The following is a 101,351-nucleotide window of genomic DNA, read 5'->3' as shown; positions in this document are numbered from 1 at the left end:
AACCTTTATTTTTCCAGATAAAACATTAAGAACAGTTTCTTATTTACAATATTGATCTGGTCCAAGAGGCCCCACCAGGAATAAAAGGTACAAATAACAAAAACACAAGCATGACTAATTTCGACAAATATAAAACGGATCTACAAATACATAACCTATGTACAGAAAGAAAATAGAAAACACCAATGCACTATAAATAATAATAATAATTAAGATGGGTCAATGTTATATTGTGTGTGAAGGGTGTAATGCAAATGAGAAACAGTGGAATCAACAGGAGCAGGGGGGGTCTACTAAGACATAGTTAAGTTTCTGCTTGAAGGCAGACTGTGATATGAAAGCTGTAAGTTTGAGGGTGTCTTGAATTTTGTTCCAGTCAAAAGCTGCTGCAAAATGAAAGGAGTTTCGGCCGAAGGTAGTCCTGGTGAGTGGGTTGATGAGTTTGATAAGCTCAGATGATCTTGTGCGGTAGGTGCTTCTAGAGAGATGGAGAAGGGAGGAAAGGTAATACGGGGTCTTGCCCAGGAGTGTCTTATAAATAAACTGAAGCCAATGTCGGAGTCGACGGGTTTGGAGCGAGGGCCAGTCCACCAGTTTGAAAAGTTCACAGTGGTGTGTATTAAAGGGAGCATTGGTGGCAAAGCGGATAGCTGAATGGTGAAGAACGTCTAGTTTGTGTAGCGCTGTTTTTGAAGCCATTTTATAGATTGTATCACCATAGTCAACGATGGGCAGTCATTTTTACAAGTGTAAGTTTAGCAGAGCGTGTGAAGGATGCTTTGTTACGGAAGAGAAAGGCCAATCTGGCTTTCACTTTAATCTGAATATTATTAATATGGGTGGAGAATGAAAGGGAAGAGTCCAGCCAAAGCCCTAGGTATTTATAGGACTTGACAAACCCCAGTTCGGAGTTGTCAGCGCAAACGATCTTGGGGGGGCTGGAGGTGTTGTTTTTTCGATTGAAAAGTATGCATTTTGTCTTTTTAGAATTGAGCCGTAGGTGAAGGTTGTGGAAAGAGTGCTCAATAGAAGTGAGACTGTCTTGAAGAGTGGAGGCCGCGGAGCAGAGAGAAGGGCCAGAGCCATACAGGATAGTGTCATCAGCATAAAGGTGGATCCGGGAGCTGCCTGCAGCCTTGGCCACATCATTAATATAAATGGAAAAGAGGATAGGCCCCAAGATTGAGCCCTGAGGCAACCCTTTAGTAATGGCTAGTGGCTCCGACAGGATGTTATCTGTCTTGACCTGTTGGATTCGGTTAGTCAGGTAGCTGGCAAACCAGTTGCAACAGGTGGGGGATAAACCAATGCTGGAGAGCCTACCCAAAAGAGTCATGTGATCAACTGAATCAAATGCCTTGGCTAGGTCTATAAAGCTGGCAATACAGACCTGCTTGTTTTCCAAGTCAATAATGATGTCGTCAAGGACCTTATGCGTGGCTGTGATGCATCCGTGGCCAGAACGAAACCCAGATTGAAAATCAGACAGAATGTGATTTGTGGTAAGAAAAAAGTCCAGTTGTTTGAGGACCAGCTTCTCTAGCACTTTAGCCAAGCATGGCAAGATGGAAATAGGCCGGTAGCAGTTGGGGTCGGAGCTAGAGCCACCCTTAAAGAGTGGAAATATCAAAGCTGATTTCCAATCAGACGGGAATGCAGAGAGATGAATGGACAGGTTGAATAACCTTGAGATTGGGTCAGCAATAAGATGAGCGGCTGCTTTGAGAAACTTTGGGTCCAACCCATCAAAGCCAGCAGACTTATTAGGGTCCAATCGGGAAAGTTCATCCCGAACCTCAGTAAATGAGAATGGTTTAAAGGAAAGGCTGGTGGTGATGGAGGGGGAGGGCAAAGTGAGTGGTGGGACGCTATTAAGGTCAGCAGAAGTCAAAGCTAGAGTGGGGTTTACAAAGTAATGATTAAAGAGAGTAACCATGCGACACTTGTCAGTAATGACAACCTTGTCAAAAACCATGGATGCAGGTAAGCTTGGAGAGTTTGTTTTCCATGGACTTAACTGCGGTCCAAAACTTCCTCGCATCAGTACCACACGATGTAAGCTTCTCCTTGAAGTAAGAGATTTTGGCTGACCTGATGGCCTGGGTGGATTTGTTCCTGCATTGCCTGAAGGCAAGCCAATCAGCTGGAGACTTAGAGGTTCGAGCTTTTCGCCAAAGATAATTTTTTTGACGAACAAGCTCTGCCAAGTCATGAGAAAACCAAGGACTAAGGCGATTCTTAATCCGGTATCTTTTCAGTGGGGCGTGTTTATTAATAATAAGGCTGAAAGTATCCTTAAAGTAAGACCAAGCATCCTCAATAGAGGTGAATAAGTTGAGTCTCTCCCAATCTGCGGCAGCAGTGTCATTGAGAAAGGCCTCCATGTCAAGTTTCTTCACACAGCGCTTGGAAACAATTACTGGGGGGCGTTTGACTGAAAGACCTGAACGAACGCAAGCAATGGCACAATGATCGGCCAGGCTATCGCTGAAGACCCCAGAACGGTAGCTAAAATGATTATTTGTAAGAATAATGTCGATCAGTGTCGAGGATGAGGGAGATCTAGGGTTGTGTCGAGTGATTTCAGTTATGAGTTGAACAGTGAAGTCTCCAGGAGCTCTGAAGGTAAGGCCGTTTGGATCTGTATTCCTTATTCACTCAGTGGGATTGGTTAATCAATGACTCTTTAGTTTAATTAGTCCAGCACATTATTCCAGTAATGATTGACAGGTGTAAATAGTCAAGGTTAGCACTTTGAACAAATATTTGCACCGTGGTTATATACAATTATATTGCAAAAATATATAAGGTATTTTGATATTCTAATGTCATTTGGAAAAATGAAATATTTGGTGGATTAAGAATTAAATGCAGCTACTGTACTATATCGCATTTACAAATGTTGGCCCAGGGTTTTTGTCTTTTCTACGATTACTCATTTGGCAGACACACTCAGAAGTCCTTAATGGATATCTGCTCTTGCCGTTGTGCTGTGTTTCAGATTTTTGGAATATTCTGTGGTTTATACGAGCTCTGAGTGCTGCAATGAGAGGGTGTCTGTTGCTGTTTGCGCTGATGCTAGTTGTGAGACATGGCCTGTGTAAAAACCAAGGACAGACCAGTATCAACTCCTTGGACATCAGGGGCCGTATTCACAAAGGATTTTAGGGCTAAAAGTAGGTCCTAACTGGCGAATTTAGGAGTAACTCCTAAAAATAATGGACATGTCACTCTTAAATTTAGGACTCCTAACTTTTTTCACTAAGAGCAATTCACAAAGTATTTTAGGCCTAAAAGTAGCACCTAAGTCTAGGAGAGCTTAAAAGTCCTCAAGAGGACTCCTAACTCAGTAAGACCTATTCACAAAGAATCGTAAATGCCTGCGAGACGAAATGTTAGGGTATTAAACTTGTTGTGGAGTTAATCGCAATGCAATAACATCCCCGACTAACAGGAATAATCAGATTAGTCCCGAAATAAAATGTTTGGCCATACTACATTATTTAGCAATGCAGGTGCAATGCAACTTTTCAATGCCGACGATTTAAAAATATCGCAACCATCAGCCGTGCCATAAACTTTCCTTTGGACATTCAACAATTACACAGGATCAAAGCCAACTTCATGGCAATCGCAGTTATGCCCGGTGTGGTCGGTGCTATTGACGGGACGCACATAAAAATAATTGCGCCATCAAAAGACGAGGACGTGTTCGTCAAAAGGAAGAAAGTGCATTCCATCAACACGCAGGTTGTTTTTGGATGTTGGATGTTGGATGTTGTTGCAAAGTGGCCTGGATCTTCAGCTACCCATGATTCGCGCATTTTAATGGAGAGCGGTCTGAGGCAGCTTTTTGAGATGTACCAGTTGGGTGTCACTTGCTGGGAGACAGTGACTATCCATGCAAGACGTGGCTCTAGACACCCTACCTCAATCCACAACCGGGAGCACAGTTAATGTATAACATGTAAGTGATTACGCATATTACGCTTAGTCCTACGTGTAAAACACATCGTATTGGCTCTTTGACGCCTTTTATTTGTTGAATCCATATTTATTATTGTTTATAGATTTCTTCCATATATGCTAGAGCACACAAACATACACAAAATGTTGTGGAGAGAGGAATTGGGCAGATGAAACGTCGGTTCATGTCCTCCACGGCGAAATACGCCTCACCCCAGAGAGGGCAAGCACAGTCATTACTGTATGTGCCATTCTACACAACCTCTGCAAGCGGAGGAACATTCCACAGCCAGACGATGATGATGATGATGATGATGATGATGATGATGATGGCGATCAACATGACAATGAATTTGGCCGTGTGGAACCGAGTGGACCGGCATTTAGGGATCACTTTGAAAACACATTTTAGGTAAACACCTTGTGTAGTCCATAACATTTATTTTCTTTTAAATTTTACGTATTTTTATTGTTTGCTTTCTCTCTCTCTTGAACGTGCAGGCTACAACGTCATTATCGTGGTCTGCACAAAATTGTCATCATGCGTGTATTCTGCTAACTGCACTATAACTACTTAATAGTAGGCCTAATTAATTTCTAGCCTAGGCTATTTCCTTGTTTTTCGGTGATTCAGTGGGCTCGTCTGAACAACCAATCACCGAACTGACTGCTTCTAAACTCGTGCACGAGAATTGACGTAATCCATAGCAACGGCGCGTCACTCTTAGTTCACTCTTTGTGATTTATCCTTACCCTGCGTTCACACCAAAAGATGCATTTGCTGCCCGAACGCGTTGCCGTCAAAAGTTTTGCAGCGCGGCAAAGGTTTTGCGGCGCGTCAAAGGTTGTGCTGCGCCGCAAAAGTTTTGCTGCGCCGCAGTTTTGATGCGCGGCAAGTTTTTCCTGCGGTGCTTCTGAATTCATTCACAACCATGGCCGACATTACGAGCATTGCATGTCTTTACCTGTTGTGGAAGAGGGAGAGACGTCGGAATGCCCGTCGTTTATGGGTTCATGAGACCATTCGGAGCCGTACAGAGCTTGGTGAATTTCACCGTCTTCTGCAGGAGCTCCGTCTGGACGACGAACGCTTCCAGCGCTATTTGAGGTTGACTCCGGCTCAGTTTGATGACCTGCTAGCTAGGATCGGTGCTAGGATCTCTCGGTTGGACATTTATACTTATATATATATATGTATTGGACACTTATAACTGGCCACGGTGGTGTTGAAGATCACCGGGTATGCGGAGACTGCAATTATTATCTTCTCCTCCATTTAAGTAACACTGATTGGCTGTTACGGCATGTCACTCAGTGGCAACGCCTCAGTGGCAACGCTGTTGAACGCTGATTGGCTGTCATCACGCGTTTGCTGCCGAAAAGTTGAAATATTTCAACTCGAGCAGCATTTGACGCGCCGCAAAATACGTGAACGCGCCCGCCGCCCGTGCCCGGCAGCGGGCACGGGCATGCCGCGCTGCAAATCAGATTTTGACGCGCCGCAAATCAAATTTTGCTGCCCGTTTTCTCGGCAGCAAAGCAGCAATGCGTCTCTACATTCACTTTGAATGGGATCGTGACGCGCGTCAACTTTTTGCATCTTTTGGTGTGAACTCAGGGTTAGTAAGAGTAGGTCTCAGCGGCTTTGTGAATAACTTTTAAGAAAAAACTCCTACGTAAAATGTTTTAGCGCGAGTTAGGATCACTCCTAGCGGTAAGATAAAATGCTTTGTGAATACGGCCCCAGGAGTAAGTATTCATTAGCTGGCAGAACTCATTGTTTCCATTCCTCTTTTAATTTCTCACTCACTCTTCAGTCGTCATTTTAGACCCATTGTTGGAAACAAATGCTTTTCCTTATAAATCACATGGAATCAATTATGGCATCATCAAAGTGCAATGTTTTTTGTTTTTTTTACAGTTAGAATCCTACATATTTTTAATATGAATAAAACATACATCTAATAGTTATGTTAATTCTATCTATTGTATGCAAATTAATATGAAGAAACAGTAGGCCTATTTCATACTTTTAATTTAGACCTTGAGCTGTAATAATGGATTTTAAATGTCTGAAAGATTGTCATCAATAACCTCCAATAATAAGTAGAAGATCATTTCACTGTAAGTGGTCACAGAGTTCCTAAATTTTGGTTATGTAAACCACCCTTTCAAGTCAAGTTGTGTTTGGTTATTGTTTCCTGGTGTAGAGCCGGAAATCGACCCGTACTGGTACACGGGCCGGGGCATTCGGCCCGTAGGACGCTTTGGACGCAGAGTGAAAGCCAGGAGGCCTCACGTTCACCTGGCGAGGAAGCCTCCCCTTCCCCCATGCAAACTCAGACGCAGCCCGTCTGCAGCCTGCACACACCACTGGCTTTTCCAGTAACGAGGAGCCCTTTTTGTAAATCTTTGTCTCTTCCGTTTTAGTTCATATTTACTTGAAGCTAGTAAGTTAAAGAGTTGCAAGAAAAAAAAAAGACCAAATAGTGCTAAACTATTGTGTTGTAACCATTGTGAAAAGGTTTGCAATGGTTTATGGGATGAATAGTCCCTCACTCGTTCACAAAAAATGATCAACAGTCTTGTACCTTTGTACGGAAGAGGATTAGGGCCACACATAAAAGAATAATTAAATTCTGACTTTAATCTCAGAATTCTGACTTTTTCTCAGAATTCTGAGATTAAAGTCAGAATTCTGACTTTAAAGTCAGAACTACGGGTACCTGTAAGGACCAACCTCTGAGTATTCTGACTTTAACGTCAGAATTCTGACATTAAAGTCAGAACAAATTTATTTTTTCTTATGTGTGGCCCTAATCCTCTTCCGTACCTTTGCCTTTTCTTCCATTTTCCAAATCATTTTCTCTCAGAATCAAATATTTTATGGTCACGAGTAGCCTGACGGATGATTTGCTTGGTTTCAGGCTTACAACTCTTCATAGATTGATTTTACGTAAAGTCAAGGGATAAAATTAATGGGAAATGTACTTCCCGAATATTCAGAAAAGGGGCGCCCCAGTTGCGTTTGACGATGGGGATGACGACTATTGCACTGTATTATAATTTTTTTTGCATTTCATGCACCTGTGATCGACAGGCGAGATGTAGTCCATTTACCAATCAAGGAAGATATGGCCACGAAGACGGTCAGAGATGAGCCGGGGGCAGTCTGATATTGCCCTTGAGGGGCAATGGGTGCATTTCACTCTTACAGTGGACAATGCCTATTCCATTTCCAGCTCTTAAATCTTTGTTTATTAGTAAACGAAATAACCAACATTTATTCATAGTTTTTTATAGATCTTTGTAAATAATCACATAAAGCCATGACACATTTTGCAATTTACAATAAAAATATATTTACCATTAAACACTTTTTACTTCAGTTTGCTACTCTGTGCTATACACTGATTAACCTGATTTAATTACAAAAGTTCTTGAAAGTCAAAGCCCTATTAAAATAGAATATTTGGTGTTTCCATTGTTGTCCATTGTCATTAAACATGTTGCCTCTACATTTTCTATTTCGTCATTGAAATTGTATTTTCCTCTATATTTACAAAAAATATACCATTATTACATTGATAATAATAATAATAATACATTTCATTTAGAGGCGCCTTTCAAGACACCCAAGGTCACCTTACAGAGCATATAGTCATCATACATTTTTTAAAAAACAAGACATTGTGGAAAAAATAAATAAATAAATAAATAAACATAAGCAATAAGAAATAAAAAAAACAAAAACAAGACAAAACAAAACAAAACAAAAAAAAAAACAATCAAAACAGTGATCAGTTAGACATTGTGTGCGAGTTTGAACAGGTGAGTTTTGAGTTGTGATCAAAACAGCAAAGGCCTATGTAGTGTTTCTTCGTGCAAAGCAGCCAAACCCACATGAAATAAAAGTTATTCGACTAATAACTATTTTCATTTATTAGGATAGTTTTTTCACTACATCTGTCATTGTATTTTTCCCTTTATCCCTTATGGTCATCTAAACAATACCTCACTTTTCCACTTTGATTGGGTGAAAAAACCGAAACCAAACCAAAAGCAGCCCGGCGGTCGGTGACGCCTGTCCTCAAGCTGTTCTGTGAAGTAAAGTCTTCTTCTCGCCATGATTTCTAAACCACTGCACAATAAAATGAGTGAACCATCTGAGAGCGAAAATATCCCATAATAAGGAGCATGCTGGTAACGGGCTGACCTGAGGGAGGAGAGCAGATGTCTGGTGACAGGAGAGGAGTCAGAACTTCTGGAACTAATCTTCTTCCCCTGAGTGATAAAAACGTCCACATCAAATTGTTAATTATCTATCCTTTAAGTAACGCTGCAAACAGTCGTGAAAAGTTTCCTAGACAGTTTGAGGAGGACAGATAATTGATCTTCAAAGACACACATTGCAACTCAGTGTAGCTCAAAGATATGTGTCCTTAAAAGGCAGCCATAGCCTTTACTTTTATTGAAACAAGGAGTTTCTAAAGCATATTAAACCATCTATACCACGACTCATAAACCCAGGGATTCATTATCGCTCAGTCTATCTGTGACAGAACTAAGTTTGAACAAATACCTGATGACCGCAGTAAAAACAGCAACAAGATGCAGGTTTAAGTAACATGAGATGTTTTTACCATGTTGCCTTCTGAAGGTCATATCTATGTCTGAATACGTGGACCTATGAAAACTGGGGGTCCTTTTGAACAGAATATTGGTGAAATAAGTTCTCATCCATTCAATCATTCTAGAAAGAAAAGATGTGTGGACAGATTCCCTCTCACACACAACACTACACACACACAGACACACACACACAGACACACACACACACACTACACACACACACACACACACACACACACACACACACACACACACACACACACACACACACACACACACACACACACACACACACACACACACACACACACACACACACACACAGTGCAGGGTGCACTGTGTGTTGGTAACAGTTGGAGAGAACTAGGAGTCCGCTTTAAGGTAATTGGTATCAGCTCAACATCTGGACAGGAACAGGAAAACGATTTTTTATCCCAAACGGCAGAGAGAAAGAGAGAGGGAGGGGGGAGAGAGAGAGAGAGAGAGAGAGAGAGAGAGAGAGAGAGAGAGAGAGAGAGAGAGAGAGAGAGAGAGAGAGAGAGAGAGGGGGGGAGAGGGGGAGAGAGAGAGAGAGAGAGAGAGAGAGAGAGAGAGAGAGAGAGAGAGAGAGAGAGAGAGAGAGAGAGAGGGGGAGAGGAGAGAGAGAGAGAGAGAGAGAGAGAGAGAGAGAGAGAGAGAGAGAGAGAGAAGCAGAGGAGGTCAGATGCAGGCCTTTGGGCAGCAGGAGGTACAACTCCTTGCGCTACAACTCCACCAGGGGGCTCTCCTCCCAGCCTGTGAGTGCCCCCCAGCATGCTGTTCACCCTGTTGGCTGGGGACACGGAGAATTACACATAGACCCACAACCACATTAACACACATGTACCCCCCCCCCCATTTACACACACACAAACACACGCACACATGCAAGGACACGCAGGCATGCCCACACAGACACACAAAAAACATGCACAAACACAGACGCACACACTGACACATGCCACACACACACACACACACACACACACACACACACACACACACACACACACACACACACACACACACACACACATACACACGTGTTCACAGAATCAATGACAGGTAGGCTAGGCATCATGGTGGATTGATATCACTAAAGGGAGGTTGATTGGGTAGTCACTCACGGTGACGGGAAAAGCAAACCGAATCAGAACGGGGCAATTGCTCTGTCGCTAGCTTAGCCACTTTTTAGAGTTTAACACGGTTTTAAACTCAAGAAGTCACGTGACGTCTTAATCTCCATTGCTGTCATATGTACTTTGTGGTTTAACCTGCAGCTGCGTTTTACCTTGATCTCAATTGCTGTGTCTTCAGAGAAATTCACATCAGACACTAGAGGGCATATTTTGTGCGCGTTAGTCTAATCTCGAAACTGACGTGGTTTTAGAGGAGACTAAACCAGTTTGCATGATGAAACAAGGCTCCATCATAACCGACACACACACACACAGAATTAGTTTTATGAATTATTATTAATAGGTATGATACACTTACACTTATTACAACAGATAGGCCTTCAATACAATACAGGCTACAATATAGGAGTTCCTTAAAGTGCCCAACTAAAACTACAAAGAAAAGATTATTTTAAAAAAAATCGTACCATCGTACCATTCAACGAAACATAAAAATGTCCATGCTTAACTAAAATGGTTAGCAACAATGGCTTGGCGAAATGCACTTCCAATTTTTGCTCCTTGTTGTAGTTCTCTGTCCGCGACATGTTCATCGACATGATCCTAACTCTCTTTCTCCGAGAATTTATAGGCGTGACATTACCCTAATTACTCGTAAAGGCCTATTAGTTCGTCTTCAATTAATTAAGTAATCACGTTTGCATGCACACACCAAGAGAAAACAATGACAAGTAATTGATTGACGTAGGTGAGGGCAGATTCCAGACTCAGATTTCCACAAAAAGTAGCCTAGACTATTTCATAATATATGTCAACATTATTAGCGTTTTTATTTATATGGCCTATAGTTTTATTTTAAGTTCACTTTACATTCCCATTACGTTTTTGGTGGTAATTATAGCACAAAATGCATCCACCATTAAGTTAAGACTGCATCTGCTGGGGTGTACTAGAAATCAGAGTACTTCCGGTTTCCAAGCAGTTTAAACCAAGTCAGCTAGGAATCAGCTGATCCTGTACGAGTTGTTACACACTGCAATCACGTCCTGTTAAACTCCAAAACCGCCGTTTTAAGGAGTACGGTTTTAAAGCGCAGCAATGCTAACTGACAGAGCAATTGGCCCTATATATTTGACTGTTTGTTGGGTTTAACAGTCTAAAGTGCATTTTTAATAACGATAACGAACAACGTGGTCATGTTATTCTAATGAATGAGTTAACTACTTTGTACAATGTGTGCTTAGTAATAGGTTGTTAGGAGTAATTAGTCACTTGAAATAAGTTTTATTGTGGATATAACTATCCCAATGTTTGTTATAATTCATCATTCTGGCTACAATGGTTATCGGAGCTGTACCGTTTGTAACTGCTGCCCTCTAGTAGTAGAAAAGTACATTTCACGTCTCACTGACCTTTTTTATTTATTTTTTATTAGGTGAGTGACATGACAATTTAAGTGTTCGCATAAGACAGAACGGACGAGAAAAAAACATAGAGGAGGTCGTTGCATATTTTTACATTGTTGTTGATAGGCTGTGTGTGTGTGTGTGTGTGTGTGTGTGTGTGTGTGTGTGTGTGTGTGCGTCTAGAAAAAAATAAAATATGATATTTGATAATATGATAATATATGAACAATTTGAAGAGAAAATATCCAAATATACATATATATATATATAAAATATTAAAAAATATAAATTTGTTTTTGTAGGGGTGTAAATGGGTTGTAAATATATTCAAGGTTTCATTAAAGGCTGATATATTGTTTTTCATGTCGGCTGTATTCTTTCTATTGAGATGTATACTACGATTAAGTTGATCCAGTGGATGATATGGCCGTTTTTTGGGGATTTCCAGTTTAGAAAGATTATTTTCTTGGCGATAGTTAGAGAGATGAGTAATGGGTTGTTATATTTGGTTGGAATGGTTACTTGAGATTGATCTCCGACCAAGCATAGCTTTGGGGGAAGTGGTATGCTGCAGCTCAAGATACAGTAGATGAAAGTTTTTCTGTGACTGCCTACCAAAGTGAATATACTGATTTGCAGTCCCAAGTGGCATGCAAATAGTAATCTGTGCTACCAAGAGTACATTGTGAACAAATATCTTTATTGATTAATCCCATTTTGTGCATTCTCCCTTGGGTGAAGTGCGTTCTGTGAATGGTTTTATATTGTATAAGCTGCAAGTTTGTGTTAGCGGTCATTGAGAAAATGTTTTTATTGATCTGTGTCCAGAAGTCGGGGTTGTGAGGAAGGTCCAAGTCTCTTTCCCATTTCATGTTTGGAAGTGTTATAGAAGTATTTCTGATATGGATATGAGTTTATAAGGTTTTGAGATAATATTTTTTGAGTTGGTAATTTTAATAATTTCATCACTTGATTCTGATGACAGAAGTGTATTGTTGGTTATATTGATTTTGGATTTGATTATGGATTTTAGTTGTTGATAGTGAAGGAATTGGTCCTTCTCCACCCGTACTTCTGGATTAGTGAGTTAAATTATATTAATTGGTTATTTTGAAATAAATGATTGAGGTGGGTGATTCCCTTTTTGCCATGATGGAAAGTATATAGGGGTGTTGTGGTGCAAGAAGTCCGGATTGTGCCAGATTTGGGTGTATATGCATGGTACTAGTTGTAATTTCATGATTTTATGTGTTTTCCACCAGGCTGTCAGAGGTGAGGAGATTGTGATATTCTTGTATAAATCCAGTTTTTGGATTGATTAAGGCATGAACGGTAGGTCTGCAAGAGATGTTGTTTTACAAAATTGTTTTTCTAATTCTATCCATGAGTTATTATAATTGTCCTTTTGAGTCCATTTATATAGGTATTGCAGTTCATTTGACAGGAAATAGTGGAGAAAGTTTGGTGCTTCGAGGCCGCCTTGTGATTTTCCTTTTTGTAATGTTGAATGCGAGATCCTGGGTTTTTTGTTTTTCCAATAAAATTGAGTTGTTAGTGTGTCCAGTGTTTGAAACCATTTGTGAGCGGAAGTGATGAGGAGTAGTGAAAATAAATAATTAATCTGGGGTAAAGATTTCATTTTAACTGTTGCAATACGTCCAATGAGAGTGAGGGGTAATTTGGTCCAACGTTTGAAATCATCTTTTATGTTTTTTAGTAGAGGGGAGCAATTGAGGGAAAATAACTGACAGCCTGGAGGAAATAGTGATACCTAGATATTTCATATTGCCGGTGTTAAATGGGGGAGAGATATTTTGAGCTGCAGCATCCCATCGGTCTTCAGATAAGGATAAGATGGTTGATTTTTTCCAGTTTATTTTATAGTGAGAGGTTGAGGAGAATTCGTTTATAGTTTTGAAAGTTTCTTTAAGTGACGTGGAGTTTTTTTTAAGTATAATAATAAATCATCTCTATAAAGACTAAGTTTGTGTTCTGAGTTATCATTCATAATGCCTTCAATTTTATTGTTTTGTCGTATTGCTGCAGCCAATGGTTCAATAAAGATAGCAAATAATGATGGGGAGAGTGGGCATCCTTGCCTGGTTCCTTGGTGAAGTGTGAAACTTGGTGAGGTTATCCCATTTGTGACTATTGTGGCTCTAGGTGAGGTGTACAATGTTTTTATCCAGTGGATGAACGACACTCCAAATCCAAATTTGTGCAGGGTGTTAAATAGAAAGGTCCAGTTTATTTTGTCAAATGCTTTATCTGCGTCTAGTGATACAATTATGGTTTAGTCTTGTTTTTTTTGTGATATATTAATTACGTTGAAGGGTTTTGGGATGTTGTCTGAAGCATGTCTATTTTTTTTAACCCTAAAGTCTGGATCTTCTAATGGGGATGTATTAAAGCGCCATCTTGTCGGAGATCTAACATGCAGTTGGATGTTTAATGAGAGGGCGACGGGCGACTTATTGTGATTGGGTGAATTTTGTTGTCTTGGATGTATTGGGAGAGTGAGTTGCTTATAAGAAAAAAGTCAATTCTGGAGGAGGATCGATGGATGGAGGAGCAGTATGAATATTCTCTTGATGATGGGTTTTGCATTCTCCAATTATCACCAAGTCCACAATCAATCATGTATTGTTTTATTACTTCGGTGGAGTGCCATTTCTTAGGTTACCAGATGTGCTTGACCGGTTGATTGTAGGGTGGATGACATTATTGAAATCTCCAGCTATTATGTTTGCCTCTCCTGGAACCGTCACCTTATCGTGGTGGAGAGGTTTGCGTGTCCCTGTGAACCTGAGGGCTGTGTTGTCTGGAACCTTGTGCTCCTGGTAGGGTCTCTCATGGCTGAGTGGTCTCAGGTGAAGGGCCAGACTAAGAATGGTTCAAAAACCTCAATGAATAACAGAAGAAGAGGAGATGTGACCCGGCCCAGAGGAAGCCCGGGGCCCCCGTCTGGAGCCAGGCCCAGAAGGAGAGCTCGATGGCGAGCGCCTGGTGGCCGGGTTTGCCACAGAGCCCGGTCGGGCACAGCCCGAACAAACTACGTGGCACCCCCCATCTCTTCATCCCATGGGCCCACCACCTGTGGGAAGACCCGTTGGGGTCGGGTGCGCAGCAACTTGGGTAGCAGCGAAGGTCAGGGGTCTCGACGGACCAGACCCGGTCGGCAGAAGCTGGCTCTGGGGACGTGGAACGTCACCTCGCTGTGGAGAAAGGAACCGGAGCTTGTGAGGGAGGTGGAGCGCTATCAGTAAGATCTGGTGGGGCCTACCTCCACGCACAGTCTCAGCTCTGGCCGTACTCCTGGATAGGGGTTGGACTCTATTCTTCTCCGGAGTTGCCGAGGGCGTGAGGCGCCGGGCGGGTGTGGGGACACTCATAAATCCCCGGCTGAGCGCCGCGGTGTTGGAGTTTACCCCGGTAGACGAGAGGGTCGCCTCCCTACGCCTAAGGGTTGTAGGGGGGAAAACTCTGACTGTTGTTTGTGCGTATGCACCAAACAGCAGTTCAGAGTACTCAGCCTTCTTGGAGACCCTGAATGGAGTCCTGTATGGGGCTCCAGTAGGGGACTCCGTAGTTCTGCTGGGAGACTTCAACGCCCACGTGGGCAACAATGGAGACACCTGGAGAGGCGTGGTGGGGAGGAACGGCCATTATCCATAACGAACACCATGTTCAAATATAAGGGTGCTCATAAGTGTAGCTGGTACCAGAGTACCCTAGGCCGAAGGTCGATGATCGATTTCGTGATCGTGTCATCTGATCTGAGGCCGCATGTTTTGGACACTCGGGTTAAGAGAGGGGCGGAACTGTCAACCGACCACCATCTGGTGGTGAGTTGGATCAGGGAATGGGGGAAATTTCCGGACAGACCTGGTAAGCCCAAACGAGTAGTGCGGGTGAATTAGGAACGTCTGGAGGAGGCCCCCGTCCTAGGTATCTTCAACTCACACCTCCGGCGGAGTTTTTCTGGCATTCCTGTGGAGGTTGGGGGCATTGAGCCGGAGTGGGTGGTGTTCAAAGCCTCCATTGCTGAAGCTGCGGCGGCTAGCTGTGGCCTCAGGGTCTTAGGCTCCTCAAGGGGCGGTAACCCTCGCACACCGTGGTGGATACCGGTGGTCAGGGAAGCCGTCTGATTGAAGAAGGAGGCCTTCCGGGATATGATATCCTGGAGGACTCCTGACTCGGTTGCAGGGTACCGACAGGCTCGAAGGGCTGCAGCTGCTGCCGTGTTGGAGGCTACGCAGCGGGTATGGGAGAAGTTTGGAGAGGCCATGGAGAAGGACTTTCGGTCGGCACCAAAGTGTTTCTCGAAGACTATCCGGCACCTCAGGAGGGGGAAACAGGGAACCATCCAAGCTGTGTACAGTAAGGATGGGACTCTGTTGACCTCAACTGAGGAGGTCGTCATACGTTGGAAGGAACACTTTGAGGAACTCCTGAATCCGAAAAACAGGCCCTCTATGTTGGAGGCAGAGCTCGAGGTTGATGGTGTTTCGTCGTCAATTTCCCTGGTGGAGGTAACTGAGGTAGTCAAACATCTCCGCAGTGGCAAAGCCCCAGGGATTGATGAGATCCAGCCGGAAATGCTAAAGGCTCTCGGTGTTGAGGGGCTGTCATGGTTGACACGCCTATTCAACATTGCGTGGGAGTCGGGTACAGTGCCAAAGGAGTGGCAAACCGGGGTGATGGTTCCCCTGTTCAAAAAGGGGGACCAGAGAGTGTGTGCCAATTACCGGGGTATCACACTTCTCTTCTCCCTGGTAAAGTCTACTCCAAGGTGCTGGAAAGGAGGGTTCGGCTGATCGTCGAACCTCAGATTGAAGAGGAACAATGCGGTTTTCGCCCCGGACGTGGAACTACGGACCAGCTCTTCACTCTCGCAAGGATCCTGGAGGGGGCCTGAGAGTATGCCCATCCGGTCTACATGTGTTTTGTGGATCTGGAGAAGGCGTTTGACCGGGTCCCCCGGTAGAAACTGTGGGAGGTGCTGCGGGAGTATGGGGTAAGGGGATCTCTCCTCAGGGCCATCCAATCTCTGTTCTCCCAAAACGAGAGCTGTGTTTGCGTCCTCAGAAGCCTGTCAGTTTCGTTCTCAGTGGGTGCTTTTCTCCGCCAGGAGACCTGCTGGACAGATGGACAGGATATCGAGGCGTAGTCGTGGTGGGAGGGGTTGCAGTTCGGTGGTCTGAGGATCTCGTCACTGCTTTTTGCAGATGATGTGGTCCTCATTGGATCATCGGCCTGTGACCTTCAGCAGTCACTGGATCGGCTGGCGGCCGAGTGTGAAGCGGCTGGGATGAGGATCAGCACCGCTAAATCTGAGGCCATGACTCTTAGCAGGAAACCGGTGGATTGCTTACTCCGGGTAGGAAATGAGTCCTTAGCCCAAGTGAAGGAGTTCAAGTACCTCTGGGTTTTGTTTGCGAGTGAGGTTATGATGGAGCGTGAGATTGGCCGGAGAATCGGAGCAGCGGGGGCAGTATTGCGTTCGCTTTACCGCACCGTTGTTATGAAAAGAGAGCTGAGCCGCAAGGCAAAGCTCTCGATCTACCAGTCGATCTTCGTTCCTATCCTCACCTATGGTCATGAGGGTTGGGAGATGACCGAAAGGACGAGATTGCGGGTACAAGCGGCCGAGATGAGTTTTCTCAGAAGGGTGGCTGGCGTCTCCCTTAGGGATAGGGTGAGAAGCTCAGCCATCCGTGAGGAACTCGGATTAGAGCCGCTGCTCCTTTACTTAGAAAGGAGTCAGCTGAGGTGGTTCGGGCATCTGGTAAGGATGCCCACTGGGCGCCTCCCTTGGGAGGTGTTTCAGGCACGTCCAGTGGGGAGGAGACCTCGGGGAAGACCCAGGACTAGGTGGAGAGATTATGTCTCAACACTGGCCTGGGAACGCCTCGGGATCCCCCCGTCAGAGCTGGTCAATGTGGCCCGGGAAAGGGATGTCTGGGGCCCCCTGCTTGAGCTGCTCCCCCCGCGACCCGACCCCGGATAAGCGGATGAAGATGAGATGACAGTATTGAAATCTCCAGCTATTTTGTTTGTTGAGTTATAGAGTAAAGAAAATAAATTGTGGAATAAATCTGGTTTGTCATTGTTAGGACCGTAAATGTTTGCAAAGCTGTATTTTGTTTGGTTAATAGTTGCATTGATGATTATATATCTTCCTTTTGGGTCTATGATAGATGAATTATGAATAAATGGGATGTTTTTATTTACTAAAATTGCGACGCCTCTTTGTTTGCTGTTAAATGTAAAAAAAAATAATAATGTTGAATTGTTTAAAACTATCCTCAATTCAGAAGAGCCATGGTGTAATTTTTGTGTTGCGAAATAGCTGCCCATCTATGTACAGCTTATCAACCACAAGAGCTGTACATTTATTGTTGTTCCTGTTTTCTTTTAGGATTGGGTATTTTGCGGTATTTATTTCACGTGGGGACTGGTCATTGAGGCCAAATGGTTTGCCTTTAAGTTCCCTTCCCTTGCTTTTAACAAGTTATTTTTGTTCAAAGTGTTCAAATTTTGCGATAATGAGTCTGGGTCCTCTGTGTCTGGTCGTTTGCCTGGACGGTGAACTCTGTGGAAGCTAATGTTTTGAATGGAGTCGGCGGGTACTTTCAAATGAGTTTCCATAAATTGTTTGATGAGGCATTTCGGATTGTCAGGTGTTTGCTAGGGGATGCCGGAGAATATCAGGTTGTCGCGCATGGAACGGGCTTGTAAGTCCAGGATATTGTCTTTCATCAGTTTATTTTCCTTGGAAATGGCTTGCATTTGTTCGCTTAGTGATTCAAAGGTTGTTTGTAATACCTGATTCGATTGTTACAGTGTTACAATGTGATGGTGCGCAAAGTCCAGGCTATCGCTTATGTCTTTTATTTCTTGGTGTAGTGTGACCAAAAGGTCCAGTTTTTTGTTGATAATGGCCAGAACGCTTACCTCGATGTCGATCGTTGGTAGATCTTCAGTATCAGTTGAGGAATCGTTCTTTTTTCGTTTGTTGGGATTATCCGAGTCCGGGTCCATGTTGGCTTGCAGATGGTAGTCGTGGTCAATGAATGCTTCTAGGTGTCACGCGTCACGCCACATCCTGTCACACGGTCCAACACCTCCATCTAGTGGCCGCCTGGTGCTACTGGGCCTCACCTCCTCTACACACCTGTTTGCGATCTACGATCAACGTCCCCTACTTAAGCCGGGGATCTCCAGTCTGCCGGCGCCAGTTCGTCGTTTACCTCAACGCAGTTAGTATCGTACCTACCAGCATTACCTCTTGTCTAGCCCGTTTCCTCTGTCCTCCAGTAACCCTTTGCCCTCCGTTAGTAGTTCTCCGTCCGTTACCCTGACCTCCTGTTGCCGAGCTCCTGCCTGCCTGACTACACGCCTACCGCCGAGCCCCTGTCTACCTGACCGCTCGCCTGATCGCCTCTCTCACCTGGGAGGTGGAGTCCGCGGTACGCCTCGCGCAGGGACAGCAGCCAGACCCCTTAACCGGTCCCCCTGACCGCTTGTTCGTCCCTGACACGGTTCGGTCCAGGGTATTGGCCTGGGCATACTCCTCCCGGCTAGCCTGCCACCCAGGTATCACCCACACCCTGGACTTCCTCCTTCGGCAGTTCTGGTGGCCAACCATGGACGCGGACGTCCGTTTGTTTATTTCGGCGTGTACCGTCTGCGCCCGGAATAAAACCTTGACTCGTCCTCGTTCTGGACTACTGCGGCCCCTACCCATCCCTAGCCGTCCCTGGTCACACATCGCCCTGGACTTCGTCACCGGCCTGCCCACGTCCGAAGTAAACACCACCATCCTAACCGTGATCGACCGCTTCTCTAAGGCTGCGCACTTCATCGCACTCCCCAAGCTTCCATCTTCTAGGGAGACCGCCGATCTCCTGGTCAGACACGTTTTCCGTCTGTTACCTGACCCCCTCGCCTGTCCGACTACCCGCCAGCCTATCAATAAACCCCGTTTCCCTTTACCTCGTCTCTGCCTGTGTCTGCACTTGGGTCCCACGTTCCGTACTCCCCTAACACTGGGTCTGCTAAATCCCCCACTGTTAGAATATTGTGTTCCAGGTTGTACATGGCAGATGTGGTATATGTTTCGATTCAATTGAAAAGTGTTAGTTATTTGTTAAAGTTAACTTTAAGTTTAGGCTCTTGTTGTGTTTTCATTTGTCAATAGGCGGCCGCCACGTCTCACTTACCTATCGCGGGCAGCAGTTCATTGACCTGATGTCCCGACAAGGACGACGTCTCCAATAGAGGAGGCCTCTGTCCTCGCCCAGACTGAGGCCTTCCTGTTGGGGACACAGAATCACAGAGAAACCGGGAGTCAATGTCTCCCTGCTTTCATTTAGGGATACATTATTTAAGGTCAAAAGACCTTAAATTAAAAAAGCCCCCCGCCCAGAGGGAACCCAGCGTCCAGCGGTCTGAACGCCACAGCATTCCTACACAGCCCCTAGTCGTCCCCCAGCCTTCAGACAGCCTCTCCTTCACGGCCCCTAGTCGTCCCCCAGCCTTAAGACAGCCTCTCCTTCACGGCCCCTAGTCGTCCCCCAGCCTTCAGACAGCCTCTCCTTCACGGCCCCTATTCAACACCCAGCCTTCAGACAGCCTCTCCTTCACGGTCCCTAGTCGACCCTCAGCCTTCAGACAGCGTTCATAAGCAGACAGCCTCTCCACCATGGTCTTACCCTGCCCAGCCACTGAATAGAGAGGTTGCACACCAGTAGCGCCAGCATAGCCCAGGTGCGGTCGGTGGCAAGGGGACAGGATGAATGATTAGTCTGATTGGTAGAAGGATGGAAGAGAAACTTCATGAGGAACAGGGCCTGCTTCTGCTCTACCCCCTGACCCAGCTCTCAACCCTCTTCTCCTGAGGGGCCCAAGGTCCAGGGAGACTAACCCGCTGTGGGAGATCGCCCTGATATGGGACACTTTAGTTTGATTTGTCCAAACCCCACCATTAGTTTAATAAAACAAATTGATTAACCCATTCATAGGTGTGAAGTTCAAGTGTGTATCTTCAAGGTTAAGTTTGACCTCGTCCAGACTTCCACCATATGGAGATACATTCATTCATACAGGCTCACATGCATACATAGATTAGATTAGATTCACTTTATTGTCATTGAACAGTAACAGGTTACAATGCAACGAAATGTAGGTGGGTCTAACCAGAGTGCAAACATCAGTTTGAGCAACATGTATACATATACTTACAGTATAATATCTGTGCAGCAAAAGTTAATTATAACAGTTATACAGTAAAGTGCAGGTAGTGCAGAAAAGTTTGATTTAGTAGTAGAGACAGACATCAGTATGTAAATGCATGCCTACAAGATATGTATATGCATAAGTACAGAGAGCATGCATACGAACATGCAAATAAACATACATAAGTACATACAAAAACATACAAACATAGTGTACATACATGCTCAAAACATACATTCAGACATACATACATACATACATACATATGCCTAGAAACACACACACACACACACACACACACACACACACACACACACACACACACACACACACACACACAGGTGTCCCAATTGTTGTTCTGTGGGTTGGTTTATGCACAGGAGTCTCGCTGTCTTTCACACACAGCTCTGATCCTTTTGTCACACATTGTCCTTTCATCGTGGCTGTCAACGCAACCGTAATGCTACTAGATAGCATTTACATGTCAGCAGGTCACTAGCTCCACCAACAAGCTGACAAACACACAAAAAAACAAACAGACAGACAGATTGACATAGAGACTTACAGACATATGCAGACCGACAGACAAACCAGACAGCTACTGTATGTCATCTCCATTTCATTGAATGTTACTGCATTCACTGATTTTGTTTTTTCAAATCTGTCATGTTGCTTCTGTCTGTGTGTGGACCGCTGTAAGACTAGCTGGGTACAGATTGTCAGCCAATGGGGTAAAAAATCAATACATGACAGACAGACAGCCAGACTGGCCTACTAACAAGCTCATCAGGTCTCCATCAGCTGTCAGTGACAGAGAGCAGTATGACTATGGGTACTGTAGGAGGATGAGGTACTTACAGCCCACGGTGGGGGAGAAGAAGGACCTGAACTCATCCTTCCTGAAGTGGAGAGCCAGGCTGGACTTCCCCAGCCCAGAGCTCCCCACCAGCACCATCTTCACCCTCAACGTCCTCAGTGACACAGCCTCATAGCCCACCTGGCCTGCTCCAGCCAGCCCCGACGACCCCCGCTCCATCCACCACGCTAGAGACAGAGGATTCCTAGGAAGGAGGGAAGGGAGACGGTGGAAATGTTCGTCCTGTTTTAACACTTATTACTTATTGGCTTGTCCCCACTTTAAGGCATGACAGACTGCTTTCACAGATCCAAATGCTTCTGCTGCTGTTGAAAGACGATGGCAGGGATGGCATGACTTTGTAAATGTGACATAAGACACACTTCCTTGCTTTAACACACACACACACACACACACACACACACACACACACACACACACACACACACACACACACACACACACACACACACACACACACACACACACACACACACACACACACACACACACACACACACTGTGGCATTCCCCCGGTGCCACGCCCCCTGTTCGGGAGAGTCGAGGCCGGGATATACCGCCGGTGGCCAACAGCCGGCGACAAATCCCAACCTCCCGAGAGCCGCAATCGGGGAAACGAGGAGCACCTGGGCAGGAGGCACCCAGGTGTTAAAAGGAGGCCACCAAACGACAGATCGAGAGGAGTCGAGTGGAAGAGAGGACAACGCAGACGACCGAGAGCGTAGAGTGAGCCGCACGGCAGACACGTGGACGACGACTCTAGCAACCCCCCCCAACTTCGATGAACAGCGTGCGCTTGTGTGGATATAAGAAACCGAGTGCAATAAACCGCCGTTTGAGGCTTTGGACCCTCACACCCTGCCTGGTCCTTACTTTGAGCCCTTCTACCTAACCGAATTACCACAACACACACACACACACACACACACACACACACACACACACACACTTGGGAAAACCACCATTAAAGTTACAAACCAGTTATGAGTGAGGTCACATGCGTGGTTAATTTAGGCGTGTAAAACAGATTTTTCGCCTCATTAACAGCCACCAAGAGAATCGCTGTACTCGTTGTTCCACAAAGCAAAAGCAAAAGGAGGAAGAACATTGCAGCACTGTGTATGCTCTCACTACCTCTTTATCAGCAGACAGGTGGTTTTTCTGCTGACCGGGGATATCAATGTTCATGAATGTTTCAGTGGTTCCCACACATGCATAGATGCAGTATGCATAAGGTGTAGCAGGACTCCTGCTACACCTTAAGGAGACTGCTGATATTTGCAATCTCCATTTTAGCCAACCATTTGTTTAAGGTCTCATAGACATACTGTATATAACGAGTCTCGACTGACTGCCTAAGGATGCATCTGTATATGTTTACCCACATGTCCAAGAGACATAGACTCATTTGAGTGATCGATGACTGGTTGGTTGGCTGTTTTTTATTAATTGCTTGACTGTTTGATTTTTTGGTCAAACGATTGATTTTATAATGAGGACACGTTAAAAGAATTGTATGATCACATGTAAATTATGTGCCCGGGTGTTATAAGTCATCACGTGATACAATCATCATGTGTGCATGACAACCTGAAGTTGACTGAGTAAAGACGTTGAGTTCATAAGTTCATAAGTTTGTTTACGTCCTTGCGGACCCTCCTTGCGTCCACCGCAAGGGCCTGACTTTCGCCTCCCAAAAATTGTAACCTTCCGTCGAGGCGACGGAGCAGCAAGGGCTGACGCCTTGTTCACAAATATGCGTCCGTCGAAGGATGGGGGCTTTTTGACGTATCCATGTGTTTTTCCGGGTTGTATTACAAACATTACCCCCCCCCCTTCCTTTTCAGGTCAACGAGCAATGAGTCTTCCAACAGAAATCAATGGGATTTACAAAATGCGCTAAATGTGCAATAAAACACGATAGAAACGATATTTCGCTACGATACTTGATTCAACCACGCTTCATCCGACCTAGACAAACCCCAAAGGGGGCTCAATGTTCAAAATACCAGGAAAAAAATAATAGCTCACAGCAACATATTGCAAAAAAGAACCAAGGAAGAGTTCATTTTTTGGAACTGTGAATTTAGTTCAAATTTTTGAATTATGAACGTTGAACTGAACTAGTTCATTTTAAAATTTGTGAACTGAACTTTGAACTAGTTCACATAGAAAGTGAACTTTCCCAACACTGGATATCTATGTATAATATGATATTATTTAGATATAGAGCTCCAGGACTCTCGCCGGAGCACCCAGAGTGCACATGGTACCGTGGCCGCAAGCTGCTCAGGGCCTACCCCAACCCTCCACCTTGACCCGCCTCTAAAAAACGGCATGTTTGTGGAAACTTCATCTGGGACTGGCTCGTAGTGGCTGTAATTCTGCACCAAGGCGGAATTTCTTGAACGTCTTCAAATGCTGTCCATATAGCATGCCATGGGACCTTTAACATGGAGCCCATGTGTGGACATCTTTTATTACAAGTTATTAAATACTTTACAGACACCTTATAGCCACATGGGGGCGACATTGCACTGTTACCAGGCAAACACTATTAGTGGTAGTAGCCGAGTATGTCTAGACGAGCGGTAATTAAAGTGACCCAGCTACCTGTGTTGCCTATTCATCAGTCTGGCTTTTATTATCCCCAACACAAATGTATGTGTATTAATCTATGAGCCTTCTTCCCGAATATGATGATATGTGATATGATGTAGTGTTTTGAGTTGTACCAATTACTTCTGAACGTAAACCAAGTTTCAATGAAGTATCACAAAGTAGCCTAATACAATATAACATCTTAGATATACTCCAAAGTAATAACCCCCTACGTGATTTTGACAGTTTATTTCACCACAGACTACCGTGTGCCTTTAAGAAGGAAGACCCCCGTTTTAGAGCACTGGTCACTGGTCATGAGGGGTAAAAATAGACCGGAGAGTGTGAAAGAGTGGAGAGGCTGAGAGACTGAGATAGACCCAGAGAGTGGTGGCAGCTTGGAAACTGAACCCCTGAACGTGTAGAGCGACCTCCACGAGTCAGGGCTCCAGGCTGCCTCAGACCTCCATTAGTCGGGCTCCAGGCTGCCTCAGACCTCCCCGAGTCTTGGCTCACGGCTGCCTCAGACCTCCACTATAGTCTGACTACAGGCTGCATCAGACCTCACACCGACCGACCGGTTGTAGAGCGACCTCCACGAGGCTCAAGGCTTCCTCGGATCTCACACCGACTGACCGGGTGTAGAGCGACTTCCAGACTAACCAGAGACAACTTCAGTGATCACCTTAACACCCGGGCGATATATCACAGAGACGGACTGACATTAACATCGGCGGAACGTGTTTCCTGTACCCATGCTGCTCTTGTTGGCCGCTGGGGTCTGACACAAACTTGCGTGAGTGTCGAGTTGAGAAACACAGGAAGGAGCCATGAAACGGATGTGCCCCCGTGAAGCATGCGTTCAGCACGTCTCCTCCGGCTCCCGGTGCTACTGTCGGTAGTCTGACAGGGTAGCCGAGGCGTAACTGGGGAGCTGCCGTTTTCTTCCATCCGTCTGGATCCAAACCTTCACCTGGATCCAAACCTTCATCTGCCTTAGTTTTGTGACCGTCACGGCTTCGGGAGAATCTGTGTACTCTGTGAGAAACTATGGGGACCCAGGGCGCAGGAAGGAAGAGAAACCCGAACAAGGAGAGGTCGACGGCGGAGGATGACGCCCTCAACCTCATAGCCAGAGAGGTGAGCTACTGTTTGTGTTTGTTACTTTTCTATGTATGTTGTTTGACCCTAGGCTGTGTTGTGTGTGTGTGTGTGTGTGTGTGTGTGTGTGTGTGTGTGTGTGTGTGTGTGTGTGTGTGTGTGTGTGTGTGTGTGTGTGTGTGAGAATAGCGACATGCAGCCACAGGCGCTTGTGTTCAACAGGTGCCAGCAGAGTCGAGTCATGACTGGTGAGCCTCGATGTGTCCCCACCTAAACCTGAGCATGTTTAAATCAACTACCAAGACGTTCCAGACATTGTAATGAGCATTCAGTGGTAAATTGATGTTATGCGGATAGAAGGATAGAATAAAAGTCTCCTGAGCGGTAGAATACAGCTGCATTTTGATGCCACTACTACTTTTTTGAAGTTATTGTTTAATTCGATTAGTTCACAACATTATCTGGCTTTATTGTGTGATACTGTCAAAAACACACACACACACACACACACACACACACACACACACACACACACACACACACACACACACACACACACACACACACACACACACACACACAGTGCATGATGCACTGTATCAAGACGGCAGGGAGGAAGTGACAATAGGGGAAGGTTCTCATCTCCCTTACTTCCTTTTTGTGCCTGTGGTGATGACAGTGTGCAACATGCGAGCCCCATCATCATCCTCTTTGAACAGTCCTATGTCTGTTTATGGTTTTCCGGAATGACATGGTCGACTGCTTCTCCCACCATGGTCTCTATCACACCCATTAGGCATACTGTAACTAGTAGTGGCTGCCGTTCACAATGCTCTCTCTGGGGAAGTGCAGCCAAAGATGCAGACATTAGATGGAATGCTAGCTATCTATACGTTGGTGTCACCGAGCAGCCCAACTTTCCCTATGTTATGTATTCTTCTGAATGAAACTGGCAATGCCCCTCTGACTGGCCGGCTGTAGGCTAGCGGCGGCAGCATCAGTGCTGTGCGAGGGAGTGGGAGAGGCGTGTGCCTTTAAGAGGCGGCGGTGGGCTCGGACCCACCCTCAGTCATACTGGCCTGACGGGATGGTATTCCTTCCCTGATGAGCTGGCCCTTTCTGCAACAAGAGTGTTAAAAATAGTCTGTCCTGAAAGATCAGCTGTTCCTGCCCCCTGATCTGAGCGCAGCGGTGTATACGACCGGGAGAGGTGTGTGTGTGTGTGTGTGTGTGTGTGTGGGTGGGGGTATGTGTGTGTGTGTGGGGGTGTCGGGGTAGGGAAGACAGATGGTTAGATGTTGCCTATAAAGATGTTGTTCCTACTATTCAGACAGCAGGGATATCTTTTCTTTTTCTTTTCTTTTCTTGGTGATCTCACAGAGGGATCATAGTGTGGTGCGCAGTCTAGTCCTATATGTACCGCATGGGGACTTCAATCCTTTGTGGGAGTCCACTTTGGGGGTCTACTTTGGTGGTCCACTTTGGGGGTCCACTTTGTGGCACGAGGTACAAATTGTTTCTCTAGCTTTTGACGACATGTATATGGCCTGGGCAGCTGTAGATGAAAGGTAGAGATAAACATGGCCTCAGTCATGGCTTATTAACTTTACTCAACCTTTTTGTGACATCACAAACAAGGTTTTATTTTTTTGCGGATAAAACGTGTGCATGCACAAATGAAAAGGTTGTACAATGTGTGCCCGGCCGGAACCCTGAGCTCTGGAGGTGTGTTGGGTTTCTGAGGCCGTCAGTGTTGCGGCAATGTATGCGTTTCTACAACTGTAATAGGACAGACTCACTAGTGCGTCCCTCACCCAACGCGGCGACCACACACACCGGGGAGGATTGATGACACGGAGGTGGAAAGATGTCTGTCGGCGTCTGTCCTGAACACTGCCTCACTGTCATGAAGCACCACAAAAACATGGCACCCAACTATGCTGGAGAATGAGATCACTTTATCCTATTCAATGCAAACAGAAAGGACAACTCGCTAGCTGCTTAGTTTGTATCTTAAAAATATTTGTCATAGATTTAGGAATATACATCAGAAGTGAGCTATATAATAAGACGTCTTTACAAAGGTTTTAAGTTAGTCCACCGATCGTGTCTGTAGGTTGTGTAACACATTTTACATTTCATTTAGTTTCATAACTTTTGAACTTTTATTTATTCTTGTTTGTTCCAAGAATCAAGGGCATTCATGGTCACAATCGTTGCTCGCTCGTTACGGTTCCCATTGGTCAGAGATAAAGAGTTTTCCTTCCCGTAGATGAAGTAAGCACATAATTGTTCTCAGATCAGCAACGGTTTAATATATAACCACCAAAGAGGCTTCAGAGTGTAGGGTCATTATCTTCTTTTACTTCCATGTTGATTTTGGGAACAAAATTTAGAAGCCTACTATTTAACAGCTCCCTTATTTGTTTACATTTTATTTTCAACTGTAGTGATTGTAAATTACACTTTTAACCACCAACTCTTAACTTGAGGTTCTCCATGTAGCCCGGAAGCAGCATAAGAGAAAGAGGTTGGTACAGATGTGATTGCCATATGGAGGGTCCTGGAGGGGTTTGATGTAGCTATCAAAGTTCTGTTGCCAAAAATGTTGTGTTCTGAATGAGGTCGAGATGACGATACAAATGGCGGATTAGGTTTCCAGGTAGGCAATCAGGAGCACAGAGATGATGTTGACAATCAGTTAATGTAGGATTACTCTGGGGACAATTGCGGGCCAACAGCTGGCCCTCATCCTGATGGAGTGATAGGACACATGCTCAGTGGGATGGCTCTCCTAATCCGATGCAATGATATCCCACATCACGCAGTGCAGTCTCATCAAGAGCGCTAAGGTCACACTTCAACATTCCAGGGATGTGACGGGGGCAGGATAGTCTGGTGTCTTCCAGCCCAAAGGATGGGTTGAATTCCCCTTGTAGTCTTGACCTCTACCTGCTGCTTCGTGACATGTGACAAAACGGAACGTATAATAATGTGTGATATTTACATTTACGGGTTTTTGCTGACACTTTTATCCAAAGCGACTAACAACCAATCATTCACAAAGGGGTGGCAGAGTCAACCATGCAGGGTGACCGTCAGCTTGTCAGGAGCAGTTAGGGTATGGTGTCAGGGACACTTCGACACTCAGCTAGGAGGAGCCCGGGATCGAACTAGCAACCGTCGGGTCAACCCACTCTACCTCCTGAGCTACTGTTGCCCTATGATAATAATGTCAGTGAATACAACGCTGTGACATACTTGACGGGAAGCTGCTGATGTTTAAGTTGTTGTGAAAAACACTCCTTGATTTGACACTAAAATCGATTTTTCTCTGTTTGTAAATCAAGTAACTCAATTGGCGATCTTAATAAGAGGAGGTCGACGCAGAGTTGATTCTGTCCAGCACACACTGATTACTCCCCTGCTGGTCTCTACTAAACATTAACATGCCAAACATTTCCTCATTCATTTATTTATCCCCCCCTCACTAGAACCGACCCGCCTCCTTAAAAGGAAGTGGACTCTCTGTGCTGGCTTCCTCCTAGTGACATCATCCCAGGGGCTGGCAGATTGCTATCGGAGCCGCTTCCTGTTTGTCGGCCCCTGTTAAGGAGGGCTTTGGGTCGCAGGGAGGGAGGACTAAAAGACTAGGAATACCGAAAGTAAATGTCCATTGATGTACAAGGAAAGAATGGTGCTCCTGTGTGATTGATACATGTATCTTCATATGCCCTGGATACAAGGGAACATTTATGCACATTGTTACCACTTCATACGACCTATGACCCGTTACTAATACAACTGGTGACCGCAAGTACCCTATGCTGCTTAAAAATCCCCCTGTATACCTTCTAACATACTACTGGTACCACATGTCCCTGTATACCTTCTACCGTACTACTGATACCACATGTCCCTGTACACCTTCTACATGACTACTGGTACCACATGTCCCTGTACACCTTCTACTGTACTACTGGTACCACATGTCCCTGTACACTTTCTACATGACTACTGGTACCACATGTCCCTGTACACCTTCTAACGTACTACTGGTACCACATGTCCCTGTATACCTTCTACATGACTACTGGTACCACATGTCCCTGTACACCTTCTAACGTACTACGGGTACCACATGTCCCTGTATACCTTCTACCGTACTACTGGTACCACATGTCCCTGTACACCTTCTACATGACTACTGGTACCACATGTCCCTGTACACCTTCTAACGTACTACGGGTACCACATGTCCCTGTATACCTTCTAACATACTACTGGTACCACATGTCCCTGTACACCTTCTACCGTACTACTGGTACCACATGTCCCTGTATACCTTCTAACATACTACTGGTACCACATGTGCCTGTATACGACTACCATACTACTGGGACCGCATATCCCTGTATACGACGTCGACTACCATACCACCATACTACTGTGATGTCCCTGTATACGACCACCATACTACTGTGATGTCCCTGTATACGACTACCATACCACCATACTACTGTGATGTCCCTGTATACGACCACCATACTACTGTGATGTCCCTGTATACGACTACCATACCACCATACTACTGTGATGTCCCTGTATACGACTACCATACTACTGTGATGTCCCTGTATACGACTACCATACTACTGTGATGTCCCTCTATACGACTACCATACCACCAGACTACTGTGATGTCCCTGTATACGACTACCATACTACTGTGATGTCCCTGTATACGACTACCATACTACTGGTACTGCATGTCCCTGTATACGACTACCATACCACCATACTACTGTGATGTCCCTGTATACGACTACCATACTACTGTGATGTCCCTTCCCTGTATACGACTTACCATACTACTGTGATGTCCCTGTATACGACTACCATACCACCATACTACTGTGATGTCCCTGTATACGACTACCATACTACTGGTACTGCATGTCCCTGTATACCTATCTAACACATGTAAACGGTCACATCATAGGCCGATATAAACCTTGCACCTGCTACTAAAGAGGGTACTTACAGGAGGTGCAGCGGACGCTCAGACTGTTTATCAATTGTACAGCTGTCCTCCACAAGCCAAGGCTTGTCCCAAAGTCAGGATAGCTAGGGAGAAAAAAAAAAACCTCTGTGGTTTGCCAGTGCTTAACAGGATATAGAGGAAGTAAACAAAGCTAAACGGTGGTTTGTTATGATTTTGGCTTGGTAGGCGCTAACTCGATTTTTATTTTGCAGTTTACTGCAACATATTCTCGATGCCATTGGAATGAAGAGGGAACTGGTTAAAGTGAAAAATATACTTTTGCGTCATGCAATCTCAATGTTCAGGCGAGGGTCACATTGCTTTTTGCACTAGTGATTAGCCTATTTGACAAAAAACATAATATATACCTCCACGTAGGGTTTGTGTGGTTTGACCGGTCTAGGAGCATAACCATAACCCATTAACTGAACAGTGACATCAGTGAAAGAGGTAAGGGACCTCTTCATTTAGATGGTTTACAACCCCCCAATGCAGCCCTCTCACCGTGCTCTTCACCCTCTACACGGAGCACTGCCGGAGCAAGACCAAGAGAGGACCTGCATCCAACACCCAGACAACACGTCACCCTGGACACCCCTACACGAGGGCCGGCTCCAAGCAGAGACTGACCGATTCTCAGAGGACCTCAACGCCCACAACACCAAGGAGCTGGTCATTGACCTCGACGTGAACCACCCACCCTCCAACCCCTGGAGGTCAATAGCCATAACACAGAGAAAGTGGAGGCATAGAACTATCTGGGGACCACTATTAACCACCATCAACCTTCAAGCGGGAAACAATCTTCTCAAATGTATGCGTCTTCCTGTGGAAACTCTGTACAGTCCAGGTCCACCAGTGGCGGTGCTAGAGCCGTTCTGTGAGTATCAATGAGTCAACCATTGCATCCATCATAACCACCTGGTTTGGTTCCATGAGCAACAACCATCTCAAACCCCCCAAGAAGTTCACCTGAATGAGCAGTAACACCAATGGACCAAGAATCACTTGGAAGCCTTCACAGCAGACGGACAATGGTTGAAGGATCACACAAAGCTTCAGACACAACACACAACACTCTCTGTCTCTCTCCACCCGCCATTACCACCGCCTTCCCTCCAGACATGGGAACAGGTCACTGCCGTTCATAACACAGCATTACACATCAAGATTTAGCCCTATCATTTAGTCATTTTGTTATCCTCTAAGTGGAACTCGGAGTACAAGTACTGTTTTGTATGCTGTCTGTCGCTTGTCCTTTTCACTGAATTCAAACCAAATGAAAGGGTTATTGTTTGTGTTATAGTTGCGTTAGTTGATTTACCCTCATTCACCACATTTTCTACTCTTTGAATCCACAATCTTCACTACATTACCTTTTGTCATTTAAATTGGCAATCTTGAAGGTCTCCATATTTTGATTTGACCCTAACCCTAACCCTACATTTAAGATTCGTGATATAAAGAGAGTTAGTAATAAACAACGTAGAATTGATCACTTCCTGCCTTCATCCACCTACAGGACAGTCTCCCTGGCATGTGTAGTAAGAGGGTTTGAGTCTTCGGCTCTATGTACCAAACTATTCAACTCCATTCACGATTGGTTGCATTGAGGTTTAATGTATATTAACTAGGATACTGCTTTCTGCCCTGGACCTGACTGTACAAAACAGTTATGTTACTGCTTGAGAAGCCGGGTGATAAACAAAATACCAAGGAGGACAAACCATCTACTATAAAAAAAAAAAAAAAAAGAACAAAATCAACACCAAGATTAAGATGAGATCTGTTTTATGTTTTCACTGAATCATGGTTGTGTAACTTCCTCTGGCTTGTTGCCCCATCATGCTTCAGTTGAATGTAGTTTCAACTTGCAACATCTGTTGCTGCTACAACCTGCAACAAATCTACTCTCTACAAATCTAAAATAAAAAAAAGACTACGGATGGGGAATGTCATGGTTCTGGTCCATTGAATGTGTTTCTCACCGAACTGCATTTACCTACTGCCACCAGCAGGTGGTTTTATGAGTGCTGTGGTTTGTAGATTGCTCTAAAGACCTGGTAGAAGCCATTGAGGCTGTGTAACGTTCTGGAATAACGTGTCACTCCAAGTTGCCATGTAGCATTCCAGGTTTCATGGTGAGGCCTTGCATCCAAAACCCAGTTCCCTCTTGATGTCTATTTCTAGAAAAAGCCTGAAGGACAACATTTATTTTCCTCCTCCTTGCCTCAAATGGCCTTCCCATCTGCTTGTCCCCGAGGCTCTGAAATGTTCTGAGCTGCTGCTAGCGTTTGTGGTTGTGTTGGAGGGAAGTGGAGGTTATTGCTGGTGAGGTGACAGTTGGCCTCTTAGCATTCAACAGGGAGCCACAAAAATGACTACTTCACACAGCAGCAGTTGTGGAAGACCAACAATTTCACATAGTCTGCATATGTTATAAAATGACGTTCACAGATTAAGGTCTGATCGTCTCTACAGTGAATACCGGAGTAGTGAACTGATAATTGACATTCCTGAAAATGTGCGTTTCCTCTACAGACCCCAAAGAAAAGGTAATTCAAATGACAACAACATAATCTGTCCTCTTCTTCATAGTTTCCCCATCAGGTATGCAGGCCCGGATCCCATTACACTTTAACCCAGTCCAGTTTGTTTAATGAGTGGGAACACTGGGTATACTGAAAGGTGGTCTGGACTATGGTATAGGATAGTCTGGAGTTTATATAACCCGGGTTAAGTTTGCGTCAGTTGTGAAAACGACTTTACCAAAAGTAGAAGTGGACTTCTGAGTCATACATGTGCCAATGACAATCTCCTCCTCTGAACGACCATAACTGATAAAGTAGGAAGGCCAGCGAAAGGGGCATTCTTGTCTCAAAGTATAAATAACAGGAGGCATGGTGCGACGGTTGACTTTATTGTATGGGCTTGGGATTTTGCTATTCATATCGCCACACACTGTTTAAGAGTGTATGGATACCAAAGTGTACTCTGGTACACTGGAGGGCTGGGCTGGAGAGCGGGGGGCCATCGTACCTCATGTGACGACACCCTTAGGGACCAATGTGCATTTCCTGTCAGCTTTATCTGCATCCTTTTCTACAAAGTAACAGCGCAACAATGTTGTCACGCCTTGAATGATTAATGTATACGTGACATGCATATTTCTGTTTCACTGTAAAGCTCAAAGCATCGTGCTCATAAAGGGTTATGAACTGAATATTTCAATATAAGAATTGACTTGAAAGGGACTGTGAATAATTACTCTTTCAGTGATCTTGCTCTCGCTTATTTGTTGACATTTCTTAAAAAATGGCTTATTTTCAAGTCACACTTTTCAATGTCCTTTTTTAATATCTGTTGTGTCGGTCATGTCCTCTTGGTGTGGGTCAATTAAAGATTTCTTGCAGCCACACCCTTGCATCGGAAATTACACAATTACTTGTGAAATTGTTTTTCGTGTGTGTTTCAAAATCGGGCGAGGCCTTATTTGGCCACAGTGTTGCATTTAGCCCTCAATCAACGTTTGATTGTTCAGGCACGTTTTTCTCTTTCTATTTATTCAGAATACGCCTTCCTTTCACTTCCTCCCAACAGAAGAATTGTTAATTCTGTCCCCATGTCATTCTTTTGAGATCTGTCGGCACTCGCTGGTCGTTCAAGTAGTCTGCTGTATCAGCACCACTAACTGCCACTCAGGGCGTGGGAAGGGGAGGCCGCAGCGCTCTGGATAGACTTCTGATGCTCTGGCTTCACTTCCGCTCGTGCATTTCCTGTGTCCAACAGGAAGCTGGTGGGGCAGCAGCCAGGCGTCCCAGAGTGCCTTGTATCATGATACATTGTTCACAGAGTACATTATATCATTACATAGTGCATGAAACACTGCGTGCATTGCATTGTACATAGTTCATGAAGTCATGAGTCAACAGTCTCTATTTAGGAAGGAAACGGCATACAATGTTCTACATTACAACAGTTTAGCATTGTAGCTTGATGACTTTCACTGATAACTACAATGGTAATTGTATCATAATCCATTGCTAACGATATGAAGAGGTGTACCAAATTGTTTTGTTATTATGATTCCTTATGAGTTATTAAGGCCATTATAATTGCATCCAAACACACACACATAAACGCAGATAGAAAAGACATAACATGACCTCAAGGCGCACTTGGTAGAAAAATGATGTGCAGCCATTTTCCTCTGGGTCCAACCTTCGATCAACAGCTAAGGTGACCCGAGGGTCTCTTCCAAACGTGGGACAACTGACCTGTTTCCTGTGAGGATCAACAAGCTATTGAATCTTTTCTGAATTAGCAGAGCTATGATTGACCCCCTCCCCCCCCCAAGCCCATATAGGGCATTATAAATAGCTGTAGAGAAGGGAGGGGAGAGAAAAAAAGAGTGGAGAATGTGTTCATTTGGCCCAGTTTAGGTGTGGTGCTTGTGTGGTGCAGTCAGGTAGCGTGGCATACAGGTGCACCATGGACGCCAGGGTAGAGGAGACTGGATTCCACATGCTGACGGTCAGCGACATTATGGTGTACTTTGACCACTGCAAGAAGGTACTGCTTTACTGTGCTCTCGCTTCATACTGCATGGATCTTATGGTTTTGACGTATTGCGCGTGACGCATGTATGATGTGTGGTATCTAGGAGAAATAAACAGGTTTAACTTGCATGAAGCAAACCATCACTTGTAGAACCATACCGGATATTGATTCAGGGCTCTATTCAGAGGCAGTGGCGCACTCATCTGGTGCCCGGTCTGCTGGCTCTATGCCTGCTCCCTGCTCGCAGAGTACCGGTGTACCTATTCACAAAAGAAGCTTGTAAGTTGTGTTACTTTACCTGGTTGACCTCTCTGCAGCTGGATGAACCGGTGAATGAATGAATGCATTTTTATTGGTCGTAACCAAAGATTGGGGGCTTCAGCTTATATCAAGCACCCCCATCTCACATTTAGTACAAACAAGTGTCATACAGTGTGTTTGCATATACACTTGCATACACTTGCCTACATATATACATACATACAAGCCTACATATACCCAAAAGGGGCAATACTTATATCCAGTACATTTCCACCATAAGATGGATAATATCCAAATAATGATGAGAACCATAATGAGAATAACGATGATCATCTTCATCATCATCACCATTATCAACATTATCATAGAGTGCTACAACTCAATGTCTGTACTTCATGTCTTTGAACCCTTTTTTAAATTTGAAGACATTCTTTCTCCTCTTTTCTACTCTTTCTCTAAACATGGTTTGTATCTTAGGCGTATGTAGGTTATTACAAGCTTTATACAGTACTAACGCTAACTACTCTGACTTTACTCAACACCCCGATGCTCCTGGCAATTTTGGATCTTACATTGTTTAGTTGTGGTTTCCAACTGAATTGAATGTGAGGTATTAATCAGTAAAGTGCTGTATGAATACCAATAACTCCAAAGTTCAGTACTTTCCTGTTATTGTTCGAGTATTTGGCACATGGTGTGCCGAATCACTCCCAAATGACAAACTCCACCCTACTCTGCTTTTGCCAGCCGAGTAAAGCAAGAATGATTGGCTGCTATACATAATATGTGTGTACTGTGTATCAAGTAGCCTATATTTCAGCACTCTCGTATATAATGTCAACAGTCCTCTGGCAGATCGTTTTCTGGGAAGGAGGGCGGTACAAGTGCCCTATGTTTTGGTTTGTGGGGATGAGTTTGTGGGGATGAGTCTGCAATCTGACTTGATGATATGGCTGTTGCTTTCAGATCAATGTCCAAAACACTCGATAACAAGGTGCGTTTCAAATCATTGATTTCAAGTTTAACTGTTCAAGTTTCAATACCCTCCGATGACGGTATACTGGTTCTGGATGAGTCATAAGGGAATGCCTTTGGGGGAAATACTTATTCAACGGTTAATAAGCAAATGATCTTCTGAGAAGCCATTAGGGGTTTTCCAGAAGGTAGCTGAGGCCTGGTACCTACAACATGACAGATGCTGAAGTTTTGACGCAGAGAAATATTAAATAAATAATTATGATAACCTTCTTAAATGGCACGGCAGACACCTCCGCTTCAAAACATTATGGGGAAGACACTTCCTTGAATACATTAAATACCAGTCCAACACATTGGCACATATTTAAATCTCTAGCTGAACTTCAATTGTACAATGTGGTTTTACATTGGACTATATCAAACCTCTTTTCGAAATGTAGTCCCCGTATCTTTTCCTGTCAACTTCTTTCCACTTTCTTTTCAAACTTGAATAATCTCTTTAAATGCATTAAATAAAGTGGTTCCATGACCAATAGATGCATGCTCATTTGACTTGGAAACTATATGGAGTCTACTGGCGTTTACTTTCAATGTAATCTCTTTAAAAATTACTTTTTTGCAGAAAGCCTTGTTTATGTCATATTCTTTTCAGTCCTTTGCCCTCCCACAAAAGGACAGATGATATTGCATGACTGCCATATTCATCTTTTTTTTTTTTAAATGAAGAGCCCACCGTTTACCACACATGGTTGGTGATATAAAGTGTTTGGAAAGGTATTGAGTATCTGGTGAAGGATTTATGTGTGTTGTACAATGACCCATGGGCTCAATATAAGATGTCCATGAACAGAGACTCTGGGTTTAAAGTTTAATCTGCGCAAACACAGCATAAAATCTACTACTCATATTGAGTATTTCAACATGATTTGTACTGTATTATTCCTTTTCTTCATTTTATTTCCGTAGTTCAGAGTATGATGTCATGCTTTATCCAATTGACAGCCATGCTGCTCTGTATAAATAGATTGAAACAGTACAGTTTGTCCTTAAGCACAAGTTCAGAAACGTGGGGATTGCCATGAGCCATCATTCAATACCTGTTCAGTCTTTCAGTTAATCAGTCGGCCTCCAGTAACTCGCTCTAAATACTGGGGAGGTTTACTTTATTTTCACATTTTGTTGATGAATGTTTTTTTTTATCGACTTACATTTAAATATTTGTTAATTAATATGCTTTTTATGAGAGGCATGGATCTTCATTTTCTTAGTCTTAGTGTATGTCGAGTTAATTACTGTTCTTCAAGGGCATGTTGCTTGTTCCTGATTGGCTTAGATTTGTGCCATGTGACCCATGGCACAAATCTAATATTTTTTATGGTGAGATGTAACAATAAATCTTATTTAGCAATAATGGGCGTTCAAGAGTTTGGCTTATTTTTCAGTTCTCAGACTCCTCACTGACAGTTGAACAATGTTTACGCTAATTTATAGCTAGCCGTGTTTACTCAGATCCACTCCAGACCTCTTCAGGTCGGCTCTCTTCGGCTTCATTACACCATCGCTCCATCCTCGGGTGTCAAGGCTTTTTGGGTCGTCACATCGTTTCCTGACTGCACAATAGCATTTAATTTGTCCTTTTTAAGAGATGAAACTCAATGAACTTCTGGAACAGCCAGCAGCCCAGGAGAACACAGGGAAGGGATGTAAAGTAGTTTAGGAAGCTTTGAAAACACTGAGAATCAAGATGTCCTCAAGAAGTCTGTCCTCCCGTGGGCACAATGTTTGAGGGAACGATGACAGAGTTTAAAGAGTTAGGAGACAACAGGCTTTACAGGCCATGGAAGCTCCTCTGAAGATCTTGGTCGTGGCATGAATGCATGGGTGGTTTAATTAGAGTGTGAAACTAAAGTCTGTTGTGCTCTTGAATCTTTAACCTTATCATTACGATCTTCCTGTTTTTATTTGAGAGCCAGATCAAAATAGATAATAATATATATTGTGTGGGTGTGTTTGTGTTCCCTATGTAACACATGGGCCGTGCCCATGGGGCGGTCATGTCCCATAACAGTGATGTATCGGCCTCAGAGCCCCGCAGACAGGAAGGAAGCGATTATGGACACGTATGAGGCCGTCTGAGGGGTCACTTTGCCCTCTGCTGCGGGGGGCCTGGGCAAATAACCTCGAGAAATATACATTTATCTACATCGGTCCATCCTAACAATCAACCATCAGCCGGTCATCACTGGTCTGGTCGTCTGTGTGTCCCACACGCTCAGACTGTCGGACGCATGCACACACCTTCAAGAGTGCATGAAGTGATGCATCTGAGTTCAGTCATGCTATTGGAGTAGGAGGAGGGCGGAAGTAGCTCAGGTGGAAGACTGGGTGACTGGTAACCTGAAGGATGCTAGTTCAATCCCTGGCTCCTCCTGGCAGTGTGTCGAGGTGTCCTTGAGCAAGACTGACCAGCTGGCTGTCGCCCTGCATGGTTGACTCTGCCTTCAATGTGTGAATTAATTAATGGTTGAAAGTCGCTTTGGATAAAAGCGTCAGCAAAATCCACTAAATGTAAATGTATGCATTAAGAAGACAAAATGACAAAACATTTGATCTAATTCCACTGAAGTACTGAAATGAGCTGATCGGTCTCTCTTTCCCCTTCTCCCCCTGCAGGCTGAGGCCCGGCTAGCAGCTAAGAGAGCAGCCAGGGCCGAGGCCAGAGAGATCCGCATGAAGGAGCTGGAGCGACAGCAGAAGGAGGTACACGGAACACACACACACACACACACGCACGCACACGCACACTCTGAAGGACCAGACAGAGCCCTGAGTTCACTTGATCATGAACAGTAAATCGTTGATCACAGAGGAATGTCTTTCCAAAGTATACCTGGAGAAACAAAATGACTTAAAACTCTAAATATTCAACAATATCAGAGTATCCAAATATTAATAGTTGAATCCTGTTGATATTAGCCGATGATGTGTTTAAATTTAGTTGATTTACAAGTTTACTAGAGTGTGGCGTCTCAGGTCAACTGGTTTGGACCCTTTCCAGAGAAAAAAAGTCAATGTAAACATGATGCTGTCCTCATGAATAAGTGAGAGGGGTGAGTTGATGCTATAGCGTTCGCCCTCGAGAGTTCAAGCATGCCAGTTGTTTTAACACAGGACGGGGCCGTCGGACGGACCGCAAAACAGCCAGTGAAGCCCCTTCTAGTGAAGCCCCTTCTAGTGAAGCCCCTAGAGTGAAGCCAATTAGCTTCACTAGAGTGAAGCCCCTTCCAGTGAAGCCCCTTCCAGGGGTCATTACAGCAGTGCTTCACAGCACAATAAGAGAGCAGAGTGCTCATCAAACACCACTCTCTGTTATTACGTCAAATCCTTTTTGGACAGGGGTCCTTTTAATGATGATGTCATTGTGCATTGTGACCATAATCCATTTGCAGCTCAGAATGTGCCTAAAAAGCTCCAGGGAGATCTCTTATCTTTAAAGGGACACACACACACACACACACACACCATACTTACCAGATTAGCGGTCAGCATTAAGCCCATTCTGGAAAAAGGGTGTGTGTGAGCGCACGCGCACACTACTTTAAAGCCTTTAGCCAAGTTCCAAAGTAGCTTAGGTTAGCCTGGCAGGAGCCTCCGGCGCACCGTCCTAGCAGTGTTGTTGTTGACATGTAGCGATGGGTTCCTGCGCTCCCAGACGTCGTAGCCCAGTTCCTCTCCTGGACGAGCACGCGGACCCCTGGATATAAACGGCAGGTCGGCCGCTAGCTCTGTAGCGACACATACCGGTAGCAGCAGCCCCCGGAGCGCGGAGACCGGGACCGATGAGACCCTCCGTGGGGAGACCCTCGTGGCTACATGAGAGGCTGTTGACCCGGCCCCTCCACAGCCCCTGGGAGCCCCCAGCCCGGAATGACCAGCGAGCAGACCCCCTGAGGGCGGTCGGCATGGCGGGCCGACGGCTGGCCGGGAGGGGGGTCCGCGCGGCCCTGGGGGGACGGACCCCCGCTCTGAGGGGTGGCAGGGTGAGTGGGCCCTGGGCTAACAGGTAGCAGGTTGTGTAACTGGTGTTATCGGCGAGGTCCCGGTGACCTGCGGGGCTTTAGCCGCGCTGGCTGTCAGTGCTAAAGGTTGCTCACTAATTGGCTGACTAGACACACAGCGAGGCTGAGGAGGGCAGACTGGGACTGCTAGGTCCAGTGTCGAGGTGTCTCTGAGCAAGACGCCTCCCTCGGACTGCTCCTGAAGTGCTGGCTGTCGCCTTGCACGGTTGACTCCGCCGTCTGTTTGTGGATGTTCCTCATGAATCGGTGAATGTTAGGCAGGATTGTAAAGTGCTTTGAGTGGCCACTGGTTAGAAAAGCACTCTCAAATGCAGTCCATTTACCATGTAAGGCAGTACTTTATTTGGACAATTGTAGCATTGAGTTGATTCATAATGAGCATGTTGAAGAGTAGGCAGATGGTGCCACCCGGTAGACAGAGAGCTTGAAGCCTGCATTGCATTGGGGAGGACTATGACTAGCTTCTGGTGAGGGTCTGAGATACACAGGTCCTTATTAACAGGTCATTAAATACATGGCCAATGAACACATGATGAGCAAGAGAGGGGGATAACGTAAAATAGTCTGCCATTAAAATATATTACATAGTATTGCATTTACTTTTTATGTTTATGCTGGTAGATTTACCACTGACTGCAGTAAACGTTTGCATCAGTTATTCAAACGTATTTTCTTACTGTGTTTATTGTCCTTCCTAATTTATAAATGAAAAGAATGCTAGAGTCGACTGTTTCAAAGCACCCCGACTTCTCGAGTAACTTCCATCAATGTTTTGTTGGCGGGGCAGAAGCCCTTCTGTGGAGGCTAGCACTAAAACAATCTACCGGGGGAGAGGGCTGTGGACTTCTAGAAATAGATCCGCCAGTCCACTGGGTCACCAGTGAAAATATGTCATCTTCTCTTGGAACAAAGAGGTCGACTGAAAACAGATTTATGGAGGCTGGACTTGCCAAAGCTGCAAAACTGTATGAGAATGGTTCATGGGTCAGGGGACTTTGGGGAGGGCGGTTAAATGTGGATGAGAACACGGAGGTCATTACTCCGACTATAAATGTTGGCTGATCACTATTAATACGGAGGCATTGGAACGGACACAGGGAGGACTTTCGGGCCTGTGGCCAGCGTCAAGGCAGAAGCGCTTTATCTATCAATAATGATCTGCTGATCAACCCCGCCCGCCCCCCTGAAAGATCTGGAGGCTAAGCTGACTCCACTGATTAACACAGACAGCTGCTGGACCATTAATTATACCATGCCTGCTGAAGGATTAATCTATCTTTATCCCTGTATTTGTTAATGTTCAGATCCGTTCTGATTTAGATGTTGCACTTTCCTTATGTGGTCGTTGGCTCTTGTCTGAATGCTTAACGATGGCATTCTTTCGAAGAAGTCATTGCTGTGACCAGTGTGGTTTGGATTTGTTTACGCACAGGAAAATTATCCCCGCAAACTGAGTTTGCTTCTCACGGGTCCTCAGGTGGTTAGTCATCATGGAAACGGGAATAAGTGACAAACCAGCTGCCGCTGGCAAGCAGCCACCATCGCCAACCTGACAGTGGGACATGGCATTGAACAACCTTTGTTACCTCGTCAACCCACGATGCTAAGGTCTCCGCTCCACTGAGCCGAAACTAACGCCGCTACTCTCCGAGTCCGGACCTCAGGTAGCACTCAGGTGTCCTGGCGTTTAACCCCTTAAAGGGTGGGGAAAGCCCCTAATCTCGTGTGCTGTCAAATGTTGGCTATTTTTATTTTATAAATGGGTGACGGTTATTTGTAAACGGTCTTCCAGAGTGGTCGTTTTTATTGACTGCCCACCGCGCCTATCCAGCGTGACGGGACTATACCCCAGGTACCTCCTATAGGGCCCAAGGTGCCTTCACTGGCTCCTATAGGGCCCACTGTGCTTTCACTGGCTCCAATGGGGCCCAAGTTGCTTTCACTGGCTCCAATGGGGCCCAAGGTGCTTTCACTGGCTCCTATGGGGCCCATGGTGCTTTCACTGGCTCCTAGGGGGCCCAAGGTGCTTTCACTGGCTCCTATAGGGCCCAAGGTGCTTCCACTGGCTCCTAGGGGGCCCAAGGTGCCTTCACTGGCTCCTATGGGGCCCATGGTGCTTCCACTGGCTCCTATAGGGTCCAAGGTGCCCTCACTGGCTCCTAGGGGGCCCAAGGTGCTTCCACTGGCTCCTAGGGGGCCCAAGGTGCTTCCACTGGCTCCTATAGTGCCCAAGGTGCTTCCACTGGCTCCTATAGGGCCCACGGTGCTTTCCGAAACCTTTACTGTTCCTGCTCCTCTCAGTTTGTCTGTTTGAGTATTCACATGATCTTCTACTGTCACCTTGTCTTGCTGCTTTTCACATTCCACTGTTTTCAGCTGTTTACATGAAGGGTCTGTCTTTGTTCTTTCCCTCTGTCTCTGTTTGGTTGATCCATCCCATCCTGGCCTCTCTCCTCTTCCTCTCCTGTGTTGGTGTGTAGATCTTTCAGGTCCAGAAGGTAGGTCATCTCCTCCTCCTCCTCCTACCTCTCCTCTTCCATCCTCCCCAATCCTCCTTTCATCTCCTGTCTATTCATGGTCAAACATGGGTTAAGAGCAGGCATAAAAACGTGTTAAATTGACACAAATGTTCAAACACGTCATTTAGTGCGTTGACATACACTGGACTAAAGGAGCAGATGAAGGCATCTCTCTCCAGTGTGGAGCAGTCTGGAAGGAGTTGAAACATCTCTGCCATACCACATCTCAGCCTTACCACTTCTTCATTCAGCGCCAGCAGATGCTTTATCCAATCAGTGACACTTAAAGAACAACTCACGGCGTTGAGGCCAGGGTGCAGATCCTTTATCTGTTTTATCCTTATGCTCTATAGTATTGATGTTGTTCTGTTTGCCTGATTCAGAAATATTATGGGCTGGATACCAAATCAGAAGACAGAGGGGACACCAAGTGGGGAAACATTGAACAATGGATGGTACAGTAGTTTCCCCGGCATGGAACCTCCGGTAGCACGATGACTACAGGCATGATGTTTGTTTTTTCTGAGGCCATTTTTTATGTTTGGAGCCTAGGTATTTGGAACCGTTAGAGGCTTGTGGCCTATAATAAAAGTTCAAAAGCGCTAGCGATAAGCCACTTATTAAAGTGTCTGTTTGAGGACGTCCTTTTCATTTCCACAACCTTTTGCCCTGTTTGGTTTGCCTGCATGGATTTGTGTCCCTGGTTTTATCTGTCGTGTGCTGAATTAACTCATAGTGAATGGGTATGGTCATCTTGTTACTAACGTCATAATAAGTAAGCTTGGGATTTCTGATTTAACCTTTTGTGACCTGACTAATCAAGTGTTGTTTGAAAGCTAAGACTGAAATACCTGAGTTGTAAGTGTTGATGGATGCCAGACATCACTCCAGTAGAACTGAAATAGCTGCTTAGATAAGAGTCTGGACTCCACTCTGGCTGTGGAGACAAAGAATTTCTACATCAATTTCATACCCACCGCCAGGTGTACATTTCGCCCCTGAGTTTACCATGCTTACTAGCCCTCTGACATCTGAAATTAAATTGAGTCTGCTGCGTGTCTGTTCGGGTTCGACTGGTGCACTCACCGGGGATGTGCTGCATGTTTGTTTGTTTGTTTGAGGAACTGCTGTATACCGTGTGTCTTTGAAGATATCACAATAGCATTGCTGAATAAAATAGAATCGCTGACCCACTTTTGGATGCTGTAGGCTGAGGAATGGCGCCAGCCCCCCTGAGCATCAATCAGCCATTTGCATCCTCCCAGACTCAGTGGTTCACCTTCCTGCTTGACCTTTGATCTTTCATCTCTCTTGCCTCCCTTCTTCATCCTGTTGCTCTTCTTCTACCCTCCAGGAGGACAGTGAGCGCTACTCACGCCCGTCACGGACCACCACGGTTTGTAGCTCTTGCTCTCTCTCTCTCTCTCGCTCATGCACTGTTGCTCTCGCTGTCTCTCTCCCACTCTCTGTGTCTCTCTCTCTCCCTCCCCTCTCCATCTCATGGTGAGCGCACAGTGGTGTGAGGCTACAGGGTGTGCCTGAGCACTGTAAGGTTGGCCTTCATGAGTTGATTTGAATTAATTATTGAATTAATTTTACTGAGATAACAGGACACATTAAGAGGGACGAAGTGTGGATTAATTGTGTTTGCTGTTGGTCCTTCACAAAGCTTAAATCCTTATTTTAAAATCTGCAAAAATAGTTCATAGCAATAGTTTGCATAATGGAATATATCCATTTTAAACAATTGTAAGGGCTGCGCTTGGACACCGAAAACGTGAGAAGAACTCGAGAAGAAATTGAAATATGGTTCTTATAATATATTCCTAATAATTATGTGTTATGATGTAACTTTTGTATAACAGGGCAACATGGGTGCTTGCTACTGCGAGGGAGTTATTTACTCCGTATGTTACCTTGCTTTCAGGTTTGAGTCCTAACCATCCTTCTCTCTCCCCGTCTCTCTCCCCTCTCCCTCTCCCTCTCCCTCCCCCTCTCCCAGCTTTCAGATGAAGATGAACGGATGTCCGTGGGGAGCCTGAGCAGCGTCAGGGTCAGTGGAGTAAAACAAACGCACCCTCACCCTCCACACCACACTTCCTTCAGTCTACCCAGTGGAGTAAAAAAAACACACCCTCACCCTACACACCACATTTCCTTCAGTCTACTCAGTGGAGTAAAACAGACGCACCCTCAACGTCCACACGTCCATTTACTCAACACAAAGGCGCTGAAGACGTTATGGTTATCCTGATGCTCTCATGGTTCTCTCGTCTGTGGTGGACGCCATTGGAGTGTGCGGGGGAGGAGTTAGGCGGTGTGGGATCAACAATTGTTGACCCGTCACCCCGAGATCCTCTCTCACCCCGCTGACCGAACACCCAGCGCTGCCCAGAGGTTGTGGGCATTGCTTGTGGAAGCATGTTCCTCTAGGACTGATGGAGCTCTTTTTTTATCTTTAAGTAAATATCAATGCAGGGCACTATCCTAGCCACCACAACAACCCCCCCCACTTTTGGAGAAGCTATATACCGCCCCAACCTCCGGTTTTATGCAGACGCCTCACGAAAGAAGTCTGAAAAATGACCTATCCGACTCCAGTCGGATAGGTCATTTTAAAGCTTTGTGGGCAAAGTGTTTGTGCGTCTTTGTCTTTGGCCTCTTCCACACCACGCTGGAGGTTTTGGGTCTGAAAACTCAGTCTTTTAAAACCATCTTCCAGGGAGGAGTTGTATTTTTTAAAGTGCAGCCCTTAGGGCGCCTTGTGGACATATAAACCGTAGCAAACGTTGAATGGTGAATGTAAGGCTGGCAATGTTTGATGGGATCTGCCGCGAGTTCCCAGTGTTGTGCCTGTCCGAATCCTCTATGCGCTCCAACGTTATTCAAGATCCTCCTGCATGGTCCCTGAGGAGGTCGTCTCGTCAGCCTGCCCCTCTTTGGTGGTTATGTTGTGGATTGCACATAACAAGTCGTATGCGGGTGCCTTCTAATCTAACTAATAGTCCAGTACATTGTCAAGTGGAGGAAAAAACGTTTTGGAAAAAACTGTGTAAATTCATGTATCATTTTGTATGCTTTTGGCGCTTGGAAAGACGGCTACATTTTAGAAGGATGTGGATCTGGTTGTTTTGGTGTTAATGTTGAGGTAATATTTTCCAGGTCCTATCTAAATAATTCTAAATGTTCCTGGTTGACCCTGTCTCGTTACCTTGGCCTTATCTCTGATTGGACCCTGAATCAAGGCTTTTAACGTTCATGCAGTCCAGACTACTTTACCTCCCAGCTCAAAACCAAACATGGTTAATGCATGTGATTTAGGATTAAACAAGGAAGAACTGCATTTAATCTAATACCTTTTTCAAGAGAGAGAGAGAGCAAAGGACAGCACCCTAAAAACACGAATGAAGAATAAAACAAATAGGGCATGTGATGTGCAGGAGGCCTGTGTGTTGTCTTTGAGTTTGCTTGGTGATCTGAGTGAAGGAAGCGACACATTAACGAATGTGGCCGGGCTAGCATGAAACCCATTACTTATTAACACACTGCTAGATTCAACAGCAGCCTATGCAGGCTGGAAGCTTTTTTCTCCCCTAGCAGAGCCTCTCCTCAATCCACCATGCCACTCCAACCAATCCCATCCCGTTCATTGGTTCCTCTCTTTCTCTGTCCTCGTCCTCTGTCGTCTGTCCTCTCTTCCTCTGTCCTCGTCCTTCCATCTTCCAGAGCTCCTCCTTGCACTCGCACAAGAAGTCAAAGAAAAAGAAGAAGCACAAGCACAAAGACAGAGATGTATGTTGGAAATGTCGCTCTAAAGCATGTCACAGATGTGCACCGATCTCAGACACCCTGTTTCTAGAGTCACAGTGTGTTTCTCATGATGTTCTCCTGCTCCTCATTCGCCATCTTCTGATTGTCCTTCACGTACCCTGTCCTCTACCTTTAGGACAACGGCTGTGATGACGGTTACAGTGTGATATCCAGCCGGGTGGGTGGACCTTTGAATACATCTGCACCCTGTATGCCCAACAATACAAAAGACTGGGATTTGGCTTTGGATTAGAGATTAGTAATGATAATGACATATATATGGAGTTCTTAGTTGCAAGTCAATGGAAGATGATGTTTTATTCAAGTTCAAAAAAAGGATTATCTTATTGTTCAATCCCCTAATTATCCTTTTTTAGTTGTTGCTAGATTACATGTCATATGGATGCATTTAGTGTTTAGCTGTTAAATGTAATGCAAGATTTCATAGCAATAATACTTACCTCATCACCTCTATCACAGTGAAAGCCTCCCACTGTTTCAAGGAGCTGTTGAAAGCGCGCTGCTGTTATCTAAGCTAAAGTTATCCGTGTGTCGGGGAGCGGACTATGGTCATATCTGGGGTTTCCATGTGACCCAATTATTCCTGGAGTGGCCTCCCAGGTCTGCTAGAGAGAGAGGGCATGTTGCTGCAGTCGGGGGCTAGCTTGTGAAGGAAGGCTATATGTCTGCTAGCCGACTCATGGTGTTTCTGTCTCATGGCTTCTTAGAGCTCCAAGCTCAGCGACGAGAGCAGAACCTCTCGCTCTTCCAGGCTTGACCTTACGGTGGGTGCCGCATGCCCCCTGGGTGCTGGTTCATGTGTCTTCATGCATTCTCTTACTGAGATCTCAGCCCCTTCTGATCCAGATGAATGAGTCTATGTTGTGTCGTCACCTTATATTCCATCAGAGCTCCCGATTGAGTGAGGACAGCCGGCTCTCACGGGGGTCCCGACTAGACCTGCAGACGGTGGGTGCTACCAAGCCGCTAACGTTGACTCCTGTTGTCCCCTCGTCTGTCTGTCTCACCGTCCGTCTGTCTGCCCGTCCGTCCGTCCGCATGTAGCAACCACTGACCTAATAACGGGCACAGACTGGGACGAAAAAACGGACAGACTTGGACAAAAAAAGACACATGGCCGGCAATTTGTTTTGGAAATAATACATACCTGCTTCAGAATTCCTAAACGTTCCTGTGTGGAGCGGTTCCGTGCTCCTGGCTGTGAAGCAGGCCCAGCGGGGGGGGCATTCCTCTCCAGAGCTCACAGACGGCCGTACGCCTCTGCTTTGTCACTGCCGTTGTCGACTTGTCACTTCTTGGCCATAATGACAGATAGCCGTTCCAGAACTGAACTTACTAGCACTAGAGACATCGGGACACGGCCATTGTGGATGCAGTGTTTGTTTATGTTTTTAATGGCATACATGTGTGTGAAGTAACTTTGTGTGATTAATCGGTGTGTTGCGTGTTCTTCCATGGTGCATATTGTTACACAGGAGGCCGCCTCAGTGAGGGATAGATCTCCAGCATGCTGTATGTAAATATGTTTGATGAATGGTTTGCAAGCTTGTTTCTGTGTTGGCTTGCAGTCGTTTCCGTTCGGACAACCTTGATACAGTAACTCTCTCAAAGGCTTAGCCAGCGTTTGGACGTTGATTGTTTTTGTAGATTGTTTTGCACCATTTCCTGTTTCCTCTCGCACTCTCTCACTCTTTATATGATCATTCTCTCACTCTCTGTCTCTCGCTCTCTCTCACTCCCTCTTACCCTTTATTTGATGATCCATCTCTCACTCTATCTCTGTCTGTCTCTCAATCTGCCTTTTTCTGTGATCTTATATTCATTCCTTCTCCCTGCGTCTGTCTACCCTCCTCATCCTCCATCCACCTCCTCCCTCCATACTCCACTGTCTCTCCCTCTGTCCCCATATTCTGTCAGCTATATGAATGAGTCTCCTTCTCCTCGGTTCCCATGTCTCCATCTTTGTAATCATGGTTTCCTCCTTCTCTTCCATAGGCCCCCTATGCCTCCTCTGAGCTGTACAGCTCCTCTCTCTCCAGACAGCCAGCCTCTCTGTACAATGGCTACCAGGTCTGTTAACCGGCGGAGACATTGGACATCAGTGCTGCTACAGTATCAGTGTTACTGTCGTTTAGCTCTCTACAATGAATTCCATCCAAATTAACTTAAATTTATTTACCGATGTAAGAGTGCGGAGGCAGTCTGTTAGACAGTCAAGAAGCAACACAATATACTTGGATTTACATGAAGCCGTATTGGACAAGTTCATGGTCGATGATTGATGCGCCTGAGATTTTGAGCAGTGCTGGAAATTACTGCTAGCCTTTGCAGCAGTAACTTAACGCCTAAATAAACAGGTATTTATTTAGGCGCCTGTGTGAGGAGTTTATTTGCTGCAAATGTAGAATGCGTCATTCTAAATATATTTAATTATTTTATCATTACATTTATTTTTATTCAATCAGAGAAAGCTTGTCACCCTGCTGAAGTATCGCCAATTGAACAATACTAGAGGAAATGTACACATACATACATATACACACGTACACACATACATACACACATACATACACACGTACACACATACATACATACATACATGCATACATACATACATACATACATACATACATACATACATACATACATACATACATACATACATACATACATACATACATACATACATACATACATACATACATAAACACACTCACACAGTCCAGTGGGATGCTGTACCTATAACCTTCTGTCCTCCCGGTTGGTTCCAGTCCTACTCTGGGCTCCTCAGCCAGATCTCCTACAAGCGGCATCGTAGGGTTGGTTCCCCTTCATGAACTTTGACCCCCCCTCTCACCTCAACTCTCACTTGTGGTGTTCACGCATGCTCCACCGTGTATCTGTTTTTGTCACCGGCACCTTTTAGAGGAAGATGCTAGACTCTTTGGAGACACTGTGGGGTCACCTATTATGTAGTGAGGGCAGAGCACATGTGTCTAGGGTTCAGCAGGTCAACACAACTGAAGACATTTCTAGAGTTGGAACACATGTGGTCGCTTAGAGGACGCCAGCCTTGGAAAATCATGCTGTCTCTGTGTGTGTGTGTGTGTGTATCAGAGCTCGCTGTATGAGGACGGCCTGGGCAGTGCTTCCCGGCGGGTCATTGGCTCCAGCTCTCGAGTAAGGCTTCCCTCAGGAAGAACCGGCCTCGCATGTGTTTAGAAACCCCCCCCCTCTCCCTGGTGGAGCATGAGTTTACCATCAGGTGGATCCAGTCCTGTCTTCTGTGTGTTAAAGCTAACCCTTGATGTCAAACACTGAACTCGTCCTGTGGGTCATAGTGTGCTTGTGTGTGGGTTTACATTTAAAGCCTGTGACGATAGTGCAAGGTATAAAGTGACTAGACTACACAATGCAGTGACTCACGTCGCCACACAACCTCTGCATGGGGGCTTTGAGGTCAGAGGCAGATCGGATCCTTGATCCTCAGAGTAAAGATTATTTCGGCCAGCATTTTTCGATGCAGGCAAAACAGTCGGTTTGCTTTTGAATGGAATCCTTTTGACATCCATGGATGGACGCTGATGCATCCGAATTGTTGTGTGTGCCCACACTGTACACACGGTATATGCAGTATGTATGTGCCCCCCCCCCCCTCCAGCCGTCAGACTACAGCAGCTACCGGGGGTCCAACTCCAGAGCCTCGTCCCGGGCCAGCTCGGCCCGCGCCAGCCCAGTGGTGAGCCCCCCTCCCCAGAGACCCACTGGCCCCCGCACTGAAGCTTTAGCTTCATGTTAGAATAGCCTGCTGCTCAGGGGAGAGGACACACAGGTCTGCCTGCTCCGTCGTTGGCCAGGAATCACAGGATGTTTCCAAGTGAAATAGTTTGGCAACCTTCCGGCTTTCAGATGTATGTTTCGAAAGTGGCTCACTTGTAACTGCCCATTAATGAAGTGATCGTGCAGCAGATAATTAACTGTGTATTATTTTTATCTGATAAATCAGATAAAATAATTGTTGCCCTATTCAATGAACATGGTTATACATTTTGGCAGTCCTATACCATCGATGCTCTCCACTGTTGACTACCACATGGTCATTCTTCCTTAAGTATGTTGGAGTGTTAATCCAACTGTAGGTATCCTGACCTAGACGGTAGCCTGCTTTTTGTTGTTATAATGGCGCCCCCTGGTGGTTGTTTCAGGACAACCACAGCTCTGTGGCCGGCTTCTTGCGGAGCGCGAGCAGCAGCGTTCTCTCAAAGGACCTGGATGACGTCACTATCCCTGATTTCTCAGATGTGAGCCAGCAGGATAGCATGGCCGTGTTCTAACTACTAACCAATTATCTTGCCTGTTAATTTAGTTTTTAACCCAGATTAGATTTGTTCTTTCTGGACCTCTCTATCGGTCTATCCGTCTATCTATCTCTCTGTCTATCTGTCTCTCGCTCCATTTGTGCACTAAGGTATAAAAAATCACAGCACACATAACATGGATATTGGCATGTTATCTTCATCTCTGATGGACTAATAAACCTAACAAACAAATAGGCCTATAGTTGAGTTCGATTTTGTGTTTTTAATGTAATTGTACAACGCTGGTCTTATCTTTATGAGACTGAAGATGTTTTGATGTTAATTCTACCGTCTACAGTCCTCCAGAGCGACTGTAGGAGTTAAAGGTGGTTGTCTGGTAACTGGATGGTTGTTGGTTTGATTCTGAGCTGCCCTGTGCGCTGGGGCAGGACACTTCATTAAAGAAGTGGTTGTGGCATGATAAGGTTGTGTGCTAGCGTGTGCATGGGTGAACGTATTTCATCACAAGTTGAGCATGTTGCTTGGTGATGGTGTCTATTTAGTACAGAGTTCATTACAGTCTGATATTTGCATATCCTACACTGGTTCAATTGAGTGGTGAGCCAGTTTTTTGACACACACACACACACACACACACACACACACACACACACACACACACACACACACACACACACACACACACACACACACACACACACACAGTTATTAATGGTTTCTGTGTTCTGTCTCAACAGGTGGAGGACAGAGATTATATCGAGAAGGTGAGTTGAATGTTAAAAACAAAAAAATATACAAATCAGTTTTTCTAACAGAGTGTATAGGAACCCAATTGCAGACAGACATTGGTCGTACTCAAGGGTAGGGTGTATCTGATGCTGTGTGTCGTTCCCAGGGATCCCGGGCAGCCTCTGCCTTAACCGCTGGGACCCTCACCGCGTTGGGGGGCACCTCCTCCCGGAGAGGAAGTGGCGAGACGGCCATCACCGTAGATAACGAGACGTCCATACGAGAGATCAAGGTATAGACCTGCAAGTTCTGCAAATGTTCCCGTACTTACTGGGAGTGGTAAATCGGTTGCTTGGGAACATGTGTCATGGCTGCCACATGTTTGAGTCCAACATTTGAAGTGTTGAATCTGTAATCATCACGATTACGGTCATTGAAAAAAATGTTCAGCCAAATGGTCCATACCACATTCTCCTGTTCTCCTTCTCTGACTCTTTCTCTGGCTCTATGCTACTTTCCTTTGTGGTTGTACTTCTGTCACCGGGTACTTTAGAATGCTGTTTGAGCTCCCCCTCACCTCTCCTCTCACCTCTCTGCTCATGCTCCTCTCTGCTCGCTGCTCCTCACATCAGGAGATCCATGAGCTGAAGGATCAGATTCAAGATGTGGAATCAAAGTACATGCAGAACCTCAAGGAAGTTAAGGTATAAGGTCCGGGAGCATGTTGGTGACCAATAGTGAGAATATTAACAACATTACTATGGAGACCGTTAAGAGTAATCATCACACTGAGTATTAACCATAGACGGTAGGCATAGGGTAGAAAGCATTGCCTCTGTTTTGTGTGAGTGTTGTGTTGGTTGTTACTCCTTATGGCCTTTTACCACCGACGGCCAACTCGCCTCGACTTGACCCGCCTTTTTTTGCGTTCCAAAATGAGGTACGTGGTACCTGCTAATTGGTACTTTTTTCGTTCGACCTTCTTTGAGGTTCCAAGAGAGCTGATCTGATACTTTTGTGTGACGTAAACAGCCTGCTGGCCACTGATTGGCCAGAGAGTGACGCCACTGGACGAGTCATGATGAGCGCAACGTCTGAGCTTGACACCCGTCATCTATAAATACTAGCATAAGCGTTCAGCCTTTGTGTCGCCTGGATAAGTACGTCACTGCAGTATCACACATGCGTACTATGACGACCCGCCCACGTTGAAGAGGTTCTTTATTCTAAATGGAAACACCACGTTCCTGGAACCAAACCAAGTTGTGCCACGCTACGTCGTGGTGAGTAGAGCTGGTACTGTCGGTGGAAAAAGGCAGTTAGTGGACAAAAGTGACCAATGAGCCAGTCCATCACGAATCAAAAGAAGAGACTGGTCTAAACAACACTCTCATGAGTCTACTCCAACTGCATAACTTTGCTGTATTTCCACTTCCCTAACACGCTTGACATTCCTTTAGTCTCAAGCATTGTGGCCCCTTTATTTAACCTGTGTAGGACATGTTTATATGCTTCTGATCCTTGTCTTGTCTTAGCCGTGTGTTGATACATCCATGGGCAGGACGTCCTGAATACACCCGCCGACCTGCGTGTATGGGGAGGAGTCTGATGTCACGTTATGCTAAAGGGCCTCTTCCCTTGTGCAGGACGCCTTGGTGGAGGTGGGTGAGAAGTACCGCAAGGCCATGGTGTCCAACGCCCAGCTGGACAACGAGAAGAGCAACCTGCTGTACCAGGTGGACACGCTGAAGGACTCGCTCACCGAGCTGGAGGAGCTGCTGGCCGAGGCGCGCCGCGAGTACGAGGAGAAGAACAAGGTACGGACCACCCACCTCACACGTTAGGAGATTAGAGTAGGAGGAGAAGAACAAGGTACGGACCACCCACCTCACACGTTAGGAGATTAGAGTAGGAGGAGAAGAACAAGGTACGGACCACCCACCTCACACGTTAGGAGATTAGAGTAGGAGGAGAAGAACAAGGTACGGACCACCCACCTCACACGTTAGGAGATTAGAGGAGGAGGAGAAGAACAAGGTACGGACCACCCACCTCACACGTTAGGAGATTAGAGTAGGAGGAGAAGAACAAGGTACGGACCCACCTCACACGTTAGGAGATTAGAGTAGGAGGAGAAGAACATGGTACGGACCACCCACCTCACACGTTAGGAGATTAGAGTAGGAGGAGAAGGACAAGGTACGGACCACCCACCTCACACGTTAGGAGATTAGAGTAGGAGGAGAAGAACAAGGTACGGACCACCGACCTCACACGTTAGGAGATTAGAGTAGGAGGAGAAGAACATGGTACGGACCACCCACCTCACACGTTAGGAGATTAGAGGAGGAGGAGAAGAACATGGTACGGACCACCCACCTCACACGTTAGGAGATTAGAGTAGGAGGAGAAGAACAAGGTACGGACCACCCACCTCACACGTTAGGAGATTAGAGTAGGAGGAGAAGAACAAGGTACGGACCACCCACCTCACACTTTAGGAGATTAGAGTAGGAGGAGAAGAACAAGGTACAGACCACCCACCTCACACGTTAGGAGATTAGAGTACGAAGGCCAACGTACCGTCCCAGCCACCTTACATGTTAGGAGGACTCTGAAGTGGCCCTCATAGTGCACTAAGTGTTTTGTGCTCTGTTTTCAGTTGGTGGAAGTGAGTATACAGAATCAAAAGTATTAATCATAGAGATGTTTCCCTCAAACTGCTTCTTGTTTGGTGAAAGGTATCAAGAGTAGTATAAAGTATCAATTCTAGAGGATAAATAGTACAGTATAGAAATAAAGTATCAACAATGTAAAGATATAAAATTAAGTATGGTATAAGGTCAGTCTGATATATCTCTCAAACTCTTTACTCTTGAGCATAGAAGCAGACTTTCTTGGTTGGTTGGTAATAAAGTAAAATACTAATAGTGGCGTATAAAGATAAACATAAAGTCAGCGCGCTGTGTTCCGCGGGCATGGAAAGGCCTGATTGGCTGGTTGGTGGTCGCCGTGTTGACCCTGTGCTGTGGCCCCTCCCCAGGACCACGAGCGGGAGAAGCACGCACACAGCATCCTGCAGTTCCAGTTCAACGAGGTGAAGGAGACCCTGAAGCAGAGCGAGGAGCTGCTCAACGTGAGTACCGTGGAGATCAACTTCTCCTGGCCCAAGAGGTGTTTCGATATATCTCAACGTCGGGGGAGGGGGGGGGACTACCAGGACAGCTAGCCTTCCTCTGCCTTCTTCTTCTTCAGTTCTGTTCTCTCTGGTCTGTACATTCAGTTCTACTCTCTGCTGATTGTTCCGTTTTGCTCCACGCTGTTCATCTTGTTCTCCTATGTCCTGCTCAGGTCATTCTGGTCTCTTTTGTTCAAATCCAGTTCACTGTGTTCTGCCTCATTCCATTTTGATCCACTCTGCTCCTCTTCTTCACTGTTGAACCTCTCTCCTCCCTGCTTCTCTTATTTCTCTCTCTCGCTCTCCTCCCTACTCCTCTCTCTCTCTCTACCTCCCTCCCTGCTCCTCCTGTTCTCCTCCTCTGCCGTCCAGGATATCCGCCAGCTGCGCTTGAAGCAGGATGGTTTCATCCGAGAAATATCGGACCTCCAGGAAACTGTTGAGTGGAAGGATAAAAAGATTGGGGTACGGCCGAGAGGAACAGCAAACTGTCTCTCTCAACATTCATCTTTTCTTTTTTTCGTTTTGCCTTGTCACAAAACACGCTCTGCTAGATAACTTTACTTCCATGTGCTTAATCTTCTCTTCCTTCCTGGTTCCTGGCCTTTCCCTTGCTCCTCTGCTCTGTCTGTACCGTGGTGGTGGGGAATTAATTCAGGCCTTAGAGCGACAGAAAACATATACGGACGCGATCCGAGTGGAACGTGATGAGTTGAGAGATGAGGTGGTTCAGCTGAAAGACATTCTCAAGGTACTTGAACCGTGTGTGTGTGTGTGTCTGTGTCTGTGTCTGTGTGTGTCTGTGTGTGAGACAAAAGCTGCTGTATGTTGTTTACAAGGACTTACTTTAAAAGTCCAAACTAACCTTAAACGGTTTTGATTAAAGGTGCTACCCTGGACATTGTTGCAGAGCCATGAACAAATAATAAAGATGTGTGCGTCTGTGTCCAGAAACATGGCATCGTTCTGGGACCGGATCTGAACATCAACGGGGGTATTGTTGAGCCAGGAACCGATGGATCATCGGAACCCGGGTCCCCACTGGGTCCAGACCACATGGCCTCCCCCACAGAGGGCAACAGCAGCATGCTAGGTGAGCACCGACCCACAGTGCTCCACGCAGCCGCCTGATGTGGAGCCTGCTCTGCAAACACAATGAAGGACCACTTCCAAATCTGCTTCAAAGTAGTCTTCACGCGACCAGCAGAGAGGAGAATTCTGAGAGTGGAGCTCACTCCAACCCTTGTTTTTATCAATAAGCCAACCCAAATAGATAGATAAATAACATAATTTTTGGCCCCTGAGCACATTTTAGCAATGGATATATTCATTTTGGAAGGAGCCCTTCATAGTGACTCAGAGTAAATGCATCTTTAAAGTTTGATATGGTGCTGATTTGTGCTTGACATCTTGGCTTGGAATCTTCATTTCTCAAATTGAGCATGAGGCTTATGCTACTTGTATAGGTAACCAATAAACACCATTTCACTGCTTTTGACCCACATTTAACTCACATTCAGGCTATTGTTCAACACACTTAGGTAACTGGGTATAGTGCATCGTTATGGTGTTCAAAATGCTTTCAAATATAAACACTTTTAAACAAACACTTTTTTCATCGCTTTTAATGTCAAAAGATTCTCTTGTGTTTGAAGAAAGCTCCTGGCTTATATATCAGCTCAATGTTGGTTTTGTTAACTAATACTCATGATGAATAGCTTTGTGAAGTAGCCTAGTCCTTACATCTTTCTACCCTTTCTGGGCTTTGACTTGGCCTTTGTTTCAGCTGTTCCTCTTTCTATTTCCTTCTTTGAAATCCTCAAACAGATGATCAGACATAAAACACAACAAACAGCTTATAGTCTTCATCATGTGAAACATGAGATTCTTCTCCACCTTGTGACAGCATCGGGAATCAAGGGCTTGATTTGGGTGATCTTATTTCCTATTGTCCTTTCTTCTGTCTTTTTTGGTGTGCTACTCTCCCTCTTCACTTTGCCTCCTTTTTTTTTCTCTGTTGCTGAAATCCGACTGCTCTGTTCTCCCTTGAATTCTGCACTTGATGCTGGCCGAGGCATAAACATTATTTATTCTGACTCAACATGATTTGGTGTTGCATCACCATATGCTCTTCACAATCTCCCAGGCAGCGCACTGGAGTCTGAGTTGAGGACTAAACAAGATGAAGAGGTGGATTCAGAAGAACCGCAAGATCGACAAAAACTTGAGGAAGCAGGAGACCGCTGTTTGACCTCTGCTGAAGCCCCTAGTCTTGCTAGTGTTTCCTCCACAGAGACTTCTAGAGACCCCGACTCCACGTGCTGGCCCAAAGTGGAGGACCGTCCAGGAGAAAGTGCCCCTTGCCCAGAGTTAGATTTAGAAAGTGCCAGTGTAATCAGAAATATACAAACTAGTGCTACAGAGATGAAGGGGGTCATAACAGAACAGGAGGAGATGGTTGAAGAAGGTGCATTGAGCCATCGTTTAGATTTAATCACAAACATCGTTAATAAAGAGGATTGCAGCGCAGAGTTGAATGGGGTCATATCAGCGCAGGGTGCTGAGCTGGCTGTGAGTGGGGCAGACACAGTGGAAGAGGCTTTGCTCCAGACAAGTACAGAAGGCATGGAAAACAACCAAATGATAACCAATCTTTCTGAAACCATTGTGGCTGAGGTCATGAGGGCCATTTTAGAAACTCCCAGTAAGGATTTGCATGAAGACCAAGCAACTACCAGGGATAATATCCAATCGCAAAGGAGCAAAGAGGGCCAATCACCACAGAAAGATGGAAATGAAGTGAACCACATCAAAGAGTCCGTCGGACCAATCGCCATGTCCCCTGATGAGTCATGCCCAGTCGGACCAATCACCGCGTCCCCTGTTGAGTCATCCACCATCGGACCAATCAGCATGTCCCCTGACGAGTCATCCACAATAGGACCAATCAGCATGCCCCCTGATGAGTCATCCACCATCGGACCAATCACCGCGTCCCCTGATGAGTCATCCACCATCGGACCAATCGCCATGTCTCCTGATGAGTCATGCCCGGTCAGACCAATCGCCATGTCTCCTGATGAGTCATGCCCGGTCGGAACAGTCGCCATGTCTCAATCTGAGCCTGGGAACATTGAGGACATTGAGAATGAGGAATTAGAGAATGAGGAACTGTCCAACAAACTGCAGACCAAGGGAGCCGGAGGCAAGAAGAAGAAAAAGAAGAGGAAAGGCAAAAAGAAGAAAGCAGGACTTCAGGAGGAGGAGAAGAAGCAAAGTGAGGAGGATGTAAATGAAGGAACCACACCAGAGAATGAGAAAGAAAACAACAAAAAAAAGTTGAGTAGAAAAGATGATGGATCTGAGATTCTCAGTTCCAGCCCTCTCCAAGTCCTTAAAGGATCTCAAATGGATCCACCACAGGAGAACCAAGATACAGATAGTGTTTTGGAACCTGGGATTGTGGTTGCTCAGGTGAGAAGCTCTGTTTCCAACGCAGAGTCCAATCTGGACGTGTCCGATCCTGACACTGTTCACCCACCCTGTTTAGCTAGTCCTAGTCAGGAGAGTGTGCTCCCAGAAAAGGCAGTTGCCTCACAATTCAAGCCAGAGGTTGCTGCTACTGCAGCAACAGATGAAACTGGTCCCGTAAATGAGTTTATCTCACATCATACAACTCCCAACCCTATAGAGAGCTTTGCAGCCCCAGATATGAACAACTATGGTAAGAAAACTGAATCAACCAGGTTTAATGTAGCCATTGATTCATTACATGCAGCAAATGAATCCCCACGTGAGGATGAGGTGGAACAGTCCAACACCAGCTCCCTTCCAGTGTGTCTGGAGAGCACATCCAGCCCTCAGGAGCCATTGGAGACAACTCTATCCACAGATCAGGTCACTTTAGGTAACGATGGGGGGGATGTGCATGTCAAGTGTGAGACACCTCTCGGAGATACTTTTCAGATAGAGGACTCAGGAGAGCAGAAGGCAGGGATGGAAGAGGAACAAACCTCCCCTTCTTGTCGTCTACTCGGGGCTGTGGCTCATTGTGATGAGCCAGAAATTGATGAGTTGGAAAACATGCTTAAAGTAGAGGGAACTTTAGTCCAAACTGACAACTCTGAAGGAATATCCGACAGTGTGTTAGCAGAGGAAACCTTCACTGAGATTACCAATGATATATCTAATCTTCCGAAAGAAGGAACCGTTTTGAATTCATCAGTGTTTGAGGATAATGTAGAAGGGACAAATCTTGCCGTCGTCATTTCTAGTGAAGCAGAAAGATTAATTGAGATCACAGATGGAGTTGCAAAGAGGATTTCCTCTCCTGATCAGAAACAACATGATTTAGGATTGGACATCTCAGAGGAGCTAGAACATGATTCTGGCCATGTTCCGAAATTAGATACGCCTTCATTTCCTATGGAAGGCCAGGAGAATGAAGTGAGTCAAATCGAGGAACTGAAGAACCAGTCAGAGGAATTAGCTGAGGTTCATTCAGTTCAGGATGAGAAACACAATGATAGAGCATCAGCAATCACAGAGGAGCCAGAACCTGAACCTGACCAGAGCCATGTTCAGGAGCTTGAGACGCCTTCAAATCCGGTTGAAGACCAGGAGAATAAAGAGCTGGAAACAGAATCACACCAAGTAATTCGACTGGACAGTGATTATCTTAATGATGAGGATGAAAATGATGAAGGACATTCATTTGACTTTGACGAAATGGATTTAGAGGCTTCGTTATCCGTTACTTTGACACCAACAAACAAGACACCTGAGAAAGTGACAAGGCTTATGCCACAAGATGCAAACAGTGATGTCTCTGAGCTTGGCCAATGCGAGGCCTTCCAGATGAGCGTCCAGAAGGGGTCGGAGCTGCGTCCTGAAGGGGAACCCCTGGAGACCCCCAAACAGACAGAGAAGGCTGAAGGCATTGCAGGGGGTCCATTAGGTCACAAAGATTCCACTTCATCTCAAGAACCTCAAACCACAACAGGAGAACAAAATGAGTCCCAAACAGCAGAGGTGGAGATTGACCAGCTGCTGCGAAGCGTAGCGGAGGATGTGGGAGGAGTGCAGGAGCAGAGCCACACTTTAGTGGAGGAGGGAGTGGAGCAGCTTGGTGGTTCAGGAGACGTAGAGTTTCAGATGGGAAGAGAGGCTTTGGGTTCATCCATAGCTGGAGGACATGAAGTCGTCAAAGATGTGCTGCTTGGCGTTGGGAGTGCAGAGGGTCAGGTTAGCAGGCAAACAGACCCATGTCCCCCAAAGATAGAGTCTAAAAACAGCCAGAAAGCAAAGGGAAAGGGCAAGGGGAAGGCCAAAGAGGACTGTAAGATGTCTTAGTTTTTGTAGTTGTTTACAAAACTTGTATACAAAGTATCTTGTCACTTTCCACCATTCAATAGTGAACACAAAAGGGACCAAAAAACAGAGGAATTTACAGGAATATTATTCAAAGATGTAGTTACATTTGAGACTTTGAATGTATTCAAGAACATGCTATTTATTCAGATATGCATCCACCGACTAGCAGTCTAAAATCGTTTATTTTCTTGCACTATGTTGTTTTTCTGTATTAGTTGTAGAACTTCACTGAAATGAGATACCTTTTGTTTAGTCACTTGCCTCATGCCTTACATGACGATTCAAGGCACATGCCTTGGTAAAAGTCATTCATAGATATTTCATAACTATTAAGATAATGCTTTCAGTGTTTTTTGGTCTGTTGCCTAACTGTTACTTTTGAGCAAATTAACTGTCAAACCAATTTCAGCCTTTCAATAAAAAAGTTTTTTGTATCCAATGGTCCTAAAAGTGAAAGCTCTTGTTAAGTATATATCAACACATCTTAGAATCGCTTCAAGTCAGTGTCTAATTAGTCTCTTTTAATATCGACACATGTAGACTTTAAAATAATCTGCCCAACAGTAGCTTTTTTCGTTAGCTTCGAGGCGTGTTAGTGCTGTTCATCCAACGGCCCCCACAGTGCCTGCATGTTCCCCCTCACGCCGCTCCCTATCACTCCCATTGGACGGCTGCATTGTGCTGCATGCCTCATGTGACCTTAAGCACCTCCCAGCCTGACCCACTCCCCCCTCCTCCATCCCTTTGGCTCCACCCTGGTACGTTCTTTATTTTATATCTAATTTACTTACAATTTTTTCTTAGGGCAGTGCTGCTAATATATTTAACTTTTTTTGTTATGCATGCCCGTCATGACTTCTGATTATCGACTAAATGAATATTAGTAAACCAAGGAATGTATTTTACAACGGGTCGATCGAGTTTAAGCCAGCGTTCTCATGGCCTTTCTGGTTTTCCTTTTAGAGATCCGTTTGAGGAAACTAGTGGACGAGCGGGAGAAGATGATTGACCAGGTACAGACAAAGATCACCCACAGCGTACCAGGGGGATAGGCCCTTTGTAGGGGATATGTATGTGGCATATCAACTGAATGTGGAGCAGGGCTCGGGCGTCATTCTGTGATCGTTGTCTCAGAGGGTGAAAGCAGCTGAGATGATGTTCCGTTCATCTGATGGATTGGGTTGGTGTGGGAAGTTGTGTTGGTCCTCACTCACCAACATTCCCCCACTCACGTTGGCGGTGCCTCCAACAGGTGAAGAAGCTGAAGGCTCAGTTGGAACAGAAGACCGCTCAGAAGAACGGGACAGAGAGCAGTTTAAGCACCGATGGAGACATCCTGGAGAACGGCACCGATCCAAACCTGCTAGAACAGCAACGTAAGTTATACGGTTAGCCCAGGTAAGGGACTAGAGTCTTACCCATAGAAGTCAGAGCAATGTTATCATTTGAGATGCTACTGGCAGGAAGCATCTCAAATGATAACATTGCTCTGACTGCTATGGGCAACAAAATCTGAAAGGAAAGTATAGTGGCCTGGGTGTCGACCCCCCCCTCTAGCCAATAGGTCCTGGGTTAATGCCCCAATGTCTGTGGTCTAAGATGTTCTAATCAGTATCATTTCTTTCATCTTTAATGACCTGTACAGAATACACTCTAAGCTGTGGATACAAGCATTACCGAGGTTATTTGGATAGTAACAGTAGCAGTATAATGCGACAGGATGCAGAAGAATGTATTCTATACAACATGCAGGATATGGTTCAATTGGTTTATTGTGAACGTTTGCAGGCGATGCCTCGCGGCAGGTCAACGACCTGAAGTTCAAACTGGTGAAGGCGGAGCAAGAGGTCACGGCGTTGGAGCAGAACGTATGTAGTAGGAGACGCCTCCCATCCCTCCCCCCGCTCAGTGGATTCCCCTAGGAGAGCCACTGCATCAGATCAGTGCACCCCCACCTTTTGGCATCTCACCCCTTTTAGATTGTACGCATAAATACATTTCTGTTTTGTTTGTTAACGCCATTAAATAGGGGTAGCTGATGAGGCTACACCCTAATACATTCAGCGTGCCTGAACCAAAAATACGTCTTCATCTCTTAAACTTTAAAGCTCCACATGGACAGTGACCAAAATGCGCATTCCACAGCAATACTTATAGTATAAAGTATAAATGCCATGGCCGTGCATGGGCTGGTCGCGCAGCGTCCCAGAGACCCCTCTGAGGGCAACCCCTGTGAAACAAGCAGGATCTGACCTCAGGTTAATATTAGATCAGGTTGGAGTATTCTCACAGGAACACCCGGCTGACGGTGCGATCTGTGTTCTGCAGGTCACCAGGATGGAAGGCCAGGTGACCCGCTACAAATCTGCCTCAGAGAACGCAGAGAAGGTGGAAGACGAGCTGAAGGCGGAGAAGCGCAGGCTGCAGAGAGAGGTATGTCCGCTGAATGATAACAACTCCATGCCAATGTTCTAATGCTCCTGGGACTTTCATTAAGACTTGAATCTGAAGACCAGAGGACAGGGATTAGGACGAAACTGTTCCATCATACCCTCCCACCTTTTGTTTTCCATATTTTCAAAGATGTTTTTTGGCTAACGGTACAGTAAATGAAAAGTATATGTCCTTTTGATCGGAAGTTGTGAAAGGGAACAGCCAGGGACTTCCAGAAAAGTCCCTGGTAACAGGTATTATGACTGTAGAGTTACTTCAGCAGAGTTCATAATATCAGCGGTCTGACACAATATTAACTAATGGTTATATATCCTTCTCTCTGCGGCCGGTTTCAGCTGCGGTCAGCTCTGGACAAGGTGGATGAACTTGAATCCAACAACAGCCATCTCTCCAAGAGATTGGAGAAGATGAAGTCCATCCGCGGCACGGCACAGACTCCGTAGCAACCTCGCATAGCGACCGCTGCCGGCTGCTCACCAGTGGCGGCTAGCTGTCCCCAACACCTGAATCACCCCTCCCTTCCTTCAGCTTCTTAGCCACCTTAGCAGGAACCCAGAAACTTGAAAAATATAAAAAAGGAGAGAAATAGTGACGCCTTTAGTCATACACACAACACACAACCCACACTGGTGACTATGTGCCATTTCTTCCTGTTTTTGTTGAACCCCAACAAAAAAGTTCAGAGTGGATCTTTGTGTGTTTGAGGTCAGAGTGGATGTGTGTGTTTGAGGTCAGAGTGGATGTGTGTGTTTGAGGTCAGAGTGGATGTATGTGTTTGATTAGGTCAAGGGGTGGATGCGTTTGTGTCCTATTCTGAGTCGTTAATGAATCATTAGTGATGACAGTGACGGGCTTCATTAATGGATTGACTGGATCATCAGGAGGATTGCTTCTTTATGTCTCTAGGTCTAAAACCCTTTGGGCTCCTCTAGTGTAGGAGGGCTTCAAACTATTGGCACTGGTTTCTGGAAGGATGAGCTGTTAAATATGGACACCAGAATCTGCCTTGTTCTTATCAAGTTAAATGGGCCGGAATGCTTGACCGTTTAAAATAAGACATTCATGCTTAATATAGTTGAGAATGAACATTTGAAAAATAAATAGTATCTACAAACCCAAGGACTGCTGTTGTTGCTGCGTCCAGGACTGTTGGTCTACACTGTGGAGGCGTCACCCAGGGATAAAGAGCACATTTGTGTGGGGGGGTATTTTTTTCAGTCTGTTTTTCCTTGTTAATGTGTAATGCCAAAGAGCAAAAACAATATATCTACAGTATTTAAAACGTATGGCTCTGTAAAGTCAGTCCCAGGATAAGTTGTACCATTTTTCTTCCCCCTTTTCTATGAAAAAGGGTTCAGTCACGATTATCATCAGCATATCACAATCAGTTTTACTCTCATGAGCCTGTATCAGCACTCTTTTTGTTTTATTTACATACTAGTTCCATACAGGGCAATCGATTATTTAAAAATTATGTGGGGTTCCACACCCGGAGAAGAAAGCGATGAGGGGGGGGGGGGGGGGTCTTAGTGGTGGAACAACCCCGCTGACACTGGGACGACGCTGCTTCACTGTTTACAAAGCTTTAAGATGTTTGTAAGAAAATTAAAAAAAAAAAAATGCAATCTTTGTGCAATAAAATGTCAATATTATATTGTGTGTGTGGGGGTGGTATTATTTATTTGGAAAAAGACAGATAAAGTCGGCTCCATTTATCTTCTCATTTTATCTGGTGATATCCTGGTTGGATAACCATCACACAGATATAAGAGAAGTATGAGGTGAGCCGAATGCCACTTATGATTTTTCTTTCCAAAAAGCATGTCTCCAGGTTCAAGCACACTCAAATGTGTTATCTTAGGTAATAACTCTCTTCCACCAAAAAATACATCATGAATTCAGTGCATATAGTGTGTATGGCGTTCGTGTTACACAATACACGAAATGAATGTAACAAACCCTTCGCTACTGGTTTATATCGAGCCGGTTCCGTGTTTGTGGGTCTGCAAAGCAATTCGGTGTTTCGCGAGACCCGAGACTCCCGCGAGAGTGGGCGGCGGGTCGCCTCCGGCAGAAACTTGCGTATTCATTTTTCCGCCAAGATACGCTAGGGGGAGTCTAAACAGCGACCAATCGACCCATACTGTGTTATAGAACCATCACAATGACTCTTAACCTGTTATATTAAGGTAAATTAAGCCAAAAAAGTTGCATAGTTCCCCTTTAATGGTATTTAGGGCTTTATTCATTCCGTTTATTTTGAAATGTGTGGAATAACAAAATCACCTCCGCTGTTCGGAGACGGGTTCACACGTCGTCAGTGAATCCTCGCATGTGTCCAAGCCTAACAATTTTTCTATTGTGTATTTGTACAATTATAAGTAATAAAGGTAATTTTGATTCTGATGGGTTTCCAGTCGGACGATAATACCGGACGGACCGAACGATGCAAACGGGGAACAAAGATGGCGCTGCCCTTATTAAGAAGAGGCTACTGTTGTAGATTACCTTCATTACTCAAGATCACCAGTCATCCAAAACCCGAGCGTCTGTTTCTGACCCGACCTGGTAACACGCAGCTGTCCCTCGTCGGAGCGGTGTCCTCGCCCCGCTGCTACAGCTCAGATGGTCCCAGACCCCACCAGAAGGTGATGGTCCTGGGGATCCCAAACCCCCTCATCTGGGTCCGGACCCGGTTCTATTACCTCCTGATCAGGGCATACTTTGACAAGGAGTTCAGGATCGAGGAGTTCACCGAGGGGGCCAAACAGGTGTGTTTAAATGGTAGAAAGTGTATATGGACTGCATTTCTGCAGCGCTTTTCTAACCAGTGGCTACTCAAAGCGCTTCACAATATTGCCTAACATTCACCCATTCATACAAACATTCGCACACCACCTGCCAGTCAGGGTGAGGTGTGTTGCTCAGGGACAGCTCGATAGCACTCAGCTAGAAGGAGACGGGATCGAACCAGCACTTGGTGACTTTTGGTGACCAGCCAACCTCCTGAGCCACATACCCACTACTGTAGTGATGAGTTAGAACAGCGACGTTTGTTGTCACCAGCAGGCGATAATGATAATATATCATCTACTTTTCTTTACTGTTTCATGCATATACTGTTATTGTATAATAAACATAAGTATAAATATGTTCTTCAGTTTTATTGTATGAATAAGACTAATGTTTTTATTATTCGACTGTACTGTTGTTGAAACCTGAATTTCCCGTGCGTGATCAATTAACTATTATAATAATAATAATACGTTATATTTATAACACACTTTACATCAACTTAATGACCTCAAAGTGCTACAATGCACTTTAAAAGAAAGAAATACAACATAAATGACTGACTAGATTTAAAAGAAAAAGAACAGAAAACTGAATCATTTAAAATAGCAGTTTAGCCAAAGGCTTTATTATGTTTCGGATCTTAATTGTATTCATGAAATTCCCTTTCGGATGATGCAGGCGTTTGCCCACGTGTCCAGACTGCTGTCCGAGTGTCAGTTTGATGCCTTGGAAGGCCTGGTAGCACAGGATGTAAGTAGAGAGCCACCCAGATCCTAATGACCACACTTCTTTAAACCTCAATGTATCTTTCCCTCTGTTTGCTGTAACAACTTTTATATCGTATGTTTATAACCACATACTACTGTAGTATAGTCAATGGCAATGCTATTGGTGGGAGATGACTGTAGAAAGGTGTTCTCATTATAAAGATAAAACAGCCAGATTGGACAGAGGGAGCCCTCTAACTACAAAATATGTTTATTTCCGTTTGTTTGTCACAGTTTTCCTTTCCTTTCAACCACAAATAGTACATTGTAGGTTTATTTGTTTTACTCTTTCCACCAACAAAAAAAGGCTGTTGGTTCTCCAAAACATACCCTTTCACTGCTGACTCTGTTGTTTCTTCTTTATTTGTTTCAGTTGGTCGCAAAGCTGGAGGAAAAATGCAACCTTCTCCAAGAGAGTCACAAGCAGGCTCTGTTGGCGAGCCCTGACAACATCATGTATACAACACCTAGCGATGTGGGCATTTACTATGACGATGATGGTAGGCATCAACAACAAATTTCTCAGCAATTAAAAAGTAATGAGCAGCAATTAGTGTCTTCTAATAACATGGGTCTTTTTTGGTATTTATAATCAACACCATGGTTTTCCAGGGAGAAAATTTGTCAGCATTCTCATGCGCTTTTGGTATCTGACGAGTGCCCGGCTTCCGGATGACCCCATGGAGGGGTCGCGCATCTTCAAAATGGCCCTTGGTACCGAGGGGCAGTCGGAGAGTAAACGACTGTTAACAGCTAACTACGAGTGAGTGTTTATCTTCACCATAAGAAATGGACAATCCTGTCATTCTTAGATATTGCACAAAGTAAGAGTAGTCCTAAACTAGAATTCACACATCCCCGTAGAAGTTGAAATGATTGAAGCAAAGTTATTAAAGTATATGCTTCCGTTGATTTAAAGTTGCATTGGCTGGGGTTATCAAACTGAAACTTTTGTGGAAATAAGGATTTGACGAAGACGGAATTCATAGTCTATAGCCTATCTACTGTCGCAGCAGAGTCTTTCTAATCATCGTTCCATTAAAAATGTCACCATAGGCTATCGCCAACAAACCAGAACCTAAACCTCTAAACCTCCACACTGGTCAAAACAGGAGACTAAACTAAAATGTTTGGCATTACCCATGTCCTTTCCCAGATCTAATTTGTGGATGAAATTGTTGATACAACTCTTAGCAAATTGGAATGATTTGAAAAGCCTAGGCTAAATAATTATACAATTGTTTAGAATTCTGTATTATATTATTCTAAAATGATTTTGATTATCTACTATAATATAGTAATATGATTAATATGTTCTGTGGGTTAGCACTGGCTTTAGAAACCTGGCTGTACCCGTTTTAGCAGAATTTGTCCATCTATCTATCTCCCTAAAACATCCTGATGGGTGCATCCCTACTAAGAATGACAGGATCAAATGAAGCAACGTATCCCATGGCCATTAAAACAATAGTCTTTTCCTTCCACTGCATCATGATGTAACATGTCTGGTTAGGTTTCAGAGGGAGTTCACCAAGGGTGTGGCCCCAGACTGGACTATCACCAGGATAGAACACTCCAAACTGTTGGACTGAGAACACGGCGCTTCGGGGTCTCAGGTCGTCACAGCGACAGAGAACCAGCTCCCTCCTGGTACCGGTTCATCAACCGGAATACAAGGAGTGTCTTTTGGGCGTCAGATCTCCATGTGGGCCATCCAGAGGGGATGGCTGTAGACATCAGGCCAACTTCTGGGTGTTTTGACAGACTTTGATTTATACAGTATGGACTGTAGCAGTATCCGATTGTTCTACAGTGGTGACCAGAGATGTAATCATCAATTTATTATATAGTCTTTCCTAATGGGGGGCTCATGGTGGTCCTCACCAGGGTATGTCCTGCAGATCCATCACTATGAGAAGGAGAAGTATGGGTCTCCACCTGAGAGTTTGTTGTTGTGTGATATATGCAGATTAAATAACATGTTTGTCAAAATAAATCACCCATTTAAGGACCCACCCTTCATGTTCTTAGTGTAAAACCACTCCCCTCATTAATACTTGCATATCTTGTCAGATCTCCCTTCATCCTGTGTATGTGAAGATGGTGAATACACTTATGTATTATCCCTAATTCTATTGAAAAATCAGTAGCGTCTTATTTTTTTCATATACAATATCTTGAAAGTTTTGTAACAACTGCAATCGTTTAATTAAGGTATATGATAATGCATTTTTAATTTCCTCCCGGGCAGCAGAAGAAAGATGCTTTATTAAATTAAACCGAACTTAAATGGCTAATAACCAGTTGTCTTCTTCGAACATTACTATTATCGTAAAGATTAAACAAGCGATCATTGTGTTTTGACTGTAGTTATTCAATTGGAATTAATTTAATAGATGCATTGTTTTTATGAAGAAAATGGGACAGGATCTCATTCATCACCAGCCTCACCCTCTTCAATACATGATGACGTCACTCGCCGTCTATCGATGCCCTCCCATAGCGCTCTTCTATTAGTCCGCCGTCCTGGAGAGTTCTGCGCCCATTGGCCAGCTTATCCGCCCGCCCCCTTACGTTTTCATAGTGGGAGGTTTCTCGTGGTGAGCGTGTCTACTGTAGGGCTACAGTTGGTGATTGTCGCTGCCGGTGTCCACGGAAACGGGAGTAGTGCGATGGAAACGAAGCGTCTCACATCGCCGATCCTGAGTTCCGGTTGAAGGATGAGGTTCTCGGTGTTCTACGGGGCGGCTCTCGTGCTGCTGGTCGCGGGGCTTCGCGAGCTGCTGACGGGGTCCGAGGAGAACCGGTGCAGCATGACCTACATGTACGAGTATCCAGAATACAGGGTGAGTAAATGGTATACGGGGTTATATATAGCGCTTTTCTAACCAGTGGCCACTCATAGCGCTTTCATGCACACTTTCACACACCGACGGCGGTGTCAACCATGCAAGACGACAGCCAGCTCATGTCGATCAGGGAAACCTCTACACTCAGCTAGGAGGAGCCGGGATGGAACCAGCAACCTTCAGGTTACCAGACGACCCTACCTCCTGAGCCCCATGCTGCCCCTAGTAATTGGCCTTTTAAGGGATGATCGTTTCCTCGTTTGTCCTAAAGGTTGGTCTCGGATCAGGTTCCCGGTTGGTCTCCTCAGATCAGGGTCCCGGTTGGTCTCCTCAGATCAGGTTCCCGGTTGGTCTCCTCAGATCAGGGTCCTCGTTGGTCTCCTCGGATCAGGGTCCTCCTTGGTCTCCTGATAGTATTCTGGCACTCCGTGGGGTGAAGACCATCTGATCCGCCCTCCATCTAGTGATGATGAAGATAACACCCCCTCCCAGTACTACAACAGGGCTATTTTGGGCTCCCACAGCAGTTTTTTTTATATTATGGTGTTTACGTAGGCAAAGTGGGTCTTTTTTTAGGCATATAGCCCACTACACATCGATTTAATTCCACAAATGACAACTGAATTCAAAATATGACAGCAGACCCACACTTATGGAGTCATATCTCGCTGTCATCTCGAAATGGTGCCGCCCCCTTATCCCCCTTTCAATTAAACCTCAGAGACGCAGACATATATACGCAAGCGTAATGCAATGCAAGAAAATAAATTCTGCTCTTGTTTTTTCTGTTGCCCTGAATTATTAATTATCTCAGAATTCGGAGAAAGTTTTTATGGGGTAGAACAGCTGCTTTGTCTTCTGAAATAACGAGATTCCTCAACATCCCAAGAGATTCTCTCATTCACCGAAGAGCTCTATTTCATAGAAGCTAACCAGTCCTGCTAAGTTGAATCCAGTTTTATTTAGGTTGTGTGAGACATTGGGATATCGACCCCGTACTCAGTGTCTTTTGGAGGATTAGGCTGATTAGCAGCACCCAATGTAGTCCATCCAATGGAGAGCTTCTCTTGGGCTTTTGAGGTATCTCATTAATTCAGAAAAAGAGAACAGAATGTTTTTTAATACTTCTCTCAATTCTGAGATAATTATGTTGTTAATTCAGAACAGAATTTATTCTCTCAGGCGAATGCATAACCGTGTGTGTGTGTGTGTGCGCGTGCGTGCGTATTGATGTGATCTGTGTAGAAGTAGGACAAATGTTGAGGGGCAGACAAACATATGGACCTTTTTAAAAAGTTCACCAATAACACAATGTTATTCTTCTTAAGTGTCTCTGTAAGGAGGAGGAGCAGGGATCCTTAGGAACTCTATAGTCCTCCATGTTTACAGCATGAGTTATTTAAGGTTCAGATCAGGGAGAGAGCTACAGCTCTTTAACAACATTAGGGATGTGACAATACACATTGGAAGATGTTGCTTGATAACTCAGTCATGTATGGAGACGTTGGCCTGCGGTTTGGTTAGGTGTGAGTGGGTGGGACTAGGATGGTTTTGGGATTGTTGGTTTTTGGGTTGCTATTTATCTGTGTGTGTGTGTGTGTGTGTGTGTGTGTGTGTGCGTGTGCGTGCGTGCGTCCGTCCGTCCGTCCAGCGGGTCACCTTGCCGCGGCGTGTCTCCAGGCTGTACCCGGCCTACAGCCTCTACCTGTACGGCGAGGGCCTCTACGCCCAGGAGACACGGGCCCTCAAGCTGTCCGGGGCCCCTGTGCTCTTCCTGCCCGGGCACGCAGGAAGCTACAAGCAAGGTGAGAGCCTTCTAGGTCAGGGCCTGTACCGACCACTCAGAAACACTGGTCTCTTTCACCTTTCTTTTTTAAAGCACTTTTATTCTATAATTCATTTGATATATTTCTTTATTTAGATCATGATTTTGAGGAACAATACTCTTTTAACTGATTTGTTTTTTTTCAATGTAGAGTATTTTGATCTGAAATACATTATTATTTAAAGTAGTATGAATTTTTGACTATATTTAATCTGAATTACTAGAACTATAAACTAAAGCGTCATAAACGACCCTACTAAGTAGGAAGGCGAGTACTACTCCTACCTTTCTCAGGTGAGGCATGAAGGAATGCTGCCATTCTAGTCCGCAGTCACCTTTTGTCACTTCAAATGTTTGGCTCCCTTTGACATCCAGAATATACCAATTTACCTGAATAAAAACAAGCCCACATATATAAAATAACTATTAAAGTAACAATTAACATTATAACGGTTGAAGTGATGCATATATATGCATATAGTGATACAGATTCATATCTATTACTTGGTGTGTGTGTATGTGTGTTTGTTTAGGAGGTGTGTGCACGCCTGTGAGCATTTGGCCGATACATAGGTTTTGGAAAGGCCTATCTTTCTATGTTCTTATCTTTCACATTGTTTGGGCTCATACTTAGAACGTTGGTTAAAGGTTAAAACTGGTATTTTGGATACCAGTCTATATCGAGCTCAGGTACTGCATAGGGACAAAAGCAAAACCATCACAAGAGTTATTACCATAGTAACGTTGAATTTACAGGGCTATACAAGGACTCCTCAAACTATATGAATATGAACTTTAAAGTATACTTTTAATTCATTGATGATAACTGCTAATGGACTTGCATGTTTAAAATAGGAGAGGGAGAGGGAGGGAGAGATAGAAAGAGGGAGAGAGCGAGAGAGAGATTTTTCTGGCCCATTCACAGCCTTTGACTATTTCAGTTACAGATAAGCTCCTTTCTTCTCTATCTTCAGTAAATCGTATTTAGTCCAGAGTCGACCTGGGTCTTAACTCTCCTCCTGTGAACCTGCTGGGGTCAGGCAGATTTAGAGCGTAAGCAGCCGGCGTGAGAATCAAATGATTAAGAAGTCATCTGTTCGCTTTCTGGCAGACTTCCCTGTGACAGGCTTTAAGGAGGAATCAAATTAATCTGTTGGTTTATTATTTTATTACAAGCCATGAAGAAAACCAAAGCTTAAGGAGCTCTCTAACCTTTGGCCTTTTAAAGTTCAATGTTTTGGAGAGTGGTTTGCGATCAGGTCCATTGGAGACTAAAGGAAGGACACTTTGAAAGCAGCTCAGTGTTTTCCAAGGCTTGCATAATAATATTAAAAGCAGTGCCTTTTGATTAAGGTAAAAAAATAAGTTTCAATGAAAATAAGTAAGGTAAATAATGAAATTAGATATCAGTGCTAAAATAGAATCAAATGAATGTCTGTTGCTGGTCAACTCTCCTATATAAGGTAAAGACCTCTTCAGTATTCAACACCCTTCAACTGTATGGAGAGAACAAACAGCAGTAACCCTAACCCCCACACCTCCCCTGGTCCCCTGCTGCAGCTCGCTCCCTGGGCTCGGTGGCGCTGAGGAAGGCGGAGAGCCTGGATGGGGGGGTTCACCTCAACGTGTTCACCGTGGACTTCAACGAGGAGCTGGTGGCGCTGTACGGGGGCAGCCTGCGCAAGCAGACCCTCTTCCTGCATGAGTGCATCAAGGCCGTGCTGCGCCTCTACAAGGTCAGCACACAATGACAGCCCTGTAGACCACCACGATGCACCCCCGAGCAGGTGGACCGGTCCGTAAACCACCACCATACACCCCTTAGCAGGTGGACCGGTCCGTAGACCACCACGATGCACCCCTGAGCAGGTGGACCGGTCCGTAAAGCACAGTGGAACACCCCTGAGCAGGTGGACCGGTCCGTAAAGCACAGTGGAACACCCCTGAGCAGGTGGACCGGTCCGTAAAGCACAGTGGAACACCCCTGAGCAGGTGGACCGGTCTGTAAACAACCGTGAAACCCCCCTGAGCAGATGGACCGGTCTATAAACCACCATGAAACGCCCCATAGCGGATTGACCGGTCCACTCTGGGGGCATGTGGAAGAGATCTCTGCCCTTTAACTTCAGTGTCGTAAGGCCTTTTGAGGACGTACAAAATTAAACCATGATTCTATTTCACAATTTTATTCAACACCAAGTTCCAGGCAAAATCCAATGGAGCCTTTTCACAGAGTTGTGCGGACATGACAGACGGGTGCCGCCCAGAACACATATGGGCCTGCTCATTGAGTCCATTTTAAAGAATTATCGGTTGGGCCTCATGACAAAATCAAATTCCATGATTTAAACTATCGAAATACATCAATTAGGCTGTAATACTATTTATTATTTAACACAAGTACTAGAAATATCCAGTCTCATATGTCAAGTTTAATACGATCCATGTCCTATTCTGCTACTGACATACAAGCAACACAACCAGATATCTTGGATTCTCTGTCCCACAGATCTGCTTTCGAAAAAAATATGTTGTTCAGTGTTGGAGTAATGAAATACATGTACCGGCGTTACGTATTCCGAATACAAATGATAAGTAACTGTATTCCGTTAGTTACAATTTAAATAGTTGGTATTTAGAATACAGTTACATTGTTGAAATCAATGGATCACATGACGATACTTCTGTTTCACGAGTTTATTCGTGCTTTCACACCAACAGCATTTAGTGCGCACTAAGGAATAATCACCGAGAGGCCGGGCAATAAACAGTTTGATATGCCCGGCTCGTGGACGGCTTACCGCACGAGACGAAGTCGAGGGCGGTAACCTTCCGCGTGCCGGGCATATCAAACTGTTTATTGCCCTGCCTTGAGGTGATTATTCAGTTTATTCTACTTCGCGCCGGCCAACATAATAAAACTATTCAAATAGGCCTAGTTTAATAATTAGCCTTTTTCTTATTCGTATTGCATGCTTATTAAATGTATACTCTGTTTAAGTTAATCTCCCTCGAAAAGTAGTTCCCTTTAGAACTACGGTGAATAACGTTAGCTCAGCTGTAGGTAACTCGTTTCTATAGCAACCACACTAGGCTGGATCTGATCACTAGTTTAATAACGTAGTTGCTACATTCGTATCAAGTCAGTTTCAATGACGATCGATCAAACATGCACTCCTTGGTTTATTTTTACTATGGACCTCATGTTGGAAATGTATGTGATAGAAAACGATCCAAGCGGCGTATTGATCTACTGTGCTCAGTCAGCAGCAAGTAGAACCGACAAATCAGCGGGCAATATGCCGGATTAATGCACCCCTCCCAGCCAATCAGAATCGAGCATTCTTAAATGAAGTAGAATAAACGGGTTTGGTCCCTTGGTTCGGTATGTTTGCGTTGGTGTGAATGCAACCGCCTCACTTTGATGTGAACCAAATCAGCCGACCGAGACCTCCCTGAACAGCTGGTCACAGTTCGCTTCCAAACAAACCCTGGTACGGTTGCTTGAGATGTGAAAGCGAACGCACCTCGGCCCAATCCAGTTCTACAAAGCGCCTCTTTGGGCGTAACAGGCACCCGCTCAGCCGTGCGCATTATGGGAATATTGTTTGATTAGTAGCATATTTATCGGACCGTCGGGTGAAAATGAGTCGTGGCTCAATATGGAGTCAAGAGGAGACGGAATGTCTGTTGGATATTTGGACAGACACCCAAATAAAGCATATTATTATCTTTAGATAATAAAGTGCACTTTCAGGGAGACTTGGGCCTAACACATTCAGCCAATTTGAACAGAAGAACACACCACAATAGGCCTGTTTAGTAAGCAGGATTTGATGCCGCATTCCTACACTTATAATATGCAATTCAATGCGGAAGTAATCCAAGTATTCAGAATACAATATTGAGTGATGTAACGGAATACGTTACACTACATTTTTCGGCATGTATTCTGTATTCTGTCACTGGATACATTTTAAAAATATCCTCCCCAACACTGTTGTACATACATACATACATACATACATACATACATACATACATACATACATACATACATACATACATACATACATACATACAAACAAAGGAAATGGCATACATTTTGCTAACACAACACAGAGACTGGCAGCACGAGACGTCAAACAGGACCATAGAAATGTATAAATGGATTGAATAAGTTTCATTTTAGTTAAATGCATGCATGTTTCTCAACTGTATTATCCACCAGGTACTTTGTCTGTACTTCCACCAATGAATCCCTGGCTGGAGGTAAGCCCTGCCTTATAACGGCCCGCTCCCGTCTCCCCAGGGCCAGGAGCGGCCGCCGCGCTCGGTGGTCCTGGTGGGCCACTCCATGGGCGGAGTGGTGGCCCGCGCGCTCTTCACCCTGCCCCGCTTCAGCCCCCCGCTGGTCAGCCTCATCCTCACCCAGGCCTCCCCCCACCTGGCCCCAGTGCTGGCCCTGGACACACACCTGCTGGGTAGGGGGTCCACCGCTGTAACCACTTGATACCACGCGCACTTTAGGACTGCACTTTAAAAGACTTTGCAAGGTTCTTTGCAATGTCATGTTTTTTTTGTTGTTTTTTACCTTTAACAATGACCTAGATCAGTTAATTGCGCTTAAATGTAAATTCTTAAATGCAATTCTTTTTTTCTGTTTTATTGTCTTTTTTTAACATGTTATTTTTAGGTGTCACTTATCCTATTGTCGCATAACGTCACCTATTATTCGAATAACCATTGTGTTTTTTGTTGCTTTATTTCTGTAGTATCCTTAATCCCCCTCAGGGAGGATTTCAGTGTCTATCGTTCTGTCTGTCTGTCCGACTGTCTGTCGGTCACATGCTCACACGGGCCACAGTAGCCTGCCTGATTGACAGGCCGCTAGGTTGGCATGCAGACAGACAGATGGGTGGGTGGACATATGGAGAGGCTGTGTTGGTGGTGGAGGGAGGGCTGCACCTCCTCCTTAGGGATGCTTACAGTGGAACAGGGATTGAACCTCCCAGCATTGTGTTTAGACCAACTCATTCTTTGAAGAACTCTTTTTTTTACTATTTACTAACCCCAGATCACTTATTTTGTGTGCGACCATCCTAACTATGGTCCTCATAAACTCAAATCCAACCCATATTAGATAATACATTTCACTCTAGTATTGTGTCTCTGTTTCTATTGGTGTCTATTTTGTTTAGACTTCTACTCTGCGGTGCGGGAGAGGTGGGTGAGGCACGCGGACAGCCTGGCCAACGTCACCGTGCTGTCGGTGGGGGGGGGTTACCGTGACTACCAGGTGCGCTCCGGCCTGACGACCCTGCCCTGCTCCCCGGGAGACCCCAACAAGCTGTCTCTGGTGGTACGACTCCGGTTATCAATCTGAACCGCCCTCTGTTTGTCCACAAGACTCGTTGGTTAAGTTAATTAACAGATGGTTAAGCTATGTGCCTCTTTGCAGAGGCAGCAATCCCAGAATTTAGAATTAAAAGTTCTTATTCTGTGTTTGATGTTAACGGTTACAATTAATCAATGAAACCAGCAGAGCTCCGTGTGGGAGAAAACGTGCTTTCTTCCCCGATCTGCAACCTTTTCCTCTGTGCCCCCCCCAGGCGACTGCGGTTCCCAGGACCTGGGTGTCCACCGACCACCTGTCCATCGTCTGGTGAGACGGCTCTTCTTCTTCCCACCACGCCGTCTCTCCTTCTGGTGTGTCTGACAGAGGCGCTCTCTGTTCTCTGTGTTCAGGTGCAAAGAGCTGGTCCTGGCCACAGTGCGAGCGTTCTTTGACCTCATCGACCCCGAGACCAACCAGGTGAGGATGAGGAGCGGGGTCAGGGGTCAGGAGTACCCTCCTCCTTACCTTCCTCCCTGTTGATACCTGCAGTCACGCTCAGCTATGTCTTACTGCCCCAAATCTCAGGGAACATTCCCCCATGATTTACCCAGGGGGTAACGGACCATAGTTCTGGGGTTCTGGTGAAGACCGATAACGCATTTATCGGGTCTAGGCTTTCTCTCATTCATTATTGTTTTCCGTATTTTCGACGACTACAAAATTTCGGCTAGTCTCTTTAAACTGATATCAAACTAATAAAACGCTAAATCATCATTGGACGGTAGCCAATAGGTTCGGTGATTGTTGCTCCGCACACGTTTGTTTAGCTGCCCTTACCATGTAACCACAGTCTGCTCAAGTCTTATTGGTTGATGGAACTCAAACCAGAACCGAATGCTTCCGATATTAAAATCCTGTCCCGTAGCTTACAGATTCTGCATTCAAGTCTTTGTGAGGTTTATATGCAGACATCTATTGATTGAGATTAGATTGCCCTAACTGAATTGTTGTAAATGCTTTCAGTATCCCAGTGCAATTGGCTTAATTTACTGTCAAAGGGCCTCTGAGTGAATTATTGTCGTTGAAATAACAAGACACAAAACCGTCCAACACCATATAGCTCGGGTTTGTACTATTCACCTAAAACGCTTTAATTAGTACTATGTACTATTTGACACCTTTCGTCTAAAATGCACTTGCCGTAAAAGAAAGAACTCATGTCATTAATGAGCAGGTCGGGGGGAGAGGTTCTGCCCTACAGGTAGACTGGGGTGGATGTAGGGCTCAACCCCTGAACCTTCAGCTGGGAGTGAGCCCCCTTGACGGCCACCCTACCCTCCTCCACCCCTACCCTCCTCCAGTATACCCTCCTCCACCCTACCCTCCTCCACCCCTACCCTCCTCCAGTATACCCTCCTCCACCCTACCCTCCTCCACCCTACCCTCCTCCAGTATACCCTCCTCCAGTATACCCTCCTCCACCCTACCCTCCTCCAGTATACCCTCCCCCACCATACCCTCCACCACCCTACCCTCCTCCACCCTACCCTCCTCCAGTATACCCTCTCCCACTATACCCTCCTCCACCCTACCCTCCTCCAGTATACCCTCCCCCACCATACCCTCCACCACCCTACCCTCCTCCACCCTACCCTCCTCCAGTATACCCTCTCCCACTATACCCTCCTCCACCCTACCCTCCTCCACCCTACCCTCCTCCACTATACCCTCCTCCACCCTACCCTCCTTGATCTCTAAGCTCCTCCCATGGAGCAGCTGACCAATGGGTGTGCGGTGCTCAGTTCACAGACAGTGTGGTGAGGAGGATGGAGGTGCTGCACCACCACTTCATCAGACACCCCGTCAGGATGCTGGATGAGACCCCGGAGGCCCCCCTCCCCCTGCCAGGTACACACGTCACACACGGTACCCCCCCCCCCCCCCCCCCCTCCAGGGGGAGGGGGGAGAAGAGGGGCAGGAAGGCAGTTCTTTTCATTTCAAGGCAAACGGAAAACCCGTCGCATTCTTAATGGGAATGGAAATCAAAGGCAAATCTACAGTCTGTCATTTAATTAGTTTACCTACTGCAGATTCTCCTGAGGCGTGGAATGAAGTGAATGCACTGCGTCTGGCGTACAGCGCCCCCAAGGTAGAGTCGACCCGGGAACGGGTTTATTATCTATTCAACTGTAGAAAAGGGTTGGTTTTAGCATGAAATGTATCCTCTTAAAAGTGCTACTAAACCCAAACCCCTTTGACTATTATTTGTTATTTTCATAAATCTACGTTTTGTGAATCAAATTTGTAAGTTTGTTCTATGCATTGTGGATGCAAGGTTTGTTTCAAACAGCACACTACCAGATGTTTGGATTCATAATGAAGACGTGTTTGTTTGATTTGTCTCCGGTGGGGATGTGACGCCAACAGGAAGGTCAGGCAAAGTACTTCCTGTTTGCCCTGTCCAGTCGCAGGAAGGCTTACAGCCACTTCTACTGTCGCAGCAACAACATGGTGAGGCTCTTTCATTGGGACTGGTTCGGTGTGGCCTGTGATGAGGTTAAATAAGATAAGATAAGATAAGATACAACTTTATTAATCCCCCGTAGAGAGAAATGGGAGAAATTTGTTTGTTGCAGAACAGCCCAGCAGCAGTGGAAGGACACAGGATAAAATAACAATGCAATAAATACAATAAATACAAAGTGCTAATGCATAAGTAGACGCTTATAGTTAAAAATAGGGACAAAAACAAGACAAACAGAACCAACATCAAGATGGGTGATGCATATACACATATATACGCATACCTAAACACAAACACATGCGTATGCAAACATACACAAACACAATATACAGGCATGAAATATACAGTTCATGCCTCAATATGTAGGATAAGGTAATCAAGGTCGTTTTACGTGCCCTTAACTGCAAGGGATTTGCCATGGTTGATGATGTGAAACGTGGTTAGTTGATATAGTGTGTGCCTTGTGTGTGTGTGTGTGTGCATGCGTGGCTGTGTAGGAGATGTCCAGCTGGGTGTATGGATGTGTCCAGAAGACTGGCTCCATGTGGTAAGAGGACTCTGTTTACTGACTCATGATGACTCTAGCATATAAAACCAGATGAGCCTGTCGGATCAGGACTGTTGTGGACATTGTCATCATGACATTATGTTCCTCATTTCACCGATCCAGTTTTAGCTGCAGCTTGAATGTCATGGACACACGGACCAATATTTTATTTACTTGGTTTTGTGGTGCATTGTGGGGTCAATCCAATCATTTAAATAAGTTGATTAATATATTATTTTTTAAATAATGTTATTTTCTCTGTCTCTCTGAACAGTGTTCGTGCGGTGGACCTGTCCCGTGGAACAGACCTCCTACCTCCATATAAGGTCATTTCCTCCTTATGCTGGTTGAAGCTACTTAATCACTCAACGGCATGGTGTGCTGATACAAGTTGACACAGATCTATCTGAGTCTATCATATCATATTACCTTCCTGTCTGACCGTGCTGTGTCCTGATTGGCCCACACAGGTGCTCGTCCTGAGCCTCAGCGACCTGTCTTCTGTCTCTCACCTGGTGGTCGCCGCCTCAAACCTCAACGGCAAGCAGGTGAGGACGCTAACGGCAGCCAAGTGCTGTGAGTTCTGACAATACGTGTGTGGTGCGTAGCCATGGGAACACAAGTACACATTCAGTATGGCTGGAGTTGAGACGGTTCATCTCAGCGATGGGACAGCAGTCCAACGTGAGTTTTGTTTCAGTAAGCGTTGACGTGGCCGTTGGGTTGTGTGTTTGTCTTCCAGTTCACGGTGGAGTGCGAGTGGCAGAGACAGGAGGCCCAGACCGTGTCCGTCTCCGTGCCACACGTCCTCTCCTTCGGTACGTCACTCAGGGTTATTGTTCTGGTTACGCTGCAGGAGGAACGGTTTGGAGAGTTGTAAAGAGAGAGAGCAGAAACGGTGGATGAATAATAATAGCTCTTAAATCGTACCTAGAGCTCCTTAAGTTGCCGTGTTTAACCCGTGAGCTAAAGTGTTTACGAACGTGTGCCCGTCCAGGGTTGACCTCCAGTGACGTGACGGTGAACTCCTCGGGACTCCTGCACACCGTGGAGCTGGAGCACTTCCACCAGGTGTGGGACGGTCGGGACACGCAGAGCATTCCCCACCTGGGACTTCACAGTTTGACTTCTCTCTTTGTGTCGTAGGTCTACCAGTCTTTCAGAATTACGGTCACAAGCCACTGCAAAGTACAAAAGGGTAAGATGGTTGGAGCTTTGGATCTTGTGAATGTTAACATGGGTATAAGTATAGATAAATCTCGGGTACGAATGTGGATTTCATTACGTTGCTCTGCAGATAGAATGGCCAACGTGTACCGGATGAAGGTGCCATGGTTCAGAGAGGACTTCTTAACCACTGCCAGGCAAGTGTGTGTGTGTGTGTGTGTGTGTGTGTGTGTGTGTGTGTGTGTGTGTGTGTGTGTGTGTGTGTGTGTGTGTGTGTGTGTGTGTGTGTGTGTGTGTGTGTGTGTGTGTGTGTGTGTGTGTGTTATCCGGCTTGGAGAATGGGCCGGGATTCAGGAAAACAGGTGGCAACGGTTGCTTTAAGCCGACTTCGGCGTTTATTGCAATTATAAAAGACAGGATAAGGGTGCGCTTGGGTCTCCGTGGGCCTCAAGCCTCTGCAGTCCATGTGTGTCTCTGCCTCTGCCGTGCTCTTGGTCTGGACCTCCACTTAAAATGGCTCCTCTGCTTACGGCCAGGTGTCCCCCAATCACCCTGATTGGGGGGAAGGACCCGGTGCTCTCCGTCGCCGGCTGGTGGGTGGGGGTGGTACACCCCGTCCTTCACGGTCCCACGGGACCGTTCAGGCCAAGGCTTCAGGGGCGGGATGCCACACCCCCCCCCCGTTTGCTCAAGCCCCTGGTCTCTGGGGAACCCACCCAGACAGGCATCCCGACGTGACAGGGCGTCGGCATTGGCATGCTCCCGGCCCGGTCGGTGGTCCACCCGGAACCGGAAATCCTGGAGAGCCAGGAACCACCGTGTCACCCGGGCGTTTGTATTCTTGGCCCCCGCCATCCACTTCAGGGGGGCGTGGTCGGTGACTAAGGTGAACTCCCTCCCCAGGAGGTAGTAGCGCAACTTCTCCAGGCACCATTTGATGGCCAGGGCCTCCTTCTCCACGGTGGAGTAGTTGCGCTCATTGGGGAGGAGCTTCCGGCTGACGTAGGTTATCGGGTGCTCCTCTCCGGCCCGGACCTGGGACAGGACCCCCCCAAGACCCACCTCCGAGGCGTCTGTGTGAACAATCACAGGGAGGTTAAAGTCAGGTGTGATTAGTACCGGTTCTGAGCACAGGGCCTCCCGGAGCGTCTTGAACGCCCGGTCCGCCGCCTCTGACCAGGTGACCCGGTCTGGCAAGGCCTTACGGGTTAGGTCGTTCATGGGGCTGGCCAGCGTGGCGTACCCGGGAATGAAGCGCCGATAGTAGCCCACCAGCCCCAAGAACGCCTTTACCTGTTTCTTAGTCCTGGGTTGCGGCCAGGTCCGTATGGCGGCTACCTTGCCCTCCTGCGGCCGCACTGTCCCTCTCCCGACCCGGTACCCCAGGTACGTCGTCTCCTCTCTCCCGAGGCGACATTTGGCCGGGTTAGCGGTGAGGCCCGCCTTGCGCAGCTCTCCCAGCACGGCCCTTAGCTGGCGGACGTGGATATCCCAGCTGGGGCTGTAAATGATGATGTCATCAATGTATGCCGCCGCGTAATCCTGGTGGGGTCTCAGGAGCTGGTCCATCATCCGCTGGAATGTGGCAGGGGCACCGTGTACCCCGAAAGGGAGGACGGTGTACTGGTACAGTCCCCCCGGGGTGGAGAACGCCGTCTTTTCCCGGGCCGCACGGGTCAACGGCACCTGCTAGTACCCCTTGGTCAGGTCCAGGGTCGACAGGTACCGCGCCGGGCCCAGGCGCTCGATAAGTTCGTCGACCCGGGGCATGGGGTAGGCGTCGAACTCCGATGCCTCGTTCAGCCGCCTGAAGTCGTTGCAGAACCTAAAGGTTCCATCCGGCTTGGGCACCAGGACCACCGGGCTGCACCAGGCGCTGCGTGACTCCTCTATCACTCCGAGCTGCAGCATTCGGCGCACCTCGGTCCGTATGGCCTCCCTCCGGGCCTCTGGGATCCTGTAGGGCGGAACCCTTACCCTTATGCCTGGCGCCGTCCGGATGTCGTGGTGGGTGACGGCAGTCCTCCCCGGCAGGTCGGAGAACACGTCCCGATGCTGTAGGACGATCTCGTCCAGGTCGTGTCTCGGGCCGCCAGGGCCAAGGGAGCGGGGTCGGCGGGTGTCTGCTCCCCCCCCCTCCACTGCTTCAGGATGTTGATGTGGTACAGCTGTGTCGGCTTCCGCCTCCCTGGCTGGCGGACCCGGTAGTTCACCTCGCCCACGCGTTCCACCACCTCGTAGGGTCCCTGCCACTTGGCCAGGAACCGGCACTCCGCCGTGGGGACCAGAACCAGGACCAGGTCCCCGGGCTGAAAGGTCCTCAGCTGGGCTCCTCGGTTATAGACCCTCGCCTGGGCCTGCTGCGCTTGCTGGAGGTGCCTCCGGACGATGGGCCACACCCGGGCCATGCGGTCACGTACCTGCTCCACGTGATCCACGGTGGTGCGGTGGGGGGACGGCTGGCTCTCCCAGGCCTCCTTTGCGATGTCCAGGATCCCGCGTGGTCTCCGCCCATACAATAGCTCGAAGGGGGAGAACCCGGTGGACGCCTGGGGGACCTCCCGTACCGCGAACAGCACGTGGGGTAGTAGTTGGTCCCAGTTCTTCCCGTCGGCTTGCATGGCCTTCTTGAGCATCTGCTTTAGGGTTTTGTTGAAGCGCTCGACCAGGCCGTCTGTCTGGGGGTGGTAAACCGAGGTCCGGAGCTGCTTCACCTGCAGGAGCCTGAGGACCTCCTTCATCACCCGTGACATGAAGCACGACCCCTGATCGGTGAGCACCTCCTTCGCTATTCCCACCCGGCTAAAAAGGAGCATTAGTTCACGGGCGACTGCCTTGGCGGTGGCGGCGCGCAGGGGGAGGGCCTCGGGGTAACGGGTGGCATAGTCAACTAGCACCAGGATATAGCGGTGGCCCCGGCTGGTCTTGGGAAGGGGCCCCACGATGTCTAATGCCAAGCGGTCAAAGGGGGTCTCAATGATGGGCATGGGAATGAGGGGGTGTCTAGCGATGGACCGGGGGGCTACCCGCTGGCACTCGGGGCACCCCTGGCAGTGGCGCTCCACATCCCGCTTAACCCCCGGCCAATAGAACCTGGCTAGGACCCGCTCCCGGGTCTTGTCCATGCCTAGGTGGGCCCCCAGGAGGTGAGTGTGGGCCATAAAAAGCACCTTACTAACATAGGGGCGAGGCACCACTAGCTGTTCCCTCACTCCCCCCTCCCCGGAGGCTACTCTATACAACAGACCCCCCCTGGTGCTGAAGTGCGGGTGTGGTGTGTGACTCACCGAGTCCCGGGCCTGCCCGTCGTGAACCAGGACGTGGCTCCAAGCGTGCTTGAGGGCCTCATCCTGGAGCTGAGCGGTGGCGAACTGGCCGGGTCGGGTCGAGCCTTCCCCCCCCCCGGGTAAGAAGTCCGAGAACTCAGTGAGGGGGGAGCTCTCCGGGTCTTCCGGTGGGTCTGGCTGCTCGGAGGCTGTGAGGGTCTCCGTGGTGTCGGGGGTAGGTTCCGGTGTCTCGCTCCGGATGGGACCTCTCGCTGTGTGCCCCGGGGTCCCCGGTGGGGAAGGTCCGTTCCCCTCCGATTCCTCGTCCTCCGCCGTCAGCTCTCCCGGGGATGATGGACGCCGGGTGGCCCCGTAGGCCTGCCGAACCCCCCGCGCCCCTCTGCGGGGAGGGCCTCTCCAGCTCCGTAGCTCCCGCGTCGGGTCCCACAGCCGGTGGAAGATCGGGCAGTCCCTCCGGATCAACACGGGGACCGGTAGGTGGGGGACAATCCCCGCCCTGATTGTGAACACCCCGTGTGGGGTGCGGACAACCACGTGGCACGTGGGGTAGGTCCGGGTGTCCCCGTGAACGCAGGCCACCTCCATAGGTTCCCCCGCCTTCCCTCCCGCCAGGTCGGGGCGAAGGAGGGTAACCGCACTGCCAGTGTCCAAGAGGGCCTGCGTGTCCCGGTTCATGACCCGCGCCGGGATCGTCGGACTACCCGAGGTTCCCTGCGACCAGCAGGTCGCCAACATGCACGTGTGATCCACCCCCGGATCCGCGTATGCTGACGGCATCGATACATCCTGTCCCCTCGGGCAATAGCGAGCGATGTGGCCGGGCTGGCCGCACCCAAAGCAGCGCCGCACCTCCCGGTTCTCTGGTACTCCGCTCAGTGGGGTAACGCCGGGAGCCGGGTTGCCGATGGGGGGCCCCCTCGGGGCTTGGCGGGTCTCGGCGCGCCGTGGGGCTGGGGCGGGTCTGGCGTTCAGGAGCTGGGCCACCTGCCAGTTCTCCAGCTGAAGGACCAGGTCGTCCACGGTGGCGGGATGATGGTAGGCCAGCACGCGGCGGGCGTCCGGCGGGAGTCGCCGCAGGGTGTGGTCAATAATCACCCGGTCGATCGGGCTGGGGCCCTCTCCCGCTGTCAGCCACCGCTTCACCAGCCGGCTGTGCTGGGCGATCTGGGTGCGCACAGCTCCCTGCGCGTCAAACCGCCAATCCTGCGCACGTTGCGCGCGCGCCGCGAGGTTGTGGCCATAGTAGGCCAGTATGGCCTGTTTGAGCGCCGGGTACTGGCGGGCGACGTCCGCCGGCAGGTCCTGGCTCGCCTGCTGGGCGGGTCCGGTGAGGAACGGCGCCACTATGTGCGCCCACTGCTCCTCTGGCCAGCCTTCCCTCTGTGCGGTCCGCTCGAAGACCTCGAGGTAAGCCTCCACGTCGTCTTCCGGTCCCAGCTTCGTGAGGCGGCTGGTCGGGGCGGCGGTCGGCGCAGCGCGGACGGCGTGCTGAGTCAGCCGCAGAACAGCTTCGCGGAGCAGGGCGAGGCTCTCGGTGGTCTCCCACTGGTGTTGCTGGGCAGCCAACGCCGCGGCTCCATCCGGGTTCTGCATGGTGGGGTAGTATTAGTGGGAACGCTCAAGCTGCCCGCATCCTCCACCATATGTGGTATCCGGCTTGGAGAATGGGCCGGGATTCAGGAAAACAGGTGGCAACGGTTGCTTTAAGCCGACTTCGGCGTTTATTGCAATTATAAAAGACAGGATAAGGGTGCGCTTGGGTCTCCGTGGGCCTCAAGCCTCTGCAGTCCATGTGTGTCTCTGCCTCTGCCGTGCTCTTGGTCTGGACCTCCACTTAAAATGGCTCCTCTGCTTACGGCCAGGTGTCCCCCAATCACCCTGATTGGGGGGAAGGACCCGGTGCTCTCCGTCGCCGGCTGGTGGGTGGGGGTGGTACACCCCGTCCTTCACGGTCCCACGGGACCGTTCAGGCCGAGGCTTCAGGGGCGGGATGCCACTGTGTGTGTGTGTGTGTGTGTGTGTGTGTGTGTGTGTGTGTGTGTGTGTGTGTGTGTGTGTGTGTGTGTGTGTGTGTGTGTGTGTGTGTGTGTGTGTGTGTGTGTGTTCTTACAAAAGAGTGTACCATTTATGTACAGGTTCTAGTGGACAAAACCGGGCCCTCGTGAGCCAGCCCACGATCATGGCCCTTATACGGCTGCATTATGATAGCCCTCATAAACCAACCCACTGTGATGGGCCTCATAAACCAGCCCACTATGATGGCCCTCATAAACCAACCCACTGTGATGGGCCTCATAAACCAGCCCACTATGATGGCCCTCATAAACCAGCCCACTGTGATGGGCCTCATAATCCAGCCCACTATGATGGGCCTCATAAACCAGCCCACTATGATGGGTCTCATACGTTGGCCCACTATGATGGGCCTCATAAACCAGCCCATTATGATGGGCCTGATAAACCAGCCCATTACGATGGGCCTCATAAACCAGCCCACTATGATGGGTCTCATACGTTGGCCCACTATGATGGCCCTCATAAACCAGCCCACCATGATGGGACTCATAAACCAGCCCACCATGATGGGTCTCATAAACCAGCCCACTATGATGGGCCTGATAAACCAGCCCACTATGATGGGCCTCATAAACCAGCCCATTATGATGGCCCTCATAAACCAGCCCACTATGATGGCCCTCTTAAGGTAGTGTCTGATTACATTCCCTCCAACAGTGTTCCTTCTGTGACTGAGATCTCGGGGATGCTCCACACCAGTCGCCCGGGCAACACCTCCTCAGCTCTGCTTCAGCTGCACACCGCCCCAAACTGCCAGTACAAGGTAAGGCTCAGCTCCCATCAATACCAGCCACTAGGACTAGGTTATGGGAATGGGATTCAGTATATTAAAGGGGGGACATCAGTGGCGAAGCAAGACCTTCAAGCCCACCCAAAACTTGCCTTAGCCCACCCTATCATTTCGTCCTCAAATCTAATATTCTACCTTTTTTACACAAGCAATGAGAGAATAGATGCTGTAATGAACAGGCACAAATGGGCTAGTGAAATTGAGCGCAACCTTCCTGCAGGAATCTCTAACCTCTGATTGGTGGGTGGGCGTCTCCTGTTTGACAAAACCAAAAAGGCAGCACGAGCACACTTAACATAGTTTCTGCTGTTTTGTCTGTCAAAAAGGCTTGCTAGTCTTTATCAGAAAATCCACGATTTCCAGCTGTGTTATAACATGACCAGCTAATAATAATAATAATCATTTTAAAACCTTGACATAATCAGATGACTTTTAAATTACAGTTGACCACAAGGCGATTCTATCTATGCCTCTTCTTGAATTGCTTCATGTTTTTGTCGGCTGGGGTTTGTAGGTTTGTAATGCTGCGTAGCATGATAAGCATGATAAGGTGCAAGGAGCAGAAAAAGTTGACATGGGAGCTAATTTTCAGTTGAAAAAAAACGCTGGCATTATTTTATCAGCTGAGGGCGTATTCATTGCCATAACAACGTGAGCTAATCAACAAGTACAACATGTTTTAATACTATGAGACTCACTATGAGGGGGGGGGGGGCGCGAGCAGCAGACGGGACTGAGTGTCTTATTTATTTATTTATTTTATATTTATTTTAATAAGTTACATATTTTATTTTAAATAAACATAATACCAAGGGTCAGAAGTTTTGCAAGAATTTTGATCTCACAGTTGACAGAGGGACTTGGTGTCTTTATTCATGCTTGAAAGAGGAACATATATTATTTTTTTTTAGATGGAATAAGCTGTTGAAGCTGACAAGTGACCAATGTTTAACATTAAAAATATTTTTAATTAAATGCAAACCCCAGTGAATCATATGCTCTTGTTTTTCTGTTTTGAGATTCACACAGACTTAGCAGTCTTGTTTATATCACAAGTGGGCGTGTCCACCTAGATGCTGGATGGATCAGTCCACCGGCCTACCCAGTGGACTGAAGCAAACGTTGCTGATCCATCCATCGTACATCTCGGTGGACACGCCCACTTGTGATGTCACAGAAACACAGGAAAAGGTTGATTTTCAAACGGCTTGTAACGGCTAATAACACTCACACCTGGTGGTATGATATCAGCCCTTTAAGTTGTTGGGATACAACAACATCAGTTGAACTGATCAGTGTTTTCTTATTATCTCTGTAGGTGCTGGTGAGGACCTCTTTCCCGAGGGTTATAGGACAGGTAAGATACAGTCATGTATCAAGACGTTTTCAGATAAAAGTCTGCATTTCCCATGAGCCATCACTGAGAGGTGTGGCAGGGGTTTAGAGAAATGGACGTTTCTTAGGACGTTATGTTGAAAAAATACTAATGAAGTGATTAATCAGTGTTTGTATTAGCTGTATTTTGTACTCCAAATATCAAGATGCTTTTTTCCCAATCAGGGAAACTATTTTAACAATAGGTGATTGTGTCATATGTGTATACCTGCCAACTGGTGGGTATTTGATTCCTAAAGCCGTGGTTTCATTGTGAAGGACTTGTCTGGGCATTAAGTCGTGGCTGCGTTCCAACACACAGTGATTTGAGCGCTGTTAGCTCGTTCTGCTCGAGGACTCCTCCAGCCTCCCTGTGCTCTGCCCCTCCAGGTCCTGCGGTTCTGCGGACCCCAGCTGCCCGTGTACATGGCCGTAACGCTCCTGCTGGCCTGCGGGGGGCAGCTGTGGTCCATCGCCAGGACCGGGAAGCCTCTGGAGGCCAGCCATGCCGTGGGCTGGGGCCTGCAGCCTCACAAAGTGGGCCTCCCCGTCTACCTCCTGCATCTGCTGCTGGGGTACGAGTCTATCACACAGCCGCGACCCTACTGCCCTACAACCACAGCCTTCCCCCCGGCGATGATGATGATGATGATGATGGACGTTCACACTATTCTTCACTATTCATTCGACTGCCACATATGGACCACAGGTGTCCCTGAGCGAGACGCCTCACCCTGACTGCCCTGTGCAGGGAGGTGTGGCGTCACCTGTTTGTGAGCAATAGAAAAGAATCATGACGGCAACCCCTTTCCTTCCTTTCCATCATGATGGAATGGATTTAGTTTATTTTTTGCTAATCCCATGTCATTATTGCCTGAAATGTAAAGTGTGTGTGTGTGTGTGTGTGTGTGTGTGTGTGTGTGTGTGTGTGTGTGTGTGTGTGTGTGTGTGTGTGTGTGTGTGTGTGTGTGTGTGTGTGTGTGTGTGTGTGTGTGTGTGTGTGTGTGCACAAATGAAACGCGCACACGTGGTGCAGGTTAGGGGACCTCAACCGAGCACACACACACACACACACACGTGTGTGGAAATCTTCCTCTTAATACTTGCTCAAATTTAACCAAAAATACACACTGTACTGCTAACCACAGTTTAACATGACAAACAAGGATGTCACAAATTGGCACATTTCAAACACTGCAATGATGAATCCTTCTTAAAGGGGTGGTATCATGCTTTTTCGTCTATTCCCTTTGCTTCATTCTGTTATATGACGTATGTTTTATGTCTGCTCAACTTGAAAAAATCAGTTTCACCAGGGGGGGTATTGGAGCCCACCGAGAACGCCCCTCAATAAGTGCGTGAAACAGCTTGTTGGTGCTCAAACTTTGGGCGGTGCTGAGGTGCAGAAGTCCCGCCTCCTGGCTACCCGCAATGTTCACAACTTGAACTTCCCGACACACGCGCAGGCGTTCGACCAATCGCAACAGAGGGGGCGTGCTGCTGACCAATCACATCAGACTGGGCCCCTCGGGAGGGGGGCCTTTCAGCTACATGATACAAATCCGCTTTTGAAAGACGCTGAAATTGGTTGTGCATAAATGAACAGTGTGTGAATAATAAGGGGTATTTCTAACATGCACGCATCGTACCCTATTCTTGTAGTACCCCAAATGCAATTGTAGAAAAGCATGATATGGGATCTTTAAGGTTGCTGTGTTTCCTTGTTGCCCCCTAATCCGGGACCCTACCATCTGGGGGTCTCTGGTCCTGGTTCTCTGGTTCTGCTCCAGTCCATCTGGGGGTCTCTAGTCCTGGTTCTCTGGTTCTGCTCCAGTCCATCTGGGGGTCTCTGGTCCTGGTTCTGCTCCAGTCCATCTGGGGGTCTCTGGTCCTGGTTCTGCTCCAGTCCATCTGGGGATCTCTGGTCCTTGTTCTCTGGTTCTGCTCATGGTTGTAACCTCCCCCCCCCCCCCCCCTCCGTAGGTGCAGCCAGTTCCAGGAGGCCTGGTCGGTGCTGGGCCTCCCCGCCATGGACGCCCTGCCCCCCACCACCCCCGACCACTCCACCCTGGAGGGGGGGCCCGTGGACGAGTGGCCCCACCTCCTCGGGCCCCTGCTGTACCTCCTGGGGGCCACGCTGGCATTCTGGGGCAGCGGCCTGCTGCGTCTCTCCCTGGCCCTCCTCTCCCTGGCCGCGGCTCCTCTGACCAGGTGGGGGCCGCGGGGGGTGGCGGGGGTCACACTGGGAGGCCTCTTTGCTCATATTTCTTTATGTTTTGTCTGCATGGGATTATAATATCGACAAACTACAGGAAGTGAGCTACCCTGACGCCTCAAAACACATGCTCAGTAATTTGAGTCATACTGGAGAGGTTGTCAAGGGAACTGGAATCATAGCTTGATGTTTATACGAAGGGGTACGGTACATTCTGGACATTCTTGCAAATTAAAATCTGATTTAGGAAATTGAATTCATGAATGCCTTTGAACTGTCTTGTTTGAGGAATACACTTGTAACCGCTGGAATCTGACCCATCTAACGTATGCTCCCTGGGTCTCCCAGACCGTCGGTGGCCCCGGACTGTGGGACTCTGGGCCGGCGGAGGCAGGCCCTCCTCTTCCTGGTCCTCAGCATAGTGGGCAGGACTTCCTGTGGGGCCATTGCAATCGTCAGTGCCTTCCTGATTCACCTCTACAGGGTGAGTGGGAGGACAGAACTCTGCAGACTGACGTGTGTGTTTGTGTGTGTGTGTGTGTGTGTGTGTGTGTGTGTGTGTGTGTGTGTGTGTGTCACTATGTAATGATGTCTCCCCGTGTGTCCAGGTCGTCCGTCTACAGATGACTGATCGCTCTCTGAGTCACATGCTGAATCTGGTGAGATCAACGAGAGCTGTTATGAACACACAGAATAGTAATGGGCAGGTGGTGGTGATGGGGGCATGTATCACGCAGGCAGTTTACCGTTTAATATTGAGTAGAGCGCGTACCATTAAAGGTCCCATGACATGCCACCAGGTGTGTTGTGATTAGCTGCCCCCCCGTGACATCACAAGTGGGCGTGTCCACCCAGACGTGTGCTGGATAGATCGGTGTGCCAGCCCCCCCGGTGGACTACACCCGGGGGCATGTCATGGGGCCGTTGAGGCTTGGTCCTGATGGCAGCAGGCTGGGTTCCGCTCCCTGCCCGTGGTCCTCCCCTGCATGTCCTCCCCTGCGTCTCCCATACCTTCACGTCTATCTCCCTCTATCATAAAGCAACGCAAAAATGTGGTGGTTTTCATTAAAAAAACTCCACTGAATGTCCAACGCTGCCTCCCGCAGGCGCCAGAGAAGAACAACGGGGGGGAGGAGAACGGTGCGGGGACGGGGGCGGCCCCCCCGGGGGTCCACAGAGAGAGGAACGGCGGGGGGGCGCTGCTGTCCGAGGGCCTCCTGCACCAGGTGAGGAGCGACCTCCAGCTCCACCTCTCCCTGTCTGCCCTCTTCACATTACCCATCATGCTCAGCGCGCCCTCGCTGCTCCACTGGGCCCGCAACCTGAGGTACTAGAGGCCGCCGGCTGCTGCTGTTGTTTCCTTTCTAATGATGCTCTGCATAATTATAATGTTGTTGTTGTCCCTAAAATCCTTGCCTTAACCACACCATGATGCTCTCAAAAGCCATCTTACTACTAACTAATACTGCCCTGTTTCAAACTGAATTCATCAACTACGCCATCTTTAATTTTATAGCCGAAACAACGTGATTGTTGCTAGGTTACCAGTCCTCTCGCCATATATGAACAGACTAGTTACTAGGTTAACAGTCCCTTCTCTCTATGAACAGACTAGTTGCTAGGTTACCAGTCCTTTCTCTCTATTAACATACCTGTTGCTAGGTTACCAGTCCTCTCTCTCTATGAACATCACCCAAGTGGGTGCTACATATTGGTGGTGGTTAGTGAGGTCCCCCCTTCACTTTAGGCGTCTTTGAGTGTTATTAATTATTATTATTCTTCATGTTTAACCTCTGTTTTCCTTTTATTCCTAGTCTGTTTTACATAGTTTTGAATGATGACTATATGCTCTGTAAGGTGACCTTGGGTGTCTTGAAAGGCGCCTCTAAATTAAATGTATTATTATTATTATTATTATGAACAGACCTGTTGCTAGGTTACCAGTCCTCTCTCTCTATGAACAGAGTAGTTGCTAGGTAACCAGTCCTCTCTCTATGAACAGACCTGTTGCTAGGTTACCAGTCCTCGCTTTATATGAACAGACTTGTTGCTAGGTTACCAGTCCTCTCTCTCTATAAACAGACCTGTTGCTAGGTTACCAGTCCCCTCTCTCTATGAACAGACCTGTTGCTAGGTTACCAGTCCTCTCTCTCTATGAACAGACCTGTTGCTAGGTTACCAGTCCTCTCTCTATATGAACAGACTTGTTGCTAGGTTACCAGTCCTCTCTATGAACAGACCAGTTGCTAGGTTACCAGTCCTGTCTGTCTATGACCAGGTACTCTCCCCGGCTGGACCCAGACTCACTCTGGCCGCACACTCTGCCTCTGCTCGCTGCCATGGTCCTGCTCATCGACTGCAGCTGTCATGCACTGAGCCACAGGTAGCTCTCTCTCTCTCTCTCTGTCTCTGTCTCTGTCTCTCTCTCTCTCGTGTGTGTGTGTGTCTCTCTCTCTCTCTCATTTCCTTTAAGCATTTGCTGGTGAGTTTTCTCAGACAGAGTTTTCTCTCTCTGTGTGTGTGTGTGTGTGTGTGTGTGTGTGTGTGTGTGTGTGTGTGTGTGTGTGTGCGTGTGCGCGCGCGCGCTGCAGTCGTCCAGCTCATTCACTGCAGCTGATATGTTTATTTGTTGTATCATTATTTCTCTTGCTCTCTCTTAATAGTAAACTGAGTTGATTAAAGTCTAGTCCCCCGACCATATCGCTGTCTAATTGCAGAGAAATAACTACGTAACTAGAGTAAAGATGGCTATGTCTGTAAGCTTGCTCTTGATGTAGTTGGCAATTATCTGGGGATTGCTTTGGTAGTATTTTTGGAAACAGAAAGTTGGCCACTGTTTTTTGATTGGTCCCAATCTTTTGTTCCAGCAAACTCCTCCGCGTGGTTTGCCACCTCCCCCTGCCCCTCTGTGTTGCCATGGTGACCTTCTCTCCGCTCCATCTCTACAGAGTGACCTACTTCCTGTCCGCAGCGCTGGTCCCGCTGGCCGTATCCTGTCTCCTCTGACGGCAGTCAGACGGTATCGGTCCCTCACTCCAAACACACAGACTCTCTCACTGCCTCAGTGAGGCCACTACCTGTCTCACTGCCTCAGTGAGGCCACTACCTGTCTCACTGCCTCAGTGAGGCCACTACCTGTCTCACTGCCTCAGTGAGGCCACTAACTGTCTCACTGCCTAGTGGGCCTGGTCAGTGAGGCCCCTACCTGTCTCACTGCCTAGTGGGCCTGGTCAGTGAACTCCATGGAATACGTTCCCTTGGCGACCTTATCTCAACCTTGTCAGCTGCAGAACACTAACTGGATCATCTCAATCATTTCACTTCAACTCATCCCAACCCGACCGATGCCTAAATAAAACCCATCATGGAGCAAACATCCAATTAGACGCCCCCACAGGAAGGAGGGGTTATCTGGTTGCCATGGGAGCAGAGCTATTGCTCGTACATGGTTTAGGAAGCTCCCAGTTCAGTACCAGGAGCTGCCATGGTAACCAATGATTACCAACATGCTGGGAGAACGACCTGGGAGTGATGGGGACCAGTATGGAAGCCCTGATGGATCTAGACCCTTTGCCTTACTCTGTGTATGTTTAGGTGGGCTCTAGGTTGACAAATGGTATCGGGGCAATTAACAAGTACATACGTGTACGTGTGAGAAGTACACTACAGGGTGGCACTGCTAACGTCGCTGGTGTTTTGTGGCTTTTTTTTGTGTTTTTAGTTTATTGATTTAGTTTATATTGGGGGATGTTGAGTCTGGTGGTCTACAACATTAGTGCTGCGTTGGCGTTTCTGTCCGTCCGTTCAATCTGAACAGACAGCGCAGCTCTTACACTAAGGGTTCTTTTTGAGACCATACTGTAGTTGTCTGGAGGCCAAGTATATTTATCAAACATCCCCTGTATCGTCGTGGAGTTGAATAAAGCAGAGGGAGCTCTGTTGACTCCACCCTCTCCCTTGGTCTGATGGTTAGTTACGGGCGGAGCAGCCCTGACACCAAGGCTGCGCCCGGGCAGGTCTCTACAGACCGGCCTGTTGGTGAGTGTTCTCCTCCATAGTTGGTAGCTGGGGCCTAGACTCTGTTGTACTGGTAGCTAGGGCCTGGACTCTGTTGTACTGGTAGCTAGGGCCTGGACTCTGTTGTACTGGTAGCTAGGGCCTGGACTCTGTTGTACTGGTAGCTGGGGCCTGGACTCTGTTGTACTGGTAGCTAGAGCCTGGACTCTGTTGTACTGGTAGCTAGAGCCTGGACTCGGTTGTACTGGTAGCTAGAGCCTGGACTCTGTTGTACTAGTAGCTAGGGCCTGGACTCTGTTGTACTGGTAGCTAGAGCCTGGACTCTGTTGTACTGGTAGCTAGAGCCTGGACTCTGTTGTACTGGTAGCTAGGGCCTGGACTCTGTTGTACTGGTAGCTAGGGCCTGGAATCTGTTGTACTGGTAGCTAGGGCCTGGACTCTGTTGTACTGGTAGGAGCCTGGACTCTGTTGTACTGGTAGCTAGGGCCTGGACTCTGTTGTACTGGTAGCTAGAGGCAGGACTCTGTTGTACTGGTAGCTAGAGGCAGGACTCTGTTGTACTGGTAGCTAGGGCCTAATGGCATCCCGGCTCTCTCTTCCTTCAGGACTCAAGCTGGTGGCAGATGAACTTTATCCGTCCCATCCACTCCTGGTTAAGACTGTTCCCCCTCACTCTGCCGCGTTGCTCTGTGGATGTCCCTCAGTGCTGGGAGGGCGCCTGCCACCACGGTTGGCTCTTCCTCTGGATCCATCCATCCTCTTCAGCTGACGTGTAATTACACAAGCAGGTCTATGGGGGGTGTGTCTTCATCGGTACAGGAAGTCGGATGGCCTATCGTCCAAAGTCCTGAAGACGCTGATTGGTTTCCTGCCTGGTGCCGCGTCACGCCGGCACTCCCCGCTGGCGCGTCTGCCCTCGGCACGCTAACCGTCATAGCAACTACAGTGCCTTCCCGCTTCCCCACTCCTCCATCCAAGTGCTGCATTCAGTCCACAGCCTGCCTTCCATTCCCCAGAGGTCCTTACTGGGAACATGGGCTCCCAGTATAGAGACAGCATGTCAACCAGTGCACTCCATCTCTTCCTGGTGGAGATACAGCCCCCCCCTCTCTGAGAGGGGAACTGCTGGAGTACTGAGGCCACGTCCTCGCAGTAAAGGTACAATACTGCAGATAAGATGTCAACGTGGGCTAATGGTTGAGCGACAGTACCCGCCTTTGTGGCTGTCGGAAGAACGCTGTACCTGAGCGTGAGAGTTGCTGCCTGAATGTGAAGTTCTGGAAAAAAAAAAAAACTCGGTTCAGATTACAGTTCTGGAGCAGAACTCTGTTCAGTGGACAGTTCTGGCGAACAAATCGAGACTCTGGCATGGATAAAGTGTGTGTGTGTGCGTGTGCGTGTGCGTGTGCGTGCGTGTGCGCGCGAGTGCTTTGAGATTCACAAAACCTGCCTCATTCCAAATGTGGCTTTTCTACCAGAATAACTTTGTCGTACTATTTAGTAGAAGTTGACATGTGTGGTTTTGTTTCATATGTTTTGTTACATATATAGATGGGATTTTTTATATTGTGTTCACTGTGACCATGTGATAGTTACACAAAAAAAGCTTAAGGGACCTTTACTTTGAAATGATACTCTGTGGTGCACTGCTGAGTGGTGTTCCAATGCTGTTGCCCAATGGTTACTGACAAACCACACGTCAAACCACTTTATATTAAACCTTTTTCTGGAACCCTTGAGCTTCAATCTGTGCCGTTGATTACTCTTTTTAAGTTTAGATGAAGTTAATAAGTTGTATTAAACAATAAACATTTATAATCCACTTTTTGAGTAATTTTAAACCAGCAGGTTTGAAATTACTCAAAGGTTTAGCAAAATCCCAATTAATCGTAGAAACTGCCATTTCTATTCAATGGCATATTTTTGTTTATGCTTTTTAGAGGCCAAACAGAATTACCACAGGGCTGGACTACCATGACCTGAGTAAAAGCCCTAGTATTATGTTCCTTTATCTGAGTGTTAACTATAAGTAATACACATAACAAACAAAGTTCACGATAACATGTCCCACCGATTTGATTCTTAAACCTGACTCATGTTTTGTTATTCTGTAGCATATCCTTTTGATATGAAAGCAATTGGTTGCCAAGATGAATTTTCTAGTCTATTATTTTCTTATGACCAGATTATTGTTATTGGATATATTTGTATTGGGTGGTTATGTTTTTTTATTTATTCAGAAAGCTATAAAGTTCTAACCATGGCAGATTCCATGTCACTCTTTCTCCTTTCATTATTATGAAGTCCTGTCTGAGAAAACTCACCAGCAAATGCTTAAAGGAAATGACTTAGCTCACATTCAGATAGTGTAGTCCTACAACTCCATGGCTGTTTTATCATAGTACCATAAAAAGAGACGTCATATAAAGTGTTTCTTTTTTTTACACAAAATAATTATTGCTGTAAATTTCAACTTGCCGAAAATGCGTTTCTCCAGAATTCTGGAAATTGTACGAAATCCTGGATATAGTATGGGGAAATATGTGGTTCACTGAGGATAACGTTGCAGGATAATTATATTGTATTTCTAATGGACAGTTGAGCGTTATCAGTTCTGAATGTCGTTTTAGTAAACATTTTTATACATTGGCCTCTTCTGTGTTAAAAAAACTAAACACAACAGTTTGCTGTCTTCAGCACATTCATTTTTAAAGCTGACATTTCTAAAGAGAAACTATTTTCAACCTCGGGAGACGGCTGGAGTTAGAGGGTGTTCATGTTAGTTTATTTACACACGATGAAATTAACAGCCAAAATAAAGAACACAAAGTGTTGTTGGGTTTTCAAACTCTGAATGTGATCATTTGTTACTACTGGTGTGGTGGATGGTGACTGGAGTATCAATCCAACTGTTGTTGTCCTAACCTGGTCACTAGTATGCAACCATCGTTGTGTTGAGCTGGTTAGAGTCGGTGGTCATCAAGTTAAGTGATCAACTGTAAGTGCTTTGACAATATGTTGGTCAGGTGGCTTGTAAAAGGATAACACGCACACGCTCACACTCCCCACAAGTCCAAAGTCCCCCATATCCACTCTCATTATGCTTATTCGTTCCAGATGCTGAAGGCCAAATAATCATGTTTTTTAGAGAACACACTAATTTGGAGCCAGTTGTGCTGAATGCTGCATTGTGGTGTATCTCTTTAATACGTTATAATTGTTTGTTGTGATCTACCCAGAGTGACTCTAAGATATACCAACTCTTGCTGTTGGTTGGTCCTTATCGTAAGCGTTAGATTTTTCAAGTTTTCCATTACTGGTGGTTATTTGAAACTGAACTATTGGTATACTGTATCTCAAAAGCTGTTTGTGTTCATGGTGGGGGTTTAGGTGTGAGGTATGAAGTATATATATTCCTCAGGTTCTTGACAAAGGGATTGCTTCTATGTTTGTAGATTTTTAAATGATGTCACAGAGAATGGGAAACCGTGCAATTTTTTAAGCAAAAGTGATGTAATTAATAAAAGTTAAGATGATAACGTTGTAATCTGTGTGATTTATTGTGTATTTTCTGATTTATGTTTAAAATAAAAACAATTTTAAGAAACGGGTAATTTAAATAATAAATAATGCGATGGGTAATTTTTGGATTACATCTGAGACTTCACGTTAAAGATAATAACCGTATTAATCACAAGGCAAATTAATTTTCCTTCAATTTCATCCGATAAACGCCAATCTCAGGCTATTGTTTAATGATATCTGTAGGTAGCCTGACATCAACAGACGGTTGATAGTCTTGTTTTGCTTAGGAAGGTTCCTAACGGACTGAAGTGTCCTGGAAGTATTGAAGTGGGAGCCCTGATAACAGCTGTTTGAATCCTCTTCATGCTTCCAAGGTGCTTCAAAGCTTCCTTTCTTATCTCCTTTTGGTCACACTGGACCATCCTTTGCCAAAGGAGAGGAAATAAGGCCGTCCCACCAATAATCAATTCACCAAAACATAAATGACCCACAATTATTTTCCATACAATCATACTTATTAGGATCTATGTCCATAAATATGAGTGGGCAGGAGTGTGAGCGAGAGCCACCATTATCCATGAGGCTGTTTCTCTTTTGGGGGAAAGATCTTATGATTTTGACTTTCCCACCGCAACCCTGGACCTCTGAGTTCATTCTCAGTTTCCAAGGGCCCTTATCATCGGGCAAACACCAAACCACTGCTGGACCCTCCAACCAATCAACCAATCAGAGCACAGAACGGGGGACACCTCAACAGCAGCCATCTTGGAGATCTGTCTGAATGGACAGACGGCCAGATGCCCGAGCACACATTGGTCTGGTTCCCCCTGGGCAACTATGTAGGACTGTCTACTATTGAAACATATAGTATGTCCCAATACATAGCTAAGAAAATACAGCATGCAAAAAATACCAGGATGTTGGACTACATCCGGTCGCATTTCACAATATGCAAGCCAGCATGCTTTAGGCTCTTCTAACCCACATGCTTTGAAGCAGAAGATACGTCACATGACGTATCTTACGTCCTGAGCCTCCGGGTGTCGATGGCTGGCCCTGCAGGTGTTCTGATCAGTGTACCTGTAGTATGTCCCAATTGTACTGTGTGCAGCAGTACGTACGTGGGCCTTTGCTGCATGTCTTCCCCGCTCTCTCACATACCTTCCTGTCTTACTCACTCTACAATAAAAAGGATAAAACGTCCAAAAAAGAAGGAAAAAAATAAGTATGCGATTTAGAACGCAGCCTACACAGTTCCCCTCCCCTGTTGCGTCTGCGCTGTTTGGCAGCTGGGGGGCGCTGTCCCCACAGACTGCGGCAGAGACTGGAGCCCAGCTCCAACACTGTCAAAGATGAATACTCGTCTTGTCCTTGAGTATTGCCGTTTCTCAGCCGCTAGGATCCGTGATCTCTTCAATGGGGAGTTTTAAGCAGTTGGTCAAACCTTGTCCAACTGCTAAAAACTTCCCATGGAAGAGATCATGCAGCCTATTGAAGACCTTATGAGCAATGGGATGAGGTAAGATATAAGTATCCTATTTAGTGGGGCTCTCTATTTATATTTTATAGTAAACTGGTAAGACTGGGGATGATTCTGGTTTTGATTTTGTTTATGGATATACTAGTATTTATATTAATATATATTATATAATAGTCTATTCATATATAGTATTTTACCTAGTACCACTCTCTTAATTTCTCTTATGATTAATTACTTAATAATTATTAATATTTATTATTGTGATCTGTGTATGCTGCTACTTATTAGGGTGCCAAGCACAAAGTGTGAAGGCAACCTATTGTAATTGTTAGTGTTTTTATTATTATAATTATTCCGCCATGTTTGACTTACACAGCCTAAACCGTTCGCAAGCTTTTCATGAAACTTACTACTCAAACAGCTGACTCAAAAAGCAAATATTGCACTGATTGGCCCAAATGTGGCACTTTAGCGACAGTCCAAAAATGCAAACTTTGAACAAACATAGCCTATCTCATAACCGCTTTTGACGTAGTGTCATGAAACTTTGTTCACATATGCATATCCTCATGTTGAACAAATATGCCTCAAAAACCTATAACTTTATTTCGATGATCTACGACTATCTCGAACTTTGTTAAAAACACTCAATTCCCTAAGGATCCTAGGTATTTTCGCTTAGACAAAAATCCTGTAGCACATAACAGCTTAGGATCAATGCCTTCAATCTGACATAAAGGGAAGTCTGTAAAATAAATATTAAAGCACCCAGAAGCCATTGACTTGTAAAAAGACTCAACATATTTCCAATTAAGGCATGGCATAGAAATGGGCGTGGCATGTGACTAAAATCACCACAGTTCAAAGACGGAATGTTTGATTTGAGCGGGACCAAATTAGTGGAAGTTGGGGCCGAAAGGTCCAACTGCTCAAGTAAAATGGGCATGTTGACAAAGCAACATGGCCGCCAGAGGCTCAAATGCATCCAAAATTAACTTAATGCCAAAAGACAAGGTTAACTTAAACCAATCATCATCAACATTGGTGTAGTCAAAGGCACATGGGTCAAGATGAAACCCTCCAAATTGTATCCATATCGGGCTATAGAGCGGTAAAACATTAACTGAAAATGCAACCTCTCCAAATTGTACCCAAATCGGGCGATAGGGGGAGCTAAATCAGTTAACTGAAAATGCAGGCTTTGGACAGACATATTTTCTGACCTTTTTCTTCAAGTCATGAAATCCTGTGTAGACATTTGTCCAAGAACCTGGAACAAAATGGTGGCTGGACGTCCAAATTAGCTCAATCAATGTTAGGTGAAAAAGGCGGGGTTAACTTGAGTCAATCATCACCAAACTTGGTTTGTTTAAAGAAGCATCAGACATGATTAACCAGGCTAAATTTCATCAAAATAATATGATAGGGGGCGCTAAAGCAATCAATTTAAAACTTTAAAGACTCTTTGACATAAGGTCATGAAAATTTGTTTGCCCATCACCAGATCCAAGCTGAGGCTATTCCAGTGTTGTCAAGCGTAAACAAAAAGGTCTTAATGGTCTGTTAGGGTCTGAAAGGGTCTTATTGGTCGGCTTTAGGCTTGGCACCCGTAAAATGCTGCTTGCAGCTTTTATTATTTTTTTAGTTGTACTTACCTTTATTTTTACTTTGTATTGTTGCTGCTATCTAGCTGTTGAGGAACAAAGCCTTACTCTTGTGTACTGTAAAAGTAACTGATTCGGATTCTGATACATTGATCCTTACTTTTTAACGACATCTGCAGGACGCCATTGATAGGTCTGCTCCTCAAACCGCTTGGATTCTCGATGGTTGTGTCATAAAGAAAATGTATGAGTCAGCATCACTTCAGGCTGATGATGGTGTTGTTTGGAAAAACTTGGAGAACCGATCTAGAGCATTGTGCATATAATCTATATCCACAGGTTGCTACGATACGTTGCAGTATCTCTCCCTCTCTCTCACACACACACACACACACACACACACACACACACACACACACACACACACACACACACACACACACACACACACACACACACACACACACACACACACACACACACAACCACACACGCATACACACACACACACACACACACACACACACACACACACACACACACAAAAACTCGATCTCTCTCCCCCCCCTCTCTCTGCGTCTCTCTCCCCCCCCCCCCCCCCCCCCCCCGTCCATCTGAGGGGCGTTTGCCTCATGCTTCCCCCTATAGATTCAGATTGTGTTGATGAACCGCATTCATTCCTGCGTCTGTCCCCGTTTTTAAGGGCTTTTGGTTGTCCACAAATTAAACAACTCTATGAAGCTCTTAATCATCCCCCATCATCATCAAGAAGTGTCCCGGCTCGCGCTCCAGGTACTGTGTGCATCATCCCGTGATGAAAACGTCTCTCGTGACGGACGCCGCCTTGTCTGCAACCTAAAGCATC

The 101,351-nt window shown here is 46.4% G+C and overlaps 3 protein-coding genes across 37 annotated transcripts; all 3 read left to right on the top strand.

The window, feature by feature from the left end:
- Positions 1-24,207: 24,207 nt before the first annotated feature.
- Positions 24,208-63,957, top strand: lrrfip1a (leucine rich repeat (in FLII) interacting protein 1a). 35 transcript variants are annotated; one of them, XM_060035532.1, is made up of 28 exons: positions 24,208-25,019; positions 38,497-38,583; positions 42,383-42,400; positions 42,805-42,876; positions 43,776-43,817; positions 44,424-44,474; positions 46,148-46,213; positions 46,368-46,409; positions 46,960-47,016; positions 47,141-47,200; positions 48,248-48,322; positions 49,024-49,071; positions 49,370-49,432; positions 49,914-49,991; positions 50,458-50,553; positions 51,309-51,335; positions 51,467-51,592; positions 51,933-52,004; positions 52,947-53,117; positions 54,344-54,436; positions 54,851-54,943; positions 55,137-55,229; positions 55,430-55,571; positions 60,815-60,864; positions 61,104-61,227; positions 61,640-61,719; positions 62,180-62,284; positions 62,641-63,957. In XM_060035532.1, exons 1-28 carry the CDS (start codon positions 24,930-24,932, stop codon positions 62,746-62,748), a joined length of 2,229 nt encoding a protein of 742 aa, XP_059891515.1. In that variant the 5' UTR covers positions 24,208-24,929; the 3' UTR covers positions 62,749-63,957. The 35 variants fall into 35 exon arrangements, with proteins under 35 accessions (XP_059891515.1, XP_059891516.1, XP_059891479.1 ...); XM_060035533.1 differs by lacking the exon at positions 49,024-49,071; XM_060035496.1 differs by lacking the exons at positions 60,815-60,864; positions 61,104-61,227; positions 61,640-61,719; positions 62,180-62,284; positions 62,641-63,957 and adding an exon at positions 56,625-60,285 and having other exon boundaries at positions 24,211-25,019.
- A 769-nt stretch (positions 63,958-64,726) lies between these two features.
- Positions 64,727-68,168, top strand: maip1 (matrix AAA peptidase interacting protein 1). The gene is made up of 5 exons (XM_060076629.1): positions 64,727-65,076; positions 65,780-65,851; positions 66,242-66,368; positions 66,481-66,631; positions 67,382-68,168. The coding sequence occupies exons 1-5, from the start codon at positions 64,771-64,773 to the stop codon at positions 67,458-67,460; spliced, it is 735 nt and encodes a 244-aa protein (XP_059932612.1). The 5' UTR covers positions 64,727-64,770; the 3' UTR covers positions 67,461-68,168.
- Positions 68,169-68,389: 221 nt separating this feature from the next.
- pgap1 (post-GPI attachment to proteins inositol deacylase 1) lies at positions 68,390-97,416 on the top strand. The gene is made up of 26 exons (XM_060076627.1): positions 68,390-68,714; positions 70,369-70,522; positions 72,103-72,278; positions 74,855-75,026; positions 75,744-75,904; positions 76,155-76,207; positions 76,291-76,357; positions 77,683-77,788; positions 77,971-78,029; positions 78,308-78,391; positions 78,902-78,951; positions 79,226-79,277; positions 79,422-79,499; positions 79,694-79,769; positions 79,949-80,022; positions 80,098-80,149; positions 80,249-80,315; positions 86,139-86,244; positions 87,590-87,628; positions 88,036-88,220; positions 89,629-89,856; positions 90,209-90,344; positions 90,469-90,519; positions 90,967-91,187; positions 92,139-92,243; positions 92,728-97,416. The coding sequence occupies exons 1-26, from the start codon at positions 68,589-68,591 to the stop codon at positions 92,864-92,866; spliced, it is 2,817 nt and encodes a 938-aa protein (XP_059932610.1). The 5' UTR covers positions 68,390-68,588; the 3' UTR covers positions 92,867-97,416.
- Positions 97,417-101,351: the final 3,935 nt, after the last annotated feature.

This window comes from Gadus macrocephalus, chromosome 17 (assembly GCF_031168955.1).
Source record: "Gadus macrocephalus chromosome 17, ASM3116895v1".
NCBI classification, from domain to species: domain Eukaryota; kingdom Metazoa; phylum Chordata; class Actinopteri; order Gadiformes; family Gadidae; genus Gadus; species Gadus macrocephalus.
This window is presented reverse-complemented; position numbering and strand designations above follow the sequence as displayed.

Excerpts from the sequence above, each read along its gene's own strand:
- lrrfip1a (XM_060035496.1), top strand. The coding sequence starts at position 24,930 with ATGGGGACCCAGGGCGCAGGAAGGAAGAGAAACCCGAACAAGGAGAGG. Across the intron at positions 42,877-43,775 it reads GAAACATTGAACAATGGATG|GAGGACAGTGAGCGCTACTC; the intron begins GTACAGTAGTTT and ends TCTACCCTCCAG. Across the intron at positions 46,214-46,367 it reads ACAAGCACAAAGACAGAGAT|GACAACGGCTGTGATGACGG; the intron begins GTATGTTGGAAA and ends CTCTACCTTTAG.
- pgap1 (XM_060076627.1), top strand. The coding sequence starts at position 68,589 with ATGAGGTTCTCGGTGTTCTACGGGGCGGCTCTCGTGCTGCTGGTCGCG. Across the intron at positions 75,905-76,154 it reads CCAACAAGCTGTCTCTGGTG|GCGACTGCGGTTCCCAGGAC; the intron begins GTACGACTCCGG and ends TGCCCCCCCCAG. Across the intron at positions 89,857-90,208 it reads GCCGCGGCTCCTCTGACCAG|ACCGTCGGTGGCCCCGGACT; the intron begins GTGGGGGCCGCG and ends TGGGTCTCCCAG.
- maip1 (XM_060076629.1), top strand. The coding sequence starts at position 64,771 with ATGGCGCTGCCCTTATTAAGAAGAGGCTACTGTTGTAGATTACCTTCA. Across the intron at positions 65,852-66,241 it reads AAGGCCTGGTAGCACAGGAT|TTGGTCGCAAAGCTGGAGGA; the intron begins GTAAGTAGAGAG and ends TATTTGTTTCAG. Across the intron at positions 66,632-67,381 it reads CTGTTAACAGCTAACTACGA|GTTTCAGAGGGAGTTCACCA; the intron begins GTGAGTGTTTAT and ends ATGTCTGGTTAG.